The sequence below is a fragment of the Camellia sinensis genome, chromosome 4 (genome assembly GCF_055761805.1).
Source record: "Camellia sinensis isolate YWXY chromosome 4, ASM5576180v1, whole genome shotgun sequence".
NCBI classification, from domain to species: Eukaryota; Viridiplantae; Streptophyta; class Magnoliopsida; order Ericales; family Theaceae; genus Camellia; species Camellia sinensis.
In genome coordinates, this window is record NC_138964.1 from 210,432,029 (window position 1) to 210,576,207 (window position 144,179).

Below are 144,179 nucleotides of genomic sequence, written 5' to 3' on the forward strand. Positions count from 1 at the left end.
TATGCTTTTCAAAACACATATACCTTTTCTGCTTCCAGTTTTCTGGGAAAGAACCACGTAATAGAACCACTGTATTCATGAATAATCTGAAGAACGATGCGTTTGATCCAAAATAGAATTCCTAACCGAGCTAGGAACCTGTTTGTACTTAAGGTATGCACCCAACCGTACTAGATTAAGTTCCAATAGGACCAAGTACCTTCTGTTTCACTTAGCCGAGCTAGCGAGCTGTATTAGGTTTGCGCAATACCGCGCTAGAAAGCTTCAACCACCGACCGGGCTAAAACTTGGGGCCAAACCAGCTCCCTTACTTAGTCAAAAACCAAACTAAGAATGTTGCACCATAAGCCACAACCGGGCTACGAACTTCTCATTTACTTAACCGGGCTAAAGTCCCTCGCTCAAGCCGAGCTAAAAATGATATACCCCATGTAGCCAAGCTAGGACTCCATTTATTCTGCCTTTGTTTCTTGTAGCGCGGTCCAATGATCTGTGCTTAACACCTTTCTTTTTCACTTTGCAGACTTAGGTTGGCCAGACATTCCCTTGAACGCTCAATCGAGCTACTCAGTGTCATCTCCCCACCGAGCCAGTACATTAGCTAATTTATACATAATTTAAGACCACATGGGTAAATATAGGTTTATAGTAAACTCACCAAGGGCTATGGCCGAGTTCCGAAGGGACTACCATATCCCCGATGATGTCCATCTAGACACCATACCCTGGGAAAAACCGGGCTTCGTTCCCTTCACCCTTCTTCTATTGTACAAACCGGACTCTGATTCCCTGTACAGCCTCTTCTTTGTGAATTCCTCAGACAAACAAATCTCTGCCCTACCCAGCTTTCCATAAACTCATACCGAATAATAAATGGCATCGCCGAGCTAAACCGCCAGCTTGGCCTCAACCTCAGTTTAGCCGAGATATTTCACCAATACTCTCTAGGCCAAAACGAAGACGGCTGGGTTTATTATTTAAGAATAAGGCACCGCCATGAAAAGATAATACAGAACACCCTAGATAAGAACGTTAATGACGACGATTTTTTCTGGATTTCTGGGAATTTTGAAGACCATGAGGCCCAAATCCCAGGTGACCAAATTAACTAGAACAAAGGAGTCGCCGGTATAATTACCTCGGCTTAGTTCTGTGCTTTCTTTACTATTGATTTCATTTTCAACCGGCCTAACTGTTGTCTTTTTCCTTTGTGCAAATTTGAACCATCTCAAGTCCCAGTACAGCTACCCCAACCTAAACACACTTTGCGCCGCACTACGATATCCCAATCATAGCTAGGTCGAGCTACTCAACTTCGAGTCGACCTACAGATACAGCAGCAGGAGGAAGACCAGGGTGACTGACTTCCTCTTGGAGCCCTTTCCTAAACCTAATCCAACCTTGCCTGAAATCAACCTGATCCCACTAACTACAGAACAAGAAATGGCAAAGAAGAGAGCGGTAAGGGCCCTCATCACGGAGATAAACCAACCCGAGGTACCACAAGCCGGTCAAAGACAGTCGGCCGTGGCAGCCCTTCTAACCGCTCAACCCTCTTCATCTCGGCCAAACAAGCGCGCCTAGACTTCCATAACTGAGCGGTGCCTCGTCGATGAAGAAGACACCATTCTCCCCCAAACCACACAACCGAACCTAGAGCCCGTGGGTTCTGATCGAGCTAGCCCTTCTGAATGGGCCCCAAAACTGACATTCCGGAACCGCGCCATCCGAGACACTAATTCAGTGGTGGCAGACAAAGACCACATGCTCGCCTTCAATCTGGCTAAGAGCTTGTGCCTGCCCTCTGATATGGAACATCATGACCATTTGACCGAGCTAAAGGCCATCCAGTCGGCAACGAAGTCAATGGTGCTGGTGAGTACTCCTGATCATTTTTTATTTTATACCATCTGTTTGCCCGGTTTCAACTCATATCTACCACTCCTCCTTTCGCAGGCCATATAGAAAAACCACATTGCGCATAAGCGAGTGTTGGAACTATGCAAAACCGTAAGGTAGGCCATGGCTAAGGCCGACAGCAAGACGGCCGAGCTACAGGAAGCTAAGCAAAAAATGGCCGAGCTGCAATTGGAAGTCGCCCGTCTCACCGGGCTAGTGAATTCGGCGGAGGCCGACAAACAAAAGGCCTTGACCGAGCTGAAAGATCGTTATCTGCGTGAGGCTGCCAAAGTTGAGCAGAAGAAAAACACCGAGATAACCACGCTCGAGAAGAAAATGGAGGACGCGGAAGACCGTGGTTATAAAGAGGGTGAAGCAACCTACATCTTGCAGTGCGAAGCTGCTAAGAATATATTTTTCAAGTGTGGGTGGAAAGCGATCGTGGCATAGTTCGGTCACGGTCCACATACCGAGGTTTTCCTGAACTGTCACGACCTAAACCCGCCCCTATAGGTTTAGCATCGTAACCGGCCAGTAATCCTTGGACTACCGAAGGCCTTTGAACAGATTAACAGGATTAAGAGGCTAGTGGAAGCAAATACATAAATATAATTGTCCAATGAGCTGTGCTGACTTATATGAAACAGAATATTTAAAAACGTTATAGACAATAACCAAAAGTCATACATACATTATACCCACGCACATAGTAGTAGCTTAAGTCCAGCTAACAGAATTAAATCAAGTTATACATATACACAGAACCAACAAATCTTGAACACAGGACACTTCGGGAACCTCCACGTGAGGCACAATGGTTGGCTGACAACAGAACACAGATCCAGACAAAAGCCTTCAGGCTTCGGGCTCCAGAATGCTCACCTATACATATATATATATATATATACACAATGAGCTAAAGCCTAATGAATAACATTAAGGCAAAGGGGTAAGTGAACGAATTCCGAACATATCATAAAAGTAAAACCGATCATAGAATAATCATTCTCATATCAGAACATAATAATGGTACATCCCATAGAACACATCACAGAACGCCTTCCGACTACAGTAATCGGGTCTGGATACCGATTAAACACATATCACCACAATGAAGTGGCCAACAAGATCTCGTAATTACTTGTATGTCATGGACCCGCATTTTCATGCCGTCCCTCATGACTTGGGACTATCTATGGATGCCATAATAGATTTCAAACTTGGGATATCCGTTCACGTAAACAGAGATCATTTCAGAAATCATAGCTTATCACATTTCATTTGGAACGTAATTCATATCAACATATCTTTACGGAAATGTTACTCACAGTGGTTCCAGTAAGTGGTCAATCAACCCTCGAGTCTTAAGCTACAATCACAAAATACATAACACAATCATGTCTTATCATTACACAATCGTGTGGCCACTAAGGCTTAGCTTACATTACATTGGTTCTTATTTTTTCTTATTACATTGCCTAAAACACACGCACTTGCAGTCTCGGAACTTAGTACATTCTTTTCTTAGTGTGTTTCTAATCCATAACCTCATTATTATGGCTTAATTAAGGCTTATGAATTCCTAGGATGCAATGAGGATGCCAAAACATGAGTTGAAACACTTAGGCAAATTTTCTGAAAATAAGGTCCCCGCTCGAGCGTAGACTTCCTCGCTCGAGCGGAGATGCAAAATGAGAGGGGTCGCTCGAGCGTGACTTCCTTCGCTCGAGCGACCCGCAAACTTGGGAAAAAGTACTGGTTGGCCACAATCCACGCTCGAGCTACAACTTCCACGCTCGAGCAAATCAACAACATGCAAAAGGGTTCGCTCGAGCGTCCAAGTGGTTGCTCGAGCTAGCTGTAATAGCCTGTAAAACTACTGGATGCACGAAATGTCCACTCGAGCGGCAAATCCCTCGCTCGAGTGACCTTCAAAAATCTGGGTTTTCCAGAACAGTGCTTTGAGTTTCCAAATGCAAATTCAATGGCAAATTCGTGCATGGCTTGTTCATAAACTTGGAAAACTTATTCATAAACATGAATATATGATTTTCACTAACTCTTTTTAGTCAAAACCCATGAATTTACTAAAATTAGAACCAAAACTTTCATGCATGTAGAACATACAACTCATTTCTCCAAAACTCATGAAGTTAGCAAATTGAGCTCATAAGCTCCATGCATGTAAGAAATTCTTCCCAAAACATGATTTCATGTGATTAAACATGGTAATCCTAACATGCAAGTACATTACAACCTCCAAATTCAACACAATTGATGTAACTCATAGCTAACTTGGTGATTTAACACCTACATGGGCATGCATGTATGAATTGTAACTCACATCTTCATTTTAAGCTCAATGTACACAATTAAACACATAATCTTGAAGAAATCTCATGTTAAATGACTTAGATGCACAATCTAGAGGTTGCAATCTTACCTAGAGTCTTCAAACACACAAGATCCTTGCCAAACTTGAGCTACTCTAGCAAAATCCCCAACTTCAACTTTAAATCAACACTTTCTCCCTCTAAAATGGAGTCTCTCTCACTCTAGGATGGAATCTTAGATTTTTTTGCACTAAGGGAAATGAAGAGAAATGAGTTCAAATGAGCTTATTAGGCTCATAAAAAGTTATAGTGCTAAAAATACAATAATTAGAATATTAGGCTAACCAAACATGACTTAATTAATCAGACTGAATCAAATTTTAATTCCATATGGTTCTAAAAATTCTAAATAACATATCGGTGTAGTCAATTTTGGTTTCGAATGCCGATCAGGCTTTCAATTTAGATATTAAAGTGGGATTCCAAACAGATATTTCTATAAGTAACAGATAAAAGGTCAAATATCATGCAATTTACATATTAATCCCATAATTCACTTGATCCACTCAATTAGCATCTTTAATCACTGACTAGTAGCTAATTATGGGTCGGGGTTATTACATGAACCCTCATCCACACTTCATATCGAGCTATATGGCGAAGTACGCCCACGCCATTCAACAAAAATTTCTTCAAACTGAGGATGATGAAGAAGAATCCGAGCCCAACAATGCCCCGGTCGTCAATGATCCCGCTGTTCAGTCAACTCAAGTGGAGCCACCGGTGGAAGACTTGGTTCACAATGTGACCGAGCTACCTGCTGAAACCGGGCTTCGAGTTGATCTGGATGTGGATCTTGACGACCTCTTTGCTTGATCTTGTATTTTCTTCTTTTTGCTTTTAGAAAGAAACTGTAACTGGGTTGAGGCCCACCTTTTGTACTTTTGATTTGGACTTTCAATGAAAGTTTCTTTCGTTTCAACTGTTAGTTCGGTTAACTGCTATGCTTGCATTTACTTTTCAATTGTAATCTGAATGCAGTATTGTCACGACCCAAACCCGCCCCTATGGGTTTAGCATCGTAACCGGCCAGTAATCCGAGATTATTGAAGGCTTGCTTACCAGTAAAACAGTAATACAGAGTACAGGGGCTGGCGGAAACCAAAACAGTAAATGAAAGATGTCCAATGAGCTGTGACAGTCTGTATGCAAAAAGACTTTTCAATACACATGTACAATCAGTACCAAAACAGTATGTACAATATATACAATGATTCAGGACAGAGACTTAATCCCTATTAGAACAGTACAGTACAGCATCATTCAATCTATACAGAACATAAACAAATAGGGAGAAAACTAAAATACCCCAAGCAACCTCAGCGTGAATAGTTCTGGAACCTCAAAGTGAGGCACCAAAATTGGCTTGACAAAACAGGAGTTAAACTTGACGCCTCTAGCAACGGTCCGGTGCTTGAACACCTACATATATATATGAGCAGTGAGCTAAAGCCCAGTGAATAACATATGCGTAAAGAGGTTAAGAATGAATGTCCTTTCAGTATTGAAAACAGTCATTTAAACAGTATATCAGTCATTCAGTTTATGGCTCATAATTCATGCCATAACAGTCATTCAGAAACTATAATAGTTATATGTGGTACATCCAATAGCAAAGCAGTACAGTAGGTCTTAACAGACCGAGCAGTCAATGATGACCATCATATCAGTAAACAGTAGTGGTTCCAAACATGGGAATCGACAGAGATCTCTGTAACAGTAGCAGTAATAGTTCAGTAACAGTATATTGCTATAGATGCCACGAATACAGTTCGCAAATAGGACAAACATTCATTCAGTAAACAGTGTCATTTCATAAAGCAGTACAGTAATTTGTTCAGAAAATAATCTCAATTGAACATATCTTTACAACATTGTTACTCACAGAGTTCTGCGCTACAGATAAGCTAGTACGCGTCCTCGGATGCCAACCCTACACAGTTACAGAGTGAATACACACTAAGCTACACAATTGGGAAATAATAACTTAATCCCTAATTTGCCTCGGTGTGGTTCTACATTAATATCCTCATTAAGATGCTTTAAACTAGGCCTAAGAATGCCTAGAATGGAATGAGGATGCAAAGATGTACTTTAAAAACATTTTCAGAATTTTCAGAAAACAGAGGTTCCGCTCGAGCGTGGGTTTCCCTGCTCGAGCGGACATGCAAACAAAAGGCTCTGCTCGAGTGTAAACTTTCCCGCTCGAGCGGATTGCAAAAGTACTGGATGTGTGAAAATCACGCTCAATAGGCGCTCGACACCCGCTCGAGCGTGTGACACAAGTTCTCGCTCGAGCGTGCAAAACCCCGCTCGAGCGGACTATAAACACAACAAAAGTGCTGGATACACGAATTTCCCGCTCGAGCGCCACTTACCCCTCTCGAGCGGGAGTCTAAAATCTGGAATTTCCAGATTTGAACCTCAAGCTCAAAATCAAGTTTTAATGCATCAAATTCGATCCTCTTGGGCCAATTTTCTGCAAAACACTTGTAAATTCATAGTTTAACATGATTCAAAGCTCAATTTGTAAAATCAAGGCCCAAAGGTAGTTCAATTGGACACAAATTCAAACAAATTCCATGAACATGATGTAAAACATAACATGCATGAATTTAATTAACTTCAAGCTTACAAAACATGAACAAATGAGTCAATTCTTTCTATAACAAGATGAATTCATGGACTATACTCAAGATATGGACATGCATGTGAGGAATTTATGAACTACAACCTCAAAACTTCAAAATATATACATGCATGCAAGAATTAAACTCTTAATTCAACACATTAAGCCATATCTTGGCTCTAAACTTCAAAATTAACATAGACCAAACAAGGCACAACTTAAACTCACAACCAAGGAGATGAGCTCTAACCTTAGGTCTTTAAACTCAAGGATATAAGCTCAATTGTACAAATTCTCTACAATTTCTTCAAGTTTCCAAGCAAATCTTTGTTGAAACCAAGCTCTCCTAACTCTCTCTCTTTCTCTAGTCGGTATTGGTCTCATGGAATGGCTGAGGAAATGATGTATCTAATGTATAATTCAAGCCTCAAAATATGATATGAAATGGGCCACTAAGTGGCAAAGTTGTAAATAAGGCCAACTCTTGTAATTTATCAATATTTAATCTAATTTAATCTAATTTAATCATACCAAATCACATTTCAATTAAATATACCATAAAATCATATAAATCTTAATTAGCACAAAACATCAATCAATTTCAGATTTGGCCGCCGATAAGGCCTTCAATTTGCAGTTTAAAACATAAAACATGAACAGATAATTTAACAGTCAACAGATAGAATTGCATTCAAACTAGCACAATCAATCAATCAATCAGTTTAATAATTCAGTCAGTCAGTCAATTAACATGCTTAATCATAGATTAGCACTAATCAATAGTGTTATCAGTAAGTAGTGGTGGGGGTTGTCACAAGTATAATATTTTCTGGCTGAGATACCTATCTCGGTCTTAACCTTGAAATCTACCTGGTCATACCTGTCAACCTCTTCAGCCTAGGTTTTTACCTCGGTTGAAGATTACAAAAAGTTTTATTCCAACCAACCACTCTTCAGCCTGGATCCTTATCTCGGCTGAAGAGTACCGAGTATTGGTTTTTCCAGCCAATCACTTTTCAGCCTGGATCCTCATCTCGGCTGAAGAGTACTAAGTGTTGGTTTTTCCAACCAACCTCTTCAGCCCAGATCCTGATCTTAGCTGAAGAGAGCTCAAAGTTGGTTATTCCTGCCAACCTAGAGCGAAATGTTTGGTTATTCCTGCCAAACGTCCTGTAGCTAAGATCCTTATCTTGGCTTAGGAGAAGTGTTGGTTTTTCCAGCTAACCTCTTCAGCTTAGATCCTAATCCTAGCTGAAGAGAGCTCAAAGCTGGTTATTCTTGCCAACCTAGAGCAAAATGTTTGGTTATTCCTGCCAAACGTCCTGCAGCCTTGATCCTTATCTTGGCTTAGGAGAAATGTTGGTTTTTCCAGCGAACCTCTTCAACCCAGATCCTAATCCTAGCTGAAGAGAGCTCAAAGCTGGTTATTCCTACCAACTTAGAGCGAAGTGTTTGGTTATTCTTGCCAAACGTCCTGCAGCCTTGATCCTTATCTCGACTTAGGAGAAGTATTGGTTTTTCCAGCCAACCTCTTCAGCCCAGATCCTAATCCTAGCTGAAGAGAGCTCAAAGCTGGTTATTCCGACCAACTCTGATTTTATTGCCCATAGTTCCCTAAAACTATTTTTACAGAGGAAAACAATTTATGTTGAAAAAGAAACTACTTGTTTTATTGAACAAATAAAAACTACAAGTAAGTTTAAAGAAAAGCTAAAAATAAAATAGTTTGAGATTGGCAGTGTTCCATGGCCTGGGAATGGCTTTGTTGTCTTAATCTTCCAAGTGGTATGCCTCTGTTCCTGCTAATCCAACTGCTTTGTAAGGTCCTTCCCAATTGGGACCTAACTTGCCATCTCCGGGGTACCAAGGTGTTTCTTATTACTTTGCGCAGCACCTAATCTCCAATCTTGAATTACCTTGGATGTATCATCTTGTTATATTTTTCTGGATAACTATTGCCGGTATGAGGCAATGTGAATCAGTGCTCCTTCTCTTCTTTCTTCTGCAAGGTCGAGCTCCAATGCTATGGCTTCTCCATTTAAGTCTGGATCAAAATTTTCACTTCTAATTGTGGGGAGGCCAACTTCCAGTGGAATTACTGCTTCCATGCCATAGGCCAAGGAAAATGACGTTTCTCTAGTTGATTGCCAAGGTGTGGTACGGTAAGCCCATAAAATATGAGGAAGCTCTTCCGCCCACTTGCCTTTTGTTTTCTCTAACCTTTTCTTCAATCCATCCAAGACGACTTTGTTTGATGCTTCTGCCTGGCCATTTGCTTGGGGGTATGCTGGTGTAGAGTTATAGAATTCTATTTTGTATTCTTCACAAAAGCCTCTAAAAATTTTGCCGTCGAACTGAGTGCCGTTGTCAGATATTAGAGCCTTGGGTATGCCGAATCGAGTGATGATATTTTGCCAGACGAACTTCTTCACATCTTTCTCCTTTATTGATGCGAGTGCTTCTGCCTCCACCCACTTTGTGAAGTAGTCTGTTGCTGCAAGAAAGAATTTTCTGTTGCCGGGTGCCGTTGGAAGTGGTCCTACTATGTCCAAGCCCTACATTGCGAAGGGCCATGGGCTAGTTAATGGTAGAAACTCTCTGGCTGGTTGATGTATTTGGTGTGTGAACTTCTGACATTTCTCGCACCTCTTGACATATTTCTCTGAATCTGCTTGCATGTAAGGCCACTAATATCCCTGCGAAATTGCTCTGTAGGCCAATGATCTTCCTCCTTGGTGGCTTCCGCATATGCCTTCATGCATCTCGAACAAGAATGCCTCGACCTTGCTAGGATGGACACATTTCAGGTAGGGTCTTGTGAAGGATTTCTTGTACAAGGCCATTGATGGAGAGAGCCAAAATCGCTGTGACTTTGCTCTTATTTTGTTGGCCTCTTTCTTTTCTTCGGGTAAAATGCTGTCCTTTAAGAACACTATAATGGGATCCATCTATGAAGGGCCTAGTTCGGCACAACATACCTCTGCTACTTTGGGTTCTTCAATGCTTGGTCTTGGTAGGAAGTTGATCAATAATGGATGTGGGATGGATGTATCTGCCATCGAAGCGAAGCCTGCTAGTTCGTCTGCTCTGCTGTTTTCTTTTCGGCCAATCTGCTCTATCCGCACTACTTCGAACTTCATGATCTCTTTTCTGACTAACTCTTAGTATTTAGCCATCATTTCGTCCTTTGCCTCGTAGTCGCCTGAAATTTGGTTTACCACCAGTTGTGAGTCACTGTAAACCATTAGCTCGGTGGCCTTCATGTAGAGTGTTGATTTTAGTCGTACCAGAAGCGCTTCATACTCCGTTTCATTGTTTGATACTGGGAAGCCAAGGTTGATTGCTTGCTCCACTATTAGGCCATCTGGTGAGATAAGGACTATGCCAAGTCCTGCACCGTGCCTGTTGGACGCTCCATCCGTGAAGAGCTTCCACATCTCTCCAACGAACAACTTCCAGCAAGTGGAGGGATCGGATGATGCCTTGGGGTCATAAGTGTTGTTGGTATTTTCTTCGAAGTCCACACTTACTATTTGCCCCTCACTATCTGACTATACCAAGTTTTTGTTTGTTGGTGAGTCTTTGCCTGGTGCAACATGTTTTGCTTCTTCTGCACTTTTCTCAATCCGATACGCCTTGGGATGCGGCTGAGTATCCTGTATTAGGGGTTGTGTGTTTCCTGCAGCACTTTCCGTCCCTATTTCTGTTGTACCAATTAAGTCAACTGGGCAGATGTGATGATTTCCTGGTGTGAACTCTACCACAAAGTCTGTCAAAGCTTGGGCTTTTATTGCGGCTCTGGGTTGAAACTTGATATCATATTGTCCCAATTCCACCGCCCATTTCAAGATTCTCCCAGAAAAGTTTGCCTTCTCAAACAAAACTTTTAATGCGAAAGCTGTTAGGACGACTATGGTGTGGGCGTGGAAGTAATGTGATAGTTTCCTAGAAGCCATCATCAGGGCTAAAGCCAGTTTTTCCAATGGTAAGTACCTGGTTTCTGCGCCCAACAAGGTCTTGCTAACATAGAAGATGGGCAGGTGTTGGATTCCTTCCGCTCTTACCAACACCGCACTGACTGTGTGCTGTGAAACTGTCAAGTACAAAAAGAGCTCTTCTCCAGGTATTGGGGTTACTAGCAGCGATGGAGAAGACATGTATTCTTTCAGGCTTTCTAGGGCGCGGTCGCATTCTTCATCCCACTCAAACTTGGTCTTTAGTGCTTGAAAGAATTGTCAACATCTATCTGACGACCGACTTATGAACCGGTTGAGTGCAGCTGCCATGCCAGTGAGATGCTGTACTTATTTTACTGAGTTGGGCCTCTCTAGATCCTGAATTGCTTTGATCTGAGAGGGGTCTGTTCTATTCCTCGGTTAGTCACCAGAAAGCCTAGGAATTTGCCTGATCCTATGCCGAACGCACACTTAGATGCATTAAGGCGTAACTTGTTCTTCTTCAGGATCTGGAACATCTTATCTAGGTCCTTGAGATGGTCCTTCTCATCCTTGCTCTTGACCACCATGTCGTCGATGTAAGCCTCCATCGTTCTGCCTAACAATGGCTCGAACATCTTGGTGACCATCCATTGGAATGTTGCCCCTGCGTTCTTTAGGCCATAAGGCATGACCTTATAACAATACAACTCTCTGGGTGTTGTAAAAGATGTGACCTCCTGGTCAGGCTCATACATAGCAATCTGATGGTAACCTCTATACGCATCAAGGAAGCTAAGTCGATTATAGCCTACTGTCAAGTCTACCAGTTGGTCTATCTTGGGTAAGAGAAAGCTATCTTTTGGTCATGCCTTATTGATTGTTTTGTAGTCCACGCAAACACGCCATTTTTCATTCTTCTTTGGCACCACCATTGTATTGGATATCCACTTGGGATAGTGCACTTCTCTGATAGCTCCTGCCTCTAGAAGGTTTCCCACTTCTTTCGTCACTATCTCAGCGTGGTGGAGTGCTGATCTGCGAGTGCATTGTATAATTGATCTGGCATTTGGGTGGACGTTTAATTGGTGACAGATGAAGTTTGGATCAATGCCAGGCATGTCATACGGCGTCCAGGCGAACACTTCGATGTTAGAAGTTAAGAATTCCATGACCTCTATTCTCTCAGTGCTGGACATAGATGAGCCGAGCAAAAAGAATTTTTCTGGGTTCTTTTCATCTATCCTTACCTGTACCAAGTCTTCCACTGCTTTTTGTTCAGCGGCTTTGCCAACATCCGTAAACAATTCATTGCTCTCAGGTTCTTCCATCATCTGTACATATCCCTTGGCAGCGCGGCTGCCATTTACTGTGATGAAACATTGTTTGGACATAATTTGGTCTCCAAAGACCTCTTTAATTGCTCCGACTTCGTTGGGGAACTGCATTACTTGATAGTAGGTTGACGCTACCAATCGCATGGCATGCAGCCATGTCCTTCCTAAGATTATGTTGTAAGTGGAACGGACTTTCAATACCCAGAATTTCACTTGTTTCGTTATGCTTTCTGCTCTGACTGGGAGGATTATTTGCCCACTGGCCACTCTGGCATTGAGTTGAATCCGATTAGGGGAGATGTTGCAGGCACGAAGTCTTTGTCCTCCAGTTTCAATTGTTTGAAGGTTTCGTAATACATTATCTCACACGAACTTCCCTGGTCGATCAAAATCCGTTTGATGTCGTAATCCTTGACGCAGAGTGTGATGACCAGTGTATCATTGTGAGGGCAATATATCCTTGCCAAGTCTCTTTCTGAAAAAGATATGACATTCGTGGCTTCTGTTCTCCCCTTTTTGATAACAGGTTGTATACTTAATACCTTCTTTAAGTGCTCAGCCTTCTTGATCATTCCCCTGAGCTCGCATACTCGCTCAGGTTCGAATACACCATATATTACGTTAATCACGCCTTGAGGTGGGGCGTCGATCGGCATTCCGTTTGGGTTATCGTGGTTCTGGGGGGCTGGCTGTGTCCCCCCTTCTATGTACTGGTCCAGGTGCCCAGCTGCCACTAACTCCTCCAAGTGCTGTCTCAACGGCGTGTAATTCTCAGTGCGGTGCCACTTTTCATCATGGAAGGTGCACCGGGACCTTTCGTCATAGTCCTTCTGTGTTTCTCCCAACTTAGCTGGCCATTTGACGAAAGGTTTGTCGCGTGTCTCACTGAGAATCTAGTAGATTGGTTTTTTGAACACCGTGGTAATGGTAGTGCGAACTCTTAGCCATCTTTTGTCTGGATCCTCTTTGTTGGCCCGTCTGCCTTGCCCATTCCTGCTTGGTCGTTCTACCGTGTTGACTTTTACCGAAGTCTTTTTATCTGGTATTGCTGTTGTGCCAGATTTCGCCTTAGCATGGGTGCCATCCTCTTCCACACGAATATATTGGTGTACTCTCTCCATTAAGGCCTCTATCGTGAGGGGAGGCATCATAGTGATTGAATCCCTCAATTTGTTGCCGACTGGCAAGCCCCGTTTGTATTGTGCGATGGCGAGGTTTGTAGGACAGTCTCCTATTTGGTTGAAAGTTTCCCAGTAGCGACTGTTGTAGGGCCTCAATGTTTCTTTGTCGCCCATGTCAATGGAGAGTAGCTGATCGATTTCCACTGGTGTCTTGGTGTTCGTTCTAAACCTTGTCACGAATGCCTCTGCCAATTGTGCCCAGGAGGCGATGCTGCCTTCTGGTAGCCTTTCGAACCAAGTTAGACCCAGGTCACCTAGGCTAGACGGAAACATGATGCACATTAAAGCCTCGTTTCGCCGGTATACTGCCATAACTTGGCGAAAGTGCATGTAGGGGTCCGTCTTCCCCTCATAAGTGGTAAATTTAGGCTGGAGAAAGCTCGAAGGTAGTGGTGCGTTTTCAATTGCCGGGACGAACGGCGAGCTCTGCAACCTTGCTAATGTTTTGTCCGTTGGTTCGTAAGCAAGGTGCGGTGTGATACCCCTGTTCCGTGTTATGCTAATTGGTCATTAATTTGAGTATGATTATGTGATTAATATGATTGTGTGCACCATTATGTGAAAATATGTGGTTTTGAATTTTTATCTGTTCACCGTAGGAATATCTGTTTGATTATCTGCCTTGAAAATTAAATTGAAGGCCTTATCGGCCACAGAACTTGAAATTGATTGCGCCATTATAATTAGCGTAATTTTTAGAGCCTACAATGAAATTTAATTGAAAATTGATTCGAGTCAGATTAAATTGATTTAATTAATGGTTTAGTGCCCAATTATTTGATATTTATATTTTTGGCTAGTGGGACTTATTTTAAATGGGCATTCTATACTCAATTCCCTTTTTATATTCATTTAGGCTGATTTCAACTCTAAGATAAGAGAGGGGAGGGTCAGCTATAGAAGGAAAAAGGGAAGAGTTGTGCAATTTTGGTTCAAGGCTTGAATCTCTTGAAGATCTAGCTCTAGATTTGGCTAGAGCTTGAGTGTTGAAGCTCTTAGGTGAGTGGATTCATGGACTCTTGTTTGTAATTTGTAAGTTCAAAGTTGAAAAATGTTAAAGAACATGAATTGAGTTAGTTTTGTTAAATTTGAAGTCTTAGAACACATGCATGTAGGAAATTGTTATGAATTTCCATATTTGAACACAATGTGTGTGTAATTGCTTTGAATATTGCATGTTTGAGCTCAAAGGGGTGAAATCCATGTAAATTAGTAGTTGAAGCTCATGTATAATCACCATTGGTATCATCTAAGTTGAGAATGGGAGCTAGACATCATATGCATGTACAACCTATGAAGATAAGAGCTTTGAATGCATAAATGTGTATGTTAGAATTGAGTTTGGTGTCAATTTGAGCCATGCATGTGTTAAATCTTTGAAATTGAGCTCCATGATGATGTGTTTTGGTGTTTGTACCATGTTAGTACAAGTATGTGTGGAATTGGAGCTATAAAATGCATGAATTGTTAGTTGAAAGTCGAAATGAAACTCAAGAACACAATCTGGGAAATCCAGAATTTTGATGTCCGCTCGAGCGGGGTAATGGCCGCTCGAGCGGGAAATACGTGCTCCCAGTACTTTTTGCAGACTTGGTGTCCGTTTGAGCGGGATATTTCACGCTCAAGCGTGGAGCTTTGTAAACAGGCCTTCCGCTCGAGCGCCCTATTTCACGCTCGAGCTTATTTTTCATGCAACCAGTACTTTTGCAGGCCTTAAAGGTCCGCTCGAGCGGGGACCCTGTCTTTTGAGATTTTGTTTTCGCATTCTGTGTTTCGTTTTCCGTTCTCTTTCACTTGCAAGCACTCTTAGGCATGTGTTAAACATTGTAAATGAGTTAAAGAGATAAGAATAAAGCCTAAAGAGGAAAATGTGAATTTAGAACGGATTGGATTATTAGTGACCCTTTTGTGTTTATGGAATGTGTAGGGTCGAGCTCCAGGGCAAATCCGCAAACCGATCACTGTGAGTAATATCTGAAACATGTTATTGTCCAATTGCTTACTTCTACATAAGTTTTGTAAAGTTCATTAATGCTGAATGGTGGACAAAGTTTGAAATGAAATTCTGAAAGGCTTAAATACCAGTTTGATATGACAAGTCTGAAAGGCTTAAATGCCAATTTGATATGACAAGTTTGAAAGGCTTAAATGCCAGTTTGAAATGAAAGTCTGAAAGGCTTAAATGTCAGTTTGATATGACAAGTTTGAAAGGCTTAAATGCCAATTTGACATGACAAGTTTGGAAGGGCCGAAAGGCCAGTCTGATACGAAAGTTTGATAAGGCCAAAAGGCCAGTCTGATATGAACGTTCGAAAAGGCCAAAGGCTAGTTTGACATGAATGAATTGGGCCCGAGGCCGTCTGATGCATAATGTTCCAATGTATTTACTTTATTTGATATTATTCACTAGGCTTTCGCTCACGCTCATTCATGTGTTTGTAGGTGAGCTAAGAGAGGTCTAGACCCAGCCCCAGTGAAGTCCGTATGGAACAACCGAGTTTTGGAAAGTCAGCCTATGTGTCTCACGCATGAGACTCACCTTCGCCTTTTGCCATTTTGTTCTAAGTTGTTATGTTGGCGAAGTATTTGTATATGTCTGTATATAGTTTACATGGGTTGACTTAATTCTAGATGATCCTGTCTGTACAGAACTTTATGGTACTGTGTATCTATTGTGAGTTATTAATGTATATGTGTATGGTTTGTTTTAATGTGCCATGTAAGCACAGCTCTAAGGATAAAGTTTTAAGTTGCTTCCGTTTGGCCCCCATTAACTCGGTTAAAATACGTCATTTTGGTTTGAGGACGTAGGTAATTTTATGATTATTGGCCGGTTATGTCCTTAACCCAAGGGGACGGGTTCGGGTCATGACACGCGATATTGACATTCCTACCTCGACGCTCCCATGCGTCCGAGGGGCCAACCACTGAAGGGCTGAGACTCTGCACGGGTCGCGTGCCCTGATATCCTCCTTCCATCGTGCCCTTTCTTCAAGAACAGTTCTCAAGTCTGATGTTCTGGGCAACTTCGTGTGCCTAGATGACATCTGGTGCGTGTGCGAGGGCCGATAGGTGCTTCCCTCAGTATATGACCTCTCAGTTCTCGTTCTCTCAGACCTGGAGTAACGTGTCCTATAAGTCCTCAATCGAGTGTTGCCTGTTCTCAGGTTCCTACTCTCTGCTTGCGATGGTGTGGTATGCCTACCACGATCTTCTAAGTGGCGAGGGGGCGTGTTGCTTTTGTGCCCCTTTCCTGTCACCACTCATTTTCCTTTTATCTGGCGCTTCATTGACTCCGTGTCTGCCGCCATCCTTCATATCAACTCTTCCTGCTCCTTTACGCGATCTTCCAGAACTCGAGGGTCTATCCTCCGCCTTTGTCTTTCAGGACTTTGAGAGCGACGAGGGCTGTTAGCCCGTCTCCCCCTTCCATCCCTCCGGGGGTTCTGTTGCTGGGGTTTTAAATCCGCAATGGCAAACCTTCGCGCCTTTCACCCCCCTCTGGGGTTTGTCCGTCGATAGCTGATTGCGGCAAATTTTCATTGTGCGCCATTGCTTCTAATTAGAGAGGAAAAACTTGATCAAGAGGTTTTGTTTGTTCTGGAATTCCCACAGACGACGCCAATTGTATGAGCACGAAATAATTATTCTTGTATAATCCTGTTGACCAAGTCTGCGCTTCTCCAAACGTCGTCGCTTTACTCCTTGAAAACACAAACGTAAGCTAGCCAGCGGGTGTGTGCCGAATACCTCTCCGATGCCTAAGTCAGCAAAATAGACAAATAGACAAAAACTCTGTGTATTCAAGAATCAAAGTTGTGTTACCTCTACGCAGGTGATGTTGTGAGCTTTTATAGGTTCTGTGTGGCACAATCCTAGTAGGACTCTTATTCCTCCATATAGAGTCCTCCTAGGAATCACACTCCTGAAAGATAATTATCCTTCAACACTCCCCTCACTGCTTAAACCAAGTGAGATGGTTTTACCTCGGTAGTATGACAAAACGACCGAGCTAAAATAGCCATGCTTAAGCGGCAGAAATGACCGAGCTCTAACTAGCTCGGTACTTCCCTTCATTGCTCGTACCTCGGTTTGGTCCGCTGAGACCGAGCTAACCGCAGTAAGCTTTGACCGAGCTAACGAGAATAAGGTCCATCACAAGAAGCCCCAAACACTTCAGTTCTGAATACCATGACCGAGCTAAATATTACCATACTGTCCGTGGTAACCACAACCACAATTAGGCCGAGCTAAACGCAAGGTCCTTTCACTGGGCCTTTTTTACCGCGGCCTACCGAACGGCCCATTACTGTGCCTTGGCCTGGCTCGGCCCTAGTGCACATAAAAACTTCCCTCTCAATTAGTGATGGGATTATTAAATTATTTTTATATAAAATAAAATATATATATTTCTATATTTAAAAAAAATTCTAAAACTAATATAATTTTTTTTTTTTACAAATAATAGGCTACCCTTGGGTTAAAAAAAAAAAAAAATACACTAATTTTTTCAATCCCCTAATTATTTTTCCAATCCTATGCTTTGGGAAAAGCTAACCCCACTACCATACATCATTAACAGTCCCATTAGACTAATAGTCCAACAGAATATAACGCTTACCAAACAAGCCATAAATAAAATGAATAAAGCTTTGGACCCCCAGTGGGGGTACTGGGGGTCACCTCCCATTGGTCCAAAAAAAAAAACAGTTTTTTTTTTTTTTTTTTTGAGTTTTCAGCCAACCCCAGGCCGACACGTGACACTGGGGGGTCACTGGGGGTCATCCCCAGTGGGGGTCTGTAGCATTGCTGAAATAAAATAACCTCACTAACAATTCAATCTGCTCAATGAATTCAATCCCCTCAATGAGTCAGCCGGAGAAACATGTCCAAAGAGTTTAAATTTGTTCAGTACGATAACAAATTTCTGTAGGCGTTGATTTTGACAATTGAAACAGATAATTTGATGATTTGTAATAGAATAGATTATACATGACTATACCTATTTTATTTTAATTAATTAATTGAACATTTATACTTCTTTTTCACGTATTCATTGTGGAACCCGAAATTTGTGCGTATACTCACAATTAGAGCCAATACTACCCATCTTCAGTCATATAAAAGCATATCAGCTTAAAAATGAAGTTTAACGAAATTATTGTGTTTTTGCAAATCAGCTTAAAAATGAAGTTCAATGAAATTATTGTGTTTTTTCTTGCCTTTACGCTATATTTGATTAGGAGATTTAGGGAGAAATTTAGAAAAAGAAAAAGAAAATGTGTGTAAAATTAAGTGAAATGTAAATATATTTTATTCATATTTTACTTACTTTTTTCATTTTAATTTTCAAATTCCTCCTTAAATCTCCTAACCAAACACAGTATTAGAGATTGTTTAGAATGTTAACTTTTTGATTAATATAATAAAAAAATTAAAACACTTGATCACATTAATCTTTCTATTTTTTAAATGCGTTTTCATAAAAAATTAAAAAAATTAAAATAGTCACATTCCAAATTAGCTCTCTCACAATGACTATTATAATTTTAAATATAATGGCGGTGTTTGGGAAGTAAAGTGAGAGGCTATTTTAGCCTCATTCAAGGAAAAAACTAAATAGCCTCAACAGTACTTAAATCAATTATTTATATTTTTTTAAAAAAAAAAAAAAAAAAAAGCAGTTGGCAATAGGCAGCGGGCAGCCTACATTGTCACGCTGACAGTAGGTAGACAACCTAGTCCCATAGATAGGAAATGACAATTTTACCCCTTTAGACCAATTTTGAAAAAAGTGAGATTAGAGACAAATTTGTCATTTCAGCCTCCCATCATTTCAAACACATTTTTCAATAAAATAATTCAAATAAAAATCCATCATATCTTCTCGAATACAAAAACTAAAATACTCTACTTAAAAAGTCAAAAAAATAAAAAAATCTAAATAATAGCCACTTTCCAAACACGCACAATATCAAACAATAATCACCTATAATATTTTCTCTGTATTTTGTTTTCCTTTCTTTATATAAACATAACACGATTTTAAACACCAAGACATTGTCACACACGCTGAATTCTCAAATTTTAGATTTGAAGACCTTTCTCGTTTCCCATGCATTCTACGTATCCTTTCCTTCACACCTACACAATCATCCACAATATTCCAAAACGGTTGACCTAAAATTCATCAAAACTTCACTTCCAATCAACCTTATTCCTCATGCCCCATTAACTTTCTTCCACAAATCTTCCAAGTTAAGTCTCTAGGTCTATTGTTATGATATATATATATATATATATTATTTATATTTTCCATTATTATTCAAAATAGACATTAGTAATGAGCCCATTAATCAATAAAATAACACATGTCAGTAATAATGTCTAAGGTGTATGTTAAGAAAATTTTTAAAAAATTATACATTGTTTAGTATGCACATTTTTACATGCAGGGTAATTTTTTTAAAAAATTTCTTAACATGTGCCTTAAAATAGGACACATGTTAACAAAATATTTTATTTTGATTTATTTTTTGTTTAAGTAAAAAAGAGGCAAACTTTCAGTTTTATTTTATTATTATTATTTTTTTGTTTAGAGACTTTAATTGGGAAGTGATTTATAAACTGATTTTTTGATTTATTACAAGAAAATATGTAAAAATTAGAGAGGTGATATAACCTAAATAAATTAATAAATTGACTTTTTTTTTTTTTACTTTCCAAAAGAAGCCTAAACAATCTTAAAAAATTTAAGATGTCAATTTCGAGTCCACTTTCTAAAAATGGGATAGGCATGTCCAGTGGCGGAGTCAGGAATTTAATACAGGGGGCACCCATTAATTACCATCTCAAAATTTTTCTTCCCCAATCAATAACAATAACATAATAATAATAACTTTTCGAGTTAATGTTAAACATTAAAAATTAATATTCATTACAAATAGTTTTTAATTTTAAATTTTTATAATTGACCCCGACGAGTTTTCATCTTTTGAAATCTTTCCATAATAGTATCATTGTCAATGCCATCAAAAATATTTCTTTCAATATAGACAACTAAGCTATCATTCATCCATTCATCACTCATTTGGTTCCACAACCGATTCTTCACAATATTCATAGTTGAAAATACCCTCTCAACAATAGCAGTTGCAATAGGTAAGACTAAATGCTAAAGTCAAGAGCAAATACACCAATGGATATACTTTATCTCTTCCAGTTTTCACTATTTTCTTAACAAGATCGGCAATTCCATTCAACATTGAGAACTCATTACTGGATAGCATGTCGATAATATATGTGTCAAGTTGATCATTAAGTACCATGAGCTCCCCTGAATAAAATTCTTTCGGATAAAATTCAGCAAGATGAATTAACTTTTTCCTATCAAAACTAGAGAAAGAGTTAGATGGATTCAAACATGCCATAAAAAGTAACGACGACTTAGTGAAACGAACATTTAGTTCTTGAATTTGCATATGCAAAACAGTGTAGAATAACTCAGCACGATAGTGATGTAAGTTTGTAATTTCTTAAGCATTGCGCCTTTTTCTCCATCGAGCTACAAACATATCTTCCATTTGGGGAACATCAATTTCATGTTTTTCACAAAAAGACAAAATATCATCAAGTAAGGATGTCCACTCACTCTCCCTCATCTTTTGGAACCGTACTTTAGAATTTTGAACTAAATTTATAGCATTAACAATATCTTGATCTTTCCTTTGTAGTGCTTGCGATAACTCGCTTGTAATAGCCAATATCATTTTCATCAAATGAAGGTTGAATACAAACTCAAATGATTGAATTGAATCCAACAACACATTTGCTTCTGCTCGTTGTTCTGAATTTGAACCATCCTCCGAAATCATTTCAAGCACATCAATCACTGTTGAAAACATACTAGCCAAGCTAACTAAAGTACCATAGTGTGAACCCCAACGTGTATCACCAGTACGTTTAAGATTAGTTTCTTGATTTAAGCCTTGCCCACTAGATAGTTCTCCAGTATTAAGTGCCTCAACAACTTTTGCAGCTTGCTTCTCCCTAACAATATCTCGATATTTACATGATGCTCCAACAATATTCACCACATTAGAAACCAAAGTGAAAAGTAAAACAATTTGATTATGATTCTTTGCCACGGGTATAAGTGCCAATTGTAATCGATCAGCAAAACAATGAACTTAATATGCATAAGGATTCTCTTTCAGTATAAGTGTTTTAAGACCATTGAACTCACCTTGCATATTACTAGCCCCATCATATCCTTGACCCCACAATATGGAAATACTCAATCCAAGTCTAGAGAATAAATTTTCCACAGCTTGTTTGAGTGAGAGAGCATTCGTATTAGCAACATGCTCAGTACCCAAAAAACACTCAATTACTTGGCCTTTTTTTGTCAACATATCGTATTACAACTGCCATTTGCTCATTGATTGATATGTCACGGGCTTCATCAATCGAAATATAAAAAAGTGCATCACCAAAATCTCTAATAATCACATTGATAGTTTCAAATGCGGCCACATTTACAAAGTCTTTTTGAATATCAAGAGATGTCAACTTGAGATTTTGTGGAGTATTGCTCAATGCAACCACTTTGACATCTTCATTATGATCAGCAAGAAACTTAAGAAGTTTAAGAAAATTTCTTGGTTACTTGAATTTTCAAATTCATCATGCCCACAAAACGCAAGTTCTTGTCTTAGAAGAAATTTGACACAATCAACCGATGAATTCAAACGGGTTCGATACTCAATTCGAGTTTGATCAAATTGTTTGAAAAAAAATCGTTTGAATATGTTAGTTTTGGTTTAACAAGTCTTGACATTTACTCGAAGCTTGATTATGAGTACTATTAGGACCTTCAACATGAGTCTGAATTTTTTTTTTCTTTCAATTTGAGAAACCCTCACCAACAAAAGAATCACCACCAGCTTGATCTCCAATATCGGGTTTGAAAAGATAACAACATAAACAAAATGCTGTATCTTTTGCTACGCTACACTCCAACCAATTAGGAAATTCACTAAACCAAGCCTGATTAAATCGCCGAAGTATTTGTCCAAATGATTTTTGTGGAAAATTATGATCACGAGGTTGACAAGGACCTTTTGTAGATATGCCTTACGAATTCGGTCTCGATCATTAGCATTATAGTCCATAATCCGAGGCCGTAGTCCTGGATCTGCAGGAAGGTCTATTAAGTTGATTTCTATGCAACTTTGTTTTGCGGAAGAATAATTATCATTTTCTTCTTGAGGAAGAGATGATTCCAACTTTAATTTTCTTTTAAAATATTTCTCCATGATTGTTTGAAAAAATTAAAAATCAAAATAAACATTCATAATCAAAATCACAAACCCCCACAAATCAAAATCTCCAATGTTAACACAAATCAAAAAAATTTAAATTAGCATAAATCACAACAAATCAAAAATTGTAATTTTAGCACAAATTATAACAAATCAAAATTCATAATTTAAATATTAATCACTGCAAATTAATATTTTTAATTTTAGCACAAATCAAATCCCTAATTTTAGCACAAATAACAATAAATCAAAATCCTTAATTTTAATATAAATCACCACCAATTAAGATTAATAATTTTAGCATATCAAAATCTCTTATTTTAACATAAATAATAACAAATCAAAAAATTTTACAAATCAAAACTTAACAAATAACTATAAATTAATACTCATAATTTTTATTTAAAAGTAAAAAATAAATAAATAAAGTTAACTGTAAACAATAAAGAGAAGATACTAAGGTTGTAGTGTGGTCCCAAATCTGTGTTGTATGATCCTAATTTGATGAATCGCGAGTGGCAAATTACAAAGCAACAAAAGGAGATAAAGAAAATACGAAAATACTTAACAATTAACAAGTAATGTGAATAAATAAAAAAATAAAAAAATTTATATATTTTTAAAATTTTAAAATTTTAACCTTACTGTAATTGAAGTTATGTGTACTATCCAAAAAAAAAAAAAAAATTATGTGTAAATATTTGATTGGGATTCGTATAAAAAAAAAAAAAACAAATAAACCTGGGTGCGTGTGTCAATGGGTTTGACATATTTGGAAGGGCTATGTATTAGTATTAGGAGGGGCACTATTACCCTAAGCCCCAAGTCCCTCTACCACTGGGCATGTCTTCAGTTCATAGTGGATTGGACAGTACTCTGCGGTTCGTGAAGTCCATCATAAGTTTTATTTTGATAATTTAAATCGTTCAATGTATAGATTTTGTCGAGTATTTTATCTTTATAAAAAATCATTTTAATCGGATATCGATAGTTACTTGATCGAATTAGATTTTTGTCAATTTAAAAATTATATTTATCGTTGACAGAAATTTGATCTGATCAAGTACTTATCGATATCCAATCAATATTTTTTTTACAAGAATAAAGTACTCACCGATTTTTACATATTAAACGATTCGAATTATCAAAATAGAACTTATGATAAACCCCACAGGTCCAATAACACACTCAAGTCTGAGAGATCGAACCGGAGAGGAGACTGACTCTTTAAAAATATAGGCTACAAGTTATTAAATTTTTTGAAAATATTTTTTTTAAAAATAAATACTAAAGATTATTGAAATTCAAGTCTGAGATCTCCATAAACGTAGTCAACTCCCTCCATTTCCTCTCACTTCCTGTTCCTCAATATCCAAATCACACCAGACTTTCAAAAAAAAAAAAAAAAAAAACCCTCACAAACCCTATAAAACCCCCACCACCCCCACCACCACCACCACCACCACCACCTCCTCTCTCCTTCCTCAACCACCATGTCAGCACCACTACTATCACAAACCCATCATAGACTCCCAACCCATCGTCCTTTCCTCTTCCCTGAAACCCATTCCACAGTCCTTCCCGATCCATCCCTCTTCTTCTCTCCCACCCTCCTTCAATCCCCTCTGCCCACCAATTCATTCTTCCAAAACTTCGTCCTAAAAAATGGCGATCAACCCGAATACATCCACCCCTACCTCATCAAGTCCTCTCTCTCTTCCCTTTCTCTCTCCTACCCATCTCAGTTCTCCAACTCTTCCTTCTTCTACCAAGTTTTCAACCCCGATCTCACCATCTCTGCTTCAAATAACCCCAACCCAAGGTCAACCCATGTTGTCTCTTCATTCAGTGATCTCAGTTTGACCCTTGATCTTCCTTCTACTAATCTCAGGTTCTTCCTTGTCAGGGGAAGCCCTTATTTGACCTGTGTTGCTACCCGGGGCGTCGCGGTTTCGATATCGACAATTCATGCCATTCTTGAGTTCAATTCTAATAGTTCTCTCACCAAATACACTATTAAGCTTAACAATAACCAGTCTTGGCTTATTTATACTTCTTCGCCGATTAATTTGAGTCATGGCCTTTCTTCCATTACTTCTGGTGGGTTTTCTGGCGTAATTCGGATTGCGATTTTGCCAGTTTCTGACCCGGGATACGAATCGATCCTTGATCGGTTCAGTTCTTGTTATCCGGTATCGGGCGATGCAGTGTTTACTAAGCCATTTTGTTTGGAATACAAATGGGAGAAGAAAGGTTGGGGAGATTTGCTCATGCTTGCCCACCCTCTCCATGTTCGGCTTCTTTCGGGTAATGATTGCGGTATCACTGTTTTAGATGATTTCAAGTACCAAAGTATTGATGGTGAGCTTGTGGGTGTTGTTGGAGATTCATGGGTATTGAAAACTGACCCTGTTTCTGTTACTTGGCACTCAATTAGAGGTGTCAAAGAAGAATCATATCCTGAAATTATTGATTCACTTAGGAGAGATGTTGATGCTCTCAATTCAAGGACAATATCGACAACATCGTCTTATTTTTATGGGAAATTGATTGCAAGAGCCGCAAGGTTGGCATTAATTGCTGAAGAAGTGTGTTATGTTGAAGTAATCCCAGCTATCCGAAAGTTCTTGAAGGGTACAATTGAGCCATGGTTGGGTGGAACTTTTGATGCGAATGGTTTCTTGTATGATGGAAAGTGGGGTGGGATTGTGACTAAACAGGGATCTGTGGATTCAGGAGCTGATTTCGGGTTTGGAATCTACAATGATCACCATTATCATCTGGGTTACTTTCTATATGCAATTGCAGTGCTTGCAAAGATTGATCCAGTGTGGGGGAGAAGGTATAGGCCTCAAGCATACACGCTTATGGCGGATTTTATGACCTTGGGCAGGCAAGCAAATTCGAATTATACTCGTTTGAGGTGCTTTGATTTGTGGAAATTGCATTCTTGGGCTGGAGGACTGACTGAATTTGCAGATGGGCGAAATCAAGAGAGCACAAGTGAGGCTGTGAACGGGTATTATTCAGCGGCGTTGATGGGGTTAGCTTATGGGGACACCCACCTTGTTGCCATTGGATCGACACTCTCAGCAATGGAGATTCATTCGGCTCAAACATGGTGGCATGTGAGAGAGCAAGATACTTTGTATCCAAAAGATTTTACATTGGAGAATAGAGTGGTGGGAGTTTTGTGGGCTAATAAGAGGGACAGTGGTCTTTGGTTTGCTCCACCTGACTGGAGGGAATGCAGGCTCGGAATTCAGCTACTACCATTATCGCCAATAAGTGAGGTTTTATTCTCTGACGTTGGTTTTGTGAGAGAGCTTGTGGAATGGACATTGCCAGCCTTGGCAAGGGAAGGGGTTGGAGAAGGATGGAAGGGGTTTGTGTATGCCTTGGAAGGGATTTATGACAAAGAGGGTGCTTTGAATAAGATTAGGAACTTGAATGGGTATGATGATGGGAACTCGCTTACAAATCTTTTATGGTGGATTCACAGTAGAGGTGATGAAGAAGAGGAATGTGATGGGGGAGGGAAGTTCTGCTGGTTTGGTCACTACTGTCATTAAAATGATCAATTTTGTTGGTTGTCTAGGTTTGTGTGTATTGAGGGTAGTCTTCAATAAGAGTTTTGAAGTATGATGCTTATTAGTATATCCAAGGTCAAATCATTCTTTTTGAGAATGAATCTGATTGGTTCCTTCGCTTATCTATCCTGACAGTTATCTGTATTTAAATTTGTCCAAGTTTTTTAAATTAAGATGAATCATACGGCATTTCCTTGTGTTTCTGCATCTGACTTTTCAAAACACATGTAGTTAGATATCTGGTTGTTGTCCTACTATAGACGTTATATTATTTATTTGTTCTTTCTTTATATAGTTTGTGCCTCATTTGAATGTGATTCCATAATTTTCTCTGCTGAAGTTTAAATAACCATACTGAGTCATTGATCCTGTTTGTGTGACAGTTGTCCATCTTTCCACATGAGGGATGACAAACTGAAAACTTGCAGTACTTTGTTGTGTTGTTGTCAGGACTACACCAATGACATCAGGTGGACTCCAAGAAAGAGGGTCGGGTTTGTCTATCAATGGGGGTAGTTTTTTGTCAAATAAACACCGTTGAGTCAATTAGGAATTTGAATTGGTTTGCTTCAAAACTTGTTTCCTAGTCTGGCAGTGGGAATTTATATAGTGTTAATCAAGAAGACGAATGTCAGGGAGGAGGAAGCTATTGTTTACGTGGTTACTCTTCTTACTCAAGTTATGTTCATTATTTTTTTATACCCTTGTGTTGAAATGGACCTGTATGAGATATAAAATGACTATACATCACATAAGGATTCAGTTATAACTGCACGTATTCTAATTATAATTTGATCCCTTAAATAAAAATCTTACTAAAGGTGAATTATGTGGTGTTCTTACTTGCATAAAGAAGCAACTGGCTCATGGTTACCTCATGTGAGTTACCGTTCAAAACCAAGGTACTCCCTCCCCTCTCTCTCCGTCGGTCTAATTTAAAAGCTGAATAAATTATTTTCTTGTGATAGGCCTTGGTTGATAGGCCTTGGTTGCCCACCGTCAGCTGCTATTCAGACCTTCAAAGTGCCACCAGCCACCAAAATGGTTTGAAATTAAGCAATTATGAATGTTGACGTTGGATAAGTTCATCAATCCACTGGCGGTTCCTTCAAATTTACTGAATCTAAATTTTCAAGATGTTTCTGGATTACAATTTGTATAACACTAGGATTCGGTGTATCCAATTTTTCAAATAATGATTGGACTTTACAATCCATAATTGTACAAAGAGATCTAAATTTTCAAGATGATTATGGGTTACAGTTTGTATAAAACTAGGATTCAGTGTATCCAATTTTTCAAATTATGACTGGACTTTACAATCCATAATTGTACAAAGAGTTTTTGGGTTCTACAGATATCTCAGTTTGTATAACACTAGGATTCTACAGTTTTCCGAGTATTCAGAGATTGAGAGCGTAGGGTTCTTTGGTGGTGCGCAAAGACAAAAAGTATAATACTCTATTATATATAATTATAGGATCACAAAATTGGTAATTGGTTCCATTTATCTCTCTATCCTACGTTCATTAGAAAACTTTATGAAAACATAATGATTTTAATAAAATAAAAAAATCACTAAAAAAGAATAAAAAAATCTATTAGTAATTCATAATTTTCAATATAATTAAAAAGAATAATTCTCAAACACATTAATTAATCCCTTTTAAAGTAGGAATTAGGATTCCTAATAAAATCCAAACTTGATTCTTCCTAATCCCAAACGGTCACTAACATGAATTGATTAGTAAATATAAAAACACTCAGATTAATCAAATCATCCATAGTAGCTCTCTCTCTCTCATATATTTTCTCAGCTCAATTCGTCTGGACTCGACTCTGTTACTTCAATTCAATCTCCCCTCAAGGTAAATAATATTCATCTAACTCTCTGTCTATGCACGTATATGTGTGTTGTTGTCAATATCTATTCTATTATATATGTAAAGTACACCGCTCAAAATAGTTTGAATTTTATCCTCTCTTTTTTTCTTTTTTTTTGGGTTAATTATACTCCATTCTCTTGAGATTTGGAAAAAATATAATTAAGCCTACACTTTTGACATAATTACACCAATCTCTCTTGAAATTTTAATTTTAACACTTAAACTCTATTTAACCGGTAATTTGTGAGTCACATGAATGAAAAAGTAATCTTGTTGCGTCTTTAAAATGAATATTTATGTCTACCTACTATCTGCATTAGTTTTGATGACTTTAACTTTACTATAAAAAAAAAAATAGTGTAATTATGTCAAACTTGTTGGGCTAACTATATTTTTGTCAAATCCGAGGAGAGGTGAGTGTAATTTACTTTCTTTTTCTTCTTCTTCTTCTTCTTCTTCTTTTTTTTTTTTTCCATATGAATGAACATATTATAAGAGTGAATAATTTTTATAGTAAGAATTTTCTATTACAACTATAAGAACATCTAAAAAGAATAATTGACACTAGAATTAGATGTCCAAGCTTGTGAGTGAATTGTAATGCATTAACAATAAACAAATTTCATAACCTCCGCTTTTGCCGTTGAATGCGAAGTGATATTACAAAAACTCAACAAATTATGAATGAGGTGCAATGAAAATTAGACTTATTTTTGTTTTTAATGTTCAAAAAAAAAAAAAAAACTGAGTCTATGACAATACTATTTTTATTGCAGCGAGCAAGCTAGATCTTGGTATCATCAATTGATGACTAAGAATGAGAATACATGGTCTGATCTGCCAACTCTTATTGTTTGGATGATCGAAGACAGACTAGATTTCCCTACCAATCTACGATTCGCTTCCGTTTGCAAGAATTGGCACCACATATCCTTATCCTACACTAGGATTCGCTTCCGTTTACAATTTGTATAACACTAGGATTCGGTGTATCCAATTTTTCAAATAATGATTGGACTTCACAATCCATAATTGTACAAAGAGATCTAAATTTTCAAGATGATTATGGGTTGCAGTTTGTATAAAACTAGGATTCAGTGTATCCAATTTTTCAAATAATGACTGGACTTTACAATCCATAATTGTACAAAGAGTTTTTGGGTTCTACAGATATCTCAGTTTGTATAACACTAGGATTCTGCAGTCTTCCGAGTATTCAGAGATTTGAGAGAGTAGGCTTCTTTGGTAGTGCGCAAAGACAACAGTATAATACTCTATTATATATAATTATAGGATCACAAAATTGGTAATCGGTTCCATTTATCTCTCTATCCTACCTTCGTTAGAAAACGTTATGAAAACATTGTTTGGTTCTGTTTTTCACAAAATAGTTTTCAAAAAATTTTATTTTTTTATTTATCGTATTTTAATGTTTTCAATGAATTTGTTTAATATTTTAAGCAATTTTTTTAAATTTTTAAACACACCTATCATAAATACACTTAAAAATTATAATATTTGTGAAAAAAATATTTAAACAATACACTAAATACCAAAAAATATAAAAAAAAAAAAACGAAAATTCAGTACGTTTTTTCGTATCTTTGTGTATTTATTAATTTTTTAAAATATATTTTTCACAAATATTTTACTATTTAGATATATCTAAATAAGGTGTATCTAAAAAAATTTTAAAAAAAATACTTAAAATTTAAAAAATATTCACTAAAAATAAAAAAAATACGAAAAATAAAATACTCAGTTTTCAGAAAACTGAATTCAGAAAACTGAAACCAAACACACTAAAATTTTTAAAAAATAAAAAAAATCACTAAAAAAAATAAAAAATTCTATTAGTAATTCATAATTTTCAATATAACTAAAAAGAATCATTCTCAAACACATTAATTAATCCCTTTTACGGTAGGAATTAGAATTCCTAATAAAATCCAAACTTGATTCTTCCTAATCCCATACTGTCACTAACATGAATTAGTTAGTATATATAAAAACACTCAGATTAATCAAATCATCCATAGCAGCTCTCTCTCATATTTTCTCAGTTCGATTCATCTGGACTTGACTCTGTTACTTCAATTCAATCTCCCTCAAGTTAAATAATGTTCACCTAGCTCTCTGTCTATGCACGTATATGTCAATATCTATTCTATTATATATGTAAAGAACACAGCTCAAAATAGTTTGAATTTTATCCTTTTTTTTTTGGGGGGGGGGGAGGTTAATTATACTCCATTCTCTTGAGATTTGGAAAAAAATATAGTTAAGCCTACACTTTTGACATAATTACACTAATCTCTCTTGAAATTTTAATTTATTAAACACTTAAACTCTATTTAACTGGTAATTTGTGAGTCATATGGATGAAAAAATAATCTTGTTGTGTCTTTAAAAATAATATTTATGTCTACTCACTATTTGCATTAATTTTGATGACTTTAACTTCACTAAAAGAAAGATTAGTATAATTATGTCAAATTTGTAGGATTAACTATATTTTTGTCAAATCTAAGGACATGTGCGTATAATTTACTTTCTTTTTTCTCTTTTTTTTTCCCCCTATGAATGAACATATTATAAGAGTGAATGATTTTTATAGTAAGAATTTTCTATTACAACTATAAAAACATAAAAAAAGAATAATTGACACTAGAATTAGATGTTCAAGCTTGTGAGTGAATTGCAATGTATTAACAATTAGCAAAGTTCAAAACCTCCTTTTTTTCCTTTGAATGCAAAGTTATATTACAAAAACTCAACAAATCATGAATGAGGTGCAATGAAAAATAGACTTATTTTTGTTTTCAATGTTCAAAAAAAAAACTGAGTCTATGACAATACTATTTTTATTGCAGTGAGCAAGCTAGATCTTGGCGTCGTCAATTGATGACTAAGAATGAGAATACATGGTCTGATCTGCCAACTCTTATTGTTTGGATGATCAAAGACAGACTAGATTTCCCTACCAATCTCCGATTCGCTTCCGTTTGCAAGAATTGGCACCACATATCTTTATCCTACACCGTCAATCACCACCAATCTAGGAGTGAATCACCACCGTGGATCATGATGACTGAAGACATATCTCAGAGCAAGAGGGACTTCATAAATATCTCAACTGGAGAGAAGTACACCATTGATCTCCCTGATTTTCGCAACACCATTGTCTTGTATTCGAAAAAAGGATGGTTGCTGCTAGTTAAAACGAAGCACATAAAGAAGAGGTATTTGCTCAAACAAATTGTGGACCCTGATACCAATTCCCCTTTCTTGTTGCTTAATCCTTTCACGAAGGCGATGATTAAATTACCCTTAATTCGATATATATCAGAACCTTATGGCGCGTTTACTATAGCAGACAGCGGTAATCCTCAACTTGTTGTCCTTGCCAGTGCCGCCTTATTCAATCGTGGATCATTTGATTGGGTACATTTATGGACCATCCGCGTAGGGGTTGATGAAAAATGGAGTGGCTATGTTAGTACTAAATGGCAATTACCAAGAAGAGTTGAAATGATACTGCGTGTAGTGATTGTTGGGCACTTGGCATACTTCTTCAATCAAAATTCACACGTTTTTGTTTTTGATTTGTTGAATTTGCAGTTTCAAGAGACTGTGAAAACAACAACAGATGAATTTTCGAGCAAGTCTTGTTGGTTTTGCGTAATGGAGAACCGAGGTGAGATTTATAAGCTTGTTCTTGCTAACAGGATTTGTGGAGTTATCCCAATGTTTTATAGATTGAAGAAGATAACTAAAAACAACACAGATTTTGATTGGGAGGGTTTGAACAGTGAAGAGTTCAAAGATAAGAGTTGGTATTTGATCAGAAGCAAAGGATACCAATGTTTTGTATTTGAGGAAAAAGGACAATGTGAAATTTACCAGAACCTGGGTGTTTGGTATGATGAGTATTCTAAGACTCATTTTTTCGAAGGTAATTTGGTGGAAAAAGTCATGTCACAACCAATTCAAGGCTGTGTAATCAAGGAGTGGGCTGACATGGGTTAGATTGATTTTTAGTTGAGGGAAAAAATAAATAAGCAACTTAGATTTGATTGTATATTGTAGAGTCCGCTCAGATTCAATTTTAACCGTACATTCATAATTTTGAATTTGTAATAAAATTGTTATTATGACTTTCATCACATAGGACAACTTTGTTAGCTGTAAGAAGTTATCAAAATGAAAAGATCATTAATAAGATGCATAATTTCATTTAGGCTTATTTAACATTTTGTTTGTAGTTTTTGCCTTTATATTTTTGTTTTTGGAAACTCAAACTTGTTTTTTTATTTAATAAATTAATAAAAAAAAATTTAATGTTGTGTTTAGTTGTAGGATTTGAAAAGGAATTTGAAAAGGAAAATGGAAAAGGTATGTGAATGTAAATATAATATACCTATATTGCACCTAGTTTCACACACTTTTTTCATTTTCCTTTCCAAATCCCTCTGCCTCTCCAAATCTTCCAAATCTTCCAACCACACAACGTTATGGGATTTTCCATTATAATTAGTAAGGGATTGTACTTTTCAAAACCTTAAAGACCATGTTTGTTATCCCCGGTGGTGGAATTAGGCTAACAATAGCTTGTGTTCCACCAATATTGTTTGGTTGAGAAAAGAATGTATAGAACTAACAATCCCAAAGGGTGGGGAGGGGGAATTCATCATAATCCAATGATGAAGACATTATTATCCCCATTTTTACAAAAACAGCAAATCACATTTTATATAATAAGAACTTTTACAAAATTTTATAAATTTAATTTCAATCAACTAATATCACCATATTAATAGATAAACAAATACAATTTATTTTATATCTCCAACCTAATCTCACAAATCAATACCACCATACTTATAATTCTGTCCAACTTCATAATTAAACATGACCTATGTACTATGTAACTATGAATTTTTATCCCTAACTTCATTCAACAATTAAACATGACCTATGTACTATGTAACTATGAATTTTTATCCCGAAAATGAGGTATATGATTTACATTTAAAATTAGTTAGATGCAGAAAATACCCATAATTAATGTGATCCATCGACTTATCTCTTAGAGCATTTTTCTAGGGAATTTTCCTAGTTACGTAGTATTATCCATAATCAAAGGCTGCAATAGGAAATACTTACATGAGCACAACAACAAAAAAAATAAATAAATGATCATCAAACCCATCAATGCTCTACATACATTGCTCATTACTGGAACAAACCTCCAAGAACCATTCAGTGTTCGAATACCACTATGGCCCAAACCTTTCAATCCATACATTTCTCCTGCTGATTCAATGTCAAATGACAGTACAGTGAAAAAGAAAAGAAACCTCTTCAATTGACCTGTCCGTATGTGTGAGATTATTTTAGCATAGTTCTAATCAACCAATTCCAGTCAAGACAAGTCCTAGGTCATATAAACCAGTATATTTTTCCATTAAAAAACAAAACTTGGGTAAATCTTGCATTGATGCCATTAGATATTTGTTCTTCGTGTTCATCTCTGAGGTTTGTTTACCTGAACCACCATCTCTGGACAGCAGACATTGGAGTGTTCAAGAATGGTGCATAGCGGTGAACCAGTGGATTAACAGTCCTCCCAATCTTAGCCCACACGCTTTGATGGTAACCAGCAGTCACGGGAGCATGATACATGAGCTTTAATAGCTGCCAGAAAAGAATTTCAGGAAAAAAAAAATTAAGGTTAAATAATGAGATGTGATCCGTGTAATAAATTCTGAAACATCAAATGGTCTATGATGTTCAATTTTGACTCTTTTGTGTGTGCTCACGTATCAAACCATGCAGTGCAAAAATATCACTCAGGTTAGGTTAATAGTCTCGATGAAGTTTTGATAAACATGACAACACCAAAACCGGAACAACAATGAAACAAGATGTATACAGTTTGACACGCGAGAAGCTTCTTTGATGGGGTAGGCACGTTCGAGACCTTAACATATAGCCCATAAAAAAGTACAAACAACTCGTGACATCAACACGTTCTATAAATCCAGATGGAATTAAACCAGATAGCCCTGATATGCTCCTAGTGTGGGCCACAGCTAAACCCGATATAACATAAATTCCACACGCGTGCAGGGGCGCGCGCGCACACAAAACACAGCTACATTTCAATATAAACCACACAAAACTGAATCAAATAAGGATGGCAGCAAGGCAAGTTCTGAGGGTAGGTAATAAGAGAAGAGAACAGCTTACGTTATATATATATATATATTTTACTTTGTAATCATTCACCTCTACTAAGAGCTCTTTTATGAAATTGCCACAAAAATGTAAACAACAAAAGTTCAAAATTCAGGAGACCAAGAGAGAAGCAAAACAAACCTGCCAGTACATGAATGTTTGTATTATGTTGCGCTGCCACCTGCATGTCCAAATGATGATGCGAATGTAGAGAAGGAATTAAAAAAAAAGGGGAGGGAGAGAGTGAAGTTCTCAGAAATAACAGGAATAGAAAGGTAAATGAGCAGAATTACTCACGAGAACAGAGAAAGGATTAGAAGAAATCCAAGTCCGATCTCAGCCTGTGAAGAAAGAATGCTGAGTGTAGTCGTGTTTGATTCTACCCACACACATGCCTCTTCCAAGTACTTCCTGTCAACAACCCAAGAAAAGTAACAAATATGGGACTAACAATGAGAGTGGAAGATATATCAAGATAGAAATATCTACACCGCAAAATTCCAGCCAAACTACAGCATACAGGCTCAACAACCATACACAGATCTTGCAAGTGTTTTCTAACATACAAATGATAAGAGGTATGCCAGTGCCTACAGATATTGTGCCAAGAATAATTCAAGGCAGCTGAAAATTTGTCTGTCTTTAGGAATCTTGAAGGATGACAATAAAATAAAATGTAAGCCCAAATGAGGGATTAATCATCCAAACATATACTTAAGCATCTATTGCAACAAACATTCTATGTTTAAGCATGCGCACCACACAGAAATTCAAACCAATAATCCATATATTACTTTAATCTTTTATATCAATAAAACTCCATCCATAAGAATCAACCAAAAGTGCCTCCGAAACCATAGCTGAAAAGAAGAGCTGCACACTTTCCGTTACAACACAACCGAGACCTAATTCCACTGGGGCTTTTGTAACCTAAAATAAATGGTGTCCAGATTCCACACTATGCTGTGGGCTGGGAAGAGAGCTGCTCTGTGAAGCTGGGCGTTCAATGTTATTGAGACTTTAAAAAAGAGCGAGGGAGTGCAACCTTAGTCTATATGATGCTCGTCAGCCACCAAGTACCAGTCTTGCAACACTCTCTCTTTGAGGCCAAAGTAGCGAATGGAAACATAAAGTATGTGGACAAGTTGGAAAAATGTGCTCTTGATAAGAGTAAGTCTGCCTCCCATTGGTAGATATTGCCTTGGTACCCTCAAGCTAATTAGAATTAGTAGAACTACTTACAAATATTTATGTAACTATTCTATTGTCAATTTATTAAAATTTAAAATTCTTCTTCTTCACTTTATGAAATACCTGTTACAATTCTCGATTAATTGTTCACAGCCTCAGAAAAGTCAACTTTACAGCCCCAAAATTATAGCTTATGTGTGAACTCAAACTCCTTTGCCCACCTATTAGCATCTCTAAAAAACACACCATTTAGGCCCTTAAATAGCCTCAACATTCTAAAAATTGCAACTTTGAACTTGAACCAATTTTAACTCTTTCCGCATGCAAATCCTAAAATCTGTCTTCTACCTTCTAAAACTAAGCAAGAATCTATTCCCATAGTAAACCTACCACAAAGACCAGTTGTAGGAAACCTAGGGCAAGTTTGTTGAAAATGTCTTGCATCAGTTTGTCTGTGTGTTGAGAGGATGGAGAGGAGAAGGAAAGGGTCGGTGGGGGTTATGAGCCTGGGAAGGGTTACACCAACCGAACAAAAGAAGCTAAGGAAGAAAAAAAGGCACATGCATTGTGACCCATCACAGTTAAGGCCAAAAATATCATAATGGTAATACTAATGAGCACCAAATAAACAAAAGAAAATATTTCTTTCCTTCAAAAAAAAATCTGATAGATAAGGAATTAAGTAAAAGAAAAAAAATCAAATCACGTAATAAAAGATTACTTGGACTATGATTCACCTAGCCAAATTTGACCAGTCAAATCATAGTAAAATTGACAAGTAATAAAGATCTCAGTTGGGATATGGATGGTGCTAGAGGCCTTTTGGAGGTAGCTGGAACATGAATGGCATGTCTCTAGGCTTTTTCATGATCTGTTACCCAAAACAGAAAAACATCCAAGTCTTTTTTCAGGTCACCCTTTGATTTGAAGCTGAAACCTTCACTATAACATAATCCAAAGCTGACCCTTAAATGCCAATACCAAAAACTCCTAAGACTCCAGAAACCATTGGAGATAGATAGCAAGTAGAGGTAATTGTTAACCATCCTAGCAATTGAATGAATAAAAGAAAAAATAATAAATTCCTTTCAACAATAAATTAGAAATCTCCCACCTGTACAAGGAGGAACGGGTGAAATTACGTCTCAGAAACTTGGCCACATACTCCAGCGCTCGGCACAAAATGGGAATTAAGGCAACTGCAACAAATTTCAGCATCAATGTACAAGTGAGGAAAAAGAATCCAACCAATTTGCAACGATGCAACAGCCGACATGCAAGAAATAGTACAAGAGGACAAGTTACACTAACATTTGAGGTAAAGATTTGAGGTGACAAAGGTAAGGCAGTATATGAAGTAAACAAAATCCTTGGTCGCAATCACAGACTGGAACCACACTTGCACGGCCTGCAAATTCCATGCCCTAGGTTTCTGCAAACGATGATAGGTTGATTTAAAAAGAAGCGTATTACCATTGTAACTCAAAATGAGTAAAGAATCGAAAATAACTCGGACTAGAACTGTTACCCCATATAGAGAGTACAAGGAAAACAGAGAAGAACATGCAGTGCCCATAAAGGAAAGCCGGTATGCTCTATTTGAAAGATTTCTAGGTACAAGAGGAATTATTGCAAGCACAGCCACAATGAATACCTGAAGAAGAAAAGACATGAAAAAAGTATTAACAAAGATAAAGTGAAGAGAAAGCAAATATAATAGGACTTTCAAGATATTTCAATGGTTGCTTTGCCACTGACGATACCCAAAAGTGGTTATCTATGAAGCATGGATACTTCAAAAAGGGTGACGTATCCGTATCGGATACTTATCGGATACCGATACTCCTCGGATACTCGCGGATACATATCGGATACTTCTTAAAAGTATCGGATACTTCTTAATTAATTTTTTATTAATTTTGAAGTATCGGATACTTAATTTTGAAGTATCGGATACTCGAACTTACATATTACTTATAATATTTTGTTTAGTTCTTTCATAAGAAGAATATAGTGAGAGTTAAGTAATAGAATTTGTCAAATTGATGTATCCTTGTTGTCTCTCTCACTTCTCTCTCGCTTTCTCACTCTCTCACGTTTCTTCTCTCTGCTCTCATTCTTTTTTTGGTGTTGGCATGTAAAGATGATGTTTAATTTGCATTTGCATTTGCTTTTACTTTTAGTTTTGGATGTTTTATGAATATTTGAGCACTTTTAGGTTAATAGGAATCCCTCTCTTTATTTATTAATTTACTTTAAGTTTTATTTTCATGCATATTACATTATTAAAATTATAAAAAAAAAAAAATTGTGAATGTATCTCCGCTGTACCCGTATCATACTTTTTCAAATTTTGACATATCGCCATATCCACATCCCCATATCACCATATTCGTATCCGTGCTTCCTAGGCTATCATTGATGACTTAAAAAAGTATATTTGCTGAAATTTTTATTTAAGAATGGTTTTTTGGCTTTGGCTTTGGCTAAGGTCTTGTGATATTCACTGATGAAGGGGAACAAGTTGAAACTATTGACCTTGAAGACTCTTAGTTTTGTAGGAATCTTTCTTCTTTATCAAGTTGTCTTTTGCTTTAAGTTTTATTTTTATGCATACTGCATTACTAAAAATTGTTAAAATAATATTTTTTACGAACGTATCCCCGCCGTACCCGTATCTTAGTTTTTCAAATTTTGTCGTATCGCCGTATCGTATCGTATCGGTATCCGTATCCGTATCCGTGCTTCCTAGGTGGTTATGGTTGTGAGTACAACTTTCAACCCCAAATCAAAAATTATTTAAATATAACAATCACTAAGTACTTAGAATGAATCAAACGGAAGGGCCATGAACATAGCTAATCACACCACTTGGAAATGATGACCGTTTTGCTTAGGATCATTAAATTGCAATCAACACCTTTACATTTTTTTCCCCAAAACAAAAATCAAATAAAGACATACTTTCTTCTACTTCTTCTTCTGGATAAATAAGCATAAGAAAACGTTATGGGTATTAAATAACGAAATAATTAATGTGATGGGAATACAAAAAAAAAGTGAAGTGTTCTCGAGTCATACTGACGTACAACTCAAAACTATATTATTGTGAATGTACACAATGTTTAGAAGAAATCAAGATCAGTGTAGTTCATAAGGCTTTGCTGAGAAGTTTTAAGGCTTGTTAGTTCTGTTTCTTTTTTGTGTACCCTTAGTAATGATATACTGCAACCAAGAGCAACGCCAGAGTGTAGCTAGTGGTCTCATTTGAACCCACTGAAAAAGAAGAATTTTGACTTACTATATAAATGTTATGGTTTTAGGAAGATGTTAGCACAACTAACCCTACCAGAAGATATCTTTGAAACCCCACTGACACCCACTAACTTTGGCTCAGTTTGCCAAAAGTTTTAAGTTGGATTATTAGAATTTAAGTTTTAAAAAGTTGGTGAAATATGTTTGCCACAACTAATTGCATTCAACTTATATAGCTTAATCAAATTGTTTTTAGTATAAATATTAGATTTTTCTAAGCTACCAATGGGGTGAGGAAGAGGATATACAAACTTGTAAGTGCATCAAGAGTAAAGACTTTAAGGTGTTGGTGAAGGATGAAGAGATTAAGGAGAGGTGGAAAAACTATTTTGATCAGAAGTTAAATGAGGATCATGGAGGTAAGTCAAAAGGGAGGGGACTAGGCAATAACAAGGAAAACTAAGACTACATATTCTATCGTAAGATTAAGAACTTTGAAATAGAAATTGCACTTAAGAAGATGAAATCGAATAAAGCTTTAGGACCGGATGATATCCCTATTGAAGATTGAAAATATTTGGGATAGAAGGGGACAGCTTGGTTGACTAGGTTATTTAGCAAGTTTTTGTTAACCAGGAAAATGCCAGAGGAGTGGAGGAAGAATATCTTAGTACCAATCTATAAGAATAAAGGAGATGTCCAGAACTGCAACTATAGAGAAATAAAGATAATGTGTCATATAATAAAAGTGGTGGGAGAGAGTGATGGAATGTCGATTGCGACATATAACTGAGGTGTTAGAGAATCAATTTGGGTTTATGCCTAATAGGTCAACAATGGAAGCGATCTATCTTTTGAGAAGAGTAATAGAAAAGCATAGAGAAAATAAAAGAGACATTCATATGATTTTTATCGATCTTGAGAAAGCATATGATAGAGTGTCTCGGGATATAATCTGGTGGATATTAGAGAAGAAAGGGGTAACAAAATGTTATATTGATGTGAATAGGGATATGTATGAAGGCGTGGTGACCACTATTAGATCATCGGCTGAAGAGATAAGTGAATTTCCAATTAGTGTAGGGGTTACACCAATGATCAACCTTAAATCTTTATCTTTTTGCTTTAGTTATGAATAAGTTGACGAGAAATATTCATGATGATGTGCCATGGTATATACTTTTTGCAGATGATATCGTGTTAATAGATGAGACTAGAGAAAGAATTAACACTAAGATGGAAACTTGCAGGGAGGCACTTGAATCTAAAGGATTTAGAGTAAGCAGAACTAAAACAGAATATATAAAGTATAATTTTAGCAACAGTAACAATGCAAGTAGAGGAGAAGTGAAGATTGAGGACTAAACACTACCTAAGAGTGAACATTTTCAGTATTTAGGATCAATTATCACAATGGCTAGGAAGATTAGAGTGGATGTGGTTCATAGAATTAACGCGGGATGGCTTTAGTGGAGGAGTGTGTCTGGGGTACTGTGCGATAAACCAGTACCCACTAGACTAAAAAGGGAGTTCTACAGACTGACTATTAGACCACCAATATTGTATGGGAATGCTGGGCAACTAAGAAACAACATGTAGATAAGATGAGTGTTGCTGCGATGAGAATGTTAAGGTGAATGTATGGCAAGACTAGAAAAGACAAAGTTAAGAATGAATATATTCGAGAATTGGTAGGAGTAATACTGATGAAAGACAAGTTGAGAGAGAATAGATTAAGATGATTTGGTCATATACAACAGAGACTGTAGAAATTTAATGTATAAAAAGAAATGATTGTATTATTGATTGATATATTGATTGTCGTATATATTGATATATTAATTTCTATTACAATGATTCATGATTCCTATATATAGAAGAGGGTGAGTGTGTAGTAGGTAAGGAGTAGGTGAAGTGGAGGTGGTAGTGGTGTAGTTGAGTGTGTAGTAGGTAAGGAGTAGGTGAAGTGGAGGTGGTAGTGGTGTAGTGGGTTAGGTTTAGTGGAGTAGGTGAGGTGGTAGTGGTGCAGTGGGTTAGGTTTAGTGGAGTAGGTTTAAGTGGGTGAAGTAGGTGGAGAGTAGGTAGATTTTAACAGCCCCCCGCAAACTCAAGGGGGATAGGAACTAACCAACTTGAGTTTGGCGAGAGTAACAAAACAAGAAAATACATAAAAATAAAAGAGGATAAGAGACACTGTATGGTCGTGTCAGACCATTGGTGAAGACACTGGATGGTGGTGTCATAACGTTGTAGAGGACACTGTATGGGGGTGTCATAACGTTATAGAGGACACTGTATGGTGGTGTCATAACGTTGTAGAGGACACTGTATGGGGGTGTCATAACGTTGTAGAGGACACTGTATGGTGATGTCATAACGGTGTAGAGAACACTGGATGGCGGTGTCAGACCGATGTAGAAGACAGTTTATGGGGTCATGTCGGACCGTTGTAGCAGACAATGTTGTGACAGTTGTTGTGACAGTTTACGGAGTCTTGCTGGACCCTTGTAGAAACTAACCGGAATCAATGTCGGGATAGTTTACAGAGTCTTGTCGGACCCCTAAAGGAGCTAACCGGAATCAATGTCGGGACAGTTTACAGAGTCTTGTCGGACCCTTGTAAAAGTTGCACCCTCAAAAGGTGTGCTCAATTTTGTCAAAAAACGTGCCATCAAAAGGCGTGCCCAATTCATCAAAAGGTGTGCCGGACATGATGGCGAGGCACGTGAGCGCCTTGGCTTGCGTGCCCGGTTGTCGGCTGGTGGCAAGAGGCGCGCGATGCGCGTGGCTGCCTTGGCTATTTAACCAAGGTTGATGCTGAGGCTGAGGCAGAGAAAAGCTGCGAAAAACCTCTGAAAAAAACTTCTTTGTGCTGAGAGAGAGTCTGAAAAACTCTTCGTTGTGCTGAGAGAGAGTCTGAAAAACTCTTCGTTGTGCTGAGAGAGAGAGTCTGTAACACTCTGTTGCCCAGAAAATGGCTTCGTCTTCGTCTTCCCGTGGACTGCTCACCCTCTTTCCCGACCTCAACGAGTCAACAAGAGAGAGAACTGGTGCGGTGGCACTGGAAACTCAACCAAGCGCCCCGGAGTTTGCTCCGTTGAACTTTCCGATGCGGTCGGTGGAGCAAAGAATGGCAGTGCAGTCAGATGTGGAGGCCAATCAGTATACTCTGAAGGCATGTGTGGAAAGCATGACGGCGGTCACAAACTTGTCGAACCGGCTGCAGAGTAGGACAAATGAGGTGCAGCATTTAAACTCCCAGCTGGCTCTGCTCCAACGCATGTATAAGGATGCGCGAGCAGAGATAAGCGTGCTAAGGGCAGAAAACAAGGAGCTGAAGCGGAAGGCCACCGTGATGTTCTGATTTGGAGGGCTGCCATATGCTGCAGTGGAGGAGCAGGGAGTAGTGATCATGCCCAGTGGAGTAGGAAACACGGAGGCAACACCGGCAAGGGCCGCCCAGGACGGAGGCAAGAAGAAGAGACCGGCGGCAGAGTAGAGAAGAAAAATCCCACTGTGGGTGTGGTTGGTTTGTTTGTTTGTTTGTTTTTTTTTTTTTTTTTTTTTTTTTTTGTTGATGTAAAATGGTGAACGGGGTGAGCCCCGACATGAATAAAAGGAGTTTGGTGTGCAAGTCGTCTTCGGCTGTGTTGTGTTTTGTTTTTGTGTACAGAAATAATAATAGAAAAAAGATGAAAATTAAGGTGAAAGATAAAGAAATAAAAAAAAAAAAAAGGAATAATAATAATAATAATAATAATAATAATAATAAGATGAAGATATTGGAAATCAAAACGAAAGAGTGGGTTTCGTGGCCCACGGTTTGGTAAAAATTGTTTTTTTTTTTTTTTTTTTTTTTTTTTTTTTTTGTTGTGTGGTAATAAGAATAATAATAATAATATATGAAAGGGGAAAGCAGGTGCGCTGGTGTGGGGTTGGAAAGTGAAATAAGGAGAGAGTAAGAGTGGGGTACAACATGATGAGGTTGGGTCCATGGAATGGAGAGAGAGAGAATCCACAGTTCGGGAGGCCTGATCTGATTCTGGGCGTGAAACCTCATACAGATGGGTCAGGATACGCTGTGATCTTGTAAGATGAAGTAGGTCTTCAAGCCTTCAGCAATGAGAAATGGTATACAGTTCCCAAAATTCCTCACGCTCTCTCTGTCTCTCTCTTGTTTTTCTTTATCTCTCGAGAGATCTCTCTCATCGGCCATGCGGAGAGTCAGAGCAACCGCGGCGGCCAAGGCCGCCCCGACGACGGCGGCGAAACCAGCTATGACTGCCGGAGTACCCAACGGATCTGGATCGAGAAGCCCAGCGAAGGAGATTAGGGTTCGCGGTGTGAGAAAGAGACCCTGGGGAAGAAGGCTAGGGTTTGGCTCGGGACCTTCGATTCCGCCGAGGACGCGGCACGCGCTTACGACCAATTGCCTCACTGTCTCTCGCTCCGATGATTCCGTAGGAGGAGAGAGATCGATGGCGATGCAGCAGAAGAGTTGGAGACATGGATTTTGTGGTTGTTGTTGGTAAGGACTTGAGCCTACGGAAGCGAGGCTCGAGGTGAGACGGAAGAACAGAGTCGGAAGTGAAACCAGAGAAGACCTCCGGGTACAGGGAAGACCCGTTTGGCTCGAGCAGTGGCCGGAGAAGCTGGAGTGTGCATCAGAGGCATTCCAATTCTATACGCCGTCGCAGATTGGCTCGAGTTGACTAGATGCATGGGACGTGTTCTGGGTGCCTCGCCGGAGTTGATGATTGGTTTCCATGGTGGTCTTGAGGTTTGGGTTACATGGCAGACTGAAGATGACAGTGTGCTAATAGCCACCTGTTGAAGCTGATCAAGTGTGATGGAAACTTGGGCTCACCACCAGATGTTCTTGATTAAGGTATGTGTAGAGGTCCGGCGGGCGGCCAAGGCGAGGCTGCCGCCCGCCGGTGAAGCAGAATGAATAGGTTCTTAACCTTGCTCTGATACCATGTAGAAATTTAATGTATAAAAAGAAATGATTGTATTATTGATTGATATATTGATTGTCGTATATATTGATATATTAATTTCTATTACAATGATTCATGATTCCTATATATAGAAGAGGGTGAGTGTGTAGTAGGTAAGGAGTAGGTGAAGTGGAGGTGGTAGTGGTGTAGTTGAGTGTGTAGTAGGTAAGGAGTAGGTGAAGTGGAGGTGGTAGTGGTGTAGTGGGTTAGGTTTAGTGGAGTAGGTGAGGTGGTAGTGGTGTAGTGGGTTAGGTTTAGTGGAGTAGGTTTAAGTGGGTGAAGTAGGTGGAGAGTAGGTGGATTTTAACAGAGACCAATAGAGACAGTAGTGAAGATATATGATACAGTGATGATAAATAGAAGTGTTGGGGGGAAGGGACAGACCTAGATTGACGTGAGCTAATGTAGTAAATAGAGATTTGAATCTATTTAATTTGACTAGCGATATGGCCTTGGATAGAGTCGAATGAAGAAAAAAAATTCATATAGCCAACCCTATTTGATGGGACTTAAGGCTTGGTTTGGTTTACCAATGGGGTGTTTTTCCAACTTAACTTCTTCAGCTTTTGGACGTTAGACAAAGACCTCTCAATGTTTCTATAATTGCGGGCACCCCTAAAACATAAGGTTTAAAAAAACTATACAAAGTTTGGTTTTAACAGTTTAAAAAGCTACTTTTTGGATTATTTACATACACTTCAACTTTTTCACATATTATCTAAAAAGTTGCACCAAACACTTCAACAACTTATTCAAAATATTTGAAGCCAAAATATAAAAAATTATAATATTAAAAGTCAACTTTTAAGTTTCGTCGGGGCCCTTAAACCCACATAGAAGTTATATGCAAAATACAATTTATATTCTTTACTTTGGGATTTATCAGTTCTCTACATTTGCCTCTTTCCTACTCTTTACTCCTGTAAGAGACGACCCTTGGTAGTTAGGAAACCTCTCACTCATCACTCTCCAGCTCTTTCATCTAAATGACAATATCAATATATATATTTATGATTAGAGAAATTTAAATTAATTTGTTTATTTATTGGAAATAGGTGATTGATATAATAAGTTCAAATGTTTTTAGGATTTGAGAAATTTATGTTTTTGATTGACACCACTGATTTAAATTCTTTGAGCTGTCACTAACTGTAACACATAGAGAGACAAAGTTAAAGGAGGAAGCAAGAAATCATAGCTTTTAGTTCATGCTCTAAACAAAAAAGCGACAAATCAAACACTGTAACACATGAAGAGACAACCAACAGCTATTTTTCAATTAGTTCCATGTCAGGGTTAAGTTTGTCAAGAAATGTTTTTAGACATACGCATATACAAGTGCAAATCATTATTAATGCATAAAGAAACAAAGTTAAAGGAGGAAGCAATAAATCATAGCATTGAATTCATGCTCTAAACAAAAAAGCGACACCTCAAAAGACTGTAACACATAAAGAGACAACCGACAGATATTTTCCAATTAGTTCCATGTCAGGGTAAAGTGTGTCAAGGAATCCTTTCAGACATACGCATATGCAAGTGCACATTCATTTATATACATAACTGAATGTAAATCGTACCCAGGCATTGATAGAAAATTGAATGGTTTGTCGATCCCAACGCAGAGAAGTTGGAGTTGAAGCTGCAGTCGTTGATGATGTTCTAGTAGTTGATCCTACAACATAGAGTTCAGTTCAATTTCAATTCAAACAGCAAATGTGGCTTGTGTAAGGCAAATAAAATTGCCTGCATCTAAAAGGTGACATGAAATTCTTTATTATGTTTCTTAAATGTTGGCAGAACCCAAAATTTTCTACCTGAGTTACGTGATCGCACTTGTTCATTTGGAGTTGAAGATGATGATGGCGTTGGTGTAGGTCTTGCCGACTGGGAAGAACTGCTTGAAGCCATTGCCTCGACAACAAGATCAGGATCCTGCTCATCAAAAAATTATCTCAATACTACCAACGAGAATCAAAAACCCCAAACCCCAATTAAATGATGCACAGTTCTAACCACGCGACAATAAAACCAACAAACATGGGCAAAACAAATGTCTGCTGTATATATCAACTATTAATGATCGTAAACCAAACAAAAGAAAATCCATGGCAACATCAAAGTCAAAAAATTGTAAAACCCATAATGAAAACCACAAGGCACAATTCTAAATTCAAGAAAATCCAAAAATCAGAATAATCCTCTAATAACTAATAAGAATGACCAAGAATTAGAATCAGAAAGCAAACCAACTAAAACCCAGATGAGATTATGGGGTTGCATTGAATTTCAACAAAGCTCAGGCAAGAATGACTTAATAGATGAGCAACAGTGTAGACAAGGGTGCATGTTTGGGGTTTGTAAACTCAACTTCAGTTCCATCCCAAACAAATAATCATAATAATCTTCTAAAAGCCTGATCGAGATTCAGAACCACAAAGTAAAACAACTAAGAGCCAAATGAAATTAACTGGGGCTGCATTCGATTTTCAATAAAATGCAGGCAATAATGAATTAAAAGACGAGAATCAGTGTAGACAGATAGAATTAAAAACCCAGATGAGAATGATCGAGAATCAGAACCAAGAAGCAAAAGGAGTAAAACCCAGATGAAATTAACAGGAATTGCATTCGATTTTCAAGAAATTTCAAGCAAGAATGAATTAGCATAAGTGTAGACAGATAGAATTAAAAACCCAGATGAGAATGATCGAGATTCAGAACAAAGAAGCGAAAGAAGTAAAAGCCAGATGAAATTAACTGGGGTTGCATTCAATTTCAACAAAATTCAGGGAATATTGAATAAAAAGAAGGGGGGGGGATTGGTTTGACATACGATGTAACGCTGATAGAACTTGCGCTTGTAGTGGTCGATGACATCAGAGCGTGATGCCATGTGAGGAGGGATGAGGATGTTGGACCAGTACTCCGGCCATCTTGAATCGTTATCGTAGTCGTACGCCGCCGCCGCAATCCTCTTCAGCCTCTGTGGATCCTCTTCTTGCCCCCCCATTCTACTCTCTCTACTTCTCTCTCTCTCTCTCTCTCTCTCGTCACAACAACTCAACACAATACACCTTGACGCGTTACACTTGCCTCGAAAAAGAGAGTCGTCGTTTCTTCAAACCCGATCCTGACGCAATTGATACGATTTCAAAAGGTTTCAATACGGCGTCGCTTGATCATTTTTATAGATAAATTACAGTACTTTGCCCTTTATGCTACAATTTATTTTGTCATTTTATTTTTTTAAAAGTTTCTTTATTTTTTATTTTTTTACTTTAACTCTTTATCTTTCAAGTTTTTTTCATTTTAGGAATTATTTGGAGTGATCTACTTTAGATCATCTTTTTATCTTTTTATATTATTTAGGTTACATCATCTCTTATTTAGGTTGTTTCACTTCTCTATCATTTTGCATAATTTTTCGTAAAAAATAAAAATAGACTTATTTAGATCATCTTAAATAACTCTTTATTTCTAAAACTAACTTTTGTTTAAAATTAGACATAATTAGTCTGTTTGGTAACGTTTACATTTTCAGTTTATATTTACAAAAATTTTATAAACTGGTTTTTGTTTATTTTTAAAAAAATATAAACTACAAACGCGTTTAGTTTAGACAAAATGTTTAAAAAAATTTAAAAATATAAAAAAAGTGAGAAATGGCAAGTGATGACGAGTGGTGGGTGGAGACGAGTGGTGGAAAGTGATGGCGGGTGGTGGTGACGGAAGATGGCGGTGGAAAATGGTAGCGAGTGGGTAGTGGGTGGGTGGGTGGGTGGGTGGGTAACAGTGGCGGGTGATTGTGGCAGGTAGGTGGCGGTGGCAGGTGGTTGGCGGATGGCGAGTGGTGGCGGGTGGGTGGTGGTGGCAAGTAGGTGGTGGTGGTGGTGGTGGTGGTGGTGGGTGAGTGAGTGACGGTGGCGGGTGGTATTGAGTGGTTGGTGGTGGTGGCGAATGATGGGTGGTGGCAAGTGGGTGGCGGATGACGAGTGGTGGTAGGTGGTTAGTGGTGGTGGTGGCTGGATGGGTGACGGTGGTGAGTGATAGGTGGTGGGTGGTGGTGGGTGATGGTGGTGGTGGTGTGGTGGTGGTGGATGGTGGGTGGTGGTGGCGGGTGGATGGCAGGTAGCTGTTTGCTGGTGGTAGCAGGTGGCTGGTGGCGGCGGGTAGGTGGTGAGTGGTGGTAGCGAGTAGGTGACGGGCGGTGGATGGTAGTGGCGGGTGATGGGTGGTGACGGGTAGGTGGTAGTAGTGGTGGTGGCGAGGGGTGGTTAGTGGTGGCGAGTGGGTGGCAGGTGGGTGGTGGTAGCAAAAGACAGTGGAGGAAAATGGTAGCAGGTGGTGGCTAGTGTTGGATGGTAAAAAAAAAAAAAAAAAAACTCAAAACTCAAAACGTAAACTCATTTTTTGAGTTTACATTTTTTGGCCAGATTTATAAACTGATACCATTGATTTATAAATTAAAAATTTACCAAACAAGTTTTTATTTGAGCTTTTTAAATTTTTATAAATATAAATTGAAAACGTAAGTGCTACTAAACGGCACCAATATGTCAAGTTGTCTGTCGCATAACATAAAAATATACGATTTCACATTTTGAAACTTACAAAAAAAATTAGTTTTTTGACTTTTTAATTAACTTTTTGCACAAAAAAAGCCAAATTTTTTAACACAAAAAGGCTAAAAAGTCACAAAAAAAATAAAAAGTAAACTTTTTACTAACTTTTCAAAACACCACTATATTAAGATTTATGTTTGTGTTAGAAGTGTAGAAGTGGCACATTTCTATACATTTCCATACCCCTCTATACCTCTCTTGTGGATTTGAATTCTGACACGCACAATCGTCTATCACATAAATCTCACAGGAAAGGTTATTCATATAAAAAAATTAATTTTATCCGGCAACTCTATAAATACGAGAACAAATCACATTTTATTTTATAAAATAAACGATTCATGGATTGTAAACTTAAATCATCAATTTTGTAAAATAAAATATGACTTGTTTTTGCAGTTATAATTGTTCAATTAAGTTGATTTTTTACATAGATAATTTTTATTAGGAGGTCTGTGAGATAAATGTTTTACATCATTTGTGTGTGCGAAGATTGAAACCCACAACATAGGTACGGAGGAATATAAAGAGTTGAATTATGGAGATGACCTACGTCCCAAAAGTGTGAGTTATGTAATAAAATATTTTTATATTATGTGACAGTTCTAATTTTAAACAAAAGTTAATTTTAGAAATAATTTTTAAAAAAAAATGAAAGATGAAGGGTCAAAATAAGAAAAAAAAAAAACAAACTTTAAAAGTCGAATCGAAAAAATAGCTAAACATAAAGAGGTTAAAGTGTAATTTATCTTTTTCTTTAAAAAAAAAAATTGTTGTACAAATTAACAAAACTTGGCAATTTTCTTAAAAATAATTCTAGTGACTGCAAAAAAAATTATCAAAAATAGAAATTTTGATAAGTCTTGGGGTTATTAGTATTTTCCTTTTCTTAAACTAAATGATGCATACATAAATAAATAAAAATTACAAAATCTGTTAGTTTGTATATATTTTTTATTTTTTATTTTTTTACTTTTCATATGGGATTAGAGTAGAAGAGCAAAAAATTTAATAAAAAATGGCTCAGACTTTACAAATTACTAAAAAAAACAAATTTCAAAACCTGTTATCAGTTTTTGTTATTAGTATTTTCCAATGAGTTAGTTTTGATTTTTGGTGTACGAATTGTCTTTTAAATTTGGTCAAGCAATGGTTGGATCTTGAGGTTGAACGTATCATAACGAAAAATTGGTTTTAAATTAGGATAAACAAAGGGTAGAGAAGCATGACTGTCTGGATTTGGTAGGCATTATTAGTATAATGGGAAAGATTAAAAGGTATGTACTATATATACGTTTACAGAAAAGAATAATATAATTTTATACTTTTTGAGTCATAACTAATAAAAAATAAAAGTCACAACTAAACACAAATGAAGCATAATCAAAGATTTTGAAAATAATATCATAATTAAAGACGAAAATTGATACTTAGGCCTCGTTTGGGAACAGGCTAATTTAGTAACTTTTTGGCTATTTGGCTAAAAAGGTAGGTAAAAAAAACTTGTATGTTTGGGATGACTTTTTGGCTAATTACGAAAAGATGTGCAAAAAGTAGAGAGAAAAGAGAATCTTTGACTTTTTGGTATGAGTTGTTGGCTTTTTGGCTAATTTAGTAACTTTTTGACTAATTGGCTAAAAAAGTAAGTCCCCAAACGGGGCCTAACTAAAGAAAAAATAATGTAACTACAGGTGCAAATAGTAAAGGATATGTATGATAGAATTCTCCTAATGTTATACCCTTATATTAGTTGGGACTACATAAGATGGCACCAAGGTATGTATATTTGCTGCATTACTTGTATAAACATGACTATGATTACTAAATAAGCATTAGGCTATTTTTTTTTTTCAAATATTTATTGAATAAATGATTTTGGGTTGCCATCTTTTGGTCATATTGGAAGGAATTCCCCTGCTGTGTAATGGTTTCAATTGGCGGTGCTTCTCTCATTCTCCTAGAGTTTCGAATTCGGTAGCGCGTGGGCTGGCGAGGATGGCTAAAAAATTTGCAAACATGGAAGTGTGGATGGAAGATGTTCTGATTGAATTGTTGGCCTTAGTTGCTGTGGATGCCAGGGATGGCCCTGAAATTTAAGGGGTCTAAGGCAAAGTTTGAAAATGGGCCTTCTTACATTGAAAAAAAAATAAAAAAAAAGTTTATGAATAAATCGATAAGTTATAATTTTTTTATTTGTTTGTAGCCTCAAAAAAATTTACTTGCACATATAATCATTAAAATGATAAACAAAAATTTACTTTCATATATTAAGATAGGAAGCAATCATTACAAATACTCAAAATAAAAATAAAAATCTGGTCTTGTTGCTTTATAGTTTAGCAATATCCAGTTTATAATTGAACCAACTATCACATAAACATTACTCTTCTGATATTTTTAACTGCAAAATCACAAATGAAGCTTGCATAATCAAATTTATCCACCATCTTTTTCAATAGATAATAAAGCTAACTCATTCAATCTGTGGACTATGTTTCTGTTTTTTTTTTTGGCCCCCATATTCAATTGGGCCTATAATATTTGTGCCTTTTTTTTTATATCTAAAACACAAAATTATATTTGAGAATCTTATTTTCAGTCCAAATTTGGAGACCCAAGACACAAGTCTCTTGCCTACCCTTAGGGCTGGCCCCGGTGGATGCTTTGTAATTTTCTGATTTGTTTAACTATCTAAAAAAAATATTTATTGAATAAATATTCAAGTGCAAACTCAAAAAATCAGGAACCATCATGCATTTTTAAGATCACAGAAATGTCAAAATCTTTTGAACACATATTTGTCCAATTGGTTCAATGTCAAAGACGAACAAAGTGGGAAAGGCACCTCTTTGATAAACCAATTTCAGTCAAGACAGTCTATTAACTGGACTAGTAAGTCTTGTGTGAGTTTTTTTCCTGATGTTTCTGCACATGATAAAAGGGCTCTTATATATAGGACATTCTTAAAAAAAAAAAAAAAACCATCATCTTAGCCTCCCTCTTATCATGTCACATGGGACTATAGAGAAACCTTCTTCCATGCTGTAGAAAATACACAGAATAAAATACAGATGTGGTATGCAAGACTTATGTCATATGCGTGGCGAGCCACACTTAGTAAGCCAGTCCTTCAGTCCCTAGTAGTCTATTTCATGTCAGCCTTAAAAATTCCAGGAATACTATTAAGGTTAAGAAGATGTTAAAAATGCCATGTTAGGAAATTTTTCTGGAACCCCTCTTTCACTCCTAATAGAGAATTTGTAGGATTAGCTCATCTACCCTTTTCTGGTCTAAATATGCTGGAGCCTTGGGTTTCACCTAACGCCCTTAACATTACTACTGTTGGGATCTGGGATCCCGCCCAAGACCTTATAGAAGTTATACCAAGCAGAAAAACACACCCACATTCAAGGAGACACAATATTTAACGTGGTTCGGCCTCAATGTCTACGTCCACGGGAGAATAGCCGGTTATCACTATAACAATGGAGATATTTACAGAAAGATTACAATAGAGGAGGAGCTCACACTCTCCTCACTCACACACTCACCCGTCTCCCTCGCTCACACCGAGGGAGATGGTCTCTCCGCCTCACATATTTCACTCTCTGGCTTGCTCTGCTCTCTCTCTCTCTCTCCCTCGGCCTCCATTTATACACTAACAGAATAGGGAGAGCTTGGTTGTCCTTGCACATGGCCAGCTCCTTCTCCACATGTTGCAACTTCTTTCACATGGCCAACACATGAGAAAAGATCACCTTTGTGCATTTGTAGGTTGGCAAGCTTGTGCACTCACATGTGAAGGGAATCACCCCTCACATGGGATGATATCCCACAAATCACCCCCTCAGCCCATGTGAGGTGATTCACAACAAAACCTGCTGCCAATCTTGTCACGCCCAAATTCAACACAGTTTGCATCTCCTCGCTAAGACGCTGCATCCCTTGAAAGCTAGAGATAATACACCAGAGATACAAGAGGAGGAGGGAATCCTACATCCTCAACTCAACTCACACCACTCTCTAATTTGGAGAGAACCGTTGCTCCTATCTCCTACAGATCTCTTCCACACTTCCTGTCTCGGATGTCTTCAGCATAGTCTGCATCTCCTCACTGAGATGCTTGCACCCCCTGAAGCTAGAGATAATACACCAGAGATATAAGAGGAGGAGGGAATCCTACATCCTCAACTCAACTCACACCACTCTCTGATTTGGAGAGAGCCTTTGCTCCTATCTCCCACAGATCTCTTCCACGCTTCTGTCTCGGATGCCTTTACTGAGACGCTATGCTTGAACTTGCGTAACCAAGTTATTTTGACACCCCCTGATTGGATGTCCTGCACCCCCTACTCGGGATACCCTTGCATTACCGTGTAACTCCTTGCAGGATGAACACTGGAGCAACTAGAAAACTTCAGAGTTTGACACATCAAACATCCTCAATTTTCCTTGCTCGGAGCTTATTTCTGAACAACCAGCCTTTGCTTTCTGCACTTCAGAACAACTTCCCAGCGATCTCATACGCCTGTTGTCTGTGCTGCAATCCCTGATGTTCGGTTTTGTCTCACTTGTACGTCCGTACTGATGTTTGACAGTTAGCCCTTCTGCCAAGACAACTTCCACCGGTCTGTACAAGTTACCACTATGCAACTCCGTGCATAGTGCTCGCACCCATGGCTTCTGGTCTCCCTGCGTCAAGCTTGCTTGAGAGATCTGCATCAACTCTATAATCTGCTGCCATGGAACTAAAGAAACCACCATAGAGAAATAAGACTTGCCACTCCTTGGCACGCACTCCTGCGTTTTACCTGTCTCAATTTCTCTGTCTGGAAGTTTCTGTGAACTGTCAACAACTTGCTGCTGCACACTCTTATCGCGCCTCTGTACGACACTCTAACGTACCCTTGCACTGTTGCACGTTTGCAATTGTACTTCTGCGCTTAGTATGCTCCTCTGCAACTATTGTTCTACATGTTCACATACCATTAGTACCTTCTCGTATACAGTAGCTCCAACAGCCACAGTATTTCCCTGAGCCTGTACTGGTTGCCAAATCATCTATCCGTCGATGAATGGTCTTCTCTTTTGATTGAACCAGATCCTCCAACGAACTCCGGAGATAATCATTTCTGCAATCCTCTGATCGCCCCTGACCAATCCTGATCTCCCTCGATCTGCCATTTGATCAACCTGATCTCCTCTGGTCTTCAATGATCTATCTCAATCTGTATCTGGTTGTCCAATCTGGTCAGAATCTGCCCATTCTAACCTCTTCAGTGAATCTGCAACATTCCATAATATCCGGCAACCTTCCTTCGAGTATTGAAGATGGCAAACACCCATGTTTTGACAATCTTTCCAAACCGTTCAGAATTTCACTATTCTGACCTCGCGGTTGCGTCCGGAGCGGTCCGTTTAGCTAGAACCAATCTTTGCTGCATTTTCGGGGACCTCACTGAAAACTATCCCCGAACGCTGGGCCACACCACAATTTTCTTAAAATTCTGGGCCAAATTGCAATTTTCAGACGTTCAGGGAATATTCCGTGTACCAACAGAATATTCCGTCCACTGCCCCTGATGCCGTTCGTCTCTTTAATCTGCCTTCTTTTTACAGAAACTCCGTCTTCAAAATCTGACCGTACGGATGTGTCCGGAATACTCCAAATAGTTGAAAACCACTATTGGATCACCAAAAACGGACTTCAAATGGCTTCGATCTAGCCAAAACATTTTGTACGCCTCAAATCTGCGGCTGTACCTTCCCCGCAAAGCACTAGATCCTTCCTCATGCGGCTGCACCATTGCTGCGTAGCACTGGATCCCTCCCTGGATGCTGACGTGGCAGATGACATGGCACAACCATGCTGACGTGGCGATGACATGGCTGCCACGTGTCGATGACCTGGCTGCTGACGCTTCTGCTGACGGGGCTACCACGTGGATGACACGTGGCGTTGATGATGACACGTCGCTGCTGACGTGGTACGCGCGTGCCTTACACGCGCCTTCTCCCACTTACCTTCTTCCTTCCGCCGCGCGTGGGGCGCGTGCCTGCGACTGGTACGACGCGCCGATTGCCTTCACGGCGCGTGGGGGCGCGTGCAGAGACTGGGCCTCACGCGCCAACTTCTAGGGGCGCGTGAGGGCTCGTCCGGCCTCCGTTGGGTGTCTGCTTTATATTTCTGGACTCCTCTTCTCGAGCCCTTGCTCCTGGTGTGCTCAAAATCTAATTTCGAGCAACTTGATTTCTGGGCAGTTTCAAACAACACGCTGTTTTTGTTCCGAAACGCCACCAACGAGGCTCTGATACCAATTGTTGGGATCTGGGATCCCGCCCAAGACCTTATAGAAGTTATACCAAGCAGAAAAACACACCCACATTCAAGGAGACACAATATTTAACGTGGTTCGGCCTCAATGTCTACGTCCACAGGAGAGTAGCCGGTTATCACTATAACAATGGAGATATTTACAGAAAGATTACAATAGAGGAGGAGCTCACACTCTCCTCACTCACACACTCACCCGTCTCCCTCGCTCACACCGAGGGAGACGGTCTCTCCGCCTCACATATTTCACTCTCTGCTTGCTCTGCTCTGCTCTCTCTCTCTCCCTCGGCCTCCATTTATACACTAACAGAATAGGGAGAGCTTGGCTGTCCTTGCACATGGCCAGCTCCTTCTCCACATGTTGCAACTTCTTGCACATGGCCAACACATGAGAAAAGATCACCTTTGTGCATTTGTAGGTTGGCAAGCTTGTGCACTCACATGTGAAGGGAATCACCCCTCACATGGGATGATATCCCACAACTACTTTGAGACCCCACCTCTCTTTGGGCTATGACTGTGAAAGGCAAATATTATTAGCACTCCTCTCTCTGCTTAGTGCTGCTGCGCAGGGGTGGTCTTTCTCCTGCGGTGAAACGTATGCTTGTGTCAAAACTCTAATGAAAATGACATGCACTTACTCTTTACATGCTCTGTTTGGCAAAGCATGCCACAACCTGTAGGGACCATTGTTACTCCAACCATCCCTATGTCTGCTTTCTTTCATACACCAGCAAACACAGTAATAATAAACATAGTGAAAACAAATTCAGTACCAATAGCAAATTTCTAGGTAGCCAGACACATATCTATTTTAAAACTGCATTTGATGCTTTTTTTACACATCTCAACTAATTGCTACGAGTGTTGTTGCGGGACAGCTTACTACTAGTATATGAATTCCAGGTTGTGCTAGTCAATTATAGCTTCGTCCTCATTCACCATCATGTCTCTTCTTTGCTTTGCGGCGAGGGTGAGGGCAATGGGGATGGTGATGGCAATGGGGATGTTGATGTAGCTGGTGATGGTGAAGGCAATGGTGAAGCTGAAGATGAAGGCAGAGGTGGAGTTGGAGGTGGAGGTGACAAAGGCTCGGCTTTTGTTCTCTGTTTCAACTTCTTATTTGCTTTCGACTTCTTATTCGTAATAAGTATTTCATCGAAATATAATCTGCAAAATTTCAAAAAGGGCAAATTACAGCGGTAGTCCCTGTAGTTTACCTGTTTTATCATTTTGATCCCTGTTGTTCCAATTTGATCAATTTTGTCGCTGAATTTTACGGATTGTGTCATATTAGTCCAATAAATAACGGCGGTTAAGTTTGATGGACGGAAAATCAAATGGTGTGTCAATTTAGTCCCTGTAGTTTACAGGATGTGTCAATTTGGTCCTTGTTGTTTGACTTTTCTATAAACTATAGGGATCAAATTGACACATTTTATAAACTACAGGGACCAAATTGATACATTATTTGATTTTCCGTCCATCAAACTTAACCGTCGTTATTTATTGGACTAATATGACAATCCATAAAATTTAGGGGCAAAATTGATCAAATTGAAAGAACAGGGACCAAAATGATAGAACGGGTAAATTATAGGACCATTTGCATAAAATTGATAATTACAGGACCATTTGCCCTTCCAAAAATGTCTATTAATTGAAAACAATATAGATAAAATTGATAAAAAATAGCATACATAAATCCAATATATGTACATTCGTAGTGATGAACAAGAAGAGGATGGCAATGGCGATGGCAATGGCCATGGAGATGGTGAATTTGAAGGTGAAGGCAGCGGTGGAAGTGACCAAGGCCCAAGCTTTTCCACATTCGCCCCGCATATGACACATACATGTTCATTGTTTTCTTCTGCCAACTGATATATCAAGGATGATGTACAGGGTGTGCACAAGATATGGTGGCCACAAGGCATATTGGCCTTTACCTGTGGCTTCTCATAGATGCAGCACAATTTTTGTGCATTACACCTTTCAAAACACTGCAAGATTAATAATATTAATTATTTAAAAAAAAAAACCTTTAAAAACAATTAACAACAAATACTGTTCTTGATTTGTTGTTGTTGAATTATGTAAAAAATGAAAAAAATTCATACTTACACCTGCCAAATGGGGAGGATTTGAGAATAAGAAGTCACCCATGTCTTTAATGCCTAGTATCACGTTGAAGACATGAGTGATTCTTGAATCTAAGTTATTCATAAGAAGTTCGAATTTGCAAAATTCCAAAAGTAAAATTGAAAACAATATAGATTAAATTGATAATAACGTATATAAATCCAATATACGTACGGTCGTAGTGATGAAGAGGGGGAGGATGGATATAGAGATGGCGATGGTGATAGTGATGGCAATGGGAATGACAGTGGCAATGGAGATGATGATGATGAAGCCGAGCATGAAGGCAGAGGTAGAAATGACAAATTCTCAAGTTTTTCCACCTTCGCATTGCAGACGAGACAGGTATGTTCTATTTTTTTTTCTGCCAACTTAAGCAGCAAATATGATGCACAGGGCTTGCACCAGATATGGTGGCCACAAGGAATGTTGACCATCTCCTTTGGTGCCTTCTCACAAATGTACACAAATTCTGTGCTTTGATCCTTTCACAACACTGCGAGATTAATAATATTAATTATTTTTTTAAAAAAAATTAAAAACAATTGACAAAAAATACTGTTTCTCTCCTTTTCTTTTGCTATCTCAAAGATAAAAATACTTGTTTATTAAGTCTTTACAGTGATTGTATCTTCAAGAAATTATCTTCATTTTATATCTGCAGTTTTAGCCTCATTGTTTCTATATTTTGATTCACTGTCTAAACATTTTTAGTTATTTGGCAAAGGTCTATTCAGCCACAAATTTCATAATAATATATGTAGATTTAGTGTGGGGATATAATTTCAGAGTGGCAACACGTGGCCAAGGTGACGTCGAAGTGTCAGCCGAGATGCCATGTGTCCTGGTCAAGACACCGAGGTTATCTCGGCAAGGTCGAGGTTATCTCTGAAGATACCAGAATCCGAGACAAGTGGATAAGGCACAAGAGTCCTAGAATGAGGGAGGACTTTAGTTGGGTAAGGATAAGACTCTTAGAGAGTTTATCCCAATCCTACTGGGAGTCCAAGATTAGCAATAATCCTGAGTCCATTGAAGCTAGGCTTCTATGGGGACTAGGACTGAGTTAGCTATAAAAGAGAGGCACTCCCGATGGGTCTAAGGTACGCAATTTATATTCTGAACAGTGAGTTTAACACTATTGATTATCTTTGAGAGATATACTGACTTGATCGTCGGAGTACCCCTGGGTAGAGGAACCACCGCCGGAATCTTCTCTTTCTGTTGCAGGTCAGACAGGTGCCATCTATTCTGCCAGTGCTCTCTAGCTGAATACTGAGTTGGCAGTGTGATCGGAAATTCACTCACACAATTTGGCGCCGTCTGTAGGAAAGAAAGGAGAGTAGATGGCCAGTGACGGGTAGAAGGATAAGGTTGGGGACGAAACCCCTGCTGGGAACGGAAAACGTGTAAACCTAAACATGGAGGAAGACGGTTGCAATGAGAAGACCCAGAACCAGAATCACAGCAAGAAAGACGTCGGCCAGGATGACGGCGTACCAAAGAAATTAGAACAAAGCAGGTATTACAACGAGGACGACCTTCAAGTGTGGAAGGATAGATGCCTTCGAAGGGACGAAGAAGTAAAAGAGATAGTGAACAAATTGGCAGACCTGTAATCGGTCGTCAATTTTATGATGCAAAACAATGTCATGCAGCTACCATTCCCACTGTAGGGCACGTCGATTCCAGCAGCCAATGCACAGAAGGGAGGGCAAAAACCAATCCCAGAAATCTCGCAGCACACCCGGAGCAAAAAACACTCTCACCAGCCTTCAAGGGAGGTCGGACGAGGAGAGTCGAGGAGAGAAAAGTCACAAAGGACGCATCGTGCCAAGGAGGCAGACCCCAAAGAACATCGGCATGTTCAGGGGCAGGCGCTCTGCTTCAACACAACTCACAAAGAAAGATCGAAAAGGACCCACCATGAAGCTGAGAGTAGTATGCCGAAAAGACTAAAGTCAAGAGATAGCCGAGCTCCTAGGTGAAACAAAGAAGACCTGAGGGATTACGTCAAGAAGAAGCAGCAGAATGCCGATGCAGAGGTAACTTTCCCTGAAAAGTCGAGAACACCATTCTTAGTGGAGTTAGACAAATTTGAGGCTTCGAAGAGATTCAGTATGCCAAGGTTCCAAATATATGATGGTAAGTCAGACCCCAACTTCCACGTTGGATTATACTTGAACTCAATGGCATTATACAGTGGGAACGAGCCGTTGCTCTGCAAAGTGTTCCTCTCATCCTTCGGGGAGATTGCATCAGATTGGTTTCACAAACTACCGAAGGGAAGTGTGAAGACCTAGGAAGGCCTGGCCAAGATGTTTGTGACCAGATTCGTGACAAACAAGCTGCAGCCATTAAGGGTGGATGCATTGATGGCTCTGAAGATCAGTAAAGATGAAAGCCTTAGGGCCTACTCAAAAAGGTATTACGAGGTATTCAACCGAATACCCGAGTGCAACCAGAAGGTAGCGGTCGTGTCTTTCAAAAACAGCCTGAAAGATGACTGTCCACTACGAAAGTCTTTGGCAAAGTCATTGCCAAAAAGCATGGAAGAGCTCATGGCCAGAATTGAGAAGTATACCAGAGCCAAGGAAGATACATAAGGAGCTAAGGAGACGAAGCAAGAAAAAGGAAACAGCTCGCTGAAGCGAGGCCGAGATAACAATGGATGCAGCAAACAAGAGACAGGCTGTAGACGTCCCCGAATGCCCTGGGAGGGAATCCCGTTCTGTTCATATGGGCTCACTACAGTTCGAACTCAAATTGTCACGGTTTTAAATCTGAACCAAAGAGTCCAAATCCGGCAAATCGTTTTTGAAAACAGATTTTGTGTAAAGAAGTGCCAAACATGGACTGCTTTGCCAGATACAGAGTCGCCACCTAAATATTTTTTATGGGGGAATTTAGGAAACCCTGACTCGTTTGCCTAAGGCCACGTGTCCGTCATCACCAAAGTTGTCTCGGCTCGGGAACTTGGGTACAATTGGGGAAGGTCAGCTATGAGCACCCCCGCTCGCCAGATCAAAGATCGGCCTCTATTAAACATAATATCTAGTTTTGAAAACATTATGCGTTCTTATTCCGGTTATTAGCCTAATCTTACTATGTGATGCGCGCAACACAAAAGTATAAAATAGATCGCCTAATTTGGAACAAAGCATTGCGTATCCGTTTCTTTGGAAAATGGTTTGAAATTTGCTACTCGCAAGTAGGCTAAAACACGGATTTCAACGAGTTGTTCCAACCAAAGCAATTCAACTTTCACCCACAGGCATTCAGACAGTTTATATCATATAAGCACATAACCACATGGTAAGCATGTTGTCATGTTAACATTCACACTCATGCGAGATGCTAAAGCATAAATACTTATAGCGTACTCCGAGCCAAAACAAGAAACTTGTTAGCAATCAAATGTATGGTCCAAGTCCATGTTAAGTGGCTAATGCATCGCGTACAAAATGCAATCTAGAATAGGCTCGGCCAATCCTAGGATGGCATATGGAACGCAACAAGTAACACGTATTCAAGTTAGATTTGAAATACTTGCAGTTAGCATGATACGCCGAGCCCGGTGCATGCAAGACAAATGAATAGATGCACACATGCATAGCATAAGTATGCTAAATTAAATATGACCTAATACTAACCATCAAAAGCAGGTAAGTAAAAAGGAGAAAGAAGTGGGGGTTGGAAGACATACACATATGCACCCACACTTATTACAAATTCACCCTCGCTCGGAGGGACCAAAAGAATAATACAATTTAATCAATTAACAAGATAATTAAATAATTACAGACCAATTAACTAGTTAAGCAAATTAACTAAGCTAATAAAGTAGTAAACAGCATCGGGAAAAGGGCCCAATGCACGCATGCTCGACTTCGCTCAGAAATCCAATGCTATGCACAAGCTGCCTCTGTTTGCACTATTTCTCTCCTCTGAAGACTGCACAAGTCCCAAGGGACACCCTCTGATCACAGTGGAAGGCCACCGGCTATGAGGAATGGTCACCGGCTATGGAGAAGGGGTCATCGAACATCTGTTGAGCTCTCGGCCACCAATGTATGGCCGGTCGGCACTGAGTGTGGTCGATCAGCCATCTATGCCTGCAGAATCCTGTTTTGACAATAACAGAGGGCAAACATGGCATGCCAATGCATTTCAAGCAAATGTGTGCACCAACACCCTCCTTATCATGTTTATGACTCAAAGGAGGATGGTCCTCGACCCTTGGGCCACCAATCGCGCATTTCAATGCGTGATGGCCCAAGAAACCAAGTGTGCCATTTCAATATCAAATGAAATGTAAACCAAATAAACACATAAGGCCCAACCTCTATCATGGTGATTTCAAGAGGCAAGGCATGCATGCCAAATGCAACCTAAGTATGTGAGCTAAATATGCAATATGAGCATGCAAGCAAGTAATGTACACTAGGCACACAACCTAAGCAAACAAACATGCAAGGCATGAAGCAATGTAACAACATTTGAGCAACATGCAAAATGTGGACTTAGACTAATTTGGACAGCTCTCAAACAAGCCCAAAACAGTGGCCAAATGCTATGGAATGAGGGACAAAACACATACAAACATGCACATGTGAAAGCCTAAACACTTAAACATAGAAGAGGCAACTTCTAAGCACACTTAAAAGAAGATAATGATGGGCATTAAATCAACATGTTAGGCTCTGAAAACATGTAAAAGATGATGCCAAAACAAGCAAGCAAAGCATGCAAGTAAGCCCAAAGCTTGAAGCTACCAAAGAGGCTTAAACCGTGGCTATGCAAGGCGAGTCTGAAAGGGTCGAGGGGACTCAAAACAGTCCCAATGTAGGTCGAGACAAGGCCCAAAACACACTTAGATGACATCTAAATGGCCTACACACGGAAGCATACACAATGGTCCAAACATGGAGCATAAGACATCAACCTTTTAAAGCATTAAAGGAGCATCAAATGCAAGCATACAAGCATGCCATAAGGACTGAAATGACATAACTAATGGTGCCAAACCACTGAAATGATGCAAGTAGAGCATACTAGAGGATCCAATACTTAAAGCTTACAAGGGAGATTGCATGGTGGCTATACAAAGCAAGTCATGGATGACCCAAATAACCAAAATTAGACCTCAAGTACACTAAAACATGCACAAAAGCTTCACAAAGCTAAGCCAAAACAAGTGAGCATGGTAGTCTAAATGCTAGGCACATGTTAAGGCAATTCATGGCATTACAAGACAAGTATGAAAGGCAAGCATGGTGTGTCTAAACCAAGTAAAAACAGTGCTATATCATGGCAAAATAAGCACAAATGACACTTAAGATATGGCCAACATGATCTTAAAAATGGTGCTCACACATGAGGCAAAAATGGCTAACATTGAAGACGACAAGGAGAGAGGATGACCTTCTCCTTCTTAGGACCTCAAACCACCATCCTCACCACTAAAATCTTGAGGGATTTCAGTGGTAAGGAGGCCCAAACAAGGTGGTCCCGGAGCTTACCAAAATAGCACAAAATGGGGGCCAAACAAGGCCTAAGAGGGGTCAAACGACCCCAAACACCAAAACAACCTTAAACAACTATTTTAAGCAAGTAAAAACAAGACTTTTATATGTTATACACTAAACTCAAAAACAGATGCAAGGTAGGCAAAAAGACTATGCAAAAATGGGGTATCTAAAAGTAAAGTTCTTACCCTTGTAGACCCCTTCAAGAACAGCACTTTAGCTGCTTTCCTTAGCTCAAAACCAGCTCAAAACTTCAAGAACAACTTAATGGCTCCTCAGCAATCAAGATAAGGTGTAAAACTAGCTGTCTGTGCACAAAAGTAAGGACAAACACACACTTATAAACAAAGAGAGGGAGATATAGAGATAGAATATATACAAGACTCAAACCCTAATCTCAAACCCCTCTAGAACTTTTTTTTGTAACCCTAGAGGAGGGGGGAGAAGCCTTCTCTTTATAGAGCTTCACTCTTGTAAAGCTTACAAAACAAGCTAAGCAAGAGTGAAATCCCTCCATACACGTGTATGGAGGGGGTGCAAAGTGGGTGCCAGCTAGCACAGTTGGCACAAAATATCTGCCAAAAGCAGATGAACAATGGTTGACCTGCCAAAAATGCCAAATTAACCAAAACAATGGTCGGCCGGCCACAAAGATTGCCGGCCGGCCATCACCAATGGCCGGTAGCAACAAAACATGGCCGGTGGCCTCAAGACATGGCCGGTGAGGTGTAGGGATGGCCAACAAGCCATTCCATGTCCCTCAAAAGCAAAACACAAGTGTTTGGTGCAAAACCAAACACAAAACAGTCGAGTCGAGAGATCCTGAGGCAAGGCGCGTGGCCGAGACCTCCAGGAACTCAAGACGAACATAAACATGGATGATCACCGAGTGTTCAAACGGTGACGTGCAAGTCTTGAGGACGGTCAAAAATGGGGTGTCTACACAAGCCTGAGGGCTACACAGGCAGTTACAACTGTGTTCCGAATCCTGATTCACAAAATCCTGGAAAAAATTCGGAGCCAACCCTATTTTAGAGCACTGGTGAGGGCACCAGAAGAGTTTATGGGAAGAAACCTTGGCAGGCATTGTGCTTACCACAATGAAGACGGGCACATGACTCAGGGTTGTAGAGCCATGAAAACACACTTAGAAGACCTGGTGAGGCAAGGTCATCTGAGAGACCTTGTTGACGAGGCCAGGACAAGGGAAGAACAAGCAAGATTGCCTCAGGCACCAACAGCCCCGCCTTCTCCAGCACAGCAACCTCAGGCAGGAGGACCTCGGGTAATTAATGTGATTCACTCGAAGGTCAACGAAAGCGAGATTCGGGGAGAGACCCAGAAGGTAAAACACCTATAGCATGTCTACCAAGTCGGGGAGAAGAGACATCGGGCAGAAGAGTGCTAGGGACCAGTAGTGTCCTTTACAGAGGCCGACCTTGAGATGGTGCAGTATCCACATAACGATGCCTTGGTAGTATCCCTCCAGGTTGGGGAGTGCCAAGTGAAACACATCTTGATTGACCAAGGCAGCTCCTGTGACATCATGTATGTCAGGTGTTACAAGGAGCTAGGCCTTCATCCAGACGACATGGAGCAATCCAATGGCCCAATGGTCGGGTTCAATAGAACGCCAACGTGGCCACTGGGAACAATGAGCTTGGAGGTGCAGTCTGGCACTAGGAAGATACAGACAGAGTTCACCGTAATCGACACACCATCCCCTTACAATATCAGATTGGGAAGGCCGTGGTTGCATGCGATGGGGGCTGTTCCCTCAACATTGCATCAACTATTGCAGTTCCCAATAGAGCATGGAATTGAAGAGGTCAGAGGAGATCAGTTGCAGGCAAAGAATTGCTCCATGGCAGCAATGAAATCCACCTGCAGCATAAAAGAACTAGAGAAGGCAGAGATCGAAGACGAGGACATAGAGGTCCTAGAGGATGTCGGCAAGGAGCCTGTGGGGAAGAGTGAAGAAGCACTAAAGAAAATCCTCGTCCAGGAGGGGGATGAAGAACGCTTCTTTCTTCTCGGCTCGGGCTTAGCCGAAGAAGAGGAAAAAGAGTTGGAAGCTTTTTTGAGAGCAAATATTGAGGTGTTCGCTTGGACACCTTATGAAGTGGCTGGCATTACCCCGAGGTCACTTGCCATAAACTGAACGTTGATAGGTCGGCCAAACCTGTAATTCAACGAGCAAGAAGACCGACATTGATGCACGTTGAAGCAGTGAAAGAGGAAGTAGACAGACTTCTGGAAGCCAGGGCCATTCGAGAGGTAAATTAGCCCACATGACTATCAAACACAGTGGTGGTACAAAAAAATAATGGTAAATGGAGAGTCTGCGTAGACTTTACTAACTTGAACAAAGCCTGCCCCAAAGACAGTTTTTCTCTACCCAGGATTGACCAGCTGGTAGACGCCATTTCGGGGCATGAAAGGATAAGCTTCCTGGATGCATACAGGGGGTACCATCAGATAGCCATGTACCCTCTAGATGAAGAGAAGACTGCGTTTATCACTCCCAAAGGGCTGTACTGCTACAGAGTGATGCCTTTTGGGTTGAAAAATGCAGGAGCAACTTACCAAAGACTGGTAACCAAGATGTTCAAACACCTGATTGGCAGAACGGTGGAAGTTTACAGTGATGACATGGTCGTGAAGACCAAGGAACCTAAAGGTCATCTGGCCAACCTGAAAGTAGTGTTTGACATCCTTAAGACATATCGGCTCCGACTCAATGCAGCAAAGTGTGCATTTAGAGTGGGATCTGGTAAGTTTTTGGGATTCCTGGTGACTAGAAGGGGCATTGAGGCCAGCCCAAATCAGATTAAGGCCATAATGGAATTGAAGAGCCCGACGTCGGCAAAACAAGTACAAATGTTGACTGGAAGGGCCGCAGCGCTGAATAGGTTCATAAGCAGAAGCTCAGACAAGTGCAGACCTTTCTTCAGCTTAGTGAAGAAAGCCACAAATTTTTTATGGACGGAAGAATGCGAGGTTGCCCTAGCCGACTTGAAAAAGTATTTGACCACAACTCCAGTTCTTTCAAAACCAGAACCTGGGGAGGAGTTGTTTTTGTACTTAGTAGTTTCAGAACACGCAGTGAGCGCAGTGGTAATCTAAGAAGAAAACGGGGAGCAAAGGGCTGTTTACTATGGAAGCAAAACCCTGGCCGATACAGAAACAAGGTATCTACCCTTAGAGAAATTGGCACTGGCTTTAGTAATGGCTTCAAAGAAACTAAACCATTACTTCCAGGCCCATAAAATTGTGGTACTAACTGAACACCCCTTGAAGTCCTTACTGCAACAAGGAGACCTAACAGGAAGAATAGCCAGATGGGCAGTTACTTTGAGCCAGTATGACTTGGAGTACAGACCCAGAACAGCTATCAAAGGCCAAGTTTTGGCCGACTTCGTGGCGGAGTTCACACCAGAATCCATCGGACACCGGGCTCCGTCGAGCCAAGGTGAACGATGTCCAAACAAACAATGAGGAGCCCAGCCAAAGGCAAAAGAACAAAGAAAAGAAGAAAAACTCAGACCCTGTAGCATTTACATCAGGGACTCCTTTCGACTATTTGTTGATGGGAGTTCCAACCAGCAGGGAGCGGGGGCAAGAGTAGTACTGGTATCTCCAGATGGGCAGATACTAGAGTAGTCAATTCGTTTGGGGTTCAAGGCCTCAAACAATGAAGCGGAATATGAAACACTCATTGCAGGACTGAAGCTGGCAGCAGCAGTACGAGCAGATGAGGTAATAGTCTTTTGTGATTCACAACTTATAGTTAACCAGACAACAGGCGAATTTGCAGCCCGAGATGAAAGGATGTCGGCCTACGCAAAGGAGGTCATCAGATTGGCAGCCTTGTTTTAGAACTGCCGACTACTTCAAGTTAGCCGAGATGATAACAGTCACGCCGATGCATTAGCCAACCTAGCTAGTGCAATACAACCTGGAAAAGCAATGACGATAATGGTCGAATACCTGTCAGGCCCGAGCATTGAACCACCGATCGCAGAGCATGAAGCAATATGTGTGGATATGAGACCAAGCTGGATGGATGCAATTGTGGCATTCTTAAAGGAAAGGAAGCTGCCAGATGACCACAAAGAGGCACACAAGATCAGATTGAAGTCGGCAAGATTCAGTCTAATAATGGAAGGGCATCTCTACAGAAGATCCTTCACTGGACCCCTTTTGAGGTGTGTACATCCTTCATAAGTTGAAGATTTTTTATATGAAATTCATGAAAGAATTTGTGGAAGCCACGCTGGGGGCAGATCACTTGCCCATAGGGCCATTACCCAGGGGTATTGGTGGCCCTACATGCAGAAAGATGCAGAAGCCTATGTGAAGACATGTGAAAAATGCCAAAGGTTTGCACCACTGATACACTAGCTAGCAATAGACCTGAACCCAGTATCCAGTCCTTGGCCATTTGCCCAGTGAGGCATAGATCTCGTTGGGTAATTGCCACTAGCAACTAGACAAAGGAAGTACTTGCTGGTAGCAATAGATTACTTCACCAAGTAGATAGAAGCTGAACCCCTAGCCAAGATCCAAGATGTGGATGTGAAGAACTTCTTATGGAGGAACATCATCACCAGATTTGGGATTCCAAGAGCAATAGTTGTCGACAATAGAACACAGTTTAACAGTAAGCTAATCAAGAGCTTCTGTGCAAAGTTCAAAATCAAGAATTACTTTTCTACCCCGAGTTTTCCTCAGAGCAATGGACCAGCAGAAGCATCCAATAAAGTCATCTTGGATGGGATTAAGAAGAGGTTGCAAGCAGCAAAGGGAAAATGGGTGGATGAACTGCTAAGTGTACTCTGGGCATATCGGACTATGCCAAGGAGATCAATAGGGGAATCCCCCTTTGCCATGGCTTATGGCACAGAAGCTGTCATTCCACTAGAGGTCGGCATCCCAGGACTCAGAACTCAGGGAGTAGAGAATGAGACTAATGATGTACTCTTAGCCCGAGATCTGGATCTTTTAGAAGAAAGAAGGGAGAAATCTGCAATTCAGCTAGCAGCATACCAGCAGCAGCTTGCCAGGGCTTACAATAAAAGGGTTAACCCAAGGAAGTTCCAAGTCGGCGACCTAGTCTTGAGAAAAGTTGTTGGCAACAAGAAGGATCCCAGGGAGGGCAAGCTTGGTCCAAATTGGGAAGGACCCTATAGAATCACTTCGATATTGGGCAATGGGGCATATCGGCTTGAAGATGGTGAGGGTAAAGAGTTTCCAAGACCCTGGAATACTTGTAATTTGAAATTTTTCTATCATTAGATTTCCCTTAGTTTTTGCCGACGTAATGTATAAAATTTTAGCAGAATTCTTCTACAATTATGATTAGATACTTGCCGATGTTTCTGGAATACATGTATAATGAGAACCCAAATGGAACTTAGGTTCACCTTAGGGGGCAAAGAGAAGAAAAATGGTTTTAACACTTGTTGAAACTTAAAAAGTTTACAAGTTGAAGTTAAACCGAGATGATGTTTAACACTTGTTGAAACTTCAGAAAAGTTTACAAGTTGAAGTTAAACCAAGATGATGTTTAACACTTGTTGAATCTTAAAAAGTTTACAAGTTGAAGTTAAACCGAGATGATGTTTAACACTTGTTGAAACTTGAGAAAAGTTTACAAGTTAAAGTTAAACCGAGATGATGTTTAACACTTGTTGAAACTTAAAAAGTTTGAAACTTAAAAAGTTTACAAGTTGAAGTTAAACCGAGATGATGTTTAACACTTGTTGAAACTTAAAAAGTTTACAAGTTGAAGTTAAACCGAGATGATGTTTAACAATTGTTGAAACTTGAAAAAAGTTTACAAGTTGAAGTTAAACCGAGATGATGTTTAACACTTGTTGAAACTTGAGAAAAGTTTACAAGTTGAAGTTAAACCGAGATAATATTTAACATTTGTTAAAACTTAAAAAGTTTACAAGTTGAAGTTAAACCGAGATAATGTTTAACACTTGTTGAAACTTGGGAAAAGTTTACAGGTTGAAGTTAGATTAAGGTAAAACACTTGTTGAAATTTACAAGCTGAAACCAAGGTTATGCTAAGAAAGGTACTTGGGTACTTGCCGAAGTAAATCATCAGTTTGTATTACCGAGGTGTGTCACCCCGAGAAGGTTGCACAAGACTAAGGAGCATTTTGAAGACACAAAATTATTCTAAGTATGAACAGAGCAATAAAGGGAAGACAAACATACAAGCATTCAAGAAAGAAGGAAGTTGTATTCATAAGAAGGCACATCGGCCATACGAAGAGTTTACATTGTCCCAAAAACAAAGAGATACAAAAGGCAAAAAACAAAGGAAAAAGACACCAAAATTAAGATTCTTCTGGCTCCTTAGCAAGCTGGGTCTGGACCTCGGAAGACTGCTGGGAGGACATCTCGGCCGCCTTCTCGGCCGCAAGCTCAGCATCAATTTCTTGAAGAGTTTGATCAAGGCTCTTGTCGGCAAGAGGCACGTCCAATGATGCCTGCTCAAGGGTAGCTTCTTTGGGCACCTCATCACCCTCCTCATCTTAAGTCAAGTCCAGGACCTGCTCATTCAAAGAAGGGGACTTGATCCCAGCAGTCTCCTTTGGTTTCCTCACCAAAGTCTCCTCCTCGGACTCAGATTCGTCGGCGAATTGACTTAGAGTTGGAGGGAACGGAAGAGGAATAGCGTCAGCATTCCTAAGGGGAGAGTCCTCTGGGACTTCAAGCCTTTTTAGAAGAGACATCCAACCAAGGGTGAAACCTTTGTTGCATGCTTGCTTCACTTGCTTTTCATACTCTACCGTGACATCGGTCACCCCTTCGTTATAGCCCTTCTCGTCGGCGGCCTTGACTTCGGCCTCTTTTGTGGCTAGGGCATCTTGAAGTTCCTTCTGAGCCTGGGCCATCTTTTCTTCGGCCTCTCTCTTTTCAAACTCAAGAGCCTTTTTTATGGCCTCTGCGGTTTCTGCCTTTTCTTTGGCGACATTTTGGGCCTTGATGGCAGCCTCGGCCTGGTCTTCCAACTTTTTCATTTTTGACTGTAAGCTTTTGTTGGCCTTTTGAAGACTGGTAACTTCTCTCTTCTTATCGGCCAGTTCTTTCCGGTTCTCAAAGGATTGTATTGAGAAGGAATGAGCATGCTGGATGGCCTGAAAGTGAACAAGACAAAAGTTATTAGAAAATTTTTTAAGTACAAAAAAGAAAAAAAAAAAGACCAAATAAAGACACTTACTTGGACAGAACGCTGGAGCATCAGAGCATAGTTTTCATACTCACTCAACTCGGCGTTTCGGTCGAGATCGCCCGAAAGAAGTAGAGCAGTGCTAAGGGCAACGTCGACATTAATGTCGTCGGCACTGTCGCTAGCCTTCACTAGCTTATCTTCTAGTGTGATTTGGGGGGCCCAGGGAGCATTGTGCTTTGAAGAACCCGAGGTGGTTGTAGCGGATGACCTCGGCTTCTTTGATTTTGGGGATTCAGATGGTTGGGTTTCGGCTGGCCTCTTCTCGGCAACAGACGTAGTTCTTTCGCTCGAAGCTAATTTCGAGATCGGCAAAGTATCCTCAGTGTCAACCTGAGTCACCTTTGCCTTGGGTTGAGCCTTCTTGATCCTTTTTGTCTTCGGCTTTGGCTGGGTTGGCGCTGATTGAACATCAATAGAATCGGGAATGTTGGCCAAAAGATCTTTGGCAACTGCTTTTTGACGGCTCATCTCGGCAGAAAAAATAGATCGCCGCCGACGTTGGCACTGGGATATTGGGATTAGATAAGGCACCGAGGTTGACGGCTACTCGGCTGGATCAGAAGTCGATCCTTGGTCTTGTCGAGATGTGAAGGCAGTCTGAGGAGTTGTGGCAGAAGGAGGAGACAGACTCTTCTTCTTTTTCTTCTTGAGGACGTCGGGAAGAGCGAACTTGTACGTAGGAATGAAGTTAAGTAGAAGAGGGGCCTTCCATTTATGGATTGACAGATCTAAAAGTTTCCTCAAGTCTTTGCTGGGAAAGAAAGACTGACGGAAGCCCTTTGGTGGCTGAGGAAGAGTTGCAAAGAAAAGCAGACATTAGAAACAAATAGAGTATCGAAGACTTTGAAACAAACAAGTAATATGGACACAGGGCACTTACCATTGCCCTCTACAAAAACGGTTCGAGGAAGAGGGTAAAGATGGAGGTCCTCATCTGGAGCAAACTCTCAGTTCCCCGAGGTAATGAAGTAGTCGTCTCCAGCTCCCTTGTTGGAGTCTGGGAGGTTGGCTACGATTTTGTACTCTGTAGATCTTGGCTTGAGGTAGTAAACGTAGCCCGTATCTTTTTTGAGGCACACATGGTATAGCAAAACTGGATATCAGCTAAGGTAACCCTAACGTTTTCTTGTTTGGCTAAGGCTACGATGCCATTAATAACTCGGTAGGAGTTGATGGCAAGGTGCATTGGGTTCAACTTATAGTAATGAAGTATTTCACGAAAAAGGATGTTAAGTGGGAGTCGAAGTCCGCACTCGATAAAGGCCACTACAGGGAAGGGCATAGAATCAGTGGTGGGCATGATGGAGTCGTCATCCCCAGCCGACCTCAGATGGACGTCGGCAGGGATGTCAAACTCACGCCTAAAGTGATCTAACTTGGAAGGGGTGTCTACCCTATGTTTCCACATACCCATGACATCGGCCTAACTAAGAAAAGATGGATTTCAAAAGAAAGTGTTTTAGAGGGATATTGGGACCTCGGCAAAAACTTAAGTAAATACTAGGGTAAGAATATATGGGAATCGTTTCAGTTTTTTTCTAAAAATTCGTGGGTTCTATAGACAAATCCCAAACCTAGATCTATGGAAGCAAGGATTGAAGATGGGAAATCTGGAAAAACACGGCAAACAGAAACAAGAATACGATTCAGATTCAAGAACAAAGATGGACTATCAAGAACATCGCAAGTACAAAAGGTATGAAATCAATAACAGTAGCAAAGGAGCAAAAAAGTTGTGAACAGTGCATGTATTCAAGACATGGGCAAAGAGCAAGGTTGTGAAATAAATACACCCATGTACACGATTCATAAATCAAAAACTTGGTAAAACAGCAATGGCGACCAAATAATGAAGTAAAACTTCTTAGAGAGCAACAAGAAATAAACAAGAAGGAACAGCGGCTTACCAGGAAAATGGAAGCCGGAATGGGAATTACTGAAGTCTGACAACGGTTGTGAAGACGAAGGATCGGTGAAAATCTCGCCGAAAGTGGTAAACAGAGCAAGTTGCAAAGCTAAGAAAGCTTGAATAATGGAGGGTTTGAGGAAGCTAAGAGCTAGAGAGACAAAAAACTAGAGAATTGAACAAAAAGTGAAAGGGCGAAGAGAGGGAGAAAGTTTTGTTAAAACTTGAAACGGCGGCAAAACAGAATTAATGTGCCTAAAACAACGTGTGCGTCAGACGGCGCACGCATACGCGAGAATGATTTGATTTACAGGCGCGTATCCGGTACGATCCAGCAAGAGAAGGACACATGGTTGAAACGGTTGAATTATGATGCATGACAACTCATACGCGTGAAGGAGTTCAGTGGAATTCTTGTTCTTTAAAAGACATGTCGGCCTATATGATGGTCTCGGTCAAGAGACTTTAAACCGATATGTTGGCAAGAAGTTCTGGTATAGGTTCCATCACCTCAAAATGCCGAGGTAATAGAACCTAAGGGGCAGTTGTGGAGATATAATTTCAGAGTGCCAACAAGGTGACGCCGAAGTGTCAGCCGAGATACCATGTGCCCTGGTCAAGACGCCGAGGTTATCTCGGCAAGGTCGAGGTTATCTCCGAAGATACCGGAATCCGAGACAAGCGGATAAGGCACAAGAGTCCTAGAATGAGGGAGGACTTTAGTTGGGTAAGGATAAGACTCTTAGAGAGTTTATCTCAATCCTACTGGGAGTCCAAGATTAGCAGTAATCCTGAGTCCATTGAAGCTAGGCTTCTATGGGGACTAGAACTGTGTAACTATAAAAGAGAGGCACTCCCGATGGGTCTAAGGTACGCAATTTATATTATGAACAGTGAGTTTAGCACTATTGATTATCTTTGAGAGATATACTGACTTGATTGTCGGAGTACCCCCGGGTGGACAAACCACCGCCGGAATCTTCTCTTTCTGTTACAGGTCAGACAGGTGCCATCTATTCTGCCAGTGCTCTCCAGTTGAATACTGAGTTAGCAGTATGATCGGAAATTCACTCACACAATTTAGGTATGTAAATAATGGACACATTAATAAGGAAAAAACAGAGATCACTTAACAATTTGGGGCTCATCAGCCAGTTATGTGAAAAATAAAGAAAATTATGAAAAAATGGCATACTTCTGCAAAAATTGGAGTATATTTTATCTCCAGTATCAAGCCTAAGAGAAGAGTAGAACTTTTATCTCTTTCAGGTGCCTCTTGGATATGAGTCATTCTTGAAGACGAGTCACCGTGTCTGCCACTGCCACCGGCTATTGCAGCCGATTTCCCTGCCACCAATTCTAAATCCGAATTTTCTAAGTTTGTCATAACGAATTCTTCAAAAGAATGAATGAATTTTTCAAAGGAATTGTTGGTGATAATTACAAATAAAACACTAGAAAATAAGAATAATAAAAATTACAATAACTATTGTAAGGGCTGAGGCGCGAAAAATTCGCTCTCTTTAAGGAGATTCAAGCCCTCTGCGGTTAGGCAAAGCCTCACACCGATGCAGCAGAAAAAATCTTGACTTGTCCCCCCAGGATACAATAGCCCGACTAAGTCATATGGTTAACCAATACTGCACAATTGGTTGAACCCAAAACTTTATCACATACACCCTTTTTTATTTGCCTGATAATCTCTCACAAGACATAATAAAAGCAACTAAAACTTCTTCTCGTATATCTCAAGATAGGACATAGCTCAATATATATATGAAAAAAAGCTAGGAGGGTCTTCCTTGGTGGATAGGAAAAGGAAGACTTAGAAGACTTGATAGGATAAGACTTGGCGAAGACTTATCTTGGAAGACTAGGAAGACTTGATGTGGATAAGAATGGGGAGACTTGACCAAGACTTGGCAAAGACTTGAATGGTAAGTAAACTGGGTAGAAAAGAAAAGAAAACCAATCTATGACACATTATAATATTAAAATACCTGCTAACATTCCCCCACCTATTTTAATATTATAGGTAACAAAAACTGAGATTATTAGGCAAATAAGGATATTATGCATCATGGTAGGTGTGTTCTGTATTGAACGTCCATTAGTGAAACAATAATATCTACTCCAGAGCCAATAGTATGTGTAACAGCGCCCTCGTTGGAGCTCGTGCTACAGTTCGGACTCGACTTGTGTCACGGTTCTTAATCTGAACCAAAGAGTCCAAATCTGGCAAATCGTTTGAGAAAACAGATTTTGTTGAAAAAAGTAGTGCCAAACATGGACTGCTTTGCCAGATACAGAGTCGCCACCTAAATATTTTAAAATGGGAGAATTTAGGAAACCCTGACTCGGTGCCGAAGGCCACATGTCCGTCATCACCGGAGTTGTCTCGGCTCGGGAGCTTGGGTACGATCGGGGAAGGTCAGCTATGAGCACCCCCTTTCGCCCGGTCCGAAGACCGGCCTCTACTAACCGTGATATCCGTTTTTAAAAACTTTATGTGTTCTTATTCCGATTATCAGCCTAGAATTACTATGTTATGCGCACAGCAAACAAGTATAGACTAGATTGCCTAATTTGGAAAGAAACATTGCATATCCGTTCATTTCGAAAATGCTTTGGAATTTGCTACTCGCAAGTAGGCTAAAATACGGATTTCAACGAGTTTTTCCAACTCAAACAATCCAACCTTCACCCACAGGCATTCAAAACAGTTTAACACATAAGCATCTAGCCACATGTTAAGCATGCTGTTATGGTAACATTCACACTCATGCGATATGCTAAAGCGGAAATACTTACCTAGTACTCCGTGCCAAAACAAAGAACTTGTTAGCAAACATGCATGATCCAAGTTCATGTGAAGTGCCTAATGCATCGCATACAAAATGTTGCTAGAATAGGCTCGGCTATCCTAAACATGTCATGTGAAAATGCACAGTTATCACATATTCAGTTTGGAATTTGAAGTATTGATGCAATTAGCGTGATGTACCGAGCCTAATGCATGTCAACAAATGCATGAATGCACGCATGCATAGCATAAGGTATGCTAAAATAAATGTGCCCTAATCTACCATCATAAGCAGGTAAATAAAAGGGAGGAAAGAAGTGGGGATTGGAAGACATTCACACCACCCACACACGCTTATTACAGATTTGCCCTCGCTCGGAGGGACCAAATAAATATTACAAATTAATTAACTACGCAAGCTAATTAAATATTACAAATTAATTAATTAACAAATTAACTAATTAATTAAAGCAGGAAAATGCCTCGGGAAGCGTGCCACCATGCGCAAGCCGCCTCTGTTTTCCTCCCTTTCCTCCTCTGGAGGCTGTCAAAGCCTCAGGACTGCATCCTTGGACAGAGGGGATCACCACCGGCTAGATGAAACTTCCACCGGCAGTGTAGTATGGCCATCGGCACAAAATAGGGTCTGTCGGCAGAGAAAATTGTGCCGGTCGGCACATTACACTGCCGGTCGGCAGAGTATTCCTGCAGAACCTGCAACTCACAGCAACAGAGGGCAAAACAAGGCATGGCAGCATATTTCAAGGCATGTATGCATCAACCATGTCTCTTATCATTGTAATGACTCAAAGGGACATGTGCCTCGGTTCTCGGGCCACCAATCACGCATTTCCATGCATGATGGCCCAAGGAACCAAGCATGCAACTTTGGTTTCAAATGCATGCAAACCAATCAAACAAATTAGGCCCAATTCCTATCACCAATTCAAGGAACAAGGCATGCATGCAAGATGCAATGCAACCTAGGCATACAAGCTAAGGATGCAACGTGAACAATGCAATGTAATCATGCAAAGCTTACAAGCAAACATGCAAATGGATGGCAAGATGGACTTATACATGAATTAGGCAACTCTAAAAAGGCCTAAAACAGTAGCCATAAGTGCTAAAGAGTGAGGGCTAAATGGCATGCACGTACACATGCACATAAGGGCCAACACTTAAGCACAAATCAAACAACATTCAAGCACACTTGAAAGGAGGGATCATGGACTAATTAGCATGCAACATGAGCCCTAAAATCATGTTATAAAATGATGCCAAATCAAGTTATAAATCAAGCCAAAACATGCAAAGAGTAGTCCAAGTGTTCAAGGCAAATCAATAATGCATTGAACTACACTTATCATGACCAAACATGGCATGCATTAAACAACTAAAAACAGATTTTTAGCATGTTAAAACAAGGCCAAAGGACTCCTTAGATGGCATCTAAGTGGCCCAAATACAAAGGCATACACCATGGCCAAAACATGGAGCATTGCAACACATGCTTTCAAAGCATTAAAGAGACATGCAAGGCAATCCAACAAGCATGGAAATGGGACTGAAATAGCATGTAGGATGATTCCAAATCATCAAAACAATGCAAAGATGGCATGCTACACATGCACATACTCAAGGCCAACAAGCCCAAATACAAAAGAGCTATATAATGCATGCTAAAATCAACCCAAATACTTATGGACAGACCTAGAACATGGCAAAATAAGCACATAATCTTCACAAATGCAAGCCTAAAACATGTTCCAACAAAGGCTAACAACCTAGAACATGTTAAGGCACAAATAAGGCATTACATGGCAACTATGCTAAACATGCATGGAGTTCCAAAACCAACTTGAAATCATGTTATATCATGGATATATAAGCATGAAAAACAAACCAAACATGCTCAACACACACTCAAGCATAGGCTTCCTTAAGAGGCCAAAATATGCCCTTTTCAAGGACAACAAGGAGAGGGGGTGGCCCTCTCCTTCTTGGGACTTCAAAGGGTCATCTTCACCACTGAAATCCCCCAAGATTTCAGTGGTGAAGAGACCTCAACACCAAAATCCCGGAGCTAGCACAAAATGGCTCAAAATGAGGCCTTTTGAGGCCTAAGGGTGGTCAACACCCCTCAAACAACAAAACACTCTTAATAAACAATAAAGAGGGCTTAAAAATAGAACTTTTTTATGTTATACAATAATCACAAAAACAGTTCTAAGATAGGTATAAAATCAATGCAAAAAAGGGGAAAAAAAAGACTAGTTTCTCACCCTTGATGCCTTCTTCAACAAAGATGCTCCAATGGCCTCCTTGAGCTTGAATCCAAGACCAAAACTTCAAAACAAACTCTTTAGAACCTCAGCTCCTAGAGGAAGGTGAAACACTAGGTGTTTGTGTGCAATAGTGAGACACAAAACACCTAGTGTGCAAAATGAGAGGGAAAGAGAGATAGGTGAGTGTATCTAACCCTAACCCTAGAAAACCAGAGCTCTCCTCTGTATTTTCCTCTCTCAAAAATGTCTAAAGCCCTCTTCCTTTGCCTTAGAGAGAGTTCCTCTCTATATGCCTCTTGTAAAGCTTACAAGACAAGCTTTGCAAGAGGGAGATCCCTTCATACACGTGTATGGAGGGGAGCAAAATCAATACAGCTGTCCTAAAATATCTACAAAAGCAGATGAACAGCAATCGGCCGGCAAAAAATGCCATCTTGGCCAAACAAAGTGCCGACCGGCACAAAAAAGTGCTGACCGGCAACAAATAGTGCCGACCGGCAAACTAAATTGCCGGTGGCAGCAAAAACCAGCCGGTGGCATCTAGCCACTGCCGGTGATGGGTGGGGATGGTCTACAAGCCCCAACCTGCCTCTCAAAGGCAAGATGCAAGTGTTTGGTGCAAAACCAGACACTAAACGGTCGAGTTCGGGGATCCTGAGGCGGGGCGCGCGAGCCGAGACCTCCGGGAACTCCAAACGAACACAAACATGGATAATCACCGAGTGTTCAAACGGTGACGTCCAAGTCTTAAGGACGGTCAAAAATGGGGTGTCTACAGTATGCTCAGCATTGAACTATGACTGCTTAAGGGAAATAAATAATTATTGCACACACATAATATTCCAGGTGTTCACATAAGCTTTAAAAGCCAGCACGTTACGGCCTTGTGCGATCCCAAGATTCATGAGTGTGTTTGAGAATTAGCCCAAATCTTATAGGTAGCGGCCCCACTACCATACTCACATAGGTGAATTCTGTCAAAGGTGCTCCTGTAACTATGACACCCCACTCAATAAGAGCTACAAAAATTCATTAAGAGTTTTTTTTTTTTAATAACTCAACCTCTACAACGTTATAAGATAAATACACTTACATCATAGGGATGGGAAAAAAGTAATTTAGTACATTTCTCACGGCCATCATATGATCATTTTTCTCATCGAACCCAGTTACAGGATCTCTGGTCCCTGGGTTGAGTATCCTCATACATGGCTCCTGCTATATTCAATGGGCTTCAATCCCATCTCTCTCGATGTATTCTAGACTCTATCTCTTGATAAGGCCTTAGTTAATGGATCTGCAAGATTGTCACCAGATTTAATATAATCCACATTTATGATGCTATTATTCATATAAGATCTCACAGTACTTTGTTTTCTTCTGATATGTCGGGATTTACCGTTATAATAACGATTATTAACTCGACCAATTGCTACAGTGCTATCACAATGAATCAATATAGGTAGAATCGGTTTTTCCCAACAAGAAATTTCATTTAACAAATCTCTTAACCAATTTGCTTCTTCACTGGCTGTAGCTAAAGCAATAATCTCAGCCTTCATTGTTGAATTAACAATAATGGTTTATTTTTTCGATTTCCAACTTATAGCACCACCTCCCAATGTAAATAAGTAACTAGTGATTGATAATGAATCACCTGACAAGGTATTCCAATCGACATCACTGCAACCTTCAAGTACTGCAGAATACTTATTATAAAACAAGCCATATTTTATGGTACCAGATAAATATTTCATAATCCGCTCAATGGCTAGCCAGTGATCACTGCCAGGCTTGCTAGTAAACTTGCTAAGTACTCCAATTGCATAGGCAATGTCAGGTCTAGTACAGTCAGTCGCATAACGCAAGCTACCAATCATACTAGCATATTCCTTTTGATTAATTACATCCTCATCATTTTCAATAGGAAATAAACGCACATGAGGATTAAAAGGAGTAAGAACATGCTTGCACTTATAAAAATTATATTTTCTCAAAATTTTCTCAAAATTTTCTCAACATAATGCGACTGATTAAGAAATATACCATCACAAGTTTTAGTAATTTTCATTCCCAAAATATAATTAGCCTCACCAATATCTTTCATATCAAAATGGCTACTAAGCATATTTTTAGTTTCCACGATGATATGTAAATTAGAGCCAAATATAAGTAAATCATCCACATAGAGGCTAATAATGACATGTGAATTCTCTTCAGATTTATAGTAAATGCATTTATCACATTCATTCGTTTTATAGCCATTCTCAATCATACATGAATCAAATTTCTCATGTCACTGTTTAGGGGCCTGTTTTAAGCCATATATGGATTTAACTAACTTGCACACTTTGCTTTCTTGACCGGGTTCCACAAAACCCTCAGGTTGATCCATATAGATTTCTTCACCCAGGTTTCCATTTAAAAAGGCTATTTTAACATCCATTTGATGAATTTTTAAATCATGAATTGCAGCCACTGTAATTAATAGTCTAATGGATGTAACTATAGTAACCGGAGAAAATGTATCAAAAAAGTCAAGATCTGCTTGTTGTTTAAAACATTTTGCAACAAGCTTTACTTTATATTTATCAATAGTTCCATCTGGTTTAAGTTTTTTTCTCAAAACTCATTTACAGTCAATAATTTTACAACTTGGTGGTAAATCTACTAATACCCAAGTTTTATTGGATAATAATGATTCCATCTCATTATTTACAGCCTCGTTCCAAAAAACAGAGTCAGAAGACACCAAAGTTTCTTGTAAAGTTAATGGAATTTCCTCCACATTAAAAACATGATAATTAGGGCCAAAATCTTTTTCTAATCTGGCTCTTTTACTCTTTCTAGGTTAAAAAATTACAGTATCTTGGTTTTGTAAAAGAGGAGTAGAGGAACCGGTTTCAGATAAAATATTTTCTTGATAATTTTGACCCCCACCATTTTTAGATTTAAAAGGAAATTTTTCTTCATGAAAAATTGCATCACCTGATTGAAAAATTATTTTGTTTTCAATATCAAAAAATCTATAGGCTGTACTATTTGTTGCATATCCAAGAAAAGCACAAGTGGCAGCTTTCACACCTAATTTAGGTCTTTTAGGGTCCACAAGTCTAACAAAAGCTAGACAACCCCAAACTCTCAAATATCTCAAATTTGGCTTATGCCCTTTCCACAACTCAAAAGGCGTAACTTTTGTTTTTTTATGTGGCACTCTATTCATAACATAACATGCAGTTAAAATTGCTTCTCCCCACAAATTTGAAGGAGCACATGCTTCAATTAGCATAGCATTTGTTTAATCAGTTAAAGTTCTATTTTTCTTTTCTGCTACACCATTAGATGCAGGTGAATATGGTGGACTAGTTTCATGGATTATTCCCAAAGACTGAGCAAATGAGTTGAATCCAAAAGATTCATACTTCCGGCCTCTATCACTTCTATATCTTTTAATCTTTTTACCGAATTGATTTTCAACTTCAAGAAGGAATTCTTTAAATTTTTCAAAAGCATCACTTTTATTTTTCAACAAGTAACATAAGTGTATTTTGAAAAATCATCAATAAAAGTAATAAAATATCTATTTCCACCACGTGTTAAAATTCCTTCAAATTCACATAAATCAGTGTGAATTAATTCTAACAATTCAGTATTTCTCATCACACCTTTTTGAGGCCTTTTAGTTATTTTTGCTTGATTACAAACTTCACATTTCTCAAACTTATTTGTTAGTCTAGGAATTAATCCTAAACTACTCATGACTCCCATATATCGACTATTAATATGACACAAACGAGCATGCCAAAAGTTCATAGAAGATAGCATGTAAACAGAAACATGTGATTTCTTATTATCAACATTTAATTTAAACATTTCATCACAGGCATACCCTTTCCCTACAAATATGCCTTTTTTAGTGATTACATATTGGTCAGATTTAATAGTCTGCTTGAAACCAGTTTTGTTGAGCAAATAACTTGGCATCAAATTTTTTCTCATGGATGGTGTGTACAACACATCTTTTAAAACAAGCACACGCCCAGAGGTAAAATTCAGCTCAACATCCCCACACCCGAGCACCTTGGTTAAACTGGAGTCACCAAGCATAACAGTCCTCTCCTCATTAAAAAGAGTGAAATCTTTGAACCAATCTTTATCATAGCAGACATGCCTATTGGCACCAGAGTCTGCCCACCACCCTTCGACAGATTGAACCATAAAAATATTTGTAATCATAGCCACAAATGGCTCCTCGGTAACATTATCCTGTGGTCGAGACTGTTGTTTCCGAAATTTGCAAGTTCGAGCAATATGCCCACTTTTGCCATACACAAAACATGTCACATTTGTCAGATCTTGTGAAGGGGGTTCTTGGTTCCATTTCTTTTGCCTCGGGTAATTTTTATTTTGTGGCCTTCCAGTATTTTTCCAGATTTTCTTAACTGGCTTCAAGTGACTATTTTTATGAAATCGACCTTCAGGTAAAGTATTTCCAGAAGTTAAATTTACCTTTGTAGTGGAATGCTCTTGTGTCACAAGCGCATCTTGTCCTCGTGCTTCCTCCTCCACCCGAATCCGTGTGATTAGAATCTCTAAGGATGTCTCTCTTTGCTTGTGGCGCATTGACTTCTGGAACTCCCTCCAAGACGATGGTAGTTTATCAATAATACCTGTTACAACAAGATTGTCTCCAATTTTGATGCCTTCAGATCTAACTTCAGCTACTAACATCTGAAAATCTTGAACTTGCTCCACCATTGATTTTCCATCTATCATCTGATAGCAGAAAAAACGGCTTGCAGCATATTTTTTAGCGCCTGCCTCTTCAGTGTCATATTTGTTCTACAAGGCTTTCTAAATTTTCTTGGCAGTGGTGTAAGTAGTATCATAATAATCATAAAATTGATCTGAAAGACAATTCAAAAGATAGTATCGACATTTATACTCATCTGTGTTGTATTTCTCGATTTTTTCAAGATGAGCAGCATACTCTTCGTCGGTCATCTCTTCAGTAGGGACTTTGTTCGAATTTTTCTCGGTCAGGATATAGGCCACCTTGAGGAGACTGAGGTAGAAAAGCACCTTGCCTTTTCATCTCTTGAAATGAGCTCCCTTAAACCGGAAGGGCTTGTTGAGATCACCGGTATTCTCATTGGGTTTCTCCAGTACTGGCTCCAAAACTCTTTACTGATTGAATCTCCTTAAAATTGTTGGTGATAATTACAAATAAAACACCAGAAAATAAGAATAATAAAAATTACAATAATTATTGTAAGGGCTGAGGCGCGGGAAATTTGCTCTCTTTAAGGAGATTCAAGCTCTCTGCGGTTAGGCAAAGTCTCACATCGGTGCAGCAGAAAAAACCTTGACTTGTCCCCCCAGGATACAACAGCCCGACTAAGTCATATGGTTAACCAATACTGCACATTTGGTTGAACCCAAAGCTTTATCACATACACCTTTTTTTATTTGCCTGAGAATCTCACACAAGACATAATAAAAGCAACCAAAACTTCTTCTCGTATATCTCAAGATAGGACATAGCTCAATATATATAGGAGAAAAAGCTAGGAGGGTCTTCTTTGGTGGATAAGAAAAGGAAGACTTGGAAGACTTGATAGGATAAGACTTGGCGAAGACTTATCTTGGAAGACTAGGAAGACTTGATGTGGATAAGAATGGGGAGACTTGTCTAAGACTTGAATGGTAAGTAAACTGGGTAGAAAAGAAAAGAAAACCAACCTATGACACATTATAATATTAAAATACCTACTAACAGGAATAAATGAAATTGATCAACTCAAAGTTGTAGAACAAACAGTAGGTTTTCTGGGTTCTTGGTTGGTAATACTGAACTCTTGAAAAGAGTTATGTGTTCTTTGGTAACGGTATTAACCTCAAATTTGTTTTGAACGGTGGATTAATACATACCTTACGTATATCTATACTGTATATATACTATATTTATACTATTTTTCTAGGTTCTTGGTTGGTAATTCTTGAAAGGAATTTATGGGTTCTTTGGTAACGGTATTAACCTCCAAGTTTGTTTTGAACGATGGATTAATATATCAATAATACTTTGTAGCTCAAGAAATCTGGCCCAAAAGTGGCTCAAATACCCAAAACGAGGTCGTTTCGTTTTGGGTATTCTATTTTTTTTTTCTTTTTCTTGCTTTCAAATACAGAAGAGAGAAGAGGCGAGGGGGAGAAGAGAAGAGAGGAGGAAGAGAAGGAAGAGAAGGCAGCGTCTCTCTCTCTCTGCCGGTGGCGGCGCCGGTGGGTACCACCAATCGCCTCTTTCAGACTCTACTTCTTTTCTTTTTTTTTCTGGTTGATCTGGATCTGGATCTGAAGATGATGATGTTGATCTGGATATGATGATTTGAAGAAGATGATGTTGATCTGGAGATGATGATGATGTTGATGAAGATGTTGATTTTCATATGTTTTTTTTTTCTCTCTCTCTCTATATATATATTTAGTTGTTTTGGATATGAAAAAAAAAAATGTTGATGATGATGATGATGGTGATGATGTTGATGAAATTGTTGTTGATGATGATGATGATGATGGTGGTGGTGATGTTGATGAAGATGTTGATTTCATCTGTTTTCTCTCTCTCTATATATATATTTAGTTGTTTTGGATCTGAAAAAAAAAATATATATATTGTTGATGATGATGATGATGGTGATGATGTTGATGTTGATGTTGATGAAACCCAGCTCCTTGTGTTGATAAAACCCGAAACCCAGCTCCTTCTTCCTCTTTTCTTCTTCTTTTTCTTCTTCTTCTTCAGCTTCAAAAAAATGCAAAAAAAGAAAAAAAAGAAAAAAAAACACCAAAATGACGTCGTTTTGGTGTCAAGCCATTCGAGCCATACTAATTTCGAGCTACCAACCGGAATTGTTAATGTATACCTAAGGTATCTATCTATCTATACTATATATATATATATATATATATTATATTTGAACTATAACCTCGTGGTCATGGTGTTTATGTCATATTTTGGATTTTTAAACATATTTTGGAAACACAATTCTCTCTTTCCAAACGATCACCTATATACTATATATCTTTTGGAACAAATCTCTCTTTCAACACTCATCCAACATCGTTCATATTTACCATTATAATTTAACACATTACGCTTAGCATCTTCACCATTATAATTTAACACACTACACTCATCATCTTTGCCATTATAATTTTCACTATTATTTTTCAATCTCAAAACATTATTGCCTTCGAAGATTTAGAGTTTTAAGAATATTAAATCAATTGGTTTTAAAGATTTGCACACCATAGAAGACACTTAGATTGTTGATTTGAAACAATACAACAATAAAAATGTCAGTTTATTTTTTTGTTTATCTCATTCATATAGAAGATGATTTGTTCATTCGTCACGTATTCGAACAACTAAAGCTAAACATTTATAAAATGTTCAATTATTTGTATTTGAATAAAATTATGTTGTTCAAATTATTAAGGTTAATCAAATATTAAATGTTCATATATAAAAAAATTTTAAAAAAAAATTGAACATTTTGGTTGCAGTGTGTACCAGTTTATTTGCTTAGGGTTAAAAAAGAAAAGTTATGATGTGAACTAAGATATTTTCATAACTTAAAAATTATTATGTATGTGTACTAAGTAATGGTGTATACTGAGAGGATCGATGGTGTGTAAATAGAATTACCCTAAAGATATATAATACAGGGCAAATTTCATTTTATCCCCTTATATTTTTGCTAATGTGTGAAGCATCCTCCTCTCATTTGGAAATAACTATACAAACCCCCTTGTAATTTGTGGATTAAAGTACATTGTTAAACGTTTCGTCCAATTTAACAATAAGTGTGAAACATGTGTCAAATTTAAGAAGGTTATATGCTCATTTTCAAATTTCAAGAGAGTAAATTGCACATGAAATAAAACACAAAAAGTTAAAATACAAAAATATCCATAGTTCACACACATCGATTAATTATATATAGGAATATTTTAATTTTTTCATTAAATTTATAACGGGCCTAATGGTGCACTTCGGTTTATAAACTATAAGGGTATGCAATTATTTTTAAATGAAAAATGAATAATCTGCACCTGAACCAAATCACAAGAAGATAAAAAATCTAAATCAAGACTCAATCCAATCTTATCAATTGATAATTCAAAAACCCAAATTTGAATTCATGTACTAAAAAAAATCAACCTAACTCAATCTAATCTAACCCAACCCATAAATGTCGAATTAATTCATTTCTCAAATTATGTGTATAATTTGTGCAACCACGATTTGGTAACATGTTGTGACCTAATTCATTTTTTTGAACAAATTCACCATCGGTCTTGCCCTTTATATATTCTTTAATTGATGAATTTTGTTTATTTCTAACAAACCAAATTTGAGTTTTATAAGGCTTGGTTTGGAAAAGTAATGTTAGAGATTCTAAAAATTCTATTAAAGTTTCTATCAAATGTCTCACATAAGTGTGTGATCCACACAATGTGATCTTATGTGAGTCTCACACCCATGTGAGACATTTGGTAGAACTTTGTGGAGAAGTGGTTTAGAAATACTCTTTGGATCCAATGGAACGCTCGAGATCCTCAGCTAGTCACCTGAAAATGAATGAACACTCTGCTCAGAGGTGCCGAAATTAGCACTCCGACGGATAAGTTAGTATATACTCTCTTGGTTGCTTATATCTTAAGTTAAGCTTACTTATTCTTACATACTTTTCTCTGGCTGATACTCCTTTATTTATGTTCTTTCTTTTGGGCCTTTGGGGTCGGGCCCACCCTTGATCTATTGCACGTCTATTTATTCGGCTCTTGTTCTGCTGGTTGTAATGCCGATTATCATATTCGGCTTTGTGGTCGACTAGGATCAATGCCGAATACAAATTCCGTCCTTGACTAATCTCATACCTGTATCCGGCCTTATTGCCCCCAGAATATTCGGCTCCCAAAAACTTTTAGTAGAATTTTTAGAATTTCTAGCATTTTTTGGTTTAGAAACATCCTAAAAAAGTCCAAATATTATTAAGAAAGTCAAAAAGTCAAAGAATCATAAATAATAAAAAAAATTCAAGATTTCCTCAATTTTCTACTTTTTTTGCACGTTTTTTTTAATATAAAAAGTTAAAAAAGTATCCCAAACATACTAATTTTTGGGGTTTATTGTACTTTATGCCCTTAAACTATCACCAAATTGCATACTTAATCCCTAAATTATTCATTGGGTCTACTAAGTCACTAAAATATATAACTTAAAATCTATTTCGTCTATAAACTATTGATTGAATATATTAAGTCCCTACAGTATTTTATTTAAATCTATTTAGTCCTTAAAAGATTATAAAAATAAAATATAAACCCATAAGTATTATAAATTAGTAAGAAACACTATCTAGTTAAAATTTTATTTCCAAAAAATGTTAAAATTTTATATTGCCTTCGAAAAGTGTGTGTCATTTCTTCTAGTGAATTTTCTTTATAAGGATAAAGGTAATTATGTATCGTATTTTCTTTATGGCTACTTACTTGCATATATCTAATATTATATACTGGATTTCATTTATAATTTCTTGTTGATTGTCTTTAGTTTTTTGATAATTTCTTTTTATAACTTAATTAATGTATTATTTTGTTTTATAATTTGTAGTAAAGTGTTATTATTTAAATTATCTAATTCTATTTTTCATTATTTCTAATACTCATATAATTTTATTGGCAAGACTGATAAACTAGACTCTGATACTAATTTAAACACACAACAACAACAACAAAAAAAAAAAAAAAAAAAAACTTTTTAAAGACAACATAAATTAAAGATTTTTTTGGAATAAAATATTAACTTGATGAATAAAATATTAACTTGATAGAGCCTTTTACTAATTTATAATACTTATAGATTAATATTTTATTTTTGTAATTGTTTTAAGGACTAAATAGGTTTGAATTAAATATTTTATGAATTTAATATATTCAATCGATAGTTTAGGAACTAAATAGATTTTAATTTATATACTTTAGGGAGCAAATAGACTCAATCGATAGTTTAATGAATAAACAATTTGATGTTAGTTTAAGAGTAAAAAGTATGATAAATCTTAGTTTTTTTTAACTCATATTTTAATTAAAAAATTATTAAAATAGTCAATTCCTATAACAACAAATCCTAGAAAATTTTACTTTCTTATTTTCCATATTTTTTTGTTATTACTGAATTTTTTTAATTTTTAGACACACTTAACATAAACACACATAAAAAGTATAATTTTTATGAAAAAAATCTTTTAAAAATTCAATAAATATCAAAAATACAAAAAAAAAATGAAAATTTAGTATGTTTTTCGTATTTTTATATATTTGTTAATTTTTTAAAATATTTTTTCACAAGTTTTTTACTTTTTAAATACATCTAAGCAGTTCCGATTCATAGCTCGAAATTCGGAGGCTTGAATTTGGCTCGACACCAAAACGACGTCGTTTTGGTGTCTCTTTTTTTCTTTTTCTTTTTTTCGCCATTTCTGAAGCTGAAGAAGAAGAAAAAGAAGAGAAGGAGAAGAAGAAAAATGCAGACAGATTCACAAGCTGGGTTTCATCAACATCATCACCATCATCATCATCATCAACAATTTTATTTATTTATTTATTTATTTATATTTTTTTCACATCCAAAATCTGGAATACAAAATTGGTTCCTCTTCTTTGGGTATTTTCTCACATCCAGATTTTCTCACATCCAAAATTGGTTCAACAAAAGTACCCAGAAAAGAATCGACACCATCCAGATTTTTTGTGAGAAAATACCCAGAAAAGATGATGAAGAGGAACCAATTTTTCTCACACCAGATTTTCTTTCCCATTTGAGAGCAGCACAGAAAATCTGGAATACCCATTTGGGTATTTCTTCATTTTTCTTCATCAGACCCCGAGTTCATCTTCATCATCAAAAACACAGAGATCTTCATCAATATCAACATCTTCATCAACAACAACGCAGAGATCATCTCCAGATCAAAAAAAAAAAAAACAGATCGGCGCATCGCCGATCAAAAAAAAAAAAGATCAAAAAACAGATAAAAAAAAACAGAGATCTTCATCATCTTCTTCTTCAGATCATCATCTTCAGATAAACATCATCATCTTGGTTCCTCTTCTTTTCTTCTCTTCCTCTCTTCCTCTTTTCTCTTTCTCTCTCTCTTTTCTATCTTCACTCTCTGTGTATTCTGATTCAAAACGCAAGAAAAAGAAAGAAAAAAAAATCGAAATCCAAAACGACGTCATGTTTTGGATTTCGAGCCGAATTCGGGCCACCGAATTCGAGCTACGGATCATTTTTCTACATCTAAGTAAGGTATATCTAAAAAAAGAGAAAAAAATGCTTAAAATTTTAAAAATATTCACTAAAAACAAAAAAATATGAAAAATAAAAAACTCAATTTTCAAAAAACTTAATCTAGAAAACTTAAACCAAACACTCATATTATCCACTATCCAAGATCCCCTCCGCTTTTTTCCTCCGTTTGGGAAGAGCTAGATTGGGCTTTTTTATCTATTTTAGCCACAAAAGACAAAATAGGCTATTTTAGCCACAAAAAACAAAACATCACATCCAACCCATAATCATTATACTATTCTCTCACAAAAAAAGTCAAAAAAGTCAAAAAGTCAAAAAACTCTTCCCAAACCAAACTTTTTAGCCCAAGTTAAAATAACTAAAAATATCAAAAAGTCAAAAAACTAACCCAATTCCCAAACCAAGCTTTTTATTCTATTTCAAAAGGGTTCACTTTGTTCAAAGTTATTAATCGTTTACAATTTACTAATTCAAGACATAAACAACAACAGAGGACTGCTGGGCTTTTTTCGGCCCATTAGTCCATAATCTAAATCAGAGGTACTGGATGTGTATTATCCACACATAAAGCGTAGGTCAATTCGATATTTTAACTTATTTTTTAAAATTTATTATATTTGTTTCAATTTATTGTACTAATAAGGTACCCATGTGACACACAAGAATTTATTTTTAAAATAAAAAATTAATTTTGAGTCTTAATATTTTATGTGTATAACATTTTCACAATTAAAAGTTAAATACAAACAAATTTGTTAATAGCTGATAAAATTTTTGTCACTGTTTACGATCTTATGTACAAGGCTCATAAAAACAATTTCTTTCAAAGTTATAAAAATCAAAATAAAAAGTGTATTCTCCGTATGAGATTAAATTCTCATTTGGGTTAATCAAATTTACCAAAAATTATGAATTACACTTATATCAAAATATTTTTACTAAAAAAAATAAAAAACAACAGAAAATTTTATAATATACAAATTATGACTTGATTATAACTCATGAAGTATTATTTTGGTCATTAATCAAAAAGGTCTTTGCTAATTTCTTATGTTTTTGGTTATGTCTAAAGTAGTGCATCAGGTCTTTAATTATACTTCAAGTGGTGTTTGATTATAATCTATTATAATATTTTTTATATAACAATATTTAAGCATTTTATTACATGAAAAAGTGATTAAGATGGATTGACTCAAATTTAGGATTTATGCTTATATTATTATGATGTGTTACAACAAAATAATTTTAATTTTAATTTAAAATAAAATTTAATTTTAATTATTTATTTTAATAATCTTAACCTTATCATTCTATAAAAGTGTTAATTGAATACTTATTTATAATAAATTTAGTTAAATTATTTATTTATTTTGATAATTTTAGTTCTATTGTGCTATAAAAGTATAATTATTATATAATGATTTTATATGATATATATTAAATTATAATACAATTTTGTAGGGGATTTTTTTTTAGGGTCCCTGGTATTAAGATTTTATAGCATAAAAGACATCTAATATTTTCATAATGTCTAAGGTCTCTCAACATCAATCCAAAGAAAATTCTATTTTAGAGAAATTCTCTTCCCAGCGAAATTTTGAATCCATTCTAAAGAAATTTTGATTTTCTCAGAAGCCAAATAGTCCATTGAAAGAAAATTAAAGACATAACTAAGTAATAGCAAGAGGGTAAATGGGATTCAGTTGGATAATCATAATACCTTGAGAGCTCTTCTTTCATGGAAATTGTTTAAAACTGATCCTTTAAAAGTTGAGAGCAAAGCCCTTGTTGCAGTGAAAGAAAATTCCAGAACTCAAACCCAGAGAAAATCCCCTTCAAACCCAAAGAAATTCACTCAAACTTAGAGAAAATCTTGCTCTAACCCAGAGAATTCACTCGAACCCAGAGAAATCCCCTTCTAACCCAAAGAAATTCACTCAAATCAGAGAAATCCCCCCCCTCACAGTCTTTTTTGGTTGAAAATCATAAACCTCTGGCAAAATGTGTTCCATGGTTCACACATTGGCTGAGGTGTTGCAAGATCTATCAACAGTACCTAAGGAAATTTGAAGAAAAATAAACCTTGATTCAATAATTTTTAGAAAACGAAAGAACTATACAAGATCTTGAACTAGTTGATAGAAGAAGATGGAGAACGAGGATGAAGATACACACAAAAGCTTCGAATTCATTATCTAATTCGCCATTACGATTCATTCTCTGTGCTTTGGAACTATTTGTTGTTCTCCGAAGCTCGACTTGGTTCAATCAAATTCACATATAAGAGAGTGAGACCGAAATGGAAAGTTTCAGCTTAGTTCTCATCTTGGGCTTTGTAATCAAATTTGAAGTTTGAACTCTGATCAAACTCTATTTTCTCTCCTCACAGATTCATCTCAATCCGTTTCTCTGGTAAGAATGAGGTTTGATTTTAGATAGTCAAATTTCTCTGTGATATATGGGTGTGAGAGTTGAGAGACTTTAGACATCATAAAATAATATTGTAGATCTTTTCCATTACTAAAAATGGGAGAGGGACCTTAGACTAATTTTTCTTAAAATAAACGCTCAGTTTGGAATTAAAAAATAATAGTTAAATTCAAAAGAGAATTAGTAATATAAAACTAAAAGTGATTCTAATTATTTAATTTTAATTTTATTTTATATTTATTTGGAAAATAAAAATATGTATGAATAAAACTACACAAAATTTATTTAAAAGATTAAATATAAATATGTTGTGATTGGATTAAGAAGAAAATACATAAATTAATTATGTAGAGTATTGATTTTTTCTTTAATGTTCTTTTTGAATTATTCATACATATTGTATATAGGTATAAAATTTAAATTAAATATAAATATTTTGTATAAATAATTTCATGTAAAATAAAAAAATTAAATATAAATTAATATTAAGATATCAATAAAATAGACAAAAAAATAATAAATATATAAAATAAAATTCATTTTTTCAGTGCGATCTACATAATTAAGCACATTTTCTCTTATTTATTTATTTCTATATTGAGATAATTTTTTTTCAAATATCATAATAATTAAATTAAAATATCAACTATATATAAGAATCAGACGATGACAAAACTGAATACACAATGAAAAATATATAAAAAATAAGTATTTCTCAAATAGAATCAACATAAAATTAGTTATTATAATTGAAATTGAATTTGTGTAGAACTATATATGTAAATGAAAAAGACATGCTGATATGAATTTTTTAGAAAAAAAATAAGCCTCCAGAATGCGCCACATAATAAAGGAAAACACACTACTTTTAATTTAGATTTAAATCATAATGTGATTTATTAATTATTTTTTTATTGAAAAATTAAGAAATTTAGATTGAACACTTAGATCTCTCTTAACTCGTCTCACTAAAAAATCTCCTTTGCTTATATAATAAAAAAATAAATGATGATTTGTCAAATTGGATAGCAAGTGAAATTTTGGAAATAACTCATTTATTTTTTTATTAAACATATTACAATAATCTAATCGACTTAAATTTTTTTTTTTCTCGTGTAACAAACGGTTCTCCAAAATAAATGATTCAAAATTTTAAAATAGAACTTGTGGTTAGCACCCTTCTTCTGGACTGGAGGCAATTCTAGCACATCAAGAACCATATATATAAAATATATGGAATGGGCTATGCTTCTCTCCATTTTGTGATCGAACTAGAACGTACTGTTGGAACTGTAGAGGCTCATCATAGATCCTGTTTCGATAATATGAACTATTCAATGTGTAGAATTGGTTGATTATTTTATCTCTATAAAAAATCACGTTGATCGGATATTGATAACTACTTGATCGGATTAGATTTCTGTCAAAGGTAAATATAATTTTCAAAATAAATTGTTAACAAAAATTTGATACGATTAAGTAGCCATCGATATTTAATCAACATGATTTTTTATAGGGATAAAATACTCAACGTATATATCAAATCTCATTATTTTCATACACAGTAACCGTTAATAGGGTTTCTTTAAGGTTCAAACTCTGAACTCAAATTTTTTTAATAATGAAAATACTAAATGCCATTTTGTATTGCATTTTAATTAGTTCATAATTAAATTCATGAAATTTAATATTGAACCCTTAAATTATGCTACTATAATTACCATTTCAAATTACTTCCTTAATTTATGTTTACTATACCAAATTTATTTTCAAAATTACTTCCCTAAGATTGCATTAATGCATGATTTTGATACATTCATATATACACATATAGAAAATAATTAATTCTTTAACTTAAAATTTAAACATTATTGATTTTTTAACATGGCTTGAGCTTCTCTCTAGTCCTTCTTCAAACTGGAGAGGGTTGTAGGGCTTGTGTACTTACTTTTGGGCCTCATTTTGATAATATGAACCTTTCATATTTTAGGATTCATCGAGTATATCGTTTCTGTAAGAAATCAAGTCGATCAAATAACGACAACCCTGTGTTTATCATTTTGTAAGAGAAAAAATGGACAGTGAACAAATAAATGATTTTTACAAAATTGACCCAAACACGTGATTTTCATTATTTGATTGACTTGATTTTTTGCAGGGAGGATGTCCTCAATGAATCCTAAGACATAAGCGGTTCAGATCATCAAAACGAGACCTAAAAATTGGCCTATTAAATGTTTAATCCAATATTAGAATCCTCAAATTAGCTCATCCTGGTCATGAAACGATAAATTATGATATAATTTATATATAATGTTTAAATTTATTATTATCAAATATTTGTCTTAGATAATTTTTTAATATATGAATATATGTAACTATTTATTTGATAGTATTAACATAAATATATAATTTTTTACCTAAGTTCAAATTTTTTTAATAGATATGCATAATATTTCTTATTTAAAAAATAAAAATGCTTATAGATATTTATTTACCAATTTAATAAATAAATAGGTCAAATAGTTCATAAGTTGGGTATAAACCAAGACAATTTTTAATGATTAGGTGAAGGTTATGTTGGCATAAATATACAAGTCATTTATGTGTAACTCTGATAAAAATAAATAAAGTCTAATTGATTATAAATCGTTTTTACTATATATTTTAGATAAGTTTTATATTATTATTAATTTTAAAACTAATTTTTGATTATTTATTTATTCTCGTGCATAGCAATACCAATGCAACTTTATCAGCTCTTAACACAAAATAAAAATAAAATTAACTAAGATTTTAAAAAGAAAAGTGATTTTTTTTTTATTTAGTAGTTTTAGAATATAAAAATTGCTAAAATTTATAGGTTATTGACACAAAACAAAATTAAAATGAAACTAACTAAGATTTTAAAAAGAAAGGTGATGCTATTTTTTTCTTATTTAATAGCTTCAAAATACAAAAATTATTAAATAGCTTAATTTTATAAGTGGTGTTTTTCTTTTACTTAGGTGGCACATTATAAAAGCTTAATTTTTTTTAAAAAAAACCTACATCGTGCATTCTTCATTTACATATAAAGTTTTACACAAATCAATTTCAACTATAATAATCAATTTTACATGGATTCTATTTAAGAAACACTTATTATTATGTATATATATATAATTATAATTTAATTATTATGGTATTTGAAAAAATTATCTCGATATACAAATAAATACATAAAAATAAGACAAAATGTGGTTAATTATGTACATCACATGGATTAAATTAATTTTTTTTATTTTTTATTTTTGGCTATCTTATTGATGTCTTAACATTAATTTATATTTAATTATATATATATATATATATATATAAAAGTAGTGTTTACTCTCAAAATGTTTTTCTCTACTATGTCGCATATCTCTCTTCTGTTTTGTTTTGTTTTGTTTTTTCGTTTTTGTTTGTTTTTGTTTTTTTAAAGTGCCATGTAACATACCCTTATACTTAATTATTTCTAAAATCTAATATTTAAAATACTTATACTTAATGTAAATTACCCATAAATAAAATTTAAAATAATTATATGTACTAAATTTATGAATTAATTTTCTTCTTCTTTTTTCACTTTTATTCAAGTATTCAATTTTTATATTAAAATTAAATACATTTATTATTATTTTTGTCTATCTTACTTATATTTTATTATTAATTTCTATTGAGTTTCCTATTTAACGTGAAGTTGTTTATTAGGAAAAATGTATATTAATTTAAACTTTATATACATATATATAATTATATATAATATGTATAAATAGTTTTAAAATAGATACTATAGAAAAATTAATACTCAACATAATTAATTTATCTATTTTTTTCTTAATCTAACCGCAACATACTTGTATTAAATTTTTTTTATAGCTTCCATTCCTACCTTTTTTTATTTCCAACTAAATAAAAAAGAAATAATTAGAATTACTTTTAATTGTATGCTACTAATTTTTTTTTCCAATTTAACTATTATTATTAATGTCAAATTGAGGGTTTATTTTACTATGTTATAATTTAATATCATATAAAATCATTATCTATTTATTTCAGTTGCACTTTTATGGATTAAGATTTTAAAATACACATAAATGATTGAAATAAAATTATTATATATATTTGTTTCAATACACTTTTTTAGAATGGTAAGGTTAGGATTATCAAAATAAATAATTAGAATCATTCTTTAATTTTAAATGACTTTTTTTCTCCAATTTAATCATCATTTTTAATATTAAAATGAATATTTATTTTATTATATTGAAATTAAGTACAAAAGTATATTTAAACTACATTTTCTAAATGACCATTGTGCCATTTTTCAACCTTTTCTTCCTCCTATCATCACGACTATTACAACTTTCCATCATTAAGTTCTATTTGAATATATTGTTATTGAGTGATAATATGCCAACAGAAATTTTATTATAGAATTTTCAAACACAGTGATATAGCTTAATGGTAACTTTTCACTTTAAAACAAAACATTCATAAACATGATTTATATTTACAACAATATTATTATCATAACATTTTTATGATACCTTTTTAGGGTTTTTTATTGATAAATCCCATTTAGAAGTGTTCTAACCCAAGAAAGTCATTTTTATTGATTTATATTATTTTCTTAGACTCTTATGCGCTTATATTTAATATTGATATTCAATGTTGTGAGAGGAGAGAGAAGGAAAGGACTAAGGCATAGAAAATTTCATACACAAATTAAATAGTATTGATGTTATTATTTTATATTATTATATAATGTGAATATATTTTTAATTGACAACACATTAAAAATATTGTAAACATTCTCTCTCATCTAATGTGAATATATTTTTAATTGACAACACATTAAAAATAATGTGAACATTCTCTCTCATCTGATATGAACGTTCATAACACATTTCCGAAAAATTCGCTCTCATCTAATGTAGTAATGTGAACGTTCACAACATGTGAACCTTCTTATTTTTAATTGAAAACACATTCTTATTTACAACATGTAATGATGCGAACGTTCACAACATGTGAACATTCTCTCTCATCTAACATAGTGATATGAAAGTTCAAATTAGTATGCTTTAGTATGAATATTCACATCATGTAATTAACAACACAATGACAAAATTTTATTTCAAATTAATGTGAATATTTATTTCAAATACATGATATGAATATTCACATCATGTAATTGACAACACAACGACAAAAATTCATTTCAAATTAATATTAACATGGGTAAGCCCATAAAGACTATAACCCACCGTTTAGGGCCCAATACATATCTCAAATACCAAAGCCCAGCACTGCTAAAGCCCCACATAGCAATAAGAAATAATGACATCAAGACACGTGGTGCGAGAAGGGCAAGCCACATTAGCAGACAAAGATCTGCAAAGTTATTGCCACGGCACATCGCCATTAATGAGGCCCTTTACAGCATTTATTGCGATAACCCCTCTCCGTCGGGACAACACGCTTTCACCTTGAACAAGGTAAGCTACAACATAGACTTTCGGCCAAGGTGGCAGGTTGGAAGGGACAACGAAATGATTACCAGAGGATATAAGCAGGCGTTGAAGACAAGAAGAAGGTTAAGCTTTTTTATCTCTATTCCATCTCTACACTTCACTTCTCTTCCTAACTTACTCGTCGGAGGGTTCGCTGGGGGACTCCCCGTTCCCCATTGGACTTTTGTGCAGGTTCCTCCGTAGGCTTGGTCATTCGGACGTAGGCTTGAGGAGCGTGGATCAATCCGACCCGTCCTGTCATCAGTAATTGTATCATCAGTTGGCGCCGTTTGTGGGAACACTTTGCTCCGCGCGCCAGTTGTGTTCACTGTCGCTGGAAACCCTGTCCCAACAACTCTTTCTTGCTACCCATCAAAGTGTATGGTCACGACTAGATTCATGACTTCTCACCACAACACTGCCGACCACCAAGCCGAACCTCCCAATCCAAACAACCCGCCACAGTATTTCATCGAGCTTACCAGCAGTATTAACCGTATGGCCGAGCAAAATCAAGCCCTGATAAATGCTCTACTCCAAAGAAACCTTCGTATGCCTTCTCCACCACCTCCACCACCTCTAGATATTCCTCTTAACCCAGAATAAGCCCCGAGCCATACTATCTCGCAGCCCAATCCACCCAACTGGGAAAGCTTGTAACCCCCTCCTCCCCCAGGTATAAACCTGCCACCCCGGGGCCCACAACCATTGATCCCAACACCAATCCTTGAAGGAGAGGCCAGCAGCGTCCAGCCCCCACTGCCCTCTGGTGGTGACAACATCCCTCTTTGGGACGTGGAACTCCGAGCCATGAAGCTCCAACTCCAAGGGGTCATGCAGAACATACAACATAAACCATCTACCACAGCCAACTCCCCGTTTGTTGCCTCCATCAGAGACAAACCACTCCCACCTAAGTTCAAAATGCCCACCATCGACTCTTTCGATGGTACAACAGACCCAGTCGATCACTTGGAGACCTACAGAACCCTCATGATCCTCCACGCATTCCCCAACAAAATCATGTGTCGCGCTTTTCCCGTAACACTCAAGGGTCGGCTTGAATTTGGTTTAGTTAACTCCCAGCAGACTCCGTCTCCACTTTCCAGCACCTTAGCGACTCCTTCCTCAGCCATTTCATAGGGGCCCAACGCCAGCAATGCCCAGCAACCCAACTCCTAAATATCTGTCAGACCGAGGGGGAGTCGCTGCGCAGTTTCGTTACCCGCTTCAACACCGAAGCCTTGCAGGTGGCGAAAAACGATGGCAAGGTCATCCTTACGGCTTTCATGGCTGGCCTACGGTCATCTGATTTCCTTTTCTCCCTCTCAAAAAATCCCTCGACCTCCATGGCAGTCCTACTCTCCAAAGCCCAAAAATATATGAACGTAGAAGATTCCCTAGCCGCTCGCCAAGACCCCACAACAAAAAACCCGACCTCCTGAGAAAAGCGAAAAGACTCAGAAGCCAGAAACACCTAGTACAATAACCAAACACCGCATTGTACCGACCGACCCCCCCGAGCCGATCGGTTGGCACCAGTCCGACCGCCCAGTCGGTTCGAGCGGCACACACCCCTTAATTCCCCCATGGAACAAGTCCTCAATCAGATCCAGCGGGATTACCCCCTCAAATGGCCCTAACCATCACGAACCCCCTCTAATCGGAAAGACCAGTCCAAATATTGCCATTTTCGCCAAGACCACGACCATAATACCGATGACTGTGTTAACCTCACAGATCAGGTCGAGACCTTAATACGTCAGGGACGTCTTAACCGGTTCACGGATACCCGTCCTCAACAGAGGCAAAGGACTGAGCCCATCGGAAACAACTGCCGACGCACCCCTCCCCGACAGCCAGCCTAACCTAACCAAGGCCATGATCGCCCTCCATAGCAACCTCGGGCACAAGGTAATCCTGTCCCACCTGTTGGAGAAATCAGAGTTATTTCCGATGGGCTTGCGTGCGGAGGACCATCACGCTCGGCTCTGCGGGCAGAACTCAGGAAAATAAGGCAAGGCTCAGACAAAGAAGTTGCCACATTAGATCGACCCTCCAAACACCCCAGGCAGTGGACCGAGCCTATCACCTTTACGGACGCTGACCGCACAGGCATCCGTTATCCTCATGACGACCCTCTCGTCATTTTCGCCCTCCTCTCAAATTACAAGGTCAGACGGGTTCTCGTCGACAACGACACATCATCTTCCTCAATTGCTTCCACCAGCTCAAGATTGGGAAAGAAAGTCTGTCTCCCCTCCAAACCCATCTGGTCGGTTTCACTGGCGACCGGGTGACCTCCATCAGCTCACTTTTCTCGTTGTCGATTGCCCCTCTGCTTACAACATCATCCTTGGCTGCACCACCCTAAACGCCTTCCAAGCCATCACCTCCACCTTCCATCTTATCGTCAAGTTCCCTACCGATCTGGGGGTCGGCACAGTCAGGGGAGAGCAGACTGTAGCCAGAGAATGTTATGTTGCCTCACTTAAAGAAGTTAAGCTTAAGGAAACCATGATCATTGAAAGACTTGAAGTTAGGGATGAGGATGAGCTGGTCAGGGCTAGTGGAAGAGCTTATCGAGGTCTCCATCAACCCTACCAACCCGGTAAAAACTGCTGGTCACATAGATCTACTGGTCGACGCCACGACCGATCATCAAATGCTCAGTTTCATGGATGCCTTCTCTGGATACAACCAAATCTTGATGCACCCATCTGACCAGGAGCACACTTCCTTCAACACCGACCGAGGCACCTACCATTACCGCGTGATGCCATTTGGGTTAAAGAATGCAAGGGCCACTTACCAACGGTTGGTCAATGCCGTCTTCCATCATCAAATAGGCCGGAATATGGAAGTATATGTCGATGACATCCTGGTCAAGAGCAAACTCTCCACCGATCATCTGGTCGACCTGCGAGAAACCTTCGCCACCCTATAAAAGTACCAGATGAAGCTCAATCCGAAAAAATGTGCCTTCGGCGTAGGATTTGGAAAGTTTTTGGGGTTCATGGTCAGTCAGCGAGGCATCGAGGCTAACCCCAAAAAGATCAAGGCCCTAATCGAAATGCAGTCACCCAGAACAGTCAAGGAGGTTCAGAGGCTTACCGGCAGAGTGGCCGCCCTTAACCGCTTCATTTCCCGAGCAACGGACAAGTGCCTCCCATTCTTCAAAGTCCTTCGGCAAACTTTTGACTGGACGACAGAATCTGAAGAGGCTTTTCAATAGTTGAAACAGTGCATGGCTAACCCCCTTTACTTTCTCAAGCCATCACGGGCAAACCCCTTTTCCTCTATCTAGCCGTGTCACACACTGCAGTCAGTGCAGCACTCGTCAGTGAAGATAAATCTGTCTAGCGACCGGTCTACTACATCAGTCGGGCTCTTCGGGGGACGGAACAGAACTACCCGTTGTTAGAAAAAATGTCCTTCGCCTTGGTCACCGCCTCCAGACGACTCTGTCCTTACTTCCAAGCCTATTCCATAGTGGTCCTCACCGACCAACTGTTGAAGAAGATAATGCAACAACTAGAGCTTTCCGGCAGGCTTATGCAATGGTCGGTCGAACTCAATTAGGTTGATATCTCCTACCGGCCTCAGACAGTAATTAAGGGACAGGCTGTTGCCGACTTTATCTTGGAATTCACTAACCTCACCCCAACCACAACTCCGCCACCCCCACCAACCCCTACCGAGCCAGAAGACCCCCACTCTTGGACCCTCAATGTCGACGGATCATCCCGCAAAAAAGATAGTGGGGCTGGTCTCATCCTCACCGCCCCTGACGGTGGTTATTTCAAATGTGCTCTCCGCTTCTTGTTCGATGTAAGCAATAATGAGGCCGAGTATGAGGCATTGATAGCAGGTCTCCGTCTAGCCAGAGACATTGGTGTCAGCCATATCTGAGTGTTCAGTGACTCCCGGTTTATTGTCGGACAAATTACGAGGGAATTCAAGGCCAGGGACGACACAATGCGAGCTTATAGGGATCTTGCACTCCTCCTTGCTCGTCTCTTCAATACTTTCCACATCCAGCATATCCTTCCAGCGGAAAACTCCAAGGCAGATAAGATGACTTAATTCGCCTCTGCAGACCAGTCAGATCTCAACCACGGTGTTCGCTTCAAATACCTGACCGACCCTGCCATATCCCCCGACCAGCAAGCGGTCCACTTCCTTCAAAATGAACCTATCCCCTAGGCGTCCGACATCTTTTTATTTTTGACAACGGGGGAACTACCTGATGACAAACAGTAGGTCGCCAAAGTCAGAGTCTGGTCGTCCAATTACATTCTTGTCGATGGTCTTTTGTACAAGAGGGGCTTTTCACGCCCATACCTCAGATGCCTCAATCCTACTCAGGCGACTTACGTGATGAGAGAAATCCATGAGGGCGTATGTGGTAATCATTTGGGTGGCAGGTCCCTAGCCCACAAAATACTTCGCACTGGTTATTTCTGGCCCACTCTTAATCAAGATGCGACAGACTTCGTGCTCAAATGTGATAAGTGCCAACGCTTTGCCAACATCCCCCATGCTTCCCCTGCAGAATTGATCACATTCTGTAGTCCCTACCCATTCGTCAAATGGGGAATCGACCTGGTCGGCCCATTGCCCACTGGCCAAGGCCAAACCAAGTTTGCCACTGTCGCCATCGATTAGTTCACTAAATGGGTGGAAGCAAAACCCTTTGCCACAATTACCGAGCGGAACACAACCAGATTCATCTGGCAGTCGATCGTCTGCAGATTTGGCATTCCTCAAGCCATCGTCTCTAACAACGATAAACAGTTTGACAATGCCAAGTTCAGGAAATTTTGCGCAGAGCTCCAAATCTAGCCATGCTTCTCCTCTCCAGGCCATCCCTAAGCCAATGGCCAAGTTGAGGTCACCAACCGTTCTCTCCTGAAGATCATCAAAACCAAATTGGAAGCTGCTAAGAGACTTTTGGCTGAGGAATTACCTAATGTACTCTGGGCTTACCGCACCACCGCTCGGACTTCCACTGGGGAGACCCTTTTTCGCCTAACATACGGCGCTGAGGCGGTCATCCCAGTGGAAGTCGGTCTGCCAACCCCAAGGGTTTTACACCCGAATCCAGAACTAACAGAAAAACTGAGTCGGGCAGACCTAGATCTGATTGAAGAACTCCGAGAAACCACCGCTGTCAGACAAGCCTCATACTAACAGAAAATGAGAGCACACTACAACCGTAAAGTCAGACCGAGGGAATTCGCCGTGGGAGACCTTGTTTTGCGAGAAGTAACTCTTGCCACCAAAAATTCGACTAAGGGCAAACTGGCAGCCAAGTTGGAGGGACCTTACGTTGTGAAAGCCAGACCACGTCCAGGCACATACCGACTTCAGGACATAGAAGGTCGAGACCTCCCCCATCCTTGGAATGTTGAGCATTTGAAGCGCTATTTTCAATAAAAGTTGTACTTTTGTATTGTCCAATTGCTGTATACTCTTTTTGACAGTCTACACACTCGAATGTTCTCTTTTTCTCCTCATATGGTGTAAATTTATGATCCAATGGGCTACACTTTTTATGACAGCAAGCTTGTATTGCAGTTATCTGTGGTATTCCAATAACGCTTTGGTTGCAGCCTATGCCAGACTGAGTACAAAAGCCTCAGCCAGACCGAGTCGCTAAAAGCCTCAGCCAGACTGAGCACAAAAGCCTCAGCCAGACTGAGCATGAAGAGTTCGGCCAGACCGAGTCGCTAAAAGCCTAAGCCAGACTGAGCATGCAAAGCTCGACCAGACCGAGTCGCTAAAAGCCTCAGCTAAACTGAGCACAAAAAGCCTCAGTCAGACTGAGCATGAAAAGCTCGGCCAGACCGAGTCGCTAAAAGCCTTAGCCAGACTGAGCACAAAAAGCCTCAGCCAGACTGAGCATGAAGAGCTCGGCCAGACCGAGTCGCTAAAAGCCTCAGCCAGACTGAGCACAAAAAGCCTCTGCCAGACTGAGCATGAAGAGCTCGGCCAGATCGAGTCATTAAAAGCCTTAGCTAGACTGAGCACAAAAAGCCTCAGCCAGACTGAGCATGAAAAGCTCGGCCAAACCGAGTCACTAAAAGCCTCAGCTAGACTGAGCACAAAGAGCCTCAGCCAGATTGAGCATGAAGAGCTCGGCCAGACCGAGTCACTAAAAGTTTTAACCAGACTGAGCACAAAAAGCCTCAGCCAGACTGAGCATGAAGAGCTCGGCCAGACCGAGTCACTAAAAGCCTCAGCCAAACTGAGCACAAAAAGCCTCAGCCAGACTGAGTATGAAGAGCTCGGCCAGACCGAGTCACTAAAAGCTTCAGCCAAACTGAGCACAAAAAGCCTCAGCCAGACTGAGCATGAAGAGCTCGGCCAGATCGAGTCACTAAAAGCCTCAGCCAGACTGAGCACATAAAACATCCGCCAGACCGAGCATGAAGAACTCGGCCAGACCGAGTCACTTAAAACCTCAGCCAGACTGAACATGTAAAGCACGCCCAAACCAAGTTACTTTAAGCCAGACTGAGCCACCATTGCAACTTCATGATCGTAAGCATAATGGCCATACTTAGTCAAATTCCAGTCCAACGTTTTCCAAATCAGACTGGTTCTTTAACACTCTTGCAAGTTAAACTTCCCTCTGCATTGAGTTTTTCTCACATTCACTCCGCATTGAATTTTTCTTACAAGTTAAACTTCACTTTGCATTGAGTTTTTCTCATATTCACTTCGCATTAAATTTTTCTTATAAGTTAAACTTCACTTTACATTGAGTTTTCCTTACAGTCACTCTGCATTGCGATTGCCTTACGTTTTAAACTTCACTTTACATTGAGTTTTCCTTACATTTTGCACTTTACAATGATTTATACACAAGCATTATACAAATCACCATTCACATTCATTTCAGATACACAAACAAAAGCAATAGCATGAAAATAAGACTCAAAATTTATTTATTCACAAACTTGTACATAAGTTTATTACAGTCATAAAAAAAAAATGTGAGTTCACTCCTCTTCTTCACTTGACACAAGGTCTTCTTCTTCAATGCCCTCGTCTAGGGGGGTCTGGGCCACGTCATCATCGTCAATCTTAACACCGCTCAGGTCTAAGTTTGGGAACAACTCTTCTGCTTTACGATTGAACATCTTCCACCTGTTGTCCCAGAACTCAGCCATTTCGTGTTTATAGAAGTTCGATCGCTGGAAGCTCTGGATCACTTCTGCTTCACTCCTGCCCCCAGCGGTCGCTCCCGACGAGCCAGCCTCCCTAGCCCCTTCTCTCGCCAAGTTGCTAGCAACAGCAGGATCGATGGCCATCTGAAAGTCAATAGATGCCTTAAATTGCTCTACTGCTGCCACGCACAGATCGGGGTATGTTGCCCTTTTAGAGGCTGCCTTAGTTTTCTCTTCCCCCAACTCCTTCTCCAATCTCGCCCTCTCCTCTATCGCCCTAGCACGCTCATCTTCCAGCTCCTTCTGCAGCCCAGCAATCTTCAGGCCTGCTTCATCATTTTCTTTGATTTGCTGGGCACGCAGTTCTTCATTGCTGGTCATGGCCTCTTCAAACCGCTCTGTGGTGATCGTGCAGGCATTTTGAGCATCCCCCAGCTTCTTCTGCTCGCTAGCTAGTTGGAATTCGAGCGACACTACCTTGCGGCGTTCGTCCTCTAACTCCAACTTGACCGCGAGCAGCTCAGCATGAGCTCGAGCGGCAAGATTGCGCTGCACGATCGCCAACACCTCCATCTTCTTCGCTTTCTAGGCCTCTTCCAACACCCTAGCGCAAACGCCCCGTGCGGTCCTCCTCCACCCCGCAGTTTCACTCCTCAAACGCTCAAGTTGGGCCTTCACCTCCTCCAACTTGGCCTTCAGGGGCTTCAGTTTACCTTTTGCAGCCGCCGTCTTTCTCAGCAGAGTCCCTACTAAAGTGGTCGCCTCTATTTGGGCAGAGCACAGTCCCCTTAACAGCTCAGCCTCATTGAACTTGGTGGCAGAGCGCACGGCTACTTCGTCCACTATCCCCAAGAACAGATCTGCAACTGTCCTGGCTGGGCCTTCTTCTCTCTCCAGTCGCCCAAACACTGCAAGAGCATGGTAGATCGCATACTTCACCTTGACCCCCCCTTCTTGGGGCGTAGAGCCCCCCTTGGGCAGCTGCTCCATCACTTCCTTAGGGTCAGCTAACCCACTCTCCACTGGCACCTTGGGCCTGGCACTCAGGTGCTCTTTTTCCTCCTGGCCCCCCTGACCTTCGTCTCCTTACACTTCGGGGGCAACCACTATTTCTGAAGTTGCCCCCACTGCCTTCTCCCCTACCTCCTCCGCCATGGGGGTAACCTCCCTGCCAACCTTCATCATCTTCAACCCAGGCGCATCTGAGGCCCCCTCAGGGGCAACCCTCCTCTTCTTCTTCTTCTTCTTCTTCTTCAAAGCCTCATCCTCCTTGTTCGCCCTATCCTTCACCGGATCAACTGGGGGCGGTCGCGGCTCAAAATTGCCCAAGTCTTTTTCCCTCAGCGGCTTGGGACGCGGTCGGATTCTTTCCCTCACGACCGGTTTTGGTGGCGGGCCTAACTGCGTTTCTTTGAACTTTTGGGCTTTGGCAAAAATGGTCTGATCCTCCGCCTCTTGTGCCTTCCTTCTCGCATCTAGTTCTGCCGGTGCCAGATCTCCACCGGTCGGCTGAAGACCTAGTCCTGCGGCGAACAAAGCGGATGGCTGGACGAGATCGTCCCATTTGACACCCTCCTTCTCCCTCCATGCCTTCACATTTTTCACTCTCTCCTCCGCTGTGGCCCCCAGCTTTGGCTCCACAGACTTGGTGGGCACTCTCCACACCGTGCGCACTCCCACTCTCCCGTTCGCGGACACGTAGAACCACCGCGGCATCCATCCCTTAATTGATGACGGCAATCCCACCACCAGGCCTCTTTCTGCCGCCGCTTGCAAAGTGACCCAAGTTTTCTGCTGGCCCGAGGCCTTGTAGCAGGCAAAAAACTCATCTCATCCACCGTCATAACCGCCCCCTCGTTCGCCTTCGGCCACGCACTTGCACAGCCAGTACAATCTTCTACACGTTGGGCATTAGTTGACCTGGCGCCATTTCCAGTCGGTTTAAGACATCCACAACTACCTGCAGAAGTGGCAACCTCAACCCACCCTTCAACGCCTCCTCGTAAAGGGGCAAACTCCCTCGGCCTGGCGTCAGACAACCTCTCCGTTGGTGTTGGTAGCATCAATTCTATTTCTGCGGGAACTTGGTATTTTTTGCGCATACCCTCCAACTCCCCCGCAGTAACGTTCGACTTGTCGCCCTTCATATGCCAGTGATCTGGCTCAGCCTGGTTGATTGGCTTCGAAGCGGCCATCAATGTCAACGAACGCGGTGGTCCCGCCGGCTCCCCTACTCTCTCCACTTGCCTCTCCGTCCTGTACTACTCCGCCAACTCCACCGCATCGTCGTCCCCTAGTGGATCAACCCTGGCAGTTCTAGCTTCTTCTTGGGCCATTTCTATCGTATGTTTGTGAATGGCTTCGGATGCGGGCGCAAGAAAATTCAAAAAATGTCGCAAGGGGGTATCACTTGCAACGAAGGAGTCTATACTTGGAATGTTTTGAATTTTTGAGAAAAGGTAGGTAAAACGTATAATACCAAAAGCCCCAGGCTTGCCTGTATTCCAGGGGTCACAATTAATTTTCGCCAGTTTGAAATTTTTTTAACCATTTGCCAAAACTGCCTTTTCAACACCCATAATGACCTGTCGTTTCACTTCTGGTCCAACGCCTAACCTTCCCCACCACGTGATTCTGCCACGTGTACGGCCACGATTCACTGCCCCTTTTCTCCTTCCCTGTCTATTCCACTTCACTTCAGCACGTGACACGCCGCCTTTCGAGCCTCGAACCACACCACTCGGCCACCCTTCGCAGTCGTCCCTCCTCTTGGTCGGCCCCTCCACTCGGCCACCCTTCGCGGTCGGCCCCCCTCTTGGTCGGCCCCCCTACTCGGCCACCCTTTGCGGTCGGCCTTCCTCTTGGTCGGTCCCCCCACTCGGCCACCCTTCGTGGTCGGCCCTCCTTTTGGTCGGCCCCTCCACTTAGCCACCCTTTGCGGTCGGCTCTCCTCTTGGTCGGTTCCCCCACTTGGCCACCCTTTGCCGTCGGCCTTCCTCATTGTCGGTCACCCCTCTCGGTCGGCCTTGACCTTGCCGATCTTACCCTCAATTTTTTCATTATTCCCTTCGTTGGACTAAAGCTGCACTTGGGAATGGGGGACTACTAACATGGGTAAGCCCATAAAGACTATAGCTCACCGTTTAGGGCCCAATACATATCTCAAATACCAAAGCCCAGCACTGCTAAAGCTCCACATAGCAATAAGAACCAATGACATCAAGACACGTGGCGAGAGAAGGGCAAGCCACATCAGCAGATAAAGATCTGTTAAGTTATTGCTACGGCACATCGCCATTAATGAGGCCCCTTACAGTATTTATTGCGATAACCCTTCTCCGTCGGGACAGCACGCCCTCACCCTGAACAAAGTAAGCTACAGCATAGACTTTCGGCCAAGGTGGCAGGTCGAAGGGACAACGAAATGATTACCAGATGATATAAGCAGGCATTGAAGACAAGAAGAAGGTTAAGCTTTTCTATCTCTATTCCATCTCTACACTTCACTTCTCTTCCTAACTTACTCGTCAGAGGGTTCGCTGGGGGACTTCCCGTTCCCCATTGGACTTTTGTGCAGGTTCCTCCGTGAGCTTGGTCATTCGGACGTAAGCTTGAGGAGCGTGGATCAGTTCGACCCGTCCTGTCATCAGTAACTGTATCATCAAATATGAATATAATGATAGCCAACATCTTGATGCATGGGAACTACCAAAACATAATGACAATCAACATTAAATATCAACATTAATAGGAGTAGGAGAGATTGAGGGTGTTTTGGTTTTCTTACCTCAAATAGGACCTAATGGAATACTCAAAAAGAATATGGGTTGGATAGAATAAAACTCTTAGAAAAAAGATTTATCAAAAAAACTCCCTATTTTTTATATAAATTTTTATATATGAATAAAAAATTTTCATTTTTATTTCCACCAACATTTTTTTCTTCTTGTCTATTCACTCACATTTATTACAATATTACTAAAGACCTTCATTCTCATTTATTATAGTATTATTGAATTTTTGTATTTTTTGTATTTGTTGAGTTTAAAAAAAAAGACAAAATATTATACTTTTTAAGTATATCTAGATTAGGTATATCTAAAAAATAAAAAAAAAAATTGTTTAAAATATTAAAAAAAATTAGTAAAAATAAAAAAAAACAGAAAAAATAAAAAATAAAAACTCAATTTTTTTAGTGAGTTAAACCAAAAAAGATGATTGTTATTTCTCCTAAAATGACATGAACAAAATATCAACATTATTTTATATATATCTAAAGGCTAGGAAAAAATATGTCATTTTAATCTGACAGGGAGTAAGTGTACTTTTTCAAATGTGAGAGGAGATCTGCATTAAACAGAAACCTCAAGGTGTATCAGTGTAATTTACCCTTTGTTTAAATGACACTTTTATGAAATGATAAAGTTAAGATTATCAAAATAAATAATTACAATTATTCTTTAATTTTAAATGACTTTTTTTTCTCAAATTTAATCATTATTTTTAATATTAAAATGAATATTTATTTTATTATATTGAAATTAAGTACAAAAGTATATTTAAACTGCACTCTTATAATTTAATAGAACGAAAATATATTTTTAAATAATTCTATATATATATATATATGTATACATAAATATATACATAAATAATTCAATTAAAATTATTATATATTTATTTAAGCTATATTTTATGGTAAAATTAATATTATTCTTTTATGATGCATACATTACAACATATTTCTAAAATAATTTATATATAGACATATATAAATAATTTTATTTTATTTTATTTTATAAAATATTATTTAAAAGGAAAAAATAACTTGTACATTTCATGGGTCAACTACTCGTTATATTATTAAAAATAGTGTTTACTTTCAATTTTTCTCTCTCTTATGTGGCACACTCTCCTTTATTATTATTATTATTATTATTATTATTATTATTATTATTTATTATTATTAAAATGCCACATCAATATATATTCTTTTACCAAAACTCTTTCTAAAATTTAATATTTAAAAGTCTTAATCTAAATTACCCATTTACAAAACCTAATAGAATTATACATACTAAAAGTACTTTGCCAATTAATTAATTTTATTATACTTTTTTCACTTTTTTTAAATAAAATATTAAAATCATTTCTTATTTTTATGTCTATCTTATTTATAATATTAATTATATTGAATTTCTTAAATAATTAGAAGCACTTTTAATTTTATAACAATTATTTCTAATATCAAGTTATAATTTAATATTATATAAATTTATAATATACATTTATTTAAGGTACATTTTTGTAGCATGAAAGGTTAAAATTATAAATGATTTTTTTTTTGTGTTATAATTTGATATAATTTAAAATTATTATATATATTTATTTAATTTAGGGGCACTTTTTCTTAAATCTCTTTTCACCTACTTTTGTTTCATTTAGTTTACATTATTTTTTTATATTCTAATAAGTCCTATGGGTGGTATAGTTATCAAAATACTCCTAATACTATTCACATTTATAGTGCGAATGTTTCATAATGTGAATGTTCACACCGCCATGTGAATGTTCACACCATCAATGTGAATATTAACATGTCAATGAAAATATTCATATTATCAATGTGAATGTTTACACATCAATGTGAATATTCACATTGCAAAATATGAATGTTCATATTACCAAATTGGTAACTGTTCAAAAAATATTTGTATGGGTAGAAATGTCCATAAAAAACCTTAAATATGAGAATTAGGATTTGGTAGATCAAATGTTCAAATAATAATTATAATACAAGAATATCTTATAGACTAATTGAGATACAAACACTTGAAAAATAATTTTTTAATAAATCTCTTTTTAATTTATATTTTTATAGTACAATAGAGCTCATATTATTAAAATATACACACATAATTTATTTAAAATTATTTTATGTGTTGATTTAAATAAAACTTTATAAAATGATAGGATTAATATTATCAAAGTAAATAAAAAAATACTATTTACCTTTGACTTTTTTTCTCTCTCCTATGTAGCACATCTCCCTTTTTTTTTTTTTTTTTTTCCTTTTTGTTTTATATGAAAATTCCAAATCAATACCCTTACCAAAATTCTTTCTAAAATTTAATATTCAAAAGGCTTCTACTTTAATCTAATTACCCATAAACAAAACTTAATAGAATTATACATACTAAAATATTTTACCAATTAATTTTATTTTACTTTAGGATTTGGTAGATCAAATGTTCAAATAATAATTATAATACAAGAATATCTTATAGACTAATTGAGATACAAACACTTGAAAAATAATTTTTTAATAAATCTCTTTTTAATTTATATTTTTATAGTACAATAGAGCTAATATTATTAAAATATACACACATAATTTATTTAAAATTATTTTATGTGTTGATTTAAATAAAACTTTATAAAACGATATGATTTATATTATCAAAGTAAATAAAAAAATACTATTTACCTTTGACTTTTTTTCTCTCTCCTATGTAGCACATCTCCCTTTTTTTTCTTTTTCTTTTTTTCCTTTTTGTTTTATATGAAAATTCCAAATCAATACCCTTACCAAAATTCTTTCTAAAATTTAATATTCAAAAGACTTCTACTTTAATCTAATTACCCATAAACAAAACTTAATAGAATTATACATACTAAAATATTTTACCAATTAATTTTATTCTACTTTTTTTCACTTCTTTTTTAAATTAAGTATTAAAAATATTTATTTTTATGAAATTTATTATATATATTTATGTAAGTTACATTTTTATAACACGATAGAGTTAAATTTTTTAAAATGCACATAAATAAGTAATTTAAAATTAGTATAGGTGTTGATTTAAGTAACGCTTTTATGAAACAATATTAATGCAACTAAAATTATTAAAATAAAAATTAGAATCATTATTTAAAATTTAAATTATTGCTTCTTTTTTTTCTTGAATTTAGTGATTATTTTATATATTCCAAAATATAAATAATTTGGCTAAATTTTATAAATTTTTTTTTTTAAAATAAATACATTTGGCCCGTATATTGCAGGGATAACTACTAATTGTTATTATCACAATATAAGATAACCTATTAAATTATCATTATTATCACATAGTATTACTATTATATCTAATCTTTATTTTTAAAAATTATCCCAAATAAGTCTTATTTTAATGTTTCACCCGAGGCTTCAAAAATTCAAGAACTGTCCCTCATGCAGACGTGTCCAATTTTTTTGGACCTATTTGCCTTTGCCTTAGAGTCTAAAAGAAACAGAAATTATGACATGGGTTAAGAAGATCATATAATTATGTATTCATCCAATCATTTCTCTATCATTCTCTTATTTTTAACATAATGTAATTTTTAAGTCCTTATTATTGATTGGAGGCATACAATTAACATAAAATTTTCAAAAAACAGAATAATTACTCAAAAAGAAGAGTCCTTTTTATAACAGGAATAAAAAAAGAAGAGTCACTATTACAATAGGAATAAGAATCCTAATAAAATATAAACTAGATCACTTCCTAATCCCAAGCTGAGACTAACATGAATTACTTAGTAAATATAAAAAGATGAATAATTGCTCAAAAAGAACGGTCCTTTTTATAATAGGAATAAGAAAAAGAAGAGTCACTCTTACAATAGGAATAAAATAGATCACTTACTAATCCCAAGCCGAGACTAACATGAATTAATTAGTAAATATAATGACAGTCGATTAATTAAATCATCACAGTAAACTCTCTCTTTTTCGTATAATATTTTTACTGAACTAGATTAGACTCACTCTCGTAGGCCAGTTTGATCTCATCTCAAGGAAAATAATGCTTTCTTTCAAATTTAAGCCTATGTACGTTGTTGTCTAACTCGAAGTTCTTGTTTGCTCAATTTTCAGTATTTTTTTTTCTCATCATTTTACCCACCATAAATATATATCTATTTTATGAACTATTATATATGGAGTAAACTGTAAGCTGCGTCTCCTAATAGGAGACTTAATGTGGCCCACATACATATTAATATTTGTAAATTATATATATTATATATTATATATTATATATTATATATATATATTTATCCTTACATGTATATTTATCTTTTGATAATTATGGGCGATAATTATTGAGGTTACCTAAAATATCAACAACTCTAAATTGTGGTTTGGTTAAGGCCTATCAATTTTCAATAATTAAGTTTCCTTGATGGAAGGAAACTAACAAGGTTTATCTGATAAATGGAAGAAAACTAACAAGGTTTATCTGATAATGTATCTATCTGATAAGGGCCTCTGACCTCACAGTTATAAATAGGCCTGTGGTTTTCCAACAATAAGGCACTTAAGCTTTGCATAGGTTAGAAGACACTTATTTCTAAAGTGTGAAGCGAGTGATATAATATTGAGAGGTTCAGAAGAAATACACATATCACACAACTTGATCAACAATGGCTAGAGGAGGTTAGTATAAATTTAGGTTAGTATAAATTTTATTCTGCTGTATATCCATACATATATGATTATATTATATGTGTATGATTTTCCTACATAAACACCCTTGTCATGCTATTTTTATACCAATTTTTCCTTTCCGGCCAACAAATTCGTTACATGAAATTTCTTTACAATTGCTTCAGGTTTCTTTAATTTTCACATTCAAAATCTGTTTCAATTTTCAAATTTTAATGTCAGTCAAGCTTTCACAATTTTATCTTATACACACGCATTGAATTTGCCAATATTTCTAGTTATATATATCACACAACACATTTGGTATAGATGAAGTCGAGTTACGTTGATAACTTTTTTTTTCCTATCTAATTGTTTCAATTGATAAGACTTCTAATAAATATATGACTCACACCAACAGCTTGAGTTATAATTGATTTATACTATAACTGAAGAAATTCTAGGCATTTAGGGTTTGCTTCTCAATCATTGAGACTTCTCAAACACTTGTATTAAGAATTTGAAAAGTGGTTTGCGGAGAAAAGACAATGCAAATGAAATAAAAATTACATTTTTGTCACTTTTTCTTTTTCTTTCTCTCTCTCTCTCTCTCTCTCTCTCTTTTATTAACAAATTCTTTCTCAAATCCTAAATCCAATAACATTACTGTTATTGCAGCGAGCTAGATCTTCACAACATCATCATCAATGGCAAAGGAAGTAGTTGAAAATGTGACCACAGTGAATGGAGGAGAAAAGAATGAGAATACATGGTCTAATCTGCCAACTCTCATTGTGTGGATGATCAAAGACAGACTAGATTTCCCAACCAATCAACGATTTGCTGTCGTTTGCAAGAGTTGGCACGAGGCATCCTTATCCTACACCATCAATCACCAATCTACTACTAGGGAACCACCACCGTGGATCATGATGACCAGAGAAGTAGGCGAGAGCAAGCGTGACTTCATAAATATCTCAACCGGGGAGAAGTACACCATTGATCTCCCAGATTTTCGCAAAACCATTGTCTTGTATTCAACAAAAGGGTGGCTGCTCTTAGTTAAAGTGACGACGCACACAGAGAGAAATTTCTTCAAACGATATGTGGACACTGATACTGATTGCCCTTTCTTCTTGCTTAATCCTTTCACCAAGGCAAAGATTAAATTACCCTTAATTCCACATATACCAGAACCTTATGGTGCATTTACTGTAGTGGATGCCAATCCTCAAATTGTTGTCCTCGCCAGTGCTGCTTTGTTCAATCGTAGAGCACTTCCTTGCATAAATCTATGGACCATCCATGTAGGGGTTGATCAAGTGTGGAGTCAAAATTCCAGCACATGGCAATTGCCAAGAACAATTTCCATGATACCGAGAGTTTTGATTGTTGGGCAGGTGGTGTATTGCTTCAATCGACATTCGCAAGCTTTTGTTTTTGATTTGTTGAATTCACAATTTCAAGACCCTATGAAAATAGAAGCAGCTGAATTTTCAATCGAGCCTCCATTCTGCGTAATGGAAAACCGAGGAGAGATTTATAAGGTTTGCCACTGCCTCGATTGCAAGAATTGGAAAGTTACCATAATGTTTTACAGGTTGAAGACTAATTCAGATTGGGAGCATTTGAACAGTGAAGAGTTGAAAGATAAGCATTGGTATTTGATCAGTAGGCCAGAGTACCAGTGTTTTGTTTTGAAGAAAAAAGGACCATGTGAAAATTACCGAAACCAGATGCTGGATGTTGACTATAATGAGTATTCTAAGATGCATTTTTTTGTGGCTCATGAAGTGGTAAGAAAATTCCCGTCAGATTTAAGTACTACTGTTCGGTTCCGTCTAATCAAGGATTGGGTTGACATGGGTTAGATTTATTTATATGAAAAGATCATTAATCAGATACACAGTACATATTCATTTTTTTTTTTCAGGACAAGCTTGTTTGGAAGGAATGTGGTGTCGGAAATGGAAGACGATCCAAAAACATATTTGTTTTTGTTTTTTTTTTTTTAAAAGGGAATTATTTTTATACCAATGGCAACATCTTAGGTGGTCTCTAATTTAACCAAGCAGCTAGCTCCATTTCTCCATTAATTAATGCGAGTTGGAAGGGTCTTGTCGTTTACTTTGTCGTATGCTTATATCTCAAGTTTTCATTTGTAATTTTTTTTTTTTTTTTTTTCTGGGGTTATATGTGATCCTTTCTAGTCCAATGTATTATAAAGTATGTTAAAATGAGGGAAACACTATGGTGCACACTTTTTTAAAGGGTGTGCACCATATATATCTTACGGTATAATTTTAATTTTTTGACTCTTAATTAATTATTTTTTTTGGTCATATCTAATATGAGATATAACTAAAATAATATCATAATTAAAGAAAAAAATTAGTCATAAATATAGAAGAAAATGACATAATTGGGGTGCATATGATACTCTTTTTGAAAGGGTGTTTATTAGAATTTCCCTAAAATGAATGATATTAGGAGGTGTTTGGGAATTTGTTTTTGGATTTTTTTTTTTTACAGGACAAATGTTTTATTAAAAAAAAAAAAAACAAATTCAAACAAAATATCACATCAAACCCCATAATCATTCACTTTTTTTCTCACAAATATCACATTCAACCACAAAAAAATTCAACTATCTTTCCAAAAATAAAAAAAAAATTTCTCCAATAATATCCTACAATTAAAAAAACCTACAAAAAAACGCACTTCCCAAACACCCACTAAGTGTGTATGGTATGATTTTGAATTTTTAGGATGGGAAAAAAAAAAAAGAAGTTGCATGCACTCTTTTTGAAGATTTTTATTTGAGGATAAAATTTGATTATAATGAACTCTTTTAGAATTTGAAGAAAATAATTTGGCCTTCAATGAGGCTGACGTCACAAGATCGGCTAGAATGTGATTTCTGGTAACTGCGGTTTTAAAAACATCACTAAAAGGTTAGCATGTAATTATAAAACGTTACAAAAGTTATGCTCATCATCGATGTTTTGAAAATATGTCACTGTATGTTTTGCAAATATACACACCCTTTTCAAGGTGTCTTATAGAATTTCCCTCATAATACCTCCACATTGATTCTGCAATTGTTTTTCCAAAAATTAATATAAAAATAGCAAATGCTTAACTTGGGAAAACCAAAAATAAAAAACAAAAAACAAAACATGCATCGAAATGTTACCATAATTTCTCAACATCCGATGTGTAACGGTCTCAACAATGAGTAGTCTTTAATGTCATCATGAAAAGTCCAGAAGACCTTCACAGCCTACTACACGAAAAAAATTAGAGTTTGATGATACAGATTTATATTTAAGGGGAAAAAAAAAGTAGCAAAGAAGAGGATATAATAGAAAAAAGTTTTATCTCAATATCTTGGCGACGAATAGATGTCAAAGTGATGGCAAGCAGCCCATGTCTTCCAGCAACAGCAACCAGAATTGTCACCTGGAATAGCAAAGAAGCGCAACTCTGAGAGAGAGAAGAACTACTAAAATTTAAACATTTCTAGTTTCAAATTTAGAATTGAGACAAAAGAAAACAACAAAAAACTGACTTGCAATGAATTGCTCGACATTAATATTGAAGAAATCATAACAAATATTACATTCTGTTTGTCTCAGTGTAGACATCCCATTTTTGACCGTCCTCAAGACTTGGATGTTTTTGCAGGTACATCCAGTGACAAGTTTGATTGCTTGTCGAGCGCTTGAAATTCGTGGCAGAACGCCACAGGTTTAAGTTTTCCAAACCCTGCATCAATTTTGTCTCATTTTTGGACCATGTTTAGGTCCTTTCAGCATGTTGCTTGTGATGCACTGCTGGCCATGATTGGGCATTGCTGGCCATGCATCTTGGCCTACCGGCCATTGATGTGCCCTGCCGGCCATCATTGATGGTCGACTGGCCACCAGTGTATCAGTAGATATTTTTAGATATTTTGTGCTAGCTGGCGAGCACTGGTGCTCCCCTCCATACACGTGTATGGAGGGATGAAGGCAAGCTCTTAGCTTGCATTTCTATATAAGGGGAGGTCTCTCCCCCATTTGAGGGGTTACACAAATTTTGTAAGCAAAATTTTTGGCCTCTCTCTGGAATCCTCTCTCTCTTCCTATTTTGTGCTTGAGAGTGGAAATTCTCTACATATTTGCATACAACCCCTTTAACCAAATTAGACTACCTTGGAGCTGAGGTTCTTGAAGGTCTTATTTGAGCTCTCAAAGCTGGTTTTGGCTCAGAAATTGTGCTGTTTGTTGCTGTGCTTCAAGGGTATTAAGCTTACCTCTTTAAAGCTTTGTTTTAGTCACTTGTTTGGCCACCTTTGCATGCTCTATTTGGCCTAGTTTTCAACTACAAAAACTATCGTTTTTAAGGTTTAAAAATGGTTGTTTAAGTCCTTTTTGGAGTTAGGGGTGGTTCATTCTCTTTTGTAGCTTGTTTGCTAAGTATTGTGCCGTCTTTTAAAGCTTTTGAAACACCATTTTCTTGGCCTTTTAACCATTGAATTCCAGGGGAATTTCAGTGGTAGCAAGTTGGTTTTGAGGTCCGAAAGATGAGGGGGTGGCCTCCCCTCCTTGTGTCTTGTTTGTATGTGTAATTAGTCTAGCATGTGAGCATGTTTTTCTACCTTCTTATGACTTGATCTTAGCATGTTTTTGCTACTGATTTAGCATGCTTTAGCTCTGTTTTGAGTTGTCTTGGTCATATGAGCTTCATCTTGCCTGGTTGTAGTGCAAAGGCCTTTACTAGCTTTGTATTTTAAGGCCTCTAACATGCTTTGCTTGAGATGTTTGCATGCTATAGCATCATTTAACATTTGTTTTCAGTGCATATATCTTTGTCACACTCTCACATAATTCACTATTTCATTACTTTTGAGAATTGTGCTTTGAGCCTTGTTTGTAGCCTAACACATAAGCATGATTTTCTTGCTTTCCATGCTTCCATCTCAGTATGTTTGGGCCACTGTTTTGGCATGTTGTAGCTCTGTTTTGAGCTGGTTTGGTCATTTGAGCTTGGTATTGCATGCCTCTAGTGTAGTGCTCTTCATTAGCTTTGTTGATTTTGGCTTTTAACATATTGTGCATGTGTTGCTTGCATGTTTTAGCATTATTTTTCATGCCATTTCAACACTAAAAAAGTCTGCAACCTCCCCCATTTCTTCATTTTTCTATTTGTTTTGAGGGTTGGTTGACCTTAAGGTTGTGTTTAAGCTTGAGATGGAGCTTGTGCTCTATGGTTTTAACTCTCTTTTGAGGGTTCCTTCTAGCCAAAGACATGATCTCTCTCATGTCTTAAACCATACTTTGGTTAACCCCTCTCTCATTAGAGGACACTCATCTTGGACTTAACCAACTAAAGAATGGCTTGGTAATGCTAAAATGAGTAAACAAAATGAATCAAGTAAAATATAACCAAGATAAGCATGTTATGTGTGCATTACATGTGTTCAATCAGACGTTATATTGAACACAAGGTAGACTGAACCATTTCATACTTAAAGTGATGAAATGAGCCAATCTCCTTTGTCTCCATTGCCTTTGATCATTCATGATAAGGTAGTTGTCTTGTGCATTTATTGAAAGTGTACAACTTGGATCTTTGGCCATCATGCATTGAAAATGCTTGATTGGTGGTTTTGGATCCAAGAGTGCCTCTCCTTTGATGTTTTGAGCTGATAAAAAGGGGCACAGTACGGACATGTTCTTGGAAAACCCTCAATTTTTCTCTGTTTGTGCTCTGTTACAGTTTGGTGATCCAGCACACCAGTGGCCGGTAGTGCCTCATCAGTGGCTGGCAAGGCTTCATCCTTGGCCGGCAGTTCCTCTCTTTGGCCGGCAGATGGCCGGCAGCAACCAATCATGGCCGGCAGGCCACTGGTGCATTCCTCAGTATTGTTTTGGTAAGGTGGAGCAGAGAGTTCTTGGAATAACCCTGCAAACAGAGCCTCTCAAGAGCAAACCGGTGGGCTTTTCGGGACGAAAACTGAATGCATGCATATTCAACTTCTTAAAGCAGAGCTGAGGCAATGTAGATAATGCTTTACTTGTTAGTTAGCATGGTTTTGTAATTTAATTAATTAATTCGTTAATTAGTTAAAGTGTTGTAATAACTAAGTAGCTTAGCTTAGCTATTTTTTCAATTTCTTGTGGAATAAGTAGTTTAATTAGATTAGTTTAATTAGCTTAGCTTACATTAACTTAGCTCTTATTTATTTAGACTCTCCTTCGAGAGGGCACAATGTTGTAATAAGTGTGCGTGTGTGTATGCATGTCTTCCAACCCCACTTCTTTCTCTCTTTTATTTAACCGCTTTCGATTGTTAGATTATGGCACATTTTGATTAGTATACCTTATGCTTGCATGTTTGTATCATTCATTTGTTTTGCATGCATCGGGCTCGACACATCATTCAAACTGCATTGTATTTCAATACCTATTTGAATACGTGTTTCAAAGTATGCTATTAAAGTCTTGCAAATGCCATATTAATAGCCGAGCCTATTAATTCATATTGCATGTGTTGCATTAGGCATTTTAACATAGTTAGGATCATGCATCTTTCTAATTAGCTTTTGTTTTGGCTTGGAGTATACTGTAAGTTTTACGCTTTAGCATACTTGCATGAATGTGAGTATTGCCATGACAACATGCTTGCCATGAGGCTATTTGCTTCAGTGATTAACTATATGAATGCCTATGGATGAAGGCTTTGTTACTTGAATTGGAACAATTCGATGATTGTGAGTTTTAAGCCCACTTTGCGAAGTGGCAAATCATGTTTTAAGCCCACTTGAGGGTGGCACTTTCAAACCATTTTTGAAAACAAACATGAGTTGAATTCCTTCCAATTCTTGCGATTTTAGTCTATACTTGCTTGAGTGCGTCACATAGTAAAGTTAGCTAATAACCAGAATAAGAATGCATGTGTTTATAAAACAACATATCATGTTAGTAGAGGCCGATCTTTGATCGGGCGAGCAGGGGTGCTCATTTCAGGACCTTCCCCTCTCGTACCCAAGTTCCCGAGCCGAATCAACTTTGGTGATGACGGACACGCGGCCTTTGGCACGAGTCAGGGTTTCCTAAATTTCCTAAAAACAAAATATTTAGGTGACGACTTTGTAATCTGGCAAAGCAGTCCATGTTTGGCTCTTTTTGATTCAAAATCGATTTTTCAAAACCAATTGCCAGATATGGACTCTTTGTTGTTTATCAGTCTCACATTGCATTTTGTGAGATTAGATTCAGAACCGTGACAAGAGTCCGAAATGTAGGAGACCAATTCACGCCTCTCCAAAAGGAGGGGGCGCGAAGAAAGTCGAGTCTACACTCAGCTATAGAAAACTTTTCCATAAAATATTGTCCATGGAAAATGCTTTCCCATGTTTGGTTGCGACATTGAAACTAAACTAATGTGCTAGTTATAGTATTAGTGGGGTGATGGGGGCGGCAGTAGTGGTTTGATAGAGGTGGCAGACGGGTGGTGGTTAAGGAATAGTAGTGGTGGTGTGGCTATTGGTAAGATTGTAGTTTGAAAATGCTCCAATAAATTCGTTTTCCGTTGTACCAAATAAAAGTTTTTCTAATTTTAATTTAAACCCATATAAAAGGTTTTTGGGTTGATTACAAAAAAAAAAAAACCCTACGGTTTCGCGTGTTTTTTAATTTAAACTCCAGAATTTCAATTTCGACAAATTAAATCCTAAAGTTTCATCCGTGTTTCAATCTGGCCCCTTTGTCCATCCCCATCATATTAAACTAATAGAAATTTGTACAGAATTTCAGATTCAAGCCCACATGTTTAAACACCTGTATCTCTCTCATTGTAACTCTGTTTCACCTCATGGCCTAATTTTCATTCCACTCTTCATGCGCCTTGTTCCGCATCCTTTTACTTGCCGTCGAAGCTCCGAAAGTTGGCCAAAAATAATTTTTTTCTCTCTTTAGGCAAAATTTTCAGATTCAAATCCACATATTCAAACATTTGTATCTCCCTTGTCGTAACTCCGTTTCACCTCATTTTCACGTCGTTGGATTCAACTCATAGCTTAGTTTTTATTTCATCCCTCATATGCCTTGTTCCACATCTTTTTGCATGTCATCAGATCTCCAAAAGTTGGCCAATAATAAGCTTTCTCTCTCTTAAAATCTTATTTTTGGCTGGAGGTTTGGAGTGGAGAACAAAGCTTTATGGAAACAGATTTTGAGTTGCAAATATGGTGTGGTTGGGGTACCAGCTTCCAGATCAGTATCCAGATTATGGACAGATGTTATTCAGTTTACTGCACAAAGACCAGATTTGGTTGATTATTATTTATCAAACCTTAAATTAGTTGTAGGTAATGCGAAAAGAATCCAGTTCTGGGAGGATAAATGGTTAAACAATTTATGCTTGAATGAGGAATTTCGTAGGTTATATAGATTATCTAAGGAGAAGGGTAGCACCATCATGCAGGTGTATCAAAGGAGAGGCTCATCACATGATTGGAATTTTCTTTTTAGAAGAGCTCTATTAGCTTGGGAGGAGGAGGAGGTTGTAAGGCTGTAAGATGTACTAAGGAATGCACCTTCACTCACTGTAGAGTCTGAGGATTCATGTTTATGGCTGGCCAATCTATCAGGTACCTACACAGTAGCTACAACATGGAAGTGGTGGGAGTCTTTGAAAGGTAAGGGTGTTAGAGTTATTGATGTGCTGTGGAAGAATATTGCCCCACCTAAGGTGAAATTTTGTGAATGGTTAGCTTGGAAAGGCAGACTTAAAACTTCAACTTTTTTGAAGAGGATTGGTGTGTTGAATCTGGAAGCTAGTTCGTTGTGCTTATTGTGCAAAGTAGAGGAGGAGACAGTGAACCATGTATTATTGTTTTGTCCTCTAGTATAGAATGTGTGGACTGATATGTTTAAGTGGTGGGATTTGGTTTGAGTGTTGTCGGGATCAGTTGAGGTTTTATTGCATTGGTGGGCAGGTTTCAAGTTCAAAAAGGTGGTTCAAACAATGTGGAAAGTTGTTTCCTTAGCAGTTATATGGTAAGTTTGGAAAGCTAGGAATGAGTGCCTTTTTAAAGGAAAGATTGTTGATAGGAATGAATTATTTGAATTGGTGAAAGTGAGGGTAGCACTATGGAGTAAACAAAGTATAAGAGGTTTGCAGTATTTAGTAGAGGATATTGTCACCAACCTTGATAGGATCAAAGCTTGATTGTGGTGGCGATGGTTGGCATGCTGGTATTTTTGGTTTCTATAACAGTGGAAGTGGCTAGTGTTTGTTTTCTGTTGTTTTTCTTGTTTTGCTTGGGTTAGTTTCTCATCAACCTGGGGTTCGCTAGCATATGATTGTGCTAGATTTGTGGTGCCAACCTAATTACGTTCACTTATTTTAGCTATGATGCTTATAGCCTTTCTCTTGCTTTATTGATGTTAGTATGATCTGTATCTTCTTTTTATCAATAAAGTTTCTCTTTTCTTATAAAAAAAATAAATAAATTATGCACCTAAATGATAGCCAACAGGGTGGATTTGAATGATAGCCAATAAGGTGGAAATTGGATTTTAACGAATAACATCATTCTGTTTTACTAATTAAAGGATGTACATAGGGAAAATGTAGGCCAACTTTGTGATGTGGTCAGCGTGGATGCTGAATTGTTGATACATAGCTGTTAAACCTGATCCTCTATTGTACTGACACATCATAAGATCGATCACAGTTAGGACCGGCCATAATCAACCTCACACAATGAATATATATATGTGTGTGGAGGGGGTAGAGAGAGAGAGAGAGAGAGAGAGTCAAAGTGACTAATGTTCAATAATGATGATGAAGCAGTAGCAGCAAGGCAGGAGGAGGAGCCACGGATGAGGAAGAAGAAGAGAAAAAAAAGAGAGAGAAAAAGCATATTTTTGGCCAACTTTCGGATATCCGACAGCATGCAAAAAGAGATGGAACAAGGCATATGAGGGGCGGAATAAAAATTACGTCATGAGTTGAATCCAACGACGAGAAAATGAGGTGAAACGGAGTTACGACGAGAGAGATACAAGTATTTGAATATGTGGATTTGAATTTGAAAATGAAAATTTTGCCCAAAGAGAGAAAAATCTTATTTTTGGCCAACTTTCGGAACTCCGAAGACAAGTAAAAAGGTGCGAAACAAGGCGTATGAAGAGTAGAATGAAAACTACGCCATGAGGTGAATCCAACGTCGCAAAAATAAGGTGAAACGGAGTTACGATGAGGGAGATATAGGTGTTTGAACATGTGGACTTGAATTTGAAATTCTGTCCAAATTTCCGTTAGTTTAATATGACGGAGATGGACGGAGGGGCTAGATTGAAACACGAATGAAACTCTAGGGTTTAATTTGTCGAAATTAAAATTCTGGGATTTAAATTGAAAAACACGTGAAACCCTAGGAATTTTTTTGTAATTAACCCAAGGTTTTTTTGGTTAATTTTTTTCTAAAAAATATTTTATATGTGTAGACACCCCATTTTTAACCGTCCTTAAGACTTGGGCGCTATTGATGGTTTACTTGGTGATGAAAGTTGTGTAGTGCAAGGGTTTGATTTCTTCGGTAAGAGGAGCTCCAAATCCCAACTTCATACCCCTTTTGGACTAAAACGATCTTGATCAAAAGATTTTAGACCTTGAAACCCTCTCTTTCAAAATATTTTTGAAATGAAGTTTCTACGATGTTCCGACGCTCGCATTTTGTTAAATGTTGCGCTTTTCGGTAAATCGAGCAAGGACAAAGGGGAAATGAATGAAAGAGAGGTGAAATATTTGAAAAATCTTTCAAAACTCCTTGTTTAGGGGTTTGGAGTTGAAAAAAAGAAGAAAAGAGGGAAGAGACCAAGTTGGGGAAGAAGATGGGCATGAACCATTAAGAGAGAGTCGAGCAGCCCTTGCTAAATCAGGCCTATCCATTTGTACACTTGGATTTCAGCTATGAGGTCACCACCGTTGGAAAGAAGACTTCCGGGGCTTCATTTTGCACTCAAGAATCTTCTCAAGTCGAGCCCAGATGAGAGAGATATGACTGGTTGAAGTTAGGTATCAATCCGGTTGGACTGAAACTGAGCAGTCTTCACTAAAAGAGGGATATCTCTTAGCACAGTTGGAATTTTGATATGAGGCTGCCTCCATTGGAGAGCTTACTTCCGGGGCTTCAATTTTCACACAAGAATGACCAGAAAAGGCATCCAGATGAAGGAGTTATGCTTGCTTCAAGTCGGGGACCAAGACTGATTTTTGCTGCCGGCCCCTATGGGAGTGTGTCTGCCACTTATGGAGCATGCCGGCCACATGTCGTCCAAAAATGATCCTTGTCGGCCACAAAAAGTGGCCAGTCGGCTAGAAATTTCTAGAAAGCCCAGAATCTGCAGATATTTTGCTCTAGTTGTTCCAGACTGTCCTAGATATTTCTGAATTGAGATATTTCGACCAATGCTCATATATTGAGCCATATCTCTCATTTGAAAAAGGTTGGCAAGTTTGGGGAGCCTCTCTCTCTAAAGTCTCTCTCTCTAGAATTTTGAAGAGCAAAAATTCCAGCCCCTTCCTCTTGATGTCTCTCTCTTTTCTTGTTTTGAGCCTTAAGCTTAGAATCCTCTACACTGTTGCAAAGAGATCTTTGATCAATCTTAACCACCATTGGACTGAGGTTCTTTGAGGATCATTTGGAGCTCCTAAGGTGGTTTTAGCTCAGAATTTGGACTAGTTTTGCAACTGTGCATCAAGGGTATGAACTCTCTCCCTTTTAGCTTATTTTGCATGCTTGCTTCACCATCCTTTTTCCATTGTTTTGGACTATTTTGGGGCTGACTTTGAACTATTAGAAACTTTGTTTTTGAGGCATAAAAATGATGGTTTAAGCCTTGTTTGGCTAGGGGATGTTTCCTCCCTTTTGCTCATTGGCTTGTAAGGCCTTTTGAGCTATCTTTCAAGTTTTTGAAACCATCTCTTTTTGGCCCTTTAACCACTGAATTCCAAAGGAATTTCAGTGGTGGAAAGGTGGTTTTGAGGCCTAAAATGGGATGGGGTGGTCCCCCCTCCTCTTGTCTTGTTAGCATGTGTTGTTGGCCTATCAAATGAGCATGTATTTCTTCCTTCTTGAGGCTTAGTTTGAGCATGTTTTTGTGACTTTTTAGACCTTCCATAACTCTTTTTTTGGTTTGTTTGGTCACCTCTTGCATGCTTCTTAAACTTATAGTGTAAACTTGCTCACTAGCCTACTATACTTGGTGTTTTGGCTTTTTATTCTAGCATTTGTTGGCTATGTTCAAGCATGTTTTTGGTCTTGTTTTGACATGCTTTAGGACTATTTTGACAGGTCTTAGGCCTTTGAGGATTGTATTGTATAGCTATAGTGCAAATGCCTTAACTAGCTTTGAGTTTTAGGGTCTCTAGCATGCTTTGCTTGTGATGTTTGCATGTCTTAGCATCATTTCTCATGTGATTTTAGAGCATATACTTCCATCATACACTCATATATATTGCTCTTTAATTGTGTTTGAGAGTTGAGCCTTATGCCTCGTTTATGAGCCAATGCATGAGGATCATTTTCTTGCTTTTCATGCTATCTTCTCGGTTTGTTTTAGCCACTGTTTTGGCTGCTGTTTTGGACTGGTTTAATCATTTGAGCATTGTATGGCATGCTTCTAGTGTAATGCACTTCACTAGCCTTGGCGTTCTTAACTTTAAACATGTCTTGCATGCATGGCTTGCATGATTTAGTGTCTTTAGCATGTCATTTCAATGCTGAAAATTATGCAATTGCACTCCATGCGTCACTTTTTCAATTGCTTTGAAAGTGGCCTCAAGCCCCTTGTTGGCTTGAGTATGGAATTGAGGCGTTCATGCCTAATGGTTTTAGCCTTCTCTTGAGGATTTTTACTAATCAACGGCATGATGTTTCTTTCATGCTCAAGATACTTGTGGCTTGGTCCATCTTTTCAATTAAAGGACTTCTCACCTTTGGACTTAATCAATTAAAGGATTAATTGGTAAGTTTAAAATGTGTAAACAAAACTGAGCCAAGTAAAACATGCCAAGATAACATGTTTGTGTTGCATTGCATGTATTTGGATCGGACGTTAATCTAAACACGAGAAACGAGGAGCGTTTCATACTTGAAGTGATGAAACGTACCTCATTTTTTAGTCACTGTAGACGTCCCCGAACGCCCCGGGAGGGACGAGCTCCCGTTTTGTTCATTTGGGGTCACTACAGCTCAGGACTCTAAAATTGTCACGGTTCTAAGTCTGAACCAAAGAGTCCAAATCCGGCAAATCGTTTTGAGAAAACAGATTTTTGAAAGAAGTGCCAAACATGGACTGCTTTGCCAGATATAGAGTCGCCACCTAAATATTTTATTTTAGGAAATTTAGGAAACCTTGACTCGTTTGCCTAAGGCCACGTGTCCGTCATCACCAAAGTTGCCTCGGCTCGGGAATGTGAGTACGATTGGGGAAGGTCACTTCGTGAGCACCCCCGCTTGCCCGATCAAAGATCGGCCTCTACTAACCATGATATCTAGTTTTGAAAACATTATGTGTTCTTATTCCGGTTATTAGCCTAGATTTACTATGTGATGCACACAGCATACAAGTATAGACTGGGTCGCCTGAATTGGAACAAAACATTTCATGTTTGTTTTTTGAAAGGTGGTTTGTTACTCGCAAGTAGGCTTTAAAATACAGATTTTGCTACCCTCGGGTGGGCTTAGAAAGATGGTTTTGCCACTATCTAGTGGGCTTAAAACAAACAGTTGATGATTTATTCCAATCCAAGTAACCCAACCTTCACCCACAGGCATTCAGGCAGTTATATCATATAAGCAATTAGCCTCATGGTAAGTATGCTATTCATGGCAGTCACTCACACGCATGCAAGGATGCTAAAGCATAAAACTTATCGATACTCCAAGCCAAAAAAGAAGCTCATTAGAAATCCATGCATGATCCTAATTATACAGGAATGCCTAATGCAACACATGCAAAAATGCAACTATAGTAGGCTCGGCTATTCTAAACATGGCATATGAAATGCTACAGCTAACATGTATTCAACTTGGAATTTGAAAATACAATGCAGTTAGTATGATGCGCTGAGCCCGGTGCATGCAAAACAGATGAATGAATGCAAACATGCTATCATACTGTATGCTAATTGAAACATGCCCTAATCTAACCATCATAAGCGGGTAAATAAAAGGGAGAAAGACGTGGGGTTGGAAGACATACAACACACACACGCACACTTATTACAATTATGCCCTCGCACAGAGGGTCCGAATAAAATAATATAAAGTCCCAAATAATACAGTCCAAATAATACAGTCCGAATATAAACAAATTCCTAATTAATTTACAAATTAACTAAGAAAAATGATAAACTGGCATGCAAGCTAGGGACTGCCTTGACTCTTCTTTAGATGATGGATGATGCATGTCTGGACTGCCTTACGCAGAAATCCACTGGGATGCCCCAATTAGCCTCTGTTTTGTGATTATTCTTGGAAAGCGCGCCAAGCTCCGGAAGGTTGCTGTTTCTAAACTTGCTGTAGCAGAGAGCAGGAAAGGGGCATAGCAATGTATTTTCACAAATGTAGGCATGTCTCGATCCTCGTGCCACCAATCATGCATATCGATGCATGATGGCCGAGGAGTCGAAATGTGCAACTCAATTTAGAATGAATGCACATGAAAACTCAACTAAAACCTAACTCCATCATGGATAATCCGGAGTGTCGGTGACTGGGAAATTGAGACGCGTTCCGTCACTCGGAGTATGAAACGTACCTCGTTTCCCGTGCTCGGGCTAACTCCTATCCCAAGCACAATGGGATATGCATGATATGCATGAAATGCGACTAAGATACAACCTAGCATGCACAATGCTATGAAATGGCATACACGATGCACGAGGTAATATGGCATACACAATGCGCTAATATACAATCTAGTAATCACAATGCTATGAAATGAGATGACATACACAATGCACAATGGACTTACACCAACACAAGTGGACCTCAGCCACACTCACATAGGAGGCCATAAGATGAAAATGAGACAACTCGAAATGCGTGCACACATGCACGCAAACCGAGGACCGACCCTAAGGCACAAAATGCCACTCTAACAAGACATGGCAAAGAATGGAATATGGAATACAAGCATGCAAATTTCAGAGGCAATAAGTGATGCAAAACAGCCCCGAAAGATGGCAAAATAGCACCTGATGCATGAAATGGTCCCGAAATGCAAGCTTAAGCACATGAAATGACTTGTAGCTACATCAAGCATGCATTATTTGCTTATGACATGTGAAGACAGATTCAAGGCAGCCCTAAAATAAGCATGTTTTCAGTTTTAAGCAAGGTCAAACAATAAACACAAATAGGGCAAAACTAGCATGCAAAAATGGCCCTAAATGTGAGATAAAGAAGCAACTCACAGCTGCTGACCCCAAACAGATTAGGGCCCTTCAACAATGTTGAAGAGGGGCCCAAAATATGACCTTTTACAGTTTATGACAAACCACAAAAACCAACACAGGTATGGCTAGGCTCTCATGCAAGAAATGGGCCAAAAGAGGGGCAAAGAAGCAACTGGTGGTTGCTGGCCTCAAACACAGAGGGGCCCTTCAACAATGTTGAAGAGGGGCCAAAAATGATGTACTTTACAGTTGATGGCCGGACCCAAAACAGTATGCATGCAAGCCTAAAATACTACACAAAATAAAGCCAAAAAGAGAGATATAACACAAGGTATAAAAAGGATGCCTCAAAAAATAAAAGACCCTTAATGAAACATGAAGAAGGGGTCAAAATAAGGCCATTTGTAGTTCGGACCACAGCCCAAAAACAGAATCAAAAGAGGCTAACAAATCATGCAAAAATATGGCCAAAAGAGAGATATAAAGGCAAGTAGCAAATGGAAGCCACAAACAGTGATGAGCCCTTCAACAATGTTGAAGAAGAGCTCAAAATAAGCAACTTAACAGTTTATGACATGCCTCAAAACAGTCTACACGTAGGCCAAAAATACTACACAAGGAATAGGCATACAAGAGGGATAATGAAGCAAGTGCAACAAGGAGACCTCAAACAGGTAAAGGCCCTTAATCAAACATGAAAAATGGCTCAAATAAGCCTAGTTCCAGTTAGGGTCGGAGCCCAAAACAGCAAGCAAGTATGACTTATAAATGAATCAAGAAAATGCTAGAAAATGGAAAATGGAAGCTCACCCTTGAAGACTTGTCTTTGGCAGCTCCTTGGCTTGAGTTGCAGCACTCCTAGGCTCTGAAGAACAACCTCCAGCTGCTGGAATGGAGGATGGAAGGGTGAGGCTATGGGTTGGTGAAGAAAAGGGTGTAGGACTTAAGAGGTTGGAGGGTTGAAGTGTATAGAGGGAGAGAGATACAACAAGAGGCTTAGGGGGGAAATTTCGTAACCCTAAAATCAGAGCTGGGGCTCCTGTTATATAGACAGAAAGGGGGAAAAAAGGGGGGGAAAAATGGAGGGAAAACCATCAAGTTTCCCCCTAAAAAACAGCCCCCCCGGATACAGAATCTGGGGGGAAAACAGATGCATATCTACACTGTAGCTGATGCAAGGAGCATGGTCGGCTGCTTATCTAGGTTGCAGGTGGCCGGCCGGCTACTTCCCATGGCCGGCCAGCTAGGGGTCAAAAGGTTCAAGTGAATTAGTGGCCGGCCACCACAGAAAGAGAGCCTCTGATGTGTGCACAACACAACCCTGTGGTCAAACACTGGACAAAGTGGACCAGGAGAGAGAACAACCCACTTTTCAAAGGGGTTCAAAAGGGTCAACAACAATTACTGGCCGGCCACCAAATATTGGTGGCCTTCTAGATGTGTACATCACAAATATGTGGTTAAAGGTTCAAGAAAATGGCCTAAGGGTGGTCAACATTGGCTTTGAAGTGAGAAAAATCAGGCGACGGAGGGCGATGAAAGGAAAAAGTTGGCTGACAGAACAATTGCTGGCCTCCCACCCTTCTACGGCCTTCTTACCAATGAAACAGAGGTCCCTGCCAAAAATGAACCAAAATCGATGCAGAATGAAGGTTCGGGGGCTGAAACACGCAGCTCGAGGCCCCGAAAACTGGCTGTTAGGCACCGGGAGTGGTGTTCGACCACGAAGTCGGTCTCTCGGACCACAGTGTCCCTCGAAAGGGAGCAAATAAGAAGTATGCCAAAAACTGAAGCAAACGGAGATGGTTAAGCGGTCCCGAACCGAGGCACACGGCCAACGGCTCCGAAGAACCGGAAACCGGACTCCAAACGGGCGAAATGGCCTACGACCACGAAACGTAGCCTACGGCCACTGAGAGATGGTCTACGAGACCTCTCCCTCCCTTCGCGAAGAGAAAATAGAGAAAACCGAGCCTGATTCGCAAACCGAGGCAAAGCACAAAAGAGTCCGGAAGTCCGGAGGCAAGGCTCGCAGCCGAGACTCTAAAACTTCTGAACGAGCACAATATGCAATATCACCGAGCACTCAACTGGTGACGTCTGAGTCTTAAGGTCGGTCAAAAATGGGGTGTCTACAGTTGCCCCTCTTTGACAGAACTTGAAAGTCACACGTGACGGGAGTGAATGTCAAAGCCCAGAGACGACCCATTTTTGACAAGGCCGAAGACTTAGACAAACAGGCAAGATAACAAAGATGTGCCCGCAGGCATGCCCGCAGGTAGGGGGCAAGATGCAAAATGATATGCAGGAAGATTTTGATAATTGGACTTATACGCTACGCGAAGCCGGTTTGAAAATTGGACTTATACGCTACGCGAAGCCGGTTTGAAGATTGGACTTATACGCTACGCGAAGCCGGTTTGATAATTGGACTTATACGCTACGCGAAGCCGGTTTGAAGATTGGACTTATACGCTACGCGAAGCCGGTTTGATAATTGGACTTATACGCTACGCGAAGCCGGTTTGAAGATTGGACTTATACGCTACGCGAAGCCGGTTTGATAATTGGACTTATACGCTACGCGAAGCCGGTTTGATAATTGGACTTATACGCTACGCGAAGCCAGTTTGAAGATTGGACTTATACGCTACGCGAAGCCGGTTTGATAATTGAACTTATACGCTACGCGAAGCCGGTTTGAAGATTGGACTTATACGCTACGCGAAGCCGGTTTGAAGATTGGACTTATACGCTACGCGAAGCCGGTCATCACTCATGATCATGCAAAGAGAGCTGTAATGAAGCAATTATGCGAAATAAATGCAACATTTTAAGCGAATGCTAGGCAAGCAAGTAAACTCGAGCCAAACTACACCTCGTGCAGAAAGGATGTAAGAAAATTATGGAATTCTCACTGCGAATACAGTGTGCGTGTGTGATAGATACACAGAGCGAACATGTGATTGATACACAAAAAGGTGAGCACAAAGTGTGATAGATGCATTAAGTGAGCAAGTATGATAGATACACAAAGTGAGAGTGTGTGATTGATACACAGTGCGAACGCGTGTGATTGATACACAAAAAGGTGAGCACAAAGTGTGATAGATGCACTAAGTGAACAAGTATGATAGATACACAAAATGTGAACACGAAGTGTGATAGATGCACTTAGTGAACAAGTATGATGGATATGCTAAAAGCGAACACAAAGTGTGATAGATGCACTTAGTGAACAAGTATGATGGATATACTAAAAGCGAACACAAAGTGTGATAGATGCACTTAGTGAACAGAGTGTGATTGATACACTAAAAGCGAACACAAAGTGTGATAGATGCACTATGTGAACAGAGTGTGATTGATACACTGAAAGTGAACACAAAGTGTGATAGATGCACTATGTGAACAGAGTGTGATTGATACACTAAAAGCGAACACAAAGTGTGATAGATGCACTATGTGAACAGAGTATGATTGATATACTAAATGAATGAAGTGTGATTGATACACTAAAAGTGAACACAAAGTGTGATAGATGCACTATATGAACAGAGTGTGATTGATACACTAAAAGCGAACACAAAGTGTGATAGATGCACTATGTGAACAGAGTATGATTGATATACTGAATGTAAACACGAAGTGTGATAGATGCACTTAGTGAACAGAGTATGATTGATATACTGAAAATGAACACAAAGTGTGATAGATGCACAATGTGAGCAGAGTATGATTGATATACTAAATGTGAACACAAAGTGTGATAGATGCACTTAGTGAACAGAGTATGATTGATATACTGAAAATGAACACAAAGTGTGATAGATGCACAATGTGAGCTGAGTGTGATTGATACACTAAATGTGAACACGAAGTGTGATAGATGCACTTAGTGAATAGAGTATGATAGATATACTGAAAATGAACACAAAGTGTGATAGATGCACAATGTGAGCAGAGTATGATTGATATACTAAATGTGAACACGAAGTGTGATAGATGCACTTAGTGAACGGAGTATGATTGATATACTGAAAATGAACACAGAGTGTGATAGATGCACAATGTGAGCAGAGTATGATTGATATACTAAATGTGAACACGAAGTGTGATAGATGCACTATGTGAACTGGTGTGATTGATATACTAAATGAATGAAGTGTGATTGATACACTAAAAGTGAACACAAAGTGTGATAGATGCACTATGTGAACAGAGTGTGATTAATACACTAAAAGCGAACACAAAATGTGATAGATGCACTATGTGAACAGAGTATGATTGATATACTGAATGTGAACACGAAGTGTGATAGATGCACTTAGTGAACAGAGTATGATTGATATACTGAAAATGAACACAAAGTGTGATAGATGCACAATGTGAGCAGAGTATGATTGATATACTAAATGTGAACACGAAGTGTGATAGATGCACTTAGTGAACAGAGTATGATTGATATACTGAAAATGAACACAAAGTGTGATAGATGCACAATGTGAGCAGAGTGTGATTGATACACTAAAAGCGAACACAAAGTGTGATAGATGCACTATGTGAACAGAGTGTGATTGATACACTAAAAGTGAACATAAAGTGTGATAGATGCACTATGTGAACAGAGTATGATTGATATACTAAATGAATGAAGTGTGATTGATACACTAAATGAATGAAGTGTGATTGATACACTAAACGAGAATGTATGTGATAGATACACTAAAGTGAATATGTGTATGGTAGATACACAAAATGAGAATGTGTGTGATAGATACACAAAAGTGAATGAAGTGTGATTGATACACTAAGTGAAAAGAGTGTGATTGATACACTAAAGAAATGAAGTGTGATTGATACACTAAGCGAACGAAGAAAGTGTGATAGATACACTAAGGGTGAATGAGGTGTGATTGATACACTAAAGAAATGAAGTGTGATTGATACAGTAATTGAAGGATCTCAAACGGAACTTCTTTGAAGGAACTGTACATACAATATCGTGCCTGAACGAGAAAGAAACTTGATAGGTACAATGCAATACAATGCATAATGTTTAAGGAACGCAATAAACAAGCGTAACGGCGCTTTAGAAAGCACCTCATGGGGTAAGTGGCGATGAATCGCTCTACTCTGACGGGGATCTCCCCTCGTGCTCTTCGAACACTTACCTTCAACTCACAGTACAAATGCTCTGAAATACTGACAAGGATTCTTTACGTAGAACACTTTGGATGTTGCCTTTCTTCTCGATCATATTCGCAACTTTCCCTATTCTCTAACGGGGTGACAGACTAGGTTGGTTCAGTATCCAGAATGGAGGTGCATACACGCTATCTCAACCTATGGGGCTTCCATACAGATTTCAAGCCGAGGACACACCTCTGGGTATTTAAACCAGACTTTAGTCTCGGAAATCCCGAACCTTTACGTTCTAGGCATCAGCCATTCGAATTCTAGTTTCCACCGTCGCAGTTGGTCTCCTAGGAACTCATTGCGAACACATCCAAGATGCCTCTGGCAGGGAATGGTACTCAGGGAGAGCACTTTTGATCACCATTTTGGCTTGAAGCAGACTTGATCTTGAGCTTGAGGTAGAGGCACACTCATACTTCGGAGCTTTGGCAAGACTTGAAGGGGTACACACGGAATGTAGTCTTGGAACTTACTGAAGTTAAAACAAACTCAGATACCCGACATTTCCTCTTTTCTTTTGCTTTATAGTCTGGAACCCATATAGCTTCAAATAGGTCCTAGTTTTGCTGTTCTGACATGACCTGGGTTGAACCCTGCAGTTTTATGAAAGAACAAATCTTGTTTTGCACAGATGTGGAGAACGGCACGGCACTCGGAGCGCAAAACGATTTTATTTTGGAATTGATAAATGAGCTCTTGACTGGGTATCGAGCCTACGACTGAACACAGCAAGACAACTCAACACAGAAATAAAAGGCACACAACCTAAACACCACTCAACAAAGGAAAAACAAAGTAAAACAACCTAAACACATCGAGACACGCTCGGAACGACTCAAAGCAAGAATCGAGACAAACAAAACAAAAGACACGACACACAGACGTGCACAGGGAGCCTGTTTCACCGGGTATTGTTCCCCACCCTCTCTCATTTGTGATCCTCACATCACTCGGCCCTCAAGCTCTATTTTTCTGAAAAAGCCCTTTTCTCACTTTTTCTCTCATCGCACATCTCTCTATTCTTCAATCTCTCATTTTTCATCCCTCCCCTGGGTGGTTGATGGATGAACAGCAAATTGTGGGCTCGTGCCCCTAGCATTCTGCTAGATTCTTCTTTTCCTGCGCGCAGCTAGTGAGTTCCTCTCTCAGAGGGGTTGTGCTACAACAGGATGTGTAGCAAATCTGCAGCTAACATCGGTTGATGATGCTCTGTCGGGGAGTTTGGACGTGGTTAGACCTGTCCAGATGAGGAAGTGGAATATCTTGCCCCATTCTAGTTCGTGCTTTGCACTTTGCTTGATACCTCGTTGCTTGGAGGATATGAGAGCTTTCTGCCCTTTGTTGTGCCCTTTTCTGGCGAATACGGTGCCCTTTCCGACAAGTAGAGTGCCCTTTCTGGCAAGTATTTTGACAAAGGGAAAAAAAAACAGAACACCTGACTCAACTGTGCCCCTAGTTCATCATTTTGACCATTTTTTGTTTTTTTTTTTTTGCTTTCTACTAAAACAGTTTTGACCAACATGAGAGTTAGATTAACGCGCTTGTTCGATTTTCTGATTTAAAATCATGCAAGTTAGGCTATGAGCACTGAGAGTTTTCCTTTTTTGGGTCCGAGAAATGGTCCAGTTTTGAAAAATGGAGTACTTTTCGAGAAGATTAGTCAACCTTAGTAAAAATTCTCAAAAACTATTTTTGCAAACGACCACTGCTCAACAAGCACGGAACCTACTCTCGAGATGCACAACCTCATATTCGAAGGAAAATTGCCCCTTGCTTGAGGGGAACTGCATGGCAATGGAAAGTTGCTCCTTGTTTGAGCGGCACTGCGGCGCATTGGATGGCAACGGAAAGTTGCCCCTTGTTTGGATGGCACCGCAGCGCATTGTAGGCAATCCTTAGAGTGACGAACACAACCCGACTCTCGGATATAGAGAAGGCAAAGATTATCAAAACCATTACATGGACACAATCGGTTTGTTTTACGGCTGGACTTCAGAATGAAGTTGCCTACGTATCCCAAAGATGGGAATCAAGCCTTACGTAGTTCGGGGTTAAGGTACACTCGGGTATTAACCTCTCCTTTTTAGGCTCTAACTTTTGCCAAGGCGCCCGTTGCGGGTTTTCGACCTTGCGAGCTTTGTTTTTCTTCTTTTCAATTTTTGTGTTCTTTTCTTTTCATTTCATTTCTTTTTTGATTTTCTTTTTTTGTTCTTTTCTTTGCATCTTTCTTTTCTGTTCTTTTGTTCTTTTCTCTTTTTTTGTTTTCTTTCTTCTTTTCTTGCTCTAACTTTTGCCTGGGCCGCCCTTCCGGGTTTTTGGCCCAGCGAGCCTCTCAAGGGTAAAAGTGTAACAAGTCCATGCCAAATGGTTTTAGGATCTCGAAGCCATCCGTATCCAAGAGAGTGGTTGTTGTATCGATTTGCAGAAGGATCCATCTTCAGCTCTTCGAGCACATCGGACATTTTCGCCCCTAGTTCGAGGGGTGTTTCTGTTCTAGCTTCACAAGCTTCTTCTGATGAAGTCTGATCTTCTTGATCTGACTTTGGTGCCTCTTGTTCGAGAGCTGTTTCAAATCTGGCCACACAGGCCTCATATCGCGGTTGACCGTTGAACACTCTGAATCCAAGGTCCAGGTTTGAAAGCAAGGGCTCAAGTCTCGAGGCTGAGAGCGATCCTAAGCTGCACAATCTCAAGAGCGATTCCACACAAGTCTTCGCAGGACCGCGCAAAACATTTTGTTTTTGAAAACTTTTAAGAAAGTGACAAATCGCTCGCGCTGAAGATAGTGTGAAACCAGTCTGGACCAAGCCAGGGTCCTTCTCAGTACTCACGCTAACAAGCATGATTTCATTCATTGACGGGCTTAGCACGCCTCTCTTTCTCTCAATTGATTAAAATTTTGCAAAACCTGAGGAATTCCTTCCTCTTTGTTTTCATCGCCGTGTTCAAAAAGTTTTGAAAAACTTAGGTCAATGCAATGATTTTGGGGTGCAGAAGAGTAGGCGAAAAGTACTGTCGTTTCATTCAAACTTTCTGGCACAACTGGCACAAGGCAGAAGCAAGCACAAAAGCATGAAAAACCACTGCTGTTTCATTCAAATCTGTTGGCACAACTGGCTCCCCGACAGGAACAGACTCAAAAGAAAGCCAAAAAAGACAAGCTCAAAACAAGCAAGTGATGTCCGAGGTAACACCCCCGAAATCACCAGACTCCGACCAAACAGGACTGACTCGATACAACAAGACAGACCCAACTGACTCAGTATGAAAAGACTGACTCAATACAAAATGACAAGACTGACCCAATACCCAAGTCAGACAGTACAAATTAACAACATTCGTAAATGTGCTCAAAACAGTGCATGCCATTCCTACGTCTGGGGTTAATCGAGCGCCACCCGCAGCTGGTTCAACCTCTGATCAGATCACATTATCCCCCCACAAATTCACTGATCAAGTGCCAATAGACTTTGTAGGACTTGGTGCGACAATGACCCTGTTGTCAAACAGATCTTGTACATCATGGCGCAGACGAAAGCAACTGTCGGTGTCATGACCGGTTTGTTGATGGTAGGCGCAGTACTTAGTCTGATCATGTTTTGCAGGGATAGGATCGGGTAGGGGCCGTTGTTCCAACGGTTTCAGATGCCCTTTCCGGATTAAGACCTTTAGAGCCTTTGACAAAGGCATATGAAGTGGGGGTAAAAACCCTCTTGACTCGAGGTGGGTATTTGGTTCCTTATGAGCTACTTCCGGACGCACTGGTGAATGGGGTAGCTGTTTTTGATACGGTGGTGGTAACCATGCCCACATCAGAAGATCTTGCAGCTGCATCACCACTGGTGGTCGCAGTTGAACTGCGAGAAAATGCCCTCCTGGGCTGCTCTTTCTCCTGGTCAAGAAGGCCCTGCTTCATAGCGTCCTCAATTTGTACCCCCATCTCATGCAGATCAGAAAAGGTAGGGAAGGGGAGTACAATCATCTTTTGCATCAGTTTTGGCTGGAGATTGCGCACAATCATCCTGATCTGGTCCTTGTCAGTAGGCCTCAGGGTCATCATCGATGCCTTCTGTAACAAGTCTGCGGGGGAGGGACCTCGTTGCTACAGTTCGGACTCGTGATTTTTTGTTGTCGCGGTTCTTAATCTGAACCAAAGAGTCCAAATCTGGCAAATCGTTTTGAGAAACAGATTTTTGAAAAAGTAGTGCCAAACATGGACTGCTTTGCCAGATACAGAGTTGCCACCTAAATATTTTTAAAATGGGGAAATTTAGGAAACCCTGACTCGGTGCCGAAGGCCACATGTCCGTCATCACCGGAGTTGTCTCGGCTCGGGAGCTTGGGTACGACCGGGGAAGGTCAGCTATGAGCACCCCCTTTCGCCCGGTCCGAAGACCGGCCTCTACTAACCATGATATCCGATTTTGAAAACGTTATGTGTTCTTATTCCAATTATTAGCCTAGAATTACTATGTTATGCGCGCAGCAAACAAGTATAGACTAGATTGCCTAATTTGGAAAGAAACATTGCATATCCGTTCGTTTTGAAAATGTTTTAAATTTTGCTACTCGCAAGTAGGCTAAAACACGGATTTTAATGAGTTTTTCTAACTCAAACAATCCAACCTTCACCCACAGGCATTCAAACAGTTTAACACATAAACATTTAGCCGCATGGCAAGCATACTGTCATGTTAACATTCACACACATGCGAGATGCTAAAGCATAAATACTTACATCGTACTCCGTGCCAAAACGGTAAACTAGTTAGCAAACATGCGTGTCCTAGTTCATGTTAAATTGCCTAATGCAACACATACAGGATGCAATTAGATAGGCTCGGCTAACCTAAGCATGGCATATGAAATGCGATCAACTATCACATATTCAATTTTTGAATTGAAGTACAAATGCAGTTAGCGTGATGTACCGAGCCTAATGCATGCAATACAAATGCATGGATGCACACATGCATAGCATAAGGTATGCTAAATTAAACGTGCCCTAATCTACCATCGTAAGCAGGTAAATAAAAGGGAAGAAAGACGTGAGGTTGGAAGACATACACACACTCACGCACACTTATTACATGTTTACCCTCACTCAGAGGGACCAAATAAATATTACAAATTAATTAACTACGCAAGCTAATTAAATATTACAAATTAATTAATTTAATTAACAAATTAAATTAAGCTAAGAAGACAGATAAATCGCCTCGAGAAACGCGCCGCCATGCATAGGCTGCATCTGTTTTCCTTCCTTCACTCCTCTGGAGGCTGTCAAAACCTCAGGACTGCATCCCTGGACACTGGGGAGTGCCACCGGCTGAGTGGAATTACCACCGGCAGTGGTGTGTGGCCATCGGCACAAAATGAAGCTATCGGCAGAGGAATTGTTGCCGGTCGGCAGAGTGTTCCTGCAGAATCTACAAATGACAGCAACAGAGGGCAAGACAAAGCATGGCAGCACAATTCAAGGCATATATGCACCAACCATGTCCCTTATCATGATAATGACTCAAAGGGGCATGTGCCTCGATTCTCGGACCACCAATCACGCATTTCCATGCATGATGGCCCAAAGATCCAAGTATGCAACTTTGATTTCAAATGCAATGCAACCAATCAAACCAAACAAGACCCAATTCCTATCATCAAGTCAAGGAACAAGGCATGCATGCAAGATGCAATGCAACCTAAGCGTGCAAGCTAAGGATGCAACATTGCATGGCGACTAACTTATGCAAGCATACAAGCAAACATAGGGGGATGCAAATGGATGCAAAGATGGACTTATGCATGAATTAGGCAGCTCTAAATAGGCCTAAAACAGTAGCCAAAATGCTATAATATGAGGGACCAAATACATGCACACATGCACCTAATTGAAGGCCAACACTTAAGCACAAATTGAACAACCCTCAAACACATTTGAAAGGGGGAATCATGGACTAATTAGCATATAACATAAGCATTGAAATCATGTCATAAAATGATGCCAAATCATGTTTAAACAAGACAAGCAAATGCATGCAAGCATGGTCCAAATACTTGAGGCAAGTCATGAAGCTTTGAAGCATGTTTATCACAACAAACATGGCATGCATTAAGCAACTAAAAACAGGTTTTTAGCACGTTAAAACAAGGCTAAAGGACTACTTAGATGGCATCTAAGTGGCTCAAATTTAGAGGCATGCACAAGTGCCAAAACAAGGAGCATTGCTACACAAGCTTATGAGGTATTAAAGATGCATCCAAGGTAAACATATAGGCATGCAAATAGGACTGAAATGACATGGTGGATGATCCCAAATCACCAAATCAATGCAAAGATGTCATGCTATACATTCATATGCTCAAGGCCAACAAGCCCAAATACAAAGGAGCTATACCAAGCATGCCAAAATCAACCCAAACACTTATGGACAGACCTAAACATGTCAAGATAAGCACAAAATCTTCACAAATGTAAGCCTAAAACATGCTAGAAACAAAGGCACACAACCTAAGACATGTTAAGGCATAACAAGGCATTACATGGCAACTATGCTAAGCATGCATGGAGTACCAAAACCAACTTAAAATCATGTTATATTATGGATATATAAGCATGAAAAACAGCCTAAACATGCTCAACACACACTCAAGCATAGGCTCTCTCAAGAGGCCAAAACATGCCCTTTTCAAGGACAACAAGGAGAGGGGGTGGCCCTCTCCTTCTTGGGACTTCAAGGCATCACCTTCACCACTGAAATCCCTCAAGATTTCAGTGGTGAAGAGACCCCAACACCCAAATCCCGGAGCTAGCACAAAATGGCTCAAAATGAGGCCTTTCAAGGCCTAAGAGGGGTCAACCACCCTCAAACAACAAAACACTCTTAATAAACAATAAAGAGGGCCTAAAAACAGAACCTTTTTATGTTATACAATAAGCACAAAAACAGCTCTAAGACAGGTATAAAATCAATGCAAAAATGGGGAATAAAGGTGTAAGTTTCTTACCCTTGATGATCCCTTCACAAATGGTGCTCCAATGGCCTTCCTTAGCTTGAATCCAACACCAAAACTTCAAAACCAGTCCCTTAGAACCTCAAGAGCCAAAGGAAGGTGAAACACTATGTGTTTGTGTGCAATAGTATGGACTAAACACACTAAAACACACACAAGAGGGAAAAAGAGAGAGATAAGGTGTAACAAACCCTAACCCTAGATCTCAAACCCTAACAATGGCTGTCTAAGCTCTCAAAATATCTCAAAATGTCTAACCTCTTCAGCCAAGAGCTCTCTCTCTCTCTCTATATGGCACTCCTTGTCTTGTAAAGCTTACAAGACAAGCTTCATAAGAGGGAGATCCCTCCATGCACGTGTATGGAGGGGAGCAAAAGTAAGACAGCTGTCTTAAAATATCTGCTAAAGCAGATGCACAGTAATCGGTCGGCCAAAAATGCCATCTTGGCCAAAAAGAGTGCCGGCCGGCACTAAAAAGTGCTGACCGGCAACAAATAGTGCCGGCCCAGCAAAAACTAGCCGGTGGCCTCTAGCCACTGCCGGTGGTGGGTGGGGATGGTCTACAAGCCCTACCCTGCCTCTCAAAGGCAAAACACAAGTGTTTGGTGTGAAACCAGACACTAAACAGTCAAGTTTGGAGATCCTGAGGCAAGGCACGCGAGCCGAGGCCTCCGGGAACTCCAAACGAACACAAACATGGATAATCACCGAGTGTTCAAACGGTGACGTCCAAGTCTTGAGGACGGTCAAAAATGGGGTGTCTACACCTTCGCCCTCCACCGAGTTACGAAATCTGAGAAAGTCTCTTTGGGCTCCTGCCTCGTTGTTTCGAGATCACGAGTTGTAATCTCGATCTGGGTATTGTACGAGTACTGTGCGACAAAGGCCTCGGCCATTTCATCCCAGCTTCGTTTCACTGAATCCTCCAATTTGGCGTACCAGATGGCCGCGATACCCGACAGGGTCCTGCCAAAAAGGGAAAGCTTTTGTAATCTTGTCAAGTCCATCGGGCGCAGAACATCTGAAAACAAACTCAGGTGGACCATGGGATCCCCTGACCCGTCAAAACGGTCGATGTGAGGCATCTTGAACCTGTCCGGCAGTGTCACGGCTGCGTCGGTGTACCCGTCCTCAATGTCCGGGATGGACTTTACCCCCTGGGATTTTTTGAACAACTTTTCAAGCTTGCTCAACTTCAACGCTGTATGGTCTACCTTGAACTCAAAGGGAGAATCCGGCAGGTTGATCGGTGCTTTAGATAGCTAGGGTAGGATCGGGGGCAGAGGTGGCCCTGTCGGAATGTCCGTTTCTTCCTAGACATTAGCTGTCTCCACGGGGGTTGGAATTCCTGGCGGGGGGGGAGCAGATGCTCCTGTTTGCTGCTGCAGCCGGACAATTAAGTCTACCTGTTGGGCCATGACCGCAGCCTACTGTTTGGCGAATTCAGCTTGGCGGACAGCATCTTGCTGCATGAGTTTCATACTTTCTTGCATCTGGCGCATCATTGCCTCCATCCCTGATGTGTTCTGCTGATCCATCTAACTGACTGGTGGGGTGACTAAAAACTGATAAAAAACTGAGGCCTCAGCCTGGCTATTCACTGGTGGGGTGGATAAGGGCCACTGATCTGGCAACTGTTGAACCGGTGATCTGTGCCTAACTGGCCCCTTTTACCCTGCCTCTGGCGGAGGAACACTGATTTGTCCTTGAACTGAATCTCTGACCTGACAAAGTCTATCAGCACAAGTCCGACGAACCTCGGGGAATATCGGAGTCTTCTGAAGCTATGGTTCCAGGACTAGCTAGCAAAAGGGAAAACATGCAGCATCTCAGCCTAATTTCACCCGAACAGATATGAGCATAGTTGAATGAGTGTGTTCTCTACTGAATTCTGCCCAAAATTCTGCCGGTGAACTGATACCCTCAGGTGAAACTGATTCCCCGATACTGATGCCCGCAGGCCTGATGCCCAATCTTGCAAACTGTTACATGCATTCCTGTAGGGACACACCCTAAAAGCACATAGCAAGCAAGTGAGAGCCAAAACAGCCCTATGTTGGGGTAGGGTTTCCCTGTCCTATTTTGTCAGGAGCTAGGGTTTCACTACGCACGCAGCAGTTTCAAACAACCTACAATTGGGTAAGCAACCTGTCCTAGTTTGGAATGGTCACTATGGATTCCGAATATGCATTAGGTCGAATGGTCAAAAAGGGTGCCCCGGTAAAACCAGGGTTTGTGTTTCCATACTGGCAGAGCCCACAACCGGTCAGCCTTATGGTCATGTCTTGACAAGACAAGCCTCCAGCAAACCGTTCAGGAATAGCAGATGGCAAACACGGTGTCCTAGGCGCACCAATGCACATGCAATGCAAAGAAACACATAAGTGTAGTCAAAAACAGATATCATGAGTTCGAGTCAAGTTCTCTAAATCCCCAGCAGAGTCGCCAGAAACTGTAGACGTCCCCGAACGCCCCGGGAGTGACGAGCTCCCGTTCTGTTCATTTGGGGTCACTACAGCTCAGGACTCTAAAATTGTCACGGTTCTAAGTCTGAACCAAAGAGTCCAAATCCGGCAAATCGTTTTGAGAAAACAGATTTTTGAAAGAAGTGCCAAACATGGACTGCTTTGCCAGATACAGAGTCGCCACCTAAATATTTTATTTTGGGAAATTTAGGAAACCCTGACTCGTTTGCCTAAGGCCACGTGTCCGTCATCACCAAAGTTGCCTCAGCTCGGGAACTTGGGTACGATTGGGGAAGGTCACTTCGTGAGCACCCCCGCTCGCCCGATCAAAGATCGGCCTCTACTAACCATGATATCTAGTTTTGAAAACATTATGTGTTCTTATTCCGGTTATTAGCCTAGATTTACTATGTGATGCACACAGCATACAAGTATAGACTGGGTCGCCTGAATTGGAACAAAACATTTCATGTTTGTTTTTTGAAAGGTGGTTTGCTACTCGCAAGTAGGCTTTAAAATGCAGATTTTGCTACCTTCGGGTGGGCTTAGAAAGATGGTTTTGCCACTATCTAGTGGGCTTAAAACAAACAGTTGATGATTTATTCCAATCCAAGTAACCCAACCTTCACCCACAGGCATTCAGGCAGTTATATCACATAAGCAATTAGCCTCATGGTATGTATGCTATTCATGGCAGTCACTCACACGCATGCAAGGATGCTAAAGCATAAAACTTACCGAGTACTCCAAGCCAAAAAAGAAGCTCATTAGAAATCCATGCATGATCCTAATTATACAGGAATGCCTAATGCAACACATGCAAAAATGCAACTATAGCAGGCTCGGCTATTCTAAACATGGCATATGAAATGCTACAGCTAACATGTATTCAACTTGGAATTTGAAAATACAATGCAGTTAGTATGATGCGCCGAGCCTGGTGCATGCAAAACAGATGAATGAATGCAAACATGTTATCATACTGTATGCTAATTGAAACATGCCCTAATCTAACCATCATAAGCGGGTAAATAAAAGGGAGAAAGACGTGGGGTTGGAAGACATACAACACACACACGCACACTTATTACAATTATGCCCTCGCACAGAGGGTCCAAATAAAATAATATACAGTCCCAAATAATACAGTCCAAATAATACAGTCCGAATATAAACAAATTCCTAATTAATTTACAAATTAACTAAGAAAAATGATAAACTGGCATGCAAGCCAGGGACTGCCTTGACTCTTCTTCAGATAATGGATGATGCATGTCTGGACTGCTTTACGCGGAAATCCACTGGAATGCCCTAATTAGCCTCTGTTTTGCGATTATTCTTGGAAAGCGCGCCAAGCTCTGGAAGGTTGCTGTTTCTAAACATGCTGCAACAGAGAGCAAGAAAGGGACATAGCAATGTATTTTCACAAATGTATGCATGCCTCGATCCTCGTGCCACCAATCACGCATATCGATGCATGATGGCCGAGGAGTCGAAATGTGCAACTCAATATAGAATGAATGCACATGAAAACTTAACTAAAACCTAACTCCATCATGGATAATCCGGAGTGTCGGTGACTGGGAAATTGAGACACGTTCCGTCACTCGGAGTACGAAACGTACCTCGTTTCCCGTGCTCGGGCTAACTCCTATCCCAAGTACAATGCGATATGCATGATATGCATGAAATGCGACTAAGATACAACCTAGCATGCACAATGCTATGAAATGGCATACACGATGCACGAGGTAATATGGCATACACAATGCGCTAATATACAACCTAGCATTCACAATGCTATGAAATGAGATGGCATACACAATGCACAATGGACTTACACCAACACAAGTGGACCTCAGCCACACTCACATAGGAGGCCATAAGATGAAAATGAGACAACTCGGAATGCGTGCACACATGCACAAAAGCCGAAGACCGACCCTAAGGCACAAAATGTCACTCTAACAAGACATGGCAAAGCATGGAATATGGCATACAAGCATGCAAATTTCAGAGGCAATAAGCGATGCAAAACAGCCCCGAAAGATGGCAAAATAGCACTCGATGCATGAAATGGTCCCGAAATGCAAGCTTAAGCACATGAAATGACTTGTAGCTACATCAAGCATGCATTATTTTCTTATGACATGTGAAGACATATTCAAGGCAGCCCTAAAATATGCATGTTTTTAATTTTAATCAAGGTCAAACAATAAACAAAAATAGGGCAAAACTAGCATGCAAAAATGGCCCTAAATGTGAGATAAAGAAGCAACTCACAGCTTCTGACCCCAAACAGATTAGGGCCCT

At 38.8% G+C, this 144,179-nt stretch overlaps 4 protein-coding genes across 4 annotated transcripts; 2 read left to right on the plus strand and 2 right to left on the minus strand.

The window, feature by feature from the left end:
• Positions 1 to 20,909: 20,909 nt before the first annotated feature.
• LOC114307990 (uncharacterized) lies at positions 20,910 to 21,788 on the minus strand. Its single transcript, XM_082924074.1, has 2 exons — positions 21,620 to 21,788; positions 20,910 to 21,562 (listed from the first exon to the last, which is right to left on the minus strand). Exons 1-2 carry the CDS (start codon positions 21,786 to 21,788, stop codon positions 20,910 to 20,912), a joined length of 822 nt encoding a protein of 273 aa, XP_082780200.1.
• Positions 21,789 to 24,008: 2,220 nt separating this feature from the next.
• LOC114307981 (glycosyl hydrolase family 81 protein) lies at positions 24,009 to 26,494 on the plus strand. Its single transcript, XM_028253473.2, has one exon. The coding sequence runs from the start codon at positions 24,191 to 24,193 to the stop codon at positions 26,267 to 26,269; it is 2,079 nt and encodes a 692-aa protein (XP_028109274.2). The 5' UTR covers positions 24,009 to 24,190; the 3' UTR covers positions 26,270 to 26,494.
• A 4,566-nt stretch (positions 26,495 to 31,060) lies between these two features.
• LOC145824421 (F-box/kelch-repeat protein At1g57790-like) lies at positions 31,061 to 32,202 on the plus strand. Its single transcript, XM_082924075.1, has one exon. It carries the CDS (start codon positions 31,078 to 31,080, stop codon positions 32,200 to 32,202), a length of 1,125 nt encoding a protein of 374 aa, XP_082780201.1. The 5' UTR covers positions 31,061 to 31,077.
• A 1,167-nt stretch (positions 32,203 to 33,369) lies between these two features.
• Positions 33,370 to 47,016, minus strand: LOC114307980 (uncharacterized). The gene is made up of 9 exons (XM_028253471.2): positions 46,696 to 47,016; positions 45,677 to 45,794; positions 45,440 to 45,534; positions 37,133 to 37,258; positions 36,916 to 37,036; positions 36,719 to 36,803; positions 34,711 to 34,824; positions 34,555 to 34,594; positions 33,370 to 33,870 (listed from the first exon to the last, which is right to left on the minus strand). Exons 1-9 carry the CDS (start codon positions 46,870 to 46,872, stop codon positions 33,718 to 33,720), a joined length of 1,029 nt encoding a protein of 342 aa, XP_028109272.1. The 5' UTR covers positions 46,873 to 47,016; the 3' UTR covers positions 33,370 to 33,717.
• Positions 47,017 to 144,179: the final 97,163 nt, after the last annotated feature.

Coding starts and splice junctions, on each gene's coding strand:
- LOC114307980 (XM_028253471.2), bottom strand. CDS start 46,872: ATGGGGGGGCAAGAAGAGGATCCACAGAGGCTGAAGAGGATTGCGGCG. Junction 36,804..36,915: donor CTCAAATCTTTACCTCAAAT/GTTAGTGTAACT, acceptor AATTTGTTGCAG/TTGCCTTAATTCCCATTTTG. Junction 33,871..34,554: donor AAACATTCATGTACTGGCAG/GTTTGTTTTGCT, acceptor CTTTTCTGGCAG/CTATTAAAGCTCATGTATCA.
- LOC114307990 (XM_082924074.1), bottom strand. CDS start 21,788: ATGTTGACAAAAAAAGGCCAAGTAATTGAGTGTTTTTTGGGTACTGAG. Junction 21,563..21,619: donor TGGGGCTAGTAATATGCAAG/GTGAGTTCAATG, acceptor ATGCATATTAAG/TTCATTGTTTTGCTGATCGA.
- LOC114307981 (XM_028253473.2), top strand. CDS start 24,191: ATGTCAGCACCACTACTATCACAAACCCATCATAGACTCCCAACCCAT.
- LOC145824421 (XM_082924075.1), top strand. CDS start 31,078: ATGACTAAGAATGAGAATACATGGTCTGATCTGCCAACTCTTATTGTT.